Source organism: Embiotoca jacksoni, unplaced genomic scaffold (genome assembly GCF_022577435.1).
Source record: "Embiotoca jacksoni isolate LCO1_2020_lvr unplaced genomic scaffold, fEmbJac1.0.p SCAF_23, whole genome shotgun sequence".
Classification (NCBI taxonomy): domain Eukaryota; kingdom Metazoa; phylum Chordata; class Actinopteri; family Embiotocidae; genus Embiotoca; species Embiotoca jacksoni.
Window position 1 is genome coordinate 7,990,182 of NW_027185374.1, and position 144,179 is coordinate 8,134,360.

Consider the following 144,179-nt stretch of genomic DNA (forward strand, 5'->3'; position numbering starts at 1 on the left):
TCACCAGGCTACTGTTGACATTTTAACGGCTTGCCATCACCACTGACATAATCAACTGTCATACTCATAATCCATAATCTGAATTGAGGGCACAAAGCCCCAGTTGTTGATTCGACTCTAACTGGAATCTGCGCTCTGACCTTGATACCCAGAATTGGCAGAAAATCCTCCACCGATTCATTCAACATTTAAACTGCTTTATGGATCAATTTTACCAGCTTAACATTAGCATGCAAACGTTCAGTGTCTGTTTCTCTTATTTAGCTTTTTTGAGAATATAGCTTAGTAGGCTCAAGCCCCCCCCCCCCCCCCCCCCCCCCCCCCCCCCACACACACACACACACACATCTTCTTTAATTATGCTCATTCCTGATTTAAACTGTTTTGCCTTTAATGGTTAAGGATTCATTAACTTTAGAGATAAGTCTTATCTGTCCTTGTCCCTTGCTCGTTGACTGTCTGAACTCTGCAGATGCTCCCTTTATACTGAGCCAGTCTCTCTGCAGCCTATGTATATATATAGATATATGTGTGTGTGTGTGTGTGTGTGTGTGTGTGTGTGTGTGTGTGTGTGTGTGTGTGTGTGTGTGTGTGTGTGTTGAATTATGTGTATGTGGTTGTGTTTGTGCATCCAGACAACAGTCGAAGGGATATCCTGTTTATCCTCTTTGATGATAAGAACTCAGTAATGAAAGATTGAGTGTAAGATTTTTGGAGGGAAGGAAAAGTGTTTAGAGTGACTCATAGAGAGAGAGAGAGAGAGAGAGAGAGTCTTTTTGCACATCATCAGCTAAGCATTTCTCTCCAAACACCAAAGACTTTGATTTTTCTCTCCAATTAGGGGTAATTGCAGTGAGAGTGGAAGAAGAGAGAGTTTTGAAGTCAGAACCGCCGCGCAGCCTTTACTTACCTCTGACCCGCTTGTCTTGCGATTGAATAATTACACACACCCCCTCCTGGTAATTGTCGCTCTGCAGCCCCTCCATGTTTTGATGGGGCGAAAGGAAGGAGGAAGAGAAAACGTGAGGCGGATAATAACAGTGTGTCTGCCGTGGCTGCGGTTACTTTGGTGATTTCCTTCCTTCATAAAGCTATGAGGGGGAGTAGCAGTGGGTCGAGCTTGGTTGCTGGATGTGGAGGGACTTTGTGTTGTGTGTGTGTCTGTGTGTGTGTGTCTGACACCAAAGGTTATACAGAAGGAGGAAAAGGCAAAGGGTGATATGTGTGCACAACCTCGGAGACAGTTGTAAATATTGGGCTCCCTAGACTGTGGTGTCTCGTCCTATTCATGTCTGAAGATGAAAGCTCGCCCCTTTGCTACACACATGCGCGCGCGCGCGTGCGCACACACACACACACACACACACACACACACACACACACACACACACACACACACACACACACACACAGAGTCACGTGCCTGATGGTTTTAGCAGAGCAAAGAGAAGGAAACAGAGCTGTGGATGACTCGGTGGGTTTCTCAGGCTCCTCCATGGGTCTCAGTGTCTGCACAGACAGACCACAATGCTAACAGCCGGAAGGGGGTCTCCTTCTGATCTCTTTTTATTGCATACACACACACACACACACACACACCCACACATACACTTATAAATGTGCATCTTTGTCAGCTGGAGGAACGTCTAATTTATGGATAAAAAGATGCAGAGATCTGATGATCTAAGGTTGCAGTTGGGAGACAACTTGTGAAGTTGAATTCATGAGAAAGCAGATGTACACATCTTCCACATAAATCACAGCAGAGACGGTGCGACGTGGGAGCACTTCAGGCTCTCCTTTACACGGAATCACTGAATCACAGAGACATTGAGATATTTTTGGAGCACTTGAAATAGAATTCAGATATGAACGACTACAGGATTCACTATTTGTGAGTCAGAAGTTGGTCGCATAGGCCTGATTTATTTGAGAGCGACACACCTTCTTTTGTGTTTCTGGGAAGAAGTTCTTTCTGCAGAACCTGAAATGGCACCAAAGGTATTTTTGCAGATGGTGTAATGGTTTTTTATAGACAGAGATGACAGGGAATTTAATTAAATCACCCCTCACATCCAGTTACAGAATGAGTCACATTATCTTCCTTTGCCATGAATGTACGATGACATCCACAAATATGTGACTTGCAAGCAATTTGTGTCCATAAATGCAGATAGAGTGATTATAATGTTTACAAAGAGAAAAGTAAATGTGTTCATTAGCAGCCTGACTTTCTATGATATCATTCTTTATCTTAAAGTAATTTTTTTTTGTCTCTCTTTTTACCTTTGTCTTCACAGACCGTCTTGAGCCAGAAGTTGTCATTATGCAGTAAAGTGTGCTTCGCCATCGGCGGCGCACCCAAGGAGGTGGCTGCCAGCGCCACCGCCTTCTTCCTGCAAATCTACCTGCTTGATGTCGCTCAGGTGAATGAGTTGGAAGACAATGTGAAAGTGCAACAGAGTGTGTGTGGTTTCCATACGTGAATAAACAGGATAAATGGGAGTTTTGTGTCCAACCTGTCCCTGTCTCACTCTGCAGATCAATGCCTTCCAGGCCTCCATGGTGCTGTTCATTGGAAAAGCTTGGGGAGCAGTGACCGACCCTGTCGTTGGTTTCTTCATTACAAAGAGCAGATGGACCAAGATTGGCAGACTCATGCCCTGGTGAGCTCCCTGCTCACACTATCAAGGAAAATCATGTATTTTGCTTTAATTGTGATGTTTTTCTATGAGCGATCATGACAGAGCTAATATAATGAAGCTGAAAATATTTCAGATTATCCACCTCAATGATTAGAATTTGAAGGAATTTCAGGGAATGACTCATGATTTCAATATATGACCATCAATATTGCAAAATATGACAAACACCCAGGTAGAGGCAGTCCTGATCTACAAACATTAAGTGAGTTGATAAAATTGTATTCCCTAATGGTACTAAAGACATCAAATTTACGCTTTAACATCACAACCTAAACAACATATACTCTCTTATACAATGATATTGCCATTTTGCAAATCTTTACTTAACAGTCACTTGAAGATGCAGTGAAAATATCTATTCTTGATTTCCTTCTGACATATGGCCAAGCTTACGTGAAAAGGACCGTAATTTATATATGGTTTATGAAACATGTTTTGGTTTGCTCCCACTCTCTCAGACATAATTATGGTTGCTACGTGATGTTAATAATTGTACAAAATCTCAACAAAAACAAGCGATGTAACCCAGTTTTGTGTGGTTTGGAAATTATTCTAAGGCTCCAGACTCTCACCTGAGGATTACGCTGGATAAACAGCCATTGTTCTATAATTTGTTGTTCTTGATACTCCCTCTGATCACCCATCCAGCCAGTTGGCTTCAGGGGCGTGAGCTGCTTTTTCACCCTCTGATGTCAGACAATAGATGAGGAAATTCATCTGCAATCTTTCATAAATCATCTGCTGCGTGGCGCTCAATTACATTTTATTACCTTTATGTAACACCCCACTTCACATTAGACCATGACACCGCTTCTTTTTCTTCGCCTGCGAGATGCTCCTCAGTATCTCAGCGGCTTTGGCTGCATTTTTACATTGTGACTCTGGATTATATGAAGAAATCGTCCCCATTTCCATTAAATGACATTTTCAGATGATTTTATAAGCAGCTAAGCATGTGTCTGTGCAGTATGTGTCTTTTGAACACATTTGTGTGACACTTACTGTAATTACACCGGCAGTATGTAATGCCTACCCCATTATAAACCATAGATTACACACAAGCTGACAGTGCTGGAGGGGGACCAAGTCCACTGTGGCCAGCCAGCCGCACTCTGTAGCAGACAGATGCTGATGTAAACCCAGCCTTGATTACCCCTGGGAAACTGTAGGTGTGTGTGTGTTCTTGCTTGTGTGTGTCCATGTGAATGTGCGGTATATGTATTTAAAAGTATATCTCTGCCACTTTTTAACCCATTTGGAAAGTCCCCTCAGCAGGAAGTGCTGTTCTCTGTCTGGCTGATACATCAACAGCCAGACGTGAAGCGATCTGTATCTGTTGCCCTGAGTTCTTTAGGATGGAGTCTTTTGGTCCAAAATCCCCCCCCCCCCCCCCCCCCCGAGTAAAGTAATAAAAAAAATGCAGTAGTACGAGTAAAAGTCCTGCATTCACAAGTTTACTTACCTGAAAATACAAAGGTATCATCAGCAAAATGTAGGAAGTACAGTCAAATATATCAAAAGTAAATTAGTAATTAATCCCTGTGACTGATATCTTATATGTTTTTTGGATAAGTAACCACTCGACTGTTGATCTGTAACATCCATGTGCTATACACAGTTAGGTAAACACTACTGTTTTAGAAGAGCTCACAACACACACACTACAAACCACTCATCTCAATCTTAACAACCACTTGGCTGTCGACCACACCGCCATTTGATTCATAGACCTTTTTCACGGCAGGCATGTCCTTGTAAGGAAAGCACAGGTTCATTAATGATGACTGCATTCCACACAGGTGAGGTCCTGCTGTTGTGCATGCTCGTTCTGCCGCTGGTACAGTTCACTGGGATCACTAAATGCAACTGAGTCTACATTAATACACCTGGGCATTACCAACTGTGACAAGTCAAAAATGTCTGCAGTGAAAATAATCTATTACATGATAGTTTTCACACTGACCACCGTGTTGGATGGATGGTCAGTTATGCCATCAAAAGGCATCAGCAGATCTGCGTCCTTTTAATCAAAACTGCCAAGACAGTTGATTTCAGAGCTAATAATATTGACACCAGCTTATCAGATTGGCTTTGAAAGCTCCTCACAAAAACTAACTAACGATTCTCCCATTGAACTATCCGCAGTTGAGTGTTCGAGCATTGTGGCAGGTTTCGACAAGAAATCTGTGAAATAAAAAAGATAATATCTCTGCTTCGGTTACATCCGTTTATCTTTTGTTTTAAATACAGTTCATTGGTAGTGAGACAGTGTTGAAGTGTAGAGGTGTAAGGCTGAATCAGTAACTACTTACTACAGCTGTCAAATTAATATAGTGGATTAAAACAAAAGTACAATATATTCCTTTTACATTGTAGTGGAGCGGAAATACAAAGTAGCAGCCATATAAAGTAATTTGTACATCCCATCACTTACTTACTTTTGGCACCACGGGGGTATATGAACACTGCTAAGCCTAAAATCACCCAGGAAAGCTCATCCTGACCTACAAGACTTCTTCCAAATCCCTCCTGCCCCAGTGCACATCCTCTAATTAACATGCTGCGAGTGTGCCCAACAAGTCGGTGAGGAGAGAATTTTAAGTGTCAGCTTCTTATCAGCCGGCTCCGCTTTAATTAAGACTGCGCAAACGACTGGGACAGGTGTGACTGTGTGTTCGTGCGTGCAATAACGTGGGAGAAGGTATGCGAGTGTTTGTGCCTCTGTTGCCTCCCCCCCGAACACAGTCATCTTGCAGGAACATTCTCACTGTCCCATTCACCGGACCCCCCGGGGCCCTTTCAACGCTCCCATGACCAAGCGGTCAATACTGCAGCACCAGCGTTGTGAGCCGCCTTTGTTTGAGCAAACAATCAGGAGGAGAGTGAGGTGGCCGGGCCTGGATGATGCCAGAAATGACTGTAAACCGGCCTCTCTCTACCTCTTTCTCCCACTTTCTCTATCCTGGTGGAGAGGAGGTCAGAGGTCAGAACCTCTGCTGGTTTTTGTCACTGTCACCTATATTCCATCACCCCCCCGTTTTTTTCCTTACCTGTAGATGTTGCTATTCCCGTCTGTAGACCACGCAAACAAACACCATTTGCTCTTTGAAGGGAAGGAGGATGATATATGGGTGTTTGCAGACAAGTCATACCGTTGATCATCTATAATCTGCCCTTTTTTTTCCCTCTTCATTTTGAAACACACAGCTGTTCCCTTTCACCATAATGATACATACCAGTTGTTTACTTATGAATTATACATGGCCCATATACTAGACCACTCCAAGTTCTGAGAAAAGCACAACACAGCAGAATTGCTTCATGCTGCGTTTGCTTGAGTATGTGCTACATATTCATATGTGTGTGTGTGTGTGTGTGTGTGTGTGTGTGTGTGTGTGTGTGTGTGTGTGTGTGTGTGTGTGTGTGTGTGTGTGTGTGTGTATGTGTGTGTGTGTGTGTGTGTTGTGTGTTTGTGTATATCTTTCAGTGCTATGTGAGTTTAAAATATTGTGGTATTTCCTTGCTCGTCCTTCCCTCCCAGGACAGATTCCTATCATACTTACAACGACATAATCATTTCACAATCAGTTTAACGCCACTGTAATCGGCCAGAAATATGGGGTGATTTTACTGTGCTATGGAAATTACATAAGAGCACCACTGTTGGTCCTAATGTGGCTGGTTCGCATGGCGATGGTGGTTGCTATGAATTCAATTAAAAAACACAATTTTCCATCTTTGATTCGAGTTTCTTAAAAAAAAACAAAAAACACTGTTTGATTGTTTTCTTTATTTTCTCCAGGATGGTGGGCTGCACTCCGTTCCTGGTGGTCTCGTACTTCTACCTCTGGTTCGTCCCTCCATTCGGCAGCGGCCGGTTCGTCTGGTACCTCGGCTTCTACTGCCTCTACCAAACTCTCATCACTGTAAATATGCATGCACTTATTTTTTAATTTTTTTTTAAGAAATGCAGGCTGGCATGTGATGCCTCAGATACCTCAGCAGGGCGTTGCATGCGGTTCAAAAAGAGACTTGGAAGTGGAAGCAGGAGATAGAAGCTCTGATTGATGCAGTCTTACAGATAACTTATTACATAACGTATAGATAAAAGGCAGAAAAACAATGTTTAAAGTCGAGATGATTGCTGTCATCTCATGCCAGGCTCCGACAGCTCCTGGTAGGATTTGCACTTTGATTTGTGAGACAAGCAGTAGATTAGAGCCTGGAGCGTTTAGACGTCTCACCTCAACGAGGAAGTGTACTTATTTAGTTTGCCTTTTGTTATTATGGCCCAGACCATCGCTCTCCATCTCCCTCTCTGTTCTAGCTCTGGGGTAACCCATATAACATGTGCTACAGAGCGTGTAGACCACTGCGGCCACACTGCGGTCAGCTGTAATGGCATCTCATTCTAACTACTTGATAAGTATACGGTCAGTCCTGCCAGGAACCTCCTGCCGGGTAAATGCTGGTTGCCACTTTTAGCCGCCCTTCATTGTCTCTGGCTGTGTGTTTGTGTGAGGTTTGCTGGGAAAGGGCAGCTGTCATCATGCAGAGGGGTTGCAGTCTGTAAACAGAGGTTAGACTGCAGTGTATCATCTGTTTAATGTAATCAGATAATAATAAGTTTCCATCAAATTTATCAGTTCTCACTTCCATCTGTACGGGACAGTTAAGCAGATTCGTTTCTATAAATGTTTGCATCCAGTAAATGACATGCTGTATAGGAGCGATGGCTGAAAAAAACAAATCCTTTCTCAGCCACATTTATTTTCATTGTGGCTTTGCATGCTCATTTGGCCACAGTGCTGACTGAGCCCTTGTGTAAATTACAAAGTGAAGCCGGACTTGGTTTGCTCGCCTATTCTCTGGGAGAGGTGGCGAGGAAGGAGAAAACAGACCTGAGGTTGGCCAACATGGAAAGTGCAGAGATTGCTTGTGATATATATACTGTGTTTTTTTGCATCTGCGTTTTCACTGGAACATGTAAATAAAAGTCACAGAGGGTGTTCCCTGTTATATTGTAAGGCAGATTCAGTACATAACAGTTTACAGCCATCCCAGCAGCAATGTGAGGCTGGAAACACAGTGGTGCTTTGAGTTAAATACTAACTCCAGCTTACAATAACAATGTTAACATGCTGATATTTTTCAGGTATATCTACCATGTTCACCATCTTAGTTTGGCATGCTGATATTTTTAGCATGAAACACAGCTATAGGAAGAAGGGAATGCCATGAGGTTTTTTTTTTGTCTCAACCAGAGCTTTTCAGACCATGTACTGTACCAAACCAAATTTCCCATGTACCACTTCAGACTGTAGATACCAACGTGTTTACGTGTTTAAAATTCGACTCATTCTGCTTGCTAAAATAAACACCTAACATAACAAGTTTTAATCCGAATAAAGCTAACATTAACGTCATGCCGTGATGTCACCCTATGTGGCAAAAACTACATCATTGTAATGTGGTGTGTTTATGTAATGATAGTTGTCTGTAATAAAACTCAATTAAATGACAATTTCTTTTTTGACTTGGGCCGGTTGGAGTGCAATTGTTAGATCTTTCAGCAAAGATCTTGTAAACCACAAAGTACAGTTTGGGATTCACTGGTCTCACTGAAATAACATTTTCATCAATTAAAATTTGGACCTGATGATGGCATTAGTTGAAAAGTAATTAGGATCACCAAATTTATTGATATTCATTCTTAGGGGGGCATAAATATGTGTTGGGAATTTCATGGCTATCCTTCTTTTAATTATTGAGAAGTTCCATTCAAAACCTAAATGTCAACCTCATCGATAGGATTCATCCTCTGGAGGACATTAATGTCTGCACAAAATTTGATGTCTGCCTTTTTGGTAGTTGCTGACATATTTCAGTCTGGACCAAAGTGGTAAACTTTCATTTGTTCATTACCTCTTTCCCTCCTCATGAGACTTTTGGAACTTTCTGACTGCTGCTGTGCCATAACTGAGTCTTTCTGCTCCTTTGCAGTGTTTCCACGTGCCTTATTCTGCTCTCACCATGTTCCTGAGCACCGACCAGGAGGAAAGAGACTCGGCCACTGCCTACCGTAAGCTCTTTTAATACGCAAAAAGTTCTTCATGCCAGCAGGGTTGAATTTATCTGTGAACCAGCATTTTTATTTTCACCAGCTCCGGTTAAGAATGAGTGATTTACTTTGAAGTGTTGGATCTGAGAGCTGAATGCTGCTCGTGTGATGACAGGAATGACAATGGAGGTGCTGGGGACGCTCGTGGGCGCCGCCATCCAGGGCCAGATCGTGGCCAGCGCTCACACTCTGAAGCACTGCCCTACTCACAACATGTCTGCCAGTTACCTTGGCAACAGCAGCGGGGCAGAGATCGTCAAGAGTCTGGTGCGCTCGCAGGACTACCTGTCACACGCTGTAAGTGTCACCGTGCCGAGCCAGGAACCCAGGTGTGCTAAAAGTAGGCCAAAGAGTTAGTTTGAAAATAACTTGGACTGTCAACAATGTTCTCGCTAAACTTAGAGTTTCGCTGTGTGCTCAGGGCGGTTTACTTTTGCAAAATCTTAGAGGTTGAAAATTAAAAAAACAAAAACAGCATTAAATGAAAAGGAAGATTGTTGAAAATTGGCTCTGTATTTACAGACTGTCTGCAGGTTCTGACATCCAAAGTGGCTTCATGTTTTAACCCGTGTAACCCGTGGGATTGAAAGGAGATGCCACTGTTTGATATCTGAACCCAACATCCTGTGCCAGCTCCCCACTCTGGACCACAAAGGGAGCACCTCCCTCACATCAGGCTCCCTATTGCATCGAGGGGTCCCCACGGCCTGCAAGTCATTAGGCCTATTTATAGCTCACCCAGAACATGTGAAGGCACCCCAGATTCAATATGTTGGAAATATTAGTCTCCCTTCAAGGCGGCTGCAGCTTAGCTTAAAGTTGGAGGGAAAGGAACTCGACAGGACACATTCATGTCCTCATTTCAGTTTGCAGAGCTGTGAATAAACATGGCTGCTGCCGTGAATCCATCATGGGACTTTTTGTGAAGATGAAACAGGGCCAGAGTCCAAACTGTCCTGTGTTGGATTTTGGGTTGCACCGCAGCTATTCGGGCTTCAAATGCTCCTTTTCCATTTGGATTTTGGGTGAACCCTATCGGGGCGACCCACTCACCACGCCAAACCCTCTGCAGCCACCCGCTAAATTCCTCTGTGGTCGCTGGTGAGGGTGGCACACCGTCTGGGCAAACTGCAGTGTGCCCTCGGAAACAGGGAGTGTTTGATGTACATAAATAATAATGAACTGCTGTGCTGAACCATGTGGAAAAAAATAGCAAACAAACAGAGGTGGTTCAAGGCAGAGCAGTTCCTGTTGGGGTACGGCACTAAAACGGTTAAGGATGTATTTTTGGATACAGATCTACTTGAGGTTTCTTCCTGTTTATGCTTGTATCTGCACAGTGAAATGTGCACGGCAGGCTGTGCAGCTTAAAATCCACACAGCAAAGTCACAAGTAATAAATCACACACTGATAAGTGTTAGAATAAGGAAGATCTGAAAGGAACAGAATAAATGTATCCACCATTTTGGGTAAAAACAGACACCTACTGTGGCAATTTGGTCCCAGAATGGATGCATAGCATGTCGAAATGAAGCACCTAAATTTTTTAGGCATTTGAGAACATTATGAATTAAAGATTGTGGAAAGCCTCAGAATAGACTGGATTGTGCCGCCTGTGTGAGAAGAGATGGATGCATGTAGACTACACTGTATGTCTGTTCTCTCTCTCTGCAGAAGGAGGTGTACATGATAGCTGCAGGTGTTATCGGAGGAGTGTTCGTCATCTGCACCGTGGTGATGTTCGTGGGAGTCAAAGAGAGAGATGGTGAGACTTTTCTTTTTGATGTCTGAGAGCGAACACCTCGCTGGCTAATTGACTTATTAATTGACAAATAAATGAATTGTCAACTATTTAAAAAGCTGATTAAGTATTTAAAGGGCACTCCACAGAATTTACTCTTGCATTTGTTAACTTTTTTTTCATCAGTGTCAATGAGCCCATACATACTGCATTTCCGACTTGGAAGGGCCAGCAAGGTAGATAAAATAACATGATAACACAATAAGCCTGGGATATACTGCCTGCAAGGAAATATACGATATGTCTGCTTCGCTGTAGTGTTGCGGATCGCTCATGTGTGTGTCCACACTGCCAGTTTGTCTGCTGCAGCATTGCTACTGCCAGCAGAATCATTCCTCATTGAGTTTATCTTGGACAACGGCCATCAGTGATCGAACGTTTGAGGTTCAACAAGTGAAGAGTTGTAACCTAAAAGCAGTCACGTGATTTTTGTTTACCCTCCTTAAGGCACAGGCACACAAACAGACATGAATCGGAGACGGATAGCTGCATCAGGAAAATACAAACCTTCACCTGTTTGATTATTGGCATAATGTGTCAAGACCACTTTGGGCTTCTGCTATGATTATATAGTGCACGTGTGGTCACAGATCTTTTTACTGCGTATTTTTGCTGAGAAGCCTCCTCATCACGTGAGAAATAGACGTCTCATCTCTTCTCTAGATTACGTGCAACAAACGCGAGGCATGACTCAAGTGTGACACGTATTGCTGCTCTAACCTCTTAACATACGTACCAAAATGGAAATTAAGATGTTGCATGACCGCCACGCACACGCCACGCATGCAATATGTCCCAGGCCTTATTTCTATTTTCAAACTATATTTTAGCAACCTGCACGTCTTAGTTGTTCAGGAAATAGTATGGAAGTTATGGTAGCAGTTTTGGTATATGTATTGAAAACCAGCCCTAATTGAGGCTCTTACCTTTCGGTCTGGGACATTTTCTTTTCCAATTTCTTTTAGGATTCTATTATCTAATGATTTATTGAAAAATAATACACACATAAATCAATGCACAGTTTAGTTAGGAACAAATTAGTGGCCAGGTGGCATCCCTTCGAGCTAATGGTTTATGATGCAGCCACACAATTGCAACATTTATTCAAAGGTCCCCAGGCATCTTTTGTCTCAGGACCTTTGTTGCATAATAGCTATTGGATAAAGTTAAAAAAAAAAAAAAATCATTGATTATCGTAGATTTGCTGCACCTTTTTTTGTTTCTGTACAGCTTTATCTGTATGTATATTTTCAAGATAAAACAAATTGGTTGTCAATGACGACACAATACCACTGCATAATGGGCTACATCTGACAGACAGATATGTATATATATAAAATTACTTTTTGGGAATGTGGCAGTGTTGGTTCTCGTATTCTGACACCTCTCAGTGGGCTAAACAGCATCCACTGCAATGCAGGGGGAGTTCCAGCACTGCCTGTGAGCAAATATATCACCTTTCCCTTACTGCATGTTATTTGATCCGCTGCATACTCATATTCATATTCCACGTGTATCTGTTTCAGATCCGTATGCCCCAAAGACAGAGAAGCAGATCCCCTTCCACCATGCCTTCATCCTGGTGATGAGACACGGGCCATACCTCATTCTAACCGCTGCATTCCTCTTCATCACTGTCGCCATTCAGGTAAATTTATTTACGAAGCACTTCTCAGACATGACATGTGCGTTACAGTAAATGAAGCCAGCCGTGGGAGCCTGAAAACGGCGGAGAATAGCTGGCGCTCAATGTTGATTTGATCAACGTAGAAGAGCACTTACTGAGTGCTCACGGTTTGAAGCGTGTGTTTTAAGTCTCAGGACTGTCGAGAGTGATACAGGCGCAGCGTCTTCTCGCCGTCTGTCCGTCACTCACACACAGATGCTGCAGTTTTGACGCCTCGGCTTTAGGCTGTTTGAATTATTGCAGAATGTCTAAGTTTTGCATCGGATGGGTTTCTGTACATTTTCACCCTCTCATCTCAGCGGATGTGTCAGTTGTCATCCGTGAGCTTCGGAGTGGGAATAAATCACAGCAAAACACCGTCAGCAGCTTCTCCAGTCATTTGGTTTGGCACTCGTAGCAGCAGGCTGAGTGCCTCAGCGACAGTGCTGAGTAGACAAGACAAGAATGAATATCTGAACGTTTGATCTCTGCTTTCTGCAGCTGGTACAGAGCAACTTTGTCCTCTTCTGCACTTATGCCGCCGACCTGAGGGATCACTTCCAGAACATTGTGCTGACCATCCTGGTGAGTACAATGAGTGAAGCAGTAACTCTGATTCACCTCTTAAGCACCCAAACAATTGCAACATTTAACTTTTCTGCAAAATACAAGCCCTTCCAGAAAAAAACACATGGATTTCGCACGTGCAAAAAGTCATGCGATCACATGCGACATATGAAACATGTGTTTTGCCCACGGGAAACGTGGTTTTGGAACATTTAAATGATGTAATGTTTTAAGCCCATATAGATTCCCATGTAAAAACTTTTCCACATATTTTCTCCGTGTTATCATTTGTTGAAACATGTGGTAAACATGTAATACATCTGATGACATGTGTCCCATGTGGAAAACATGGGAAACTTGTGTGTTTTTTCTGCAAGGGAAAGTATTGAGGTATGAGTTTAAAAAACAACTTGTACTCTGTAACTTCTGGGTTTTAATTTTTAATATTATTATCATTTATAGCAGCTGTTTAAGGTGAATCAGATATTTTTATATAAGGAATATTTCATTTTAATAATTAAAAAACTTACTTCATTGCACATTTTTGTTCTTACAGTCGTCATGATTGTCATCATATATACGTTTGAATGTTGCATAACCTTCCCCATTACTGTTGTTTTAATTTATTTATGATATACTCATATCTGTTACACATTATCTCCTTGCTCATGTCTCCCCAGGTTTCCGCAGTGATAAGCATCCCACTGTGGCAATGGTTTCTGCAGAGATTTGGCAAGAAGACGGCCGCCTTTTGTGGGATCACGGTGACTACACTGTTTTTATTTTGGTAGCTCTCCACATTGACTGTTGAACTTTGATGTTTGTGCCATCTTGTGGATGAACCTGGGAGTGTGGAATCCGTTTTGTCTTAAGCCGCTGGACACATTTGAAAGAGAAATTTAAGACTTGCCGCATATCAAAAGACTTAAAAAGACATTTTAATGTTAGGTAAACAAAACAAACACATAAAAAACATCTCGTTTGTTTGTCTATCTAGTGGATCATGCCCTTCACCATGATGCTGGTGTTCATCCCGAACGTGGTGGTGGCTTATGTTGTGGCGGTCTCCTCTGGACTCAGTGTGGCTGCGTCGCTCCTGCTGCCATGGTGAGATTCAGATTGTGTTACACTTATCAACACTGAATATGGATGAAATGTTATGTTTTTTTCTTTTTTTATATAGTTTAATATAGTGTATGATAATTACTGTTTTTTGGTTGTTGTTGATTTCTTTTCGTCTGCCTGACACAGACCTCAGAGGCAAATGAGCTTTTTGCTTGTTATGGTGCAATTACTTTTAATTGTGTGCTGTCCCCGCAAAAAATAAACAATCAAATAAAAAAAGGGAAAAGATGTGAGCTAAATCAACACCAACACGCCCTTGAGCACGAAAACATCTGTTACAAGATCAGATGAACAAAGAGTTTTTTCATCAAGTTTAATCCTGCAGTCCAAAACCTCTGTGTTGCTGAGTTTGAAAGTCTGTCTTTAATATCGTTGCCATCTGCTAATTAATGTGGAGACACCTTCAAAATTGACTACAAAGGATAAATAGAGGCATAATTATAAGATAAAAGTATATCAGAATCCACATTTACCTGCTATATGTCTGTCTGCAGTTGCTCTGCACTGGTGCTCCTTTTAGTCCCCTTTGATCCTTTAGCCACCGTAGTGCATTAACATCCTGCTTGTGGTGATATGGTGCCCCGAGGGTGCAGTCCATTCACCCAGGTCACGTCCCGGTCATGAAAGTGATGTCATTTTGTAAGAATTAAAGGTGGCGTCGACTGTAAATCTTGCACACCAGAGGTATCTCTACATCTGTTTTTCCAGTCGTTTCTAAGGCCGTCACCACTCCTCGCTCATCTCCCGTCCCCTCCCTTCAACCCCAAATTACAGCCTCCCAAGGGGGCCTGTTTATTTTGGTAGGGGCCGATTGTTTATCCTGTCTGTGGGCCAAGGACGGCGGTACCGCCCGCTGCTCATCATCTAATCGTGTTATTAGCCCTGTAATTTTAGCCCACCGGTATATCAGAGCGCTATAAGTAGACCTCACATCATCAGTTGCTAGCATCTTGCTGTGTGAGATAATTAAAGTAAGAGTGCGGGGGAGGTCACAGGCGCACATCAGCATAAAGTAAGATAAAGGACACACAAAAATCAAACCGCTTCATTCAGCTCTGTGTGTTTGTGTGTGTGCGCTCCAGGTCCATGTTACCAGATGTGGTGGACGACTTCAGACTGGCCAACCCCTACTGTAAAGGCCACGAAGCCATCTTCTACTCCTTCTACGTCTTCTTCACCAAGTTCGCCGCCGGCATCTCCCTGGGAGTGTCCACCCTCTGCCTGGAGTACGTCTGCATTACTCTCACATGTTGATGTTCTGGGTCTGCACTGAGCGTGTCATGACACCTCACAAAAAAAAAAAAAAAAAAAAAAAGCACTAACCCTGGTTTGATGGTCTGATGTATAATTCATCATCCAGAGACTCTCGTGTCGGCTCTTTTGCACTGTTGCGGGCTGGATGTCGATTTTCTGTAACCTGTTTTTAAATCATCTTTTTTTCTGTGTGTGTGTGTGTGTGTGTGTGTGTGTGTGTGTGTGTGTGTGTAGGTTTGCAGGGTATGACACTGGCGCCTGCAAGCAGCCCGCTCCCGTAGTGTACACCCTGAAGCTGCTGATCGGAGCCGCCCCGGTGGCCTTCATCGTCACAGGGTTGATGATCCTCCTCCTGTATCCCATCAGCGAAGACGTGCGGCTCAGGAATAAACTCTGCCTAGATGAGCTAAGGTGTGCGGAAATCTCAAGCGTACATCCGAAGGCAACGCTTTAACCTTTCAACTCTTTACACATTCAGTTCAGTTTGTCACCATCAGCTGTATCACACTTTCTGTAGCTCTGGAGTATATTACCAGTATCTCAAATTGTACTTGGGTAACTGCACTCCCAACATTACTGATCCTGATGTCTCTCACAGGAAACAAAGCATCAGCTCCAGAACAATGGAAGATTTGAGTAACGTGTGACCTGGATCTTGAATGGAGTGAATTCACGAAGCCACGGATTCCAGTGCTGTAGCTGGAAAGTTGTTCATTAGTGTATATTACACTGATAAAATAGTTAAAATTGTTTTAATGTAAACATTTTTTGTTTCATTTTCACATGTACTGTATAGTCATCTTGGATATATAAATATATGATAAGATTACCTAATTTATATAAATGAATGTACCTCATTATTTGCTGTGTTTAGCTCTACAACACCGTTATTTATTTATGACATGAAAAAAAAGGTTGACGATATGAAATGAATAAATGTTGTAGAGATTGGTTGGTAGACAGAATAAATTTATGGGTGTTGTGGTTCTTTGCTGAAGAGGTGGTCCTGTGTGAAATGGGACATAAATGTAATATTCAGAGATCTACCCATAGATGTATGTTTTATTTTGTGAAATATGAGTCCAAATAACACAGTATGACCATGAGAGAGAGGTTTGTGTTGAGTATTGCCGACTCTTCTGGTCAGTTGTATTATTGAGCCTGGCCATGTTGCAAATGTAGAATTGTGTTCTCATGAACACATTACGGTACCCTTAAAGGTACCATATTGTATAAATTATATATATTTTTTTAAAAACACCTCTCAGTGCTATATAATTACAGTAAAAGTGTCAAAACGTTCTGTTCACTGAGAAATGCACACAGCAACTGTGCTGTTTGGACCTCCTTATGTTTGTGATGTCACAAACGCACAGTCATTTCATATATCCACTCTCAGCAAAGCACTGTCCAATTTTTTAAACGAAGGAAAACAGGGTAGACATTTTGTCACAAGCAAGCTATAAGGCCAAAAAAACCCTGTGGTTGATCTGAGTGTGCTTCACTCAGAAAAGAGTCAGCTGATGAGAAGAGAGGGTCATTGATATTAATGCACCTTAAAGACACAAAGCAGCCTGTTCTTGGTCGAGCTTCAGAGAAAAGCTTCAGAAGAGACGCGAAAGCTATATTGAGATGGTGTTTGGTACCTAAAACAACAAAAATATGTTTACAGTGCATCCGGAAAGTATTCACAGCGCTTCACTTTTTCCACATTTTGTTATGTTACAGCCTTATTCCAAAATGGATTAAATTCATTTTTTCCCTCAAAATCTTACACACAATACCCCATAACGATAACGTGAAAAAAGTTTTTTTCTAATTTGTTCAAATCTATTAAAAATAAAAAACAAAACAAATCACATGTACATAAGTATTCACAGCCTTTGCCATGACACTCAAAATTGAGCTCAGGTGCATCCTGTTTCCACTGATCATCCTTCAGATGTTTCTACAACTTGATTGGAGTCCACCTGTGCTAAATTCAGTTGATTGGACATGATTTGGAAAGACACACACCGCCTATATAAGGTCCCACAGTTAACAGTGCATGTCAGAGCACAAACCAAGCCATGAAGTCCAAGGAATTGTCTGTAGACCTCCGAGACAGGATTGTATCGAGGCACAGATCTGGGGAAGGGTACAGAAACATTTCTGCGGCATTGAAGGTCCCAATGAGCACAGTGGCCTCCATCATCCGTAAATGGAAGAAGTTTGGAACCACCAGGACTCTTCCTAGAGTCAGCCGCCTGGCCAAACTGAGCGATCAGGGGAGAAGGGCCTTAGTCAGGGAGGTGACCAAGAACCCGATGGTCACTCTGACAGAGCTCCAACGTTGCTCTGTGAAGAGAGAAGAACCTTCCAGAAGGACAACCATCTCTGCAGCACTCCACCAAGCAGGCCTGTATGGTAGAATGGCCAGACGGAAGCCACTCCTCGGTAAAAGGCTCATGACAGCCCACCTGGAGTTTACCAAAAGGAACCTGAAGGACTGTCGGACCATGAGAAACTAAATTATCTGATGAAACAAAGATTGAACTCTTTGGCCTGAATGCCAAGCGTCATGTCTGGAGGAAACCAGGCACCGCTCATCACCTGGCCAATACCATCTCTACGGTGAAGCATGGTGGTGGCAGCATCATCATGCTGTGGGGATGTTTTTCAGCGGCAGGAGCTGGGAGACTAGTCAGGAATACTTATGTACGTGTTATATTTTCGTTCTTTATTTTTAATAGATTTGCAAAAAATTTAAACAAACTTTTTTCACTTTGTCATTATGGGGTATTGTGTGTAGAATTTTGAGGGGAAAAAAAATTAATTTGATCCATTTTGGAATAAGGCTGCAACATGACAAAATCTGGAAAAAGTGAAGCTGTGAATATTTTCCAGACGTACTGTATAAAGAGGGCAAGACTGCAAATAAAACACCAGTAAAGTGTAAAATATGGGACCTTTAATATTACAGAGGGCTGTAAACCAAGGTTAAATTGAACTAGCATTAAAAAAAATAAAAATTTAAAGCATAAAAGTGCTATTTCAGGATAAGTGTGAATTTCAAACATCTCATTTCTATAATTAAAACTAATCATTTACATCATACATTAGCCTCTATTTGTTGCGTGTTCAGGACATCAGAAGAAATGAAAACACTTCCATCTCTAAAACAGACTCACCACTGTTGCTCCACCTCCACAGTAGTTGTCCTGACTTCACAACTGCATAATATTGTGTAAAAAAAAAACACAAGCAACCAAAACATGGCTCATTTCGCCATTTTTATTTAGGTAAGCTTTCATTTCAAAGCAGCAACGTGTAAACATGATATCTGAACAGGCAGCCCTTTTCAAATCGCTACTGTCTATTGTCAATGCAAAAATAAGATTGACGTATATCTGTGGCTCTCTGCATCATTGTGGTTCGGTGTGGTCGTGCCACATCTCCACTGTGTACCTGAATCCAGTCAGATATATTTAGCTAACAGAGGGACACGGGCGGGAGTTACTATGTGGAGGTCTCTGTGGTGGTGTTGGGAGTTTGGTTGGGGGCTGGACTGGGTGGGCAAGAGGTGTCCGGACTCCCAGGAGTCCGCAGGGTATTTTTCCGCTTCCCGTTCCGCACCGTGAGTTCCTCTTTGGGCTTAAATGTCAGAGGCACGAAGCCGTCCTCGTCTGCCACGAGTACGATCCACAGCGGGCCTGGAAAAACAAAACAACAGGATTTTGTGTATTTTGGAGCTCCGTGTGATTACGACGCAGATGAATTGCAGTCTTGCTGGTGTCTCGGTTTGGCAGCACAGACAGTCTTTATTACAACAGCACCAAAAAAAACTACGCACGTTAAGTAGCAGTAAGCCGCTTTTGTTTAAAACCTTTTAATCTGACCTAGGCTTTTAATCACTTCCAATTATAGCTTGGGACATTCCCATTCAGGAAGAAAGATGCAAGAGCATGTCGAGGATTGTACAATAGATATGACGTTATTTGTCAAATAAAGTGCACTCTAACTTGAAGGTTAAAATAAATAGTTGAGAACGGGACATTCAGAGAGTTGGAATATTTGCGGGGAATCCCATCGCACAGGAAACCAGGCAAACCTTCCTAAAAAGACGAGTTTCCTCAAAGTGTTTTTCATGGATTAACCGTGCAAACTCTCTCGTCACAACACGGTTAACTTTACAGGTGATAAAACACCCGAGACGGCAATGAAAAGGCAGAATATTAGAGTCGGATCCGGTTTTCTACACGTACCATACATCATCTCCACTATGGTGAGGTTGAAGAGGTCTTGCAGGGCTCGCAGACACAGCTTCCCGTCACACAGCAGCACCGGCCTCCGCTCGTCGATGAACACGTTTTCCGATAGCTGCTTCTGCACGAGCACAAGCAACGAACGGGGGAAATAATCAAAGAAGTTGAGCTGGGATGACGTTACAGACGGTTAACCAACACCTTAATCCGACACCTGATACTTGGATTTGTGTTCAGACTACATTAGTGGGTGTAAGGTGCTTTCACGGTCTTGTTAACGGGTTATTATTCCGGCACACTGTGACACATACAATGTATGCTTAATCTACATTAGGCTACCAGAAAATGTAGAGGTAAAACTGTACCTGGCATGTGACATTGACATAGGGGGGCTCACAGGCATTGGGGTAAACAGTCAGGGCCTTCTTGCCATTCTGGGAATAATCTTTGATTTCTGTCAGGCACTGCTGCACATCTGCAAAGCGTGTAAAAAGTCTCTCCATGTTATGGACGAGCTGCTCCAGCGCGCGGTCTTTGGTCGGGCCGGACGTCTTGTCGGGCATCGGCAAGGTGGGCTCCGTGTGGAGCTTGTCTGCCGGGTCGAAGCGAGGGGAGCTGCACCGGCTGGAGTCTCTGCTGGCGTGGCCGGCCACAGCCAGGCTGGTCATTCGGGTCACGTGGTCCATGTCAAAATTCTCCACCGTGAGGGACGAGGCACTGGACAGGGCTCTGTCAGACACTCGGTCCGAGAAGTCGGCAGGGCTGGCGACGGGGCTGGGCTCGCTGCTCCTCACCTCCTCCACCAATCCGCGCCTGTTCCCCGGTGAGAGAACTACTCCTCTGCCAGGCAACACCAAGTCTCTTATCCCTGGACGCTCTCTGTCATCCTTTGACAGGTGCTCGGAGAGCCTCCTAATCCCTGCGCAGAAGTTGGGGGTGGACTCGTGGTTGTGAGCAGAGGGGGATGATGTGGCAGGAGTTTCCCCGTCGTACATCAACTCTTTGGCTACAAGACGAAGAATATACTTATCTGTGTTTGAAGACGGGAGGAAGGCGGGGTCGCTGGACTTCTGCCTGCCCACCATCACCAGCAGCATCTTGTCACTGAGGAAGCACACTCCTTTGGGCCTCTCGTTCGTCTGCAGGGAGATCTGCTGGATGTTGGGCATTGCAGATGCTGTGATGCAGTAAACGAGAACCATGTTGCATGTGTTCGAGGCCACCGCGACCGTGGAGGCACGCGGGTCAAAAGCAACAATGTCTGGGACCAAAATCCCCGGGATACTGACTTTACGAGTAGTCGTGACCTTCCGCTCATAGGTGAGCAGGATGAGGTGTGAAGAGTCCTGGCCGGAGCCCATCCCGGTGTCCCGGCGGCGCAGGTGAATGAGGGGGCTGGGGTCAGAGCGGCGGTGCCTCGCCAGGAGGTGGGTGAGATCCAGAGGGCCGGAGCTGGGGATGTAAGGCCGCTCCAGTTCGAGCGATCTTCTCCTCGGGTCCAGGAAGGTGTCATCATCTGACGAGACCGAATGCGTGCGGTGATCCCGCAGGGACTCCGTCTCTGTTGGCATGTCGAAAGCTAAACCAGCATTCAGCCCGCATAATTTATCCAGAGGCAGCTCCGTGGCCACGGCTACCTGGGCCTCCCCCGTGGCCTCCATGGCGCAGATGTAGCCCCCCACATCGATGATGGGGCAGAAGGAGCAGGCCACCAGAGTCTTCTGGATGTCATTCCAGATGTAAGAGTGGAGCGCGCTGCCTACGGCCACCACCAGGCGCGTGCCGTCCTTAGTCCAGCTCGCACAGTGGACGAGTCCACTGCTTTTGATGTCCGCTTTGATTCTCCTGTTGTCCACCCTGACAGAAAACAGCACAGAGGTGTCCCTCTTAGTCAGCACAGCCAGGATGTCCAATTTGGGGTGCCAGACACAGCCCTGAGGGAGCAAGGGGAACGGCTCGCTCATCTCACAGGTCTGCGTGCACAGCAGCTTGTTCTGCTCGAGAGCGCTGAGCTGCAGCTGCCACACGGTAACGTGTTTCTTGTGCTGAACGGCCAGCAAGGCGGGAGAGTCGGAGCAGCACAGCGGACCCCAGAAGAGCCCGAAGACGTGCTCGAACTGCCCGATAACGTTGGTGTCCCCGAACTGCACCTCGCCATTGGCGAAGTAGAGAGACGTGAGGCAGACCTGCTTCCCGTCCGTCCACGCAATCCCGTGCACCGGGTGGATGGCTTGGTGGAGAGTGTTGAGACCCGACCTAAGCAGCTTTGCCTTCCCGAGATCCATCCTGGCAGGAAGGAAGACTCTTCTTCAAAACAAAAACACAAAGATTAAAAAAAATATATATATGATTTAAGAAGTTAACATTGATGACAAGAGACTACAGACAGCTGTATCTGATCAGAACGGGGCTTGGACGAGAGTAGCTATTGCTACCTATGCAGATTAAGAATAGCAAAAGCCTTTCTTGCGTCTCCTTCCAAGTACATGCTTTAATCCCTCCTCCCCTGCCTGAGCTGAGGCAGTGGTGACGAACACCTACAGCGGCTTAGGCCCGGTGACCTTTCAAACACACCGGGCCCTACCTCAGGGTATTAACAATAGTATGTGTCGACCAGCGTCTCCTCACATGACGTTTTCACATTTCACATTCGTGAGAAATCACGAGCTATCCGTTTAGTTCAACGAATAATTAGCGTCAGAATAGACGCAAACATGCTATTTTAATGCACGCCTACCTTATAAAACCGCAGCCATTTCACGCGGACAGCGAAAAGCACCGAAAGCGAGTTTCTAACCTACTAATTCGCGTTTTACCGGTTAAAACGCGTCTCCCGACGTTCATTTCTGAACGACTCGGAAGCAAAACTTTAATTGACGGTTGCGGTGCATTATGGGATATGTAGTTGAAATAATTACAGTCTTGTTTTCTCCCCCCCCCCCCCCCACACACACTTTTTTTTTTTCCCGCTTCAGAGTGCCGCGTAAATGGTACGAGATTTAAGACGGCGAAATATTTACTCCGATAAAGACCAGAACTAACCAGAATAACAATTAAACTTGGCTTCGGACGAGTCACTTTGAAATGCGGCACGTCCGCCGTGTGGCGCAAGACGAGAGGCTGAAGACGACGTGCGTGGTGGAGTTGCAGCTCTCGACGCCGTCTCGCTGCAAACCAGAAAACATCTTTGGCTGTGTGTCGCGCACGGTGGCTGCAGCTGCGGGTCCGGTAGTGGTCGGCGAATGCATGGTTTCCACCGATAAAGCCCGACTTGTAGCCGCAAAAGGGTAACAACCCGGCAGCAGAAGGGCCTTTTTCAGACTGTGTATATATATATATATTTATATATATATATATATATATATATATATATATATATCATAGCGAATCTTGGAAAGTAGCACAACCATGGGCGTGGAAGTCGAGACGATATCCCCCGGTGATGGTAAGTGGGATTTATTCGCTTGTGTGCGCTTTAATGCGGGGTGGTGGTTGGAAGGGGTGATGGGGCTCCGTAGTCCCCCGGAATGTCGTTCAAATCTGGTTAAATATGAACATTATTAATATATATATATATATTTTTTATCAGGTTCAGAGATATAGGAGGGGTGGTTTACTGGTTAGATAGTTGGCTACTAATAGTTGTATTCGCGATATAAAAAAAATAAAAATTAAAAAAAGGCTCATTAATGCTTATTTCTTACTGTTATTAATCGTATTTGACACCTGCACGGCATCTTTCTAGGACTCTCCACACTTAAAACGAGTGAACTCGATGCCAAACTTAATCTCCAAGTCTCTTCAAATTGCTTTAAACTTCCAATTTCTTCACAACGCGACTGAGATTTTTGTTTGATGAACTGGCAAGTGAAATGGACAAAATCGTACAGTCGAGCCACGTAAGTGAGAGGTCAAAAAGTGGCGCTCCTAAAGGCTCATTCCTCGTTGTCAAACGCAGTAATAACCTAATTAGGTGCATCTGATAGCCCCCCCCCCCCCAGCCCCCCCCATGCTCCGGAAAGAAAATGCCTGCAGGCTAAAGTTTCACCACCATGAGGATGAGAGTGACAGATGCATATCTATAACTTTAGCATGTCTGCAGGCTTAGAAGGAGGGCAGAGGGAGCAGCCCTGCCAGACTAACCTCGTCATTGCTAATGGGGCTCATTACAAGATTAGCCTGCCAGCTTCAGAAGTGTACAAACACACAATAACACTTGTCTTCTCTCTCTCTCTTTTTTTTTTTTTTAACAGGAAGAACATTTCCAAAGAAAGGCCAGACATGTGTTGTTCATTACATAGGTAACTACCTTTGTTTTTCTCTACTTGACAACCCTGAAACTCTTTCCTGTCTCCTTGTTGAGAAAGGAAATTTGTCCTTTTGTCTTTTTGTTTTGTTTTATTTCGCTGATAATGCCACAACACTGCACGGTTTGCTTCCACGGTGCGTCTGTGAGAGCTGTGATAGCTGCCACCACGTTTCGGAAAATAATAAGCTTTTATTTTGAAGGATGCCGTTTCGTTGTGTCATTTCAGCTCCGATCCAACATGTTCCACGGACATTTATCATGCGCACACGAGACATGTTTCCTCTTTCCTGTTTGTCTCTTGTCAGATTGCCTGTTTTTTTGTGTGTTTTTTTTGAGGAGGGGCGGCTAAGATGCCGAGACATTTGGGAAATAAATTTGGGTTGTTCTGTGCCCTGGGGTTGGCAGTCCAGACAAGTAGGTCAGACAGAAAGTAAACAAAACCTAGTTCGCATGTCATCTGTCGGCCGTCTGAGTATCACAAGCTTATTATGTGGTTATAAAAGTTATTGCGGCACTGTCTGGCTTTGTCTCCGCTGTAAACAGGTTGGATGGGAGTTTATGAGTATTTTGCATACGTGTGTGTGTGTGTGTGGGGGGGGGGTGATTTCCTTTCAATTGTGTGGACTGCTTGTATTGACAGACTTTCCTCATCGTATTTAGTTGCACGTAAGAAGTGCAGCTTCATCATCAGGTTAGTCCTGCAGATTAATGTTGTTGTGTAATTTGTATGAGGAGGTTGGACGGTCATCGCGTTTCCCGTCGGGCCTGATTTCTGCAGAGATCAGCTCCTGCAGTAATGAATCATGCTCTGATTGGAAACGATACATCTGGAGACGTGCATTGTGAGCGTTTGTTCGTGCTGCTGCTCCACTTCTACTTGCTTTTTATTTCATTAGTAAAGCAGCTAAATCTGATAAATCCTTTTTACACTCCCATCACCTCCTGCCTCCTGCTGCAGGACTGAACCCATCGCACACTTGTTTTTCTGCCTCATTTCCTTTCTCTCCGTCGTCACAATTACGGTAAGGGCAGATTTTTTTTATTTATTTTTTTATTTTTTTACTTATCACATCCCTGAGGTGAGATACAATTGTCTACAGTGTCCTGTCTGCACAGCGCAGGATGCGCTGGAGCCAGCGAATGGCCTCTAGTCGTTTAAGGTGATCTAAAGCAGACAGAGCGACCTTCATCTTGTGCCCTTTTTTGTCCTATTCAGCTTTTCTTTTTTTCCCGGTTCCCCTCCTCCCCCCCCATTTTTTCCTCTACTTTTTGACCCACAGGATTTACCCATAAGCTGCTGGTATATTGGTGGCGGTGGCGGGCGAGATACAGAGTGAAGCCAAATCAAGGCTTAACCAGTGGAAGACAAAAAGAGCTGTAAATATGTTATTGTGCCAGCAGTGTGCACCCAGTGGGTAGATGGGCCATTATTTAAGGGAAGAGCTGTGCATCATGGGAAAATAAAATGTCAAACATGCACTGGGAGATTAGCTGAAGAATGTGGTTTTCTTTGACAAAACCAGGAGTATTTGTGTTGTTATTGACAGTCACAGGTCAGACATCATGTTACGATGCTTTAAAGACAGTTTGATTTTGATTTCATCCACAATTCCTGTTCACAGTGTAACTTAAGGGTCTAAACAGAAAAACGACAAAATATTTGTTTCATTTTTGCCTAATCCTGTTTTAATTTGTCCACTCAGACAGTGAAAGCTGAGCTAATAAAGACTTAAGTTTCCAAGTACTTTGCAGGTCACTGGTCTGTAGTAAAGACAGACTAACCCACATTTGTTTTATATAAAAGCTAAAAGACAAGATTAGTTGGAGATCTGATGAAGAGACAATGCTGGTAATTAAGGTTAATTGCAGATCGGAGACTTAAAGACGGTGCGAGTCCTGCAGCTGGCTCAACCACAGGCTCCGCGCCGCCCTGCGCTGCTGTTGGTTTTCCAGATAGCAAAGACAAACAGTCAGAGCAGGGAGGGGAGCGATTTCCCCGAGACATATATGGGATTTGAAACCACGCTATTTCCAGCATTTAGCATCAGAGAAGGCTCACAGTCACTTTCTCACTCTCTCTTACTACTCTGGCTCTGGCTCTGACTCTGACTGGCTCTGACTCTGGCTCTGACTCTGGCTCTGACTCTGGCTCTGGCTCTGACTGACTCTGGCTCTGGCTCTGGCTCTGACTCTGGCTCTGGCTCTGGACCTGGCTCTGGCTCTGGCTCTGGACCTGGTCTTCGGCTGGTCTCCTTTGGCGAGAAGCGTGAACTCTGGAAGGCCCACCGGGTGTGACGTCATGCCTGAATGTGGACGTCATTCCTTACCATGTTTGAGCTCGAGACTTCACCATGAAACGTGCTGCAGCGGAGACTTCACGGCTCGAGGGGTTTGACCCAGAAATAGACGGACGGAAGCATCGGGCTGGAAACTCTCCTTCCCCACGGAGACGGTTGTGATTGAAAAGTTGTTGCTGTCAGTTTTGCGGTTGACACTTAGCTCCCTAAATTAGGAGAAATATTGAGCTTCTCCCGAAGACCGCTGACTCCTGAGTTCTGCGAGCGCTTGACAGACTTCCCAAAGCATTTAATTCTGAGAATGGACAGAATATTCCCCCTCCCCCCCCACCCCTCCCTGCAGTGGTGTTGTAGCACCTTAATGATCGCCCAGTTAACCCCGCTGCTCCACTGAAGAACCAGAGAGCTCTCCTCACAACGGACTCTCGTCCTGACGGTGTAACGACGGCATCAGAGGAACTCTGACGGATGAGGCCGAGGATCATTTTCAGTTACACACACGCACACGCACCGACCCCCAGTTACCCAATTATATAGATGAAGACGTGTGTGTGTGTCCCGCAGCTGTGAAACACGGCAACACATATAAGTCCTCGTAGACAGATAGCTTTACACACATCTCATTTCATCCACACTTGAGCCGAGGGGGTTGTTGTGCAGGCGGGGCGGGGTGGGGTGGGGGAGCAAGACAGGATACAGTAAACCAAGTAAAAATAACCCCACCCCTGTGTGTGTGTGCAGATACAGCCAAGTGAAAGCCTCTCTCTCACGAGTCCGGGAGCCAACCTCAGGAAGGGACCGGCCGAGCTTTATTTGTGCAGAGACCCCACCCATGCTTAGCTGCGCAAAGGAGTGATAACAGAGCAGTGATACAAGTGGAGCTCAGGAGGAGTTTGGATTTTGTTGTGCACTTCGTATTTGTTTTTCTCCGTCGTTGTTATTTTTACCGAACTGGTTTTGGCCAGTTGTCGATAAGATGAGATAAAATGAGGCTTTATTAATCCCGCAGTGGGGAAATGTAGTCGTCACAGCAGCACAGAAACACAGTTAGGGGAAGAAAAAAAAAGAAGGTGCACACCATAAGAAAAACATACAAAATACCCATACAATCAAAATGGAAACTTTTTGTTTTTTGTTTTAAAGGATAAGAAATAAAGACCGATGTATAAATACACAAACTATATACAGAAAAATAAATAAATACACCTTGGCATAAAAAAAAAAAAGTGTCCGTTGCCGTAACGTTATGCTGCATTATGATAGGCTGGTGTCAGTAGAGCCTGACTGATAAACCGTTTGGCCAGTTTTATGGGCCGATATTGACCTTTCACAGATATATTACAGATATAGTATCAGCGTTTATGTTGCCCAATATCAAAACTTTTATTTTACAGAACATAATCCAGAAAAAGATGCTAGTAAATTATTTACAAAAAAATGTGGATTTTTTTTTTAATTTTTTTTTTTCCTGTTATTTAAGATTATTACTTTCTTTGTGAAGTTCACTGTTTAAGTGCACTGATTTAATTTTTACGGTGGTCCTGAGGTGCAAAACACAAAAAGAAAAAGAAAACTCAACTCAACAACCTGCACTTCAGGACTGCTCCTTAATTTTGTTGTGTTTTTCCTTTTTCTATTCGTGATTTGCACTTTGGGACCGTCAATTTTTGTTGTCGTGTTTTTGTCTTTTTGTTTTTGTGTTTTGCACCTCAGTGCCTCCGTACATTTTGGAGCATAAAGTTTATTAATTAAACTCTTTGTCACAAGTGTTTGATAACTACATTCTGGTTGATATATCGATCTTGTATTTTTAAAATTTTTTATTTCCTAATATCAATTTCAGCCCGAATAAGACCGTATCAGTCTGGCTGGAGATGTGCTGTTAACCACTTGTTTGCCTGTGCTGCCTCTTCAGGTACACATGGAGTAGGTGGCTCTTTCCTTTAGTGCAACAGGGAGGAGTGTCACTGAACACACATTAAGGCCCAATCCCCTTTCCCCACCACTAGGCCCTACCCTCGCTTTTATGTGAGCCCGTGTAGAGAAGGGTGTCCTGTTTCTTTTAGGGATGAAGGTGTAGTCGTCGTCTCGCCCTCCAACTGCCTCTCCAGACAGTGTTTTTACATGCAAACTCCAAACAGAGTGGCAGAAGGAACGATTTGCAAACTGAAGCGACATAACACGAAAAATGGTCCATAAAGTAAATAAATTGATTTTTTTTTTTTTTTTTCAAGAATATTTTTTGTAATCAAAAAGTGCAGTTTTGGGATAATAAAGCTATTTCTGGTTCAAACAGATTGAATGAAATCTTGTTTGGGAGCATTTATAGCTGATTCTCTGAGATACACTGTTTTGTCATTTTACTGTATATCTCCATAAATGTAATAATCCAACTCCTGAGACTTACACACTTACTAATAATTAACTGAGGAGAATTGTGGCTTCTGTTGATCCAACAAGTGGAGTCCCATTTCCTTAATTTAATATGTTAAGCCCCGCCCCCTCTAGTTCTGCTCTGAGGGACACTACCCAGTAACCAGGGGTGGGGCCATGTGATTGGGCCTAAGTGGGTTGGGTCGTACAGCATATACGTGAATTCAGCTGCCTCTGACCAACCTTTGGGGTCATCAGTGCAACAACCAGAACCTAATCCCCATCTGGCTTCCCATCTGTGCACACGAGCACCCAGTGTTTTTCTTCCAAGTTGCCGCTGCCAGAAACCGAAGATACTTTTCTGCCGTTGTTGCATTAAGTTTTTGTCTTTCGGCCGCTCGGACGCCCTGCAGCAGGTGGTGTTCGCCTCGGTGTGTGAACCTGCTGACTCCGTGGTTGGGCCGGGTCCAGCTCGCTGATATATGGGCTACTTGGATTCTTGGAAATGATGGACCTACTAAGTTTAGTTGAAATGAAAGCGGAGAAGCAGTTACAGTACCAACGTTCACATGACTGGATGGGCGACATAACATGACGAAACTTTAGCGGACACCAATTTAAGTATTCACAGTTGAATCACGCCAGAGAAAGATAAATCAGAGGACCGTTGCTGGGTGACCACCACAATGAAAGTGGATGTAGTGGAGTTTTTTTTTACTTGATGACACTTTACGTCCCTGCAAGAGTGTGAACACAGATTTTAATCGTTCATACAGCTGGTGGGTGTATGATAGAATTATGAACTGCGGTACATGTAATTTTATATTACCGTGTTGGTACACAGTATATCATAATACCAAGTAAGCAATTTTATTTGTACAGCACATTTCATACACAAGGACCATTCAGTGTGCTTCACATTGATATAAGCAAAGAAGAATAATGTATAAAATGCCATGAATATGATTAAAAAAAACAGTGCAATGTCAAAAAGATAGCAATTAAAAAGAGATGCAAACATCAGAATACAAAACACAGTAAAAGTATATTTTGGAATACTCAAAATCAATGAACAAAATAGTATTCATAGTATACATAAATAAATATAGTATTTTTTCTGGGAACTCAATGGAGAAACACTTCACGGATAAAACAATCATTGTTTATTTTCTTACGCCAAAAAAAAGAACATCAGACAAATCAATGCACTTCATCAGATTGATGCAATAAATTCTGTAAATCAAATGCTGCCATCCAAAATCCACAATGGACCAATACAATCAGACTGATGCCTTCATTGTACACAAGAAATAGTTTTACAGTGACATGTTATAAATGCACAATGTGAAATAAGTGTTTTATCCAGTAGGATACTGTGACACTCTTATAAATGAATACACAGAAATCATGCTGACGTGCATCTTCTATGTTTGTTGGTGGTCTGAGTGGAGCATTATGCAAAGTGGAGCGTCTCAGCTCAAATTCTCTGCCCAGCGTTTTCTTACTGTCACGTGTTACTTGCTCCGCAGAGGCAAGTTGAGCAAACAAAACAGCAAACTGTACCGAGACGTCATTGTTGTTGTCTTGCTTTGCATTCTTGGCCGTCAAAAGGGGCCAAAAAGCTCTCACGTGTTATCGAGAGCAGCAGAAGAATTGCGGCGGCGTGAATTCAATTGTTTTCCTGCCTTTGGTGGTGCTTAATGGCCCCCGATGGTATTATCATGCCTGAGCAGTCGGTCGAGTCTCCGCCTTTGTTACCCCCTTCTCTCCCTGTGGTCTAGATACAGGAAAGCAGTGGCCTAGTTAACTTTAAAAATAATCCACTAAACCAGGCCAGTGCTTCCTGATTCGCATTCCCTTTGTTCATTTGAGTGATTGAAACGGACCCAAGATAAGAAGCGGCACCAGAATAATCCCTCGTCACGAGAGCAGCTAACTGTGTGAAAAAGGGGCCTGAAGTAATCCTGCACTTATTAGTCTGTGTTATATATTTATTTTGCCTCTGATGTTTTCTGATGTGGTGTTTCTTGGTGCAGGTATGCTGCAGAATGGGAAAAAGTTTGACTCGTCTCGAGACAGAAACAAACCCTTCAAGTTCAAGATTGGACGGATGGAGGTGATTAAAGGCTGGGAGGAAGGAGTCGCACAGGTAAGTGGGAGGAGTCACGTTGTAACATTGTACGGCTCATTATTGATTTAATCCATCGTAACTACAGCTGGAAGTTATATTGATTTATTTATTTGTTTAAATGAGGACAGGCCGACCAGTGAGTTGCTTTTCTGAAGGTGCTTTCAGACGGCAAGCGGTTGCTGCAGGCGTCACTACGCTGTCAGAGGTCACGGTGCTTCTGTGGTTCGCCGTGTGACCATGGCAACCACAGGTAATATTACTGCCAATCAAATAGTTGCGAGACGGCTCCTGTTGTTTGTGAACGGAGCGCAGCACCGTGACCTGCACATGCCAAGAGGACGCTATCGCCGTCACGATTAAGTGTTTTAAGTTGCGACCAAAACCAGCATCAGAGTTACACGTGTTTTTGTGAGCATTTTTAGATTTCACCCACGGAACTGAAACTTGAGCACATCGGAGTCGGAAAGAAGTCGTAGGGAGTCAAATCTGGTTATTCGAAACGGTGGTGGAGCGATGATTTTGTTGCTGAGGGTGAGAAACTCCCATACCGGAGAACCAAAGTGCCATCGCGCCACAGTTCAGGTTCGTTGGCGCCACGTTTCCCCTCACATGCTTTCAGAACGTCACTCAGAGGTGACAGTTTGACCCCGGAGGAAAGATTCACAGCGCACAACCCCTCAAATGTCACAAAACCCACCTGTGTTCACTCCCGAGCGGCGACATTTTCCGAGTTTGACACAAAATGAAACGCGCGCTCTGTGCTGGAAAACAATACATAACTTGATCCAACAGCTGCCGAGTTATCAGAATGACGCCTCCACCGAACGAGAGCAGACAGATCAATGAAGAGGAATTGTATTGAATCATCACCTACTTAGAAATCCAATTATCCAAGCTGGGACAATAAACAAAGCTCATGATACGAATTAGCTGAACTATGTTAATCATGTCGTAATGCTAACCAGCGTCCTGAAAGCACTTTCAGTTGTTACGTAATAACACAGGAGGACAAATGGGTTCCAGTAGTTTGGAGAAATCCTCCGGGTGCAGCGATGGGAGCAGATGTCATCGCTGGATGGAAATCGGGACTTTTGGATGTGGCGGCGACTTGAAATATGACAAACTCTGCGGAAATGCTGAGTTGTTTTTGTAGCGCCGGAGAACGCTGCATGTCGTCAGAGTGTTTTATTCTGAAAAGACCGCGTTGATGTAAAAAAAAAAAAAAAACGACACGATAAGTGCGTGATGTGTTCGCTTATTGTCTGCTGGAGTTTAATATCCATAACATACACTAGTGGCGGTATGAAAACATCATAATCACCACCGAAACTATAAACCGTGCTTGAAATGACATCATTTGGACCTGAAATGGACAGAAATGTGAACGAGTGCTTCAGTTCCAGCGTCGCGCTCTCCGGCTCACCGTCACGGCTGACTGGGACACTTCAATGGAGCCGGTGCCGTCCTCCGCTGTTGTCGGCAACATCTGTCCCCCCCCCTGCGACGCGCGCCCCGTGGTGCGTCGGCCGTTAAACGACATAAAGCGGCGTGTTCAGCTGTCTTCCTTTTCTCTCCTGCGCTTTAGATGAGCCTCGGCCAGCGGGCTAAAATCACCTGCACACCGGATATGGCGTACGGCGCCACGGGCCACCCCGGCGTCATCCCCCCGAACGCCACGCTGATCTTCGACGTGGAGCTCCTCAAGCTGGAGTGACGCGAAGGGTCGAAGGTTAACGAGGCTGCGTTCGCCACGTCCCGTTTCCACGGTGACGCCGCACCCGGCTGCTGCCTCCCACCGCCCCACCTGCTCTTCTTCTTCTTCTTCTTCTTCCTCTTCTTCTTCCTCCTTATTGATTTCTACAGTCTTCTTCAGTTCAATATTTAAACGTATCTTCTGCTGCTTTGTTGCCGTCATGTCATGACAGATACTGTGACAACATGTACACAGCGTGCAAATCTTTGACACACACTTCGGTTTCTGTTCGTTAGAGATGCTTTTTTTTTTTTGTAAATTTTGTTGAACCAAGAGGAAAGCTGCCGTCTGATGAAAAAAAAAAAAAAAAAAAAAGACGTTCTACATTGCAATCAAAACATTATACTGCCTTACAGTTTGAACAACAGTGCAAGGGTACATGTGTTGAAAGTACATTATGTCTGCTCTGTACATGAACTGGGCATTATATACCACTGTCTGCATTACCACTTTGATAAAGGACTGCTGAATACTCTCTGAATGATGTTGCTGTGTTTAGTATATTTTATAACCCCTCATGGACATTTTCTGCAACTGTACCCTATCAAACTGAACCCAATCCAATACTGTACAGATCTCGATAAGAGCCATTGCTACCATGACAGTTTATTGACCAAGTCTTGAATAAAAATGGCATGTACCGTGTTGACAAGTCGGCGTCCTGTGTGTCGTTTCTGAGTGATCGTGGTTACAGAGAAAAGGCCGAATGCGCAGAAACATCGCCTCCTAACGGCGACTTGTGTAAGTGCACAGGATTCTAATAAATTACTGTGAGCACTAATAATCAACACATCAGTAGTTGTGGAATCGACCTCTAAGTAGTGGTACTTAAAAAAAAATAATAATAATAAAAAAAAAAGTTAATACAACTTAATATGCACAACTAGAAATGTAATGGATGGAGGAATAAACAAGCACTATGAGGGACAAGGATTGATGTAAAATGGTTAAACACACTGTAAACTTTAGCAGTTTTAATATTGTTTTAATTTAGATAGTATTTAATTGAATAAATATATCGTTTGAGCTCTTTTTGCACTGTTTCTTACCTATAAATTTACGTTAATGGCTATTATGATTATAACATTTATGATGTACACATGAGGGTTTTTCTTTTTATTGTTTTCCTGGAGGCAACAATACATTCCTCCAAAGCAAGGTGAATCTTTCATTAATAAATTTCACTCATAAAAGCTCAATGAATCTTCACAGACTGCCTAAATAGATTCACAAGTTTCTGGGCAGTCATCACAAAAACTACACTTTACATGAATGACTCTCTTCAAAATTTTCTAAAGTTTTTCGGCTGGGTAAAATTTATAAATGGGTTTTTAAAGAATTGTATATTATTTGTGATGAGGTATCGATTAGATAAAAGACAGAACTTCTTCCATATCATATCGGGTTTTAATATAAAATCGCATGTCTCTTTGCAACTGAGCTCTAATTTAATCTAATCTAATCTATTGTTACCAGAATAAGTGGAAAGACTAATTTGACTGTTTTAAACAGCATCAGACTCCACAGGGTACTAAAGACTTGTGTATAATCCCCCGGGTGTTACGGGGATATTATGTTGAGACACAAACTACGACCACGCGTTAGTTAAAGTTGCTTATCTCTACGACTTTCTAAACTCTTGACTGCGAGATTTACTTCCGGTGTCGAATGTCAAAGTGGACTGGAGTCGGTTCTGGCAGGTGATTGGCTGACTGTCATTGTTATGAAACTTCATTGGGTGGACGAACACACACGCCTTTCATCAACCTGAACGAGCACAACAAAACGACAAGGTCAGAAATGTTGTCACGAAACATAAAACACGGAGCGTGAAACATACTCCGCTGCTAAATGTCTCACGTCGGGGAACACTGTCTGGGTTACTTCCGCTAATGCTTAGCCGATAGCTGCAGTAGCTTTCTGCTGTCTTCATTTCCTAAAAAAAAACCGTGAGTTGCCACGTCAGAATAAACATTTAACAAACGCTGGTCACACGACGTCGAAACAACTAACAACAATATTCGCAGTCAAATATTCACTCGGCGGTTCAGCTGGAGTTATTTTAGCCACGCTGCGTTTATGTGACGTCAGCAACTGGCCTTTATGGTAATTATCCACCTGAATAAACAACAGATGATATAGATAACATACTCTGCAAGTACGACACGTGGTTAGAAATTAAACCAGTGGTTTCCAACCTTTTTTTTTTTTTTTGGCTCGGGGACGTCTAACAAAAAAAGCAGCGCGTCGTCAGGGTCACATTTCAGATGTCTTGAGTTGTTAACAGCTCCGCCAAACAGTGAATTTTCCTTTTCAGCTTCTCGCCTGGTGTCATTTCAGTAAATGTTCCAATGATCCAAAGTCTTTGCAAAAAATTTAAAATGAGAGGAAACGGTCCTAAAACTGAAAACAGCATTTGTGCATCAGAATTTTTTTTTTTTTTCTTCCAGATTTATCTGCTGTCTCTGAATGTAAAACCAGATATAAAGTGGTTCAAACCAGCTCCACCTGCAAGAGCTGCAACAGTAACATGCTGCTCACACACTGATACGTCACTATTAATGTCATATATAATAATAAATCAGCGCAGGAACCAAACCAGTGCTTTAATATTTTAACTACATTCAGCTGCAAATACGTCTGTACTTTCACTTAAGTATGATGTTTTAATGCAGGGTTTTTATTTGCAGGGTGTATTTCTACACTGTTGTATTGGTACTTTTCACATCAGATAAATATCTGAATTCTTCTACTGCCTCTGCCACATTCATAAACTCCCTCCCACTAACACCTGGACATGACAAACCTTTTTTTTTTTTCATTTACCGCTTCATATCCGTAGCTCCAGGTCATCCATGTGTGTCTGACCGAGCCAACGGTGAAGCATGCTGACTGCACAGAGGGCGTGTGCAGCAATGGCCGCCCGGCGCCTGGTCGGAGCTGCCGTCTCCTCGTCGCACACACACCGCTCTCCGCTCCACACCTCGGTGTCGTGTCAGGAGCAGGCGGAGCTCCATCCCGGATGGGCGCGTCTGGCGAAGACGCAGCTGAAGGGGAAGAACCCAGACGATCTGATCTGGCGGACACCCGAGGGAATCGACATCAAGCCCGTGTACACCAAAGCCGACTCGGCGGGTGTTGCTGAGGAACTGCCAGGAGTGTTTCCCTACACTAGAGGGCCCTATCCCACCATGTACACCTACAGACCGTGGACCATCAGGCAGTACGCCGGCTTCAGCACCGTGGAGGAGAGCAACAAGTTCTACAAAGACAACATCAAAGGTAGATTTTTTTTGTAGTATTATTATTATAAGTGAATTTAGAATAATACACACACGTGTGGGTGAGTCAACTGATGTAGTTTCCTTTCTCATAAAGGCAGAATTGGTGTTTTGTTAAACTCACAATTTTGCACAACTTGTTCCTGTAACACAGCAGAACCCTGAAAACTACAGTCAGCTGTTCCATCATCTCCTTTAGACCTGGCGGTTTCGTCAATTATATAATTATTATTATTATTATTATTCAGTAGCTGAATCTCTCAAATAATGCAAATTTCAGAGAAAGCATATTACACTCCACACTTGAGCTAAATGTGCACTGAAATGCATTAAAATACCAGAGGACACACGGTGTTGATTAGAAAAGTAGAAGATGAAGAGACTAAAAGCACTCTGGCATTGTAAGGTCATATTTAGTATATGCAGAAACTGCATGAGGAGTTTTGACCTTTTAGAAGGTCATCAAAGCTTTCAAGGGTTAATCATAAATACAAATGGTTTCAACCTTAATAAAAATATCTTGCATTTGTTGCCTCATAATCAGACTGAAATGGCACTTTTATTTCAAGAAGTGAGCAACGAATCAAATGTCTGCAAACAGGAGTAATTGTAATAATGTCGACCTCCTCCAATGATAAACAATGTAAAATAACCAAAGAATATAAAGCGATTACCTTTTGCTGTCAAAGTTTACTGTATATTGTTGTTCCAATGGTGGATCATACGGAGTCACTAAGAATTTAGAGAAACTAAGAAGTAGACAAAGAATTACACTCTGAATTTGTGTTATTGTGCTTGTGGCCTGTTGGTTCGTTAGACGGTGACTGGAAGCAGCTTAATCTCTGCTGAAGTGTCTCTAAATGAAACGCTGAGCCGTCACTTCTCTGTGATCTCTCGCACCGCTGACTCCTCTTCATCTCTAATCCACCACCTTCTCTCTCTCTTTCTCGTTTCAGCCGGCCAGCAGGGTCTCTCCGTGGCCTTTGACCTCCCGACACACCGCGGCTACGACTCGGACAACCCCAGAGTGCACGGAGATGTGGGCATGGCCGGAGTGGCCATCGACACGGTGGAGGACGTGAAGATGCTGTTCGATAGCATCCCGCTGGAGAAGATGTCCGTTTCAATGACGATGAACGGAGCCGTTATTCCCGTGTTGGCCATGTTCATCGTGACCGGAGAGGAGCAGGGCGTTCCCTTAGCCAAACTAACGGGCACCATTCAAAATGACATTTTGAAAGAGTTTATGGTTCGGAACACTTATATTTTCCCGCCGGAACCGTCCATGCACGCCATCGCAGACATCTTTGCGTATACATCCGAGGTATGTCCCACCGGTGTCACTAAAATGTCAGCATATTACACAGCAGTAATGAACTAAAACCAGATTTATTTTTCATGGTGCTCACTGTATATCGTATCATGTTAAAGTCATGTTTATAATTTAATGAATTTATTACCATTGCTCACAGCACATGCCCAAATTCAACTCCATATCTATAAGCGGCTACCACCTTCAGGAGGCCGGAGCCGACGCCATCCTGGAAGTAGCCTACACCATCGCCAACGGTCTGGAGTACTGCCGCACCGGTCTGAAAGCAGGCTTAACCATCGATGAGTTTGCTCCAAGGTACAAAATATTAAGATGTCACGAAGTGCAGAAGAGAGCAGTTTTAATCTGCATATTAGTAGCTCACGGCTAAGGCTGAATAATAATGCACTTTTATATATTATTCAATTATACATTTCCCCTGTAAACGCAGCACAAACGCCTGCAGAGTGACTGTCAAAGAGTCACAAGATAAATGTGGTGGTGGTGTATATTCAATAAGTAGTGTCATCGCTTAATCTGACAAGTAGGGCGAGTTGAATAATTACGTTTTTCCAGGGTGATATATTTTGGATAAAACTTGCAGACAAAATGTTACAAAGCAAGCGGAAAGTGAAGCGACACAAGATGTCAACCAGGACCGCTGCATCTGACGCGTGACTGAACCCTCAGCAGCACCAGTGTCAGCAGTAGCGGCTGAATCCAACAGGGATGACAGTGATGTTTTTCCATGTAAATGAATGAGTATCCACATTATGACATGTTGGTCATTTGTTTGAACACAGAAACTTCATTCAGGAGTTATAACATTGTTTAGTATTCCACCGTGGTTTAAACTAAATCTCCTCTTAGTGACACATATTATACTTCAGTCCTATACGGATATAGTCTGTTGTTAGTATTTTATTTTGAATTGATACTCTACTGACACCGCATGTGGGATTAATGTATGATAATGATGACGATGAAGTATTGGCCTGATCTTACCAGACTCGTATTCACTGAATATACACTTTATGAATATATAGGCCTCTCCATAGGAAATTGTTTGCGGTCATTGCGTCACACGGTGTGTAAATTGGATTAGATTTGAACCAATCAGCATTGGCTGCCATAGCCGCTGAAACTCTACCACCAATGCAACTTAGAAAAAAAGAAAAATGCTTGACTGCAACATCATCACACTCAACCACCCCCGCAGGCCTCTGATTGGTCCGCCCTTCAGAGCTTACTGTGCAAACGTTAATGCGAACAAGGTTTCCAAACTGCGAACACAGTGAAGAAGACTGAAGCTGTGAGCAACAGTCTGCTGGACACAAGCTAATGAAGTATAACAGCCACGTTTAACTGGCAAACAAATATCGTTCACCTTTATCCGTTTAACCAGCAGGTGGTTAAGATTGAAACAACATAAACCTAAAGCCAAACGCAAAGGCTTCAATACAAATTTCAATATAATGTGATATTGATTTTAAACAACAAACGGGGCATGTTAACTTCACATGTATAATGGTCCTTGCTCTCATTTACTACTCGTTTCTTCAGGAAATGAACAATGTTGTGAATTATGTGATTATGTGTCAAAGGCCACATCGCTGCTGCGGGCACATTTTGGTTTTAAACCAAATGAAACAGAAGAGGCCGATAAGTTGGAGGAGACGATTTGTCCAATCGCGGCAAAAATGTGGCGGTCAAGGCACTTTTTGCAGTTTACATTCCAATGTTTTAAGCCAATAAATCGTTGTTTTTCTTTATTGGGTTAGAAAATTTAAATACACAGTCTTTCGCAATTATTTGTATGACAATTAATCGTCAACTAAAATCTCATGATGGTGACAGCTCGAGCCAATATGCTGTATAAATATCACAGGTTGATGTATTTTCTCAGACAATTTATTGCTAGATATATTGCTGTAGTACCTTTTCACAAAAGTCCCACAGACACTTCAGGCAGTTAAACAAGTTTTTGACATTTAATCTGGTCAGTTCAGCCCATTATTACATGTTGACATAGTCTGCAGTTGAATGTGGACTTTGAACACTCGGCTTTAAAATGTGGAGGCAGAAAGGTTGAATCCCAAACAATGATCGGGCTTCAAACCAACCAGAGAACAAAAAACACGTTCCTTCTGTGACATGCTGTTGTTGTTGTTATTGTTGTCGTCGTCATATGGCAGTTTACTATCATGACATATATTACTACTGTGTTGTGGTAACGTCATGAGTATGTGACTGTGACCATCTGGTTGTTAGTTCACTGACATAAATAATAAGTCCTGAATCTTTATTCATTTCAGACAAATATCTGTGTGTGTAGAAATGTTCTATGTTTGTGGTAAAATTAGTGTCCTGTTCAATTTCAACACTTTCTCCTTTGACATTTTTTGTGTGTCCTGGCAGGTTGTCATTCTTCTGGGGCATTGGGATGAATTTCTACATGGAGATCGCCAAGCTGAGGGCGGCCAGGAGGTTATGGTCCACGCTCATTAAAGAAAACTTCCAGCCCAAGAATACCAAGTCTCTCCTCCTGCGCACACACTGCCAGACCTCAGGCTGGTCTCTTACTGAGCAAGTAAGTACAAACCATCATATCGCGGGTCTTTACATTATCTAAAGATAAATTATCTAAATTTGAGCCTCAAAATTGTTCCAGAAATCTCTGAATGAAGTCAGAACTGAAAAATAATAGTAAAGTAATAACATAAAAGTAAAATAATAACTGCTTTGGCCACGTGACCCTTTTAGGATCCGTACAACAACGTGATCCGCACGGTGATTGAAGGCATGGCAGCGGTGTTCGGCGGCACCCAGTCGCTGCACACCAACTCCTTCGACGAAGCTCTGGGTCTGCCCACCGTGAAGAGCGCTCGCATCGCCAGGAACACCCAGATCATCATCCAGGAAGAGTCGGGCATCCCCAAAGTCGCTGATCCCTGGGGGGGCTCGCACATGATGGAGGCTCTCACGGATGACGTCTACAATACAGCGTTGAAGGTTTGTCATGGGGACGAAAGGGGCGCCAGCGTGGGCTTCCATCTAAAGCAGGGGGCTCCAGTGGTACCTCGTTACCCGTTTCTGAGCAGCTCGCTGAAGGTGGGAACAAGAGCAGTGTTTCCCATATAGAGGCTTGCTTGGCTGGGCCGCCCAGGTACATCTGGCTATTTATTTTTTAAAGCTGTCTGAGAGAACGACGCTATCAGCGCGATCTATCTCCCCTCGCTCCCCTTCACCTTTGTCTGCCCCGAACCGGGTCAGTGTAACGGAGTAAAAAGCATACAGAGAAGAGCATTCACATGCTGTTGAATTTAAGCTGTTGTGATACAAAATGTGTGTTTTGAGTGTCAATTTGTTTTTGTCCACATAAAAGAAGCTTATTCAGCTGGTTTGGGTGGAGATCAGCTACGTGAATGAATGTTACTCAGCACGAGTGGCTCTCCGACACTTTCATTTTGTCAAAGTAGATCTCGGAAGAAAGAAGGTTGGAGACCCTGGCTCTAAAGTAATCAAGGCAGTGTATGAATTAATGGTTTATCCTTTAATCTGTTTAGTTTTTGAGCGGAGAGTTACTCGGTAGTGGGCAGCCAAGATCTCACTCATCTCTTTTGACTGTAAATGCTGTTAAGATACCTCCAGAAACATGCTGTCTCAGCCCGTTACGTTTCCCAGCCTGTGTTTTCTCTCTTACAGTTCATTAAAGAGATTGAAGAGATGGGAGGCATGGCCAGAGCTGTGGCAGAAGGCATTCCTAAACTTCGTATAGAAGAATGTGCTGCACGTAGACAGGCCCGCATTGATTCAGGTACTGTGTAATGCGTCAGCTCCTTTTTGCCTTGAAGCCTCTCTTCATCTATTCTTCTTCCCCTCTGCTTTCTACCATATCTTTTATGTTGCAATGTATGTGGACGCTTTTATTTGAAGGTGTCACATTTCTCTTCTCAGCAATTGTGGCATGACGATCTTCTTTCTCTTAATCCTCCTCGAATTCAGAAGTTCTCTCGTTCAAGTTCAGCTTTCTGACTTGATGACGTTACTTTAGTTCGAGCAGTAGAAAGCTCACAGTTACACAAGCAGCCCCGCGCCAAGAGGTCCTTTTATTATAACCTCTTCCTCCCCGTCTACATCGTTCACTCTAATAAAATACACCTGAACTGGAATTGGTTTAGTTTGCATCTCTGGGGATTAAAATGCTGATCCAGTGCCCTAAAAAGTTATTTTTGTTTATTCCTATCGATGTTCTTTTTGAGCTTTTTAGACCTTAGCGACGGGAGGAAAATATGTCGACTGACATGGCGAGGCTACCAAAGGTGTCAGGAAAGCAGCTCACACAAGATCGTATCACATGATATGTTGTTGTGTTGTTAGGGGAGTCGTGTCTACTCTCAGGGAGGCGTGTCAGTGTATTATTATGGGGTTTTATTAGCTCTGCTTTGTTTTTATTTTGAAGTTTACCTTTACTTACATCCCATAAAACCAGAAATGACCGTGATGGAGCGGAGCAGAACCTTATGACTCTGGGGCTTTTCTCCATAATCCCCCTGATGCCGGCTGTCATTGATATTCATTGGTTTCTGTATCACCGTGGCAACTCATCTCTGCTGATAGTTTGTTTTTTTCTACTCTTGATGGACTTGAATTCTGATTGACCATGTCAGGTTCAGAGATCATGTTTACCTCCTGTGAGGTAAAATTGGGAGTCTGTATATTTCAATGATATAGACAATAAAAAGCTTCTGTATTTTTTACAAGCCCTGAATTTGAAAACTGAAAATGTAAAACCGAAACTGAAAACTATTTTTGTCATAATTTCCAAAAATGTAACACCATACAGACTCTAATAGGCACTCATAGAAGAGGTGTTTGCTGCTATGTTTTGAAAAACAATAAAAATTAAACAGATCAAACTAATAGGTTGAGGCTACTACTTGCTGTATGAAATATTGTTTTAGGTAGTGCTGGGCGATATGAACAAAATCAAACGTCACCAATATCTCATCAGTAATCCGATGATATAATTGGGATAAATATTGGTGCATATTTACACAAATGTCTTAATATTTTACAAACAATCATCCGAAATTTGGATATAATGACTAAGTAGTTAAAGGCAAGTTCAGACATTTTTACAGTAAACAGGAAAAGACAAAACTTATGCCATATTACAATGTTACGATTTCCAAATTCTTTAAATATAATGCAGTGCTCCTTCATGCTTCCAACTATGTTGTAGTCCTTGAGTATGCTGCAGATCCACAGTGGTTCACTGGCCTGTAATATCAAATGCATTTTCTGTTAGTGTGCCTGTGAGAATGTTTGTTTTCTTTATCTATAAATCTATAAACCTGTAAATGCTTTTTAAAATGTGTGTTTGGATGGTTTCTTGTGTTACTGTGACAACACATGCACCGCCTTGGATTTTTCTTGTTGGTTCACGTGTCTGAGGGCCAATTTGTCCTTCACATTTCCAGGGTCAGAAGTCATTGTCGGGGTGAACAAGTACAGACTGGAACAAGAGGAGACGGTGGAGGTGCTGGCCATAGATAACACGTCAGTACGTCAGAAACAGATTGAAAAACTGAAAAAGGTCAGTGGTCCAATTGACTTTTAGATAAATTGATGGTATCAAAAAAAGATAACACTGTTCAAAGAAATTTTCAGGAAGACCTCACATACTACTGCAGGTCTAAAAACAACAATAAGAAGGTTGGTCTTAAGGTTTTCTTCTTGTAATTACAAAAAAAAAAACATATTCCTCATGCCACCCCCTTTAATTCTTGTCCCCACCTGATTACAGACAAACTTTTCAGCTCTCCAACTTATCACACGATATATGACTTGATTAAATACTTTTAAATGCTTTTATTGAGAAACAATAGATGGATGATGTAAGATTTACACTTTAGGAGCCCTCTGACGTCCCGCGTCTCGGGGGATCTGATCTCGAGCGGACAGCTCGAAGTGTCAGTTCACATGTGACATTCAAATGCGTCTCCACACACATCTCGAGTGGCCGAGATTTATTGTGTAAATAAATGTCAGTGTGGTAATGATGATGATGATGATAACTATGTAGATCTGTCTTTAAACCTGGTGTGCTGCATTTAAAAAAATACTCTATTGTGGGTAAATAGTTTCAAATCATTAAAATGGCCCGAATGCAGCAAATGCATGTTGCAACACATGAACAAACAATCTGATGAGGAAAATTAACTCAGAGAATTAGGAGCATCAGGCTCCGATTGCATGTCTTCTTTCATTTTGTGCTCAAATACACAACAAAAGTTCAAACTCTATATTGTAGGAAAATGTAAACATAAAAGAATGTGTCCATGTGTGTCCTGGGGCACCTCCAGATGTGGTCTAAACAGGCTGGAGATCAATGCGTCCTCAACCAAGACGCATTTTACCGTCAGGTGTGTTTGGACAAGCTGCTGGTTCGTCTCATCTGCTAAACTTAACAATTGAATTAACAACAACTTTGAATTCTGCAGAGTTTCGTTTTCAATACTGTATACATAGAATCATAACGTGAAGTGATCCTGCAGTCGGACATCTCTCCTGTACCTGCTGTGGTCGGCTCGTCTCAGGGTTTTGATTTGAATGGGCGAAGAGATATCATTACGTTAGAGAGGTGCTTGTAAACCAGTGGAAAGAAGGGACGCACTGCTTGGCCAGAACTGAACACTCTGTCCTTTAAGGTTCCTGCTTAATGCAAAGTTATTTCATACCAGATCTTAAGCTGCTGACACTGCACTACTATTGTATTTGTGTACTATTTGGGAGGGTTGTCATAATAGGCGATGCGAAATTTTGTATAACTGCCCAGAAATGGACTTTAGATATGCCGTTGAGTTAAAACAATAAGTCATTTAGTTGGTCAGCTGAAAAAAATTATCTCTAACTGCTTTGATAATGGGATACTCATTTTAGTCCATAGTGACATTAATGCAATTGTAATGTCTTTTGAGTTTTGAAGTGTTCACTATTTTTTTCCACATAAATATATAAAGTTATTATTTGCTTGAATTATAAAACTGTTTACTGTGGATGCTCACTATCTGCAGAGCTCACTTACTAAATGGAACAGAAGTATCGCTACTCAGTCTCTGTCTACATACGTCGTGTGAACATTATAAAAATGTACTAGTTGACAAATACACTGTATATACACGTTTCTATCGATAGTATGAGTGACCGCAGGATGGATTAAAAACTCTAAATTCCATGTTTCTGTCATGTTTTCTTTTAGGTGAGGGAGAGCCGTGACTCCGAGGCAGCGAAGAAGTGCCTGGCAGCCATAGAGGAGTGTGCCCGAACCAGGGAGGGCAACCTTTTAGCCCTGGCAGTGGAGGCAGCACGAGCCAGGTCCGAACTTCTCACTAAACGCTCCGACTATAACGACCACCTGTTATGTTGCAGTCAGCTTCAAATGCTAAATGCGATTGTCATTATGTTTCCTGCCTTTTCTTCATTCTTTATAAGACGGGAATTGTTTCTTCAATCTGGATTTTCTCGTGATACAGATGAACACACCAAATACGGGAGGCATATAAGAGATGACCTCCTCCTTTGTGTAACATTTTAGTACTGGTAGATAATGACCCCCTTTATAAGATCCTGTGATGTTCTGAAAAAATAAACATGGGAATTCCCTTCACACGCATACGCCGTACCATAGCGTGATCAAAGTGGCCTTTTTTTTTTTTTTTTTTTTTTCCTAAAGGGCTTTTGTTTATGGTAACTAGAGCTTTGGTGGTAAATGTTTCCTCAAACTGGAGGCCATCACGTGGCAGTTGATAACACAGAGACCAAAACATGAGGGGAAAGGCAGCGAAAAATGACTTGTAACTTTTGTCAGAAATTGTATTTTATTTTAATAGCTGTAGAATTAGATGTCTAAGGCAATCTATGGAACTAATCTGTCGCTCAGGTCCTTTTATTTGTATCTATATTTTCTATTTCGAGCTTGCTTTGTGATTTTTTTTTTTTTTACTTCACCTTAAATACCCTGATTATTATAATAATTATTATTAATATATATATATATATATATATATATATATATGTGTATATATATATATATTTATTTTTTTATTTTTTTATCCAATGTGAGGAGCTTATATGCGATGAATCCACATGCTGATCACAAACCGTTTGCCCGGAGGCACTTAACATCACAACTTCATGTCAAAGCTCTCAGCCAGCTGTAACCACTCAAACACACCATGCTATTTTACCACCAAGCCCTTTAATTCATCTAAATAAAAGATGATGTGTACTTTCATATACAGCGGGTAAAATAAGTATTGAACACGTCACCATTTTTCTCAGTAAATATATTTCCAAAGGTGCTATTGACATTAAATTTTCACCAGATGTTGGTGACAACCCAAGTAATCCATACATACAAAGAAACCAAAACAAATAAATTCAGAAATTAAGTTATGTGTGATAATGTGAAATGACACAAGGAAAAAGTATTGAACACACTTACTGATATTTATTTAATACTTTGAACAAAAGCCTTTGTTGGTAACGACAGCTTCAAGACGCCTCCTGTATGGAGAAACTAGTCGTATGCATTGCTCAGATGTGATTTTGGCCGATTCTTCCACACAAACAGTCTTCAAATCTTAAAGGGCCTCTTCTATGAACTCTGATCTTCAGTTCTTTCCATAGATTTTCAAGTCAGGTGATTGGCTGGGCCATTGTAGCAGCTTTATTTTCTTTCTCTGAAACCAATTGAGAGTTTCCTTGGCTGTGTGTTTGGGATCAATGTCCACCCTCATTCCATCTTCATCATCCTGGTAGATGGCAGCAGATTTTTATCAAGAATGTCTCGGTACAGTTTTCCATTCATCCTTCCTTCAATTATGTGAAGTTTGCCAGTACCGTATGCTGAAAAGCAGCCCGACACCATGATGTTCCCACCTCCAAACTTCACTGTTAGTCTGGTGTTTTTAGGGTGATGTGCAGTGTTGTCCTCCAAACGTGGTGTATATTATGGCATCAAAAGAGTTCAATTTTGCTCTCATCTGACCAGACTATATTCTCCCAGTATTTCACAGGATTGTCCAAATCTGCGTGTGAGTCTTGCGTGGTGAGCGTGCATACAGGCCGTGGCGGTTGAGTGCATTACTTATTGTTTTCTTTGAAACAATTGTACCTGCTAATTCCAGGTCTTTCTGAAGCTCTCCACAAGTGGTCCTTGGCTCTTGGACAACTCTTCTGATAATTCTTTTCACTCCTCTGTCAGAAATTTTGCGAGGAGCAGCTGGTCGTTGCCAGTTTATGTTGAAATTATGTTCTTTCCACTTCTGGATTACGGCCCCAACAGTGCTCACTGGAACATTCAGAAGTTTAGAAATGCGTCTGTAACCAATGCCATCAGTATGTTTTGCAACAACAAGGTTGCAAAGGTCTTGAGAGAGCTCTTTGCTTTTACCCATCATGAGATGTTTCTTGTGTGACACCTTGGTAATGAGACACCTTTTTATAGTCCATCAGTTAGGACTGAATCAGCTGATATTAATTTGCACTGACAAGGGGCCGGATTGCTTTCTATTTACTGATAGATTTCAGCTGTTGTTTTGGCTTCCCATGCCTCTTTGCACCTCCCTTTCTTCATGTGTTCAATACTTTTTCCTTGTGTCATTTCACATTATTACACATAACTTAATTTCTGAACTTATTTGTTTTGGTTTCTGTGTATGTATGGATTACTTGGGTTGTTACCAACATCTGGTGAACATTTCATGTCAATAGCACATTTGGGAATATATTTACTGAGAAAAATGGTGACGTGTTCAATACTTATTTTACCTGCTGTATGCCCAAATGAGTCAGTAATTCACTTTTCAACCGTTGACTTACAATTAGCTTTGAAATGGTTTGTTGATTGATGCTTTATTACCCTCTCTGAATCAGCGGTATTGTGAGAGCAGATTGCAGTTAATTGCTGCATAATCTCTAAAGATAATCAACCACCCAGCTGTAAACTAATCAAAAAGCAAAGCAATTAGCATTAAAGTTATTGATGATGCATGTTAAAATGAGTTCAAACTAAATAAATGTTTGTTCTGTCTGACGTTATTTATCACTAGAACGAGAAAACATGTTGAGAAATGTGCTTCTCCCTTTAGATGCTCTGTTGGTGAAATAACGGATGCCATGAAGAAGGTGTTTGGTGAGCACAAGGCCAGCACCAGGATGGTGAGCGGCGCTTACCGCAGCGAGTTCGGGGAGCACGAAGAGATCACCCTGGCCCACAATAGGTAGAAAAATACCCAGCACTGACATCATGACCTTCATAATAATACAGACTGATTGCTTCGCTGATTGAGTCACACTGTGTTTCTGTTTCACCCCTCCCCACTTCAAAACCACAGAGTTGTAGAATTTAAGAGCCACGAGGGCAGGAACCCTCGACTGCTGGTGGCGAAGATGGGGCAGGACGGCCACGACAGAGGGGCCAAAGTCATCGCCACAGGGTTTGCAGACCTGGGCTTCGATGTCGACATCGGACCACTGTTTCAGGTTCAGTGTCTCAGTGTCACACCAACTAATGAAACTCCTCGCTCCACTTCTGCTGGCTGCACCACCTCAGCAAAGATAACATACAGGACACAAGTGAGAGGAAGGAACTCCACTCAGAACCTACATTTCGAAGAATAGTTGTACATATAAACTGCCAGCGACACTGACGGACTTAACAGCTTGTACTGAAGCAGGTCTGGACTTGCAAAATAATTGTAAATATAGAGAAATAATAATATCGTTAGTCAGTAAAGTTTATTTAATGTAGCACCTTTCACAGACGAAGTAAAAAAAAAGTGCTTCACAACAGAAATAACAGACGAAATGTAACAATATTACAAGCAACCAACAATCACAACACACAACAACAGACCAATGAAATACAAGCATGAGACATCTGAATAGATATGTCCGAAGTTGTTTTTTCAAGGCGTCAACAGACACTGCAAAACGTAAATCTAGGGGAAGAGCATTCCAGAGTCTGAGCCACCATTTTGTTTTTAAACGCGTGCGGGGGACGGCTTGTAAGCGCTGATCAGAAGACTTGTATATCGTTATATTATAGTTAGTGTAAAAGGTAAAAAATAGATATAAGTTTATACAGACTGATTGACAGTAGATTTAACCTTTTGATGGTGCAACGCACATTTCTTACAGACAAAAAAAGATCTTCACATCTTGTTTTTCATACTTTTCTAACTAACAGCCTGTTGTATGTAATTATTAGCAAACTCTCGGATGATAAAAAAAAAAAAAACACCTCTTAATTGGGAGCTTCATTTAGGCCGGGTGCACTGGGAAGTAATTCACATACTTTAGTCTATAAATGGTAAAAACAGATCTGCAGCATGTTGACTAATGAAGGCGCTTCTTAAGAAAATCTAAATCTAGGCCACATCCATTCAGGTCAAGGCCTTTTCAATTCTGTTCTCAGATTAAATTACATGTATTACATTATTCATGCTTTCTTTTTTTCTTTTTTTTTCATTTGTAATTAGCTTTTCATAAAATTAATTTGAAAAAATGAAAATAGCATTTTTGATTATGATGATATTAACTTCAGGTACTCTGTCAGCAAGCCTTGCTACTTGGCAGTGAAGACTAGACAAAAGAAATTACATTTAGGCTTGACACACAGGTGCAACTAATAATGTGAATTCATAATAGCTCTGTTCCATTCAGGTGCGTCAGTAGGAGGATCCTGTTAGTGTGCATGAGGCTTACTGCACATTCAACTGGAAAAGAAGCATCGTTAATGATATTAGTTTTATATATATTCACCGTTATATATTTATATATAACTTCTGGATGATCCCACCCCCCAGTCCAATTTAATCTGACCTCTTTGGGCAAAACCAAGTGTTTAACGAGCTCTCTGTAGAAGTCTTACAAAGCTAACTGTCCCCGAGCCACACACCCTAACCCCACCCCCCGTTGCATATCGGTGTGTAGAGCACCGTGTCATTATTTTTTTGAAGTTTACAACGTGCTTCTGATATTTGTCTGCTGGTTAGGGAGTTCAGAGGTTCAACCAACCTCCAGGTGTTATCCTAAACTTTCCCAGATGAGCTCATACTCCATGTGCACATTGCAGGAGTAAACCCCACAGCACCAGTTGTCACATTATGTTGGTATAATTAGTCAGCCATCACATGACCCGGTGTAAAGCACAGCCTGTGGTTGTGGGTGAATACATCATGAAATGTCAAGTGCTGTGCTAAACGGCCGTTATTTTCAGCTCAGCTTACAAAACAAAGGCCGCGGGGGAAAGTGTTTCACCACATGACTGATGTTTCAAGAAATACTCTCAACAGGATAAAATAGGTGAAAATACATGTAGCTTTTGGAAAGTATACGCAGCTTGTTTGGTAATGATAATGGTGACATTCAATTTTAGTGTAATATTGTGGTAAAATGCAGATGTGCACTATTGAAATGTCAGTAAGAGAGCTGGGGATCTTTTACAACCAAGTTTTCTTTGCAAACAAGTTGTAAAGGATCAATTGTACCACAGGCTGCTCGTAATAAAGTAGTAGATTTGTTTAAACCTGCTTCATAAACCAAAGATTTCTATTATGTATCTTTACTCATCGCTTTTAGATGAGCGTTATTTCAGATGCCTGGATGCACTTTGTGGTGGAATTGCATTGCATTCAATTTTTCTGATTTAGTCCTCTTAACTCTGGTTTGTATGTTGTTGTTTTTCTTTATTTTAATTTGTTTTCCCATTTCTTGTTTTGGCTGACAGACTCCCGTCGAGGTTGCCCAGCAGGCCGTGGATGCAGACGTTCACTGTGTCGGCGTGAGCACGCTGGCTGCAGGACACAAGACCCTCGTCCCAGAGCTCATCAAGGAGCTGCGGAAGCTCAACAGACCCGATATCCTCGTCATCTGCGGAGGTGTAATCCCACCGCAGGTAAGCTCTCAAAGTCCATGGACTCGTGTGTTCTCTGCACAGTGTTCGCAGGGACTTCTTTCAGGGGGGCCTGAAAGCGCATGAAAACAGTAAATGTTGCGCGACATCGGTGGAAAAGCTAACATGGCTAACGGATTCGTCCGATAATGAATGATCGCAAAAGTAGCCGCAGCCACGCCAGAGCTTCAAGCCGGGTCAACCAGAGTGTGGCGAGAGTAAAACGTGGGGAAATCGCATGTTGCCTCTACTATACTAACACATACTAACGCTAACACTAACACTAATACTAACATTAATACTAATACTAACGCATTAAGCCATCTTTTCCTAACCTAGTAAACCTGCTACAGTGTGCTGGGTGTCCAAACCTACACAGTGCTCACACGTACATCCAGCATTACCCAGTCAGTCAGATGGAGGAGGTGACGGCAGTCACCATAACCAGCGCTATTAATGGCCGCGTCGCCAACAGTAGATTAAACTGCTAATATCACGGCTGAGAAAGTACTGATCACATAATGAAAGGTGAGCCAAGTGCTTGCAGGAACAGAAAATCGCACATTAATAGACTCTTCGGATTTCTAATCCCTTATCCTGAAGACATGTTCCCTGACTTCAAAAACGTCGGCTGAAGTGCCGCTGGTTTTTCTAATCCCTCCCCTGGCAGCGCAGCGCAGGGTCGACCTTCAGAACAAAATGAAACCGGCCACGAGAAGTCGTCCGTCGGAGCCGAAGACACAAAACGTAATGACAATAGACTCTGCAGCAATCTCCCTTAATTACACACAAGTGAGCTGTCAGTTTAAATCAATAACTGTGTTTAGTGGTCTCCACTCTCACTGCAGGGGGAAAAAAGTCATCTGTCTGCTTTGTGAGAAGTGGCCGCCTTGCTCGGTGTCTCCTGCTCCTCTTTTCCCTCCATAGCCTGATAAATGTAACGTCTGTAAGGGCTTCTGTAGAGTAGTTATTAGGGAGAATAATAATGGATAATGGATAGTGACAGACAATGAGAAAGTCTAACGTAACCTCAGACGTGTGGAACAGTTTCTTTCAACAAATGAAGCTGAACCAGAGGATTTTCTCTTCTAACGAGCCTCAGAAAGCCTGCGGGCGTCGCTGGTGTCGGCTTGCGTCCAACGCTCCCATCTCTGAGCTGGTGGTCCTTGTGATAATGAGGCATCGTCATTGTAAACTTTTGGCCGCGCTGCTTATGAACGTCCCGGCAGGAAAACACAAACTAAAACGCTGTTGGTGTACATCATATTTAGCCTTCCTTGAAGGTCGCTGCTGTTTAGTTGCCGTCATTGGGGAGGCAGTGGACACTGAAGTAGTGCAGCGTTGACAGCCATCAATTCCCTTCCAGCTGTTCAAGGCAAGTCTGCATCGCCTCCAGCACGACTGCTGGCGTCCTTGGAAAAATTCCTTGTAGAGTATTGTGATGTGCACACACGTGACCATGTACAACGTCATCCTGCTGTTGGGGGGGGGGGGGGGGGGGGGGACAACAACAACAACCCGTCATGATCATGGATCATATGATAGGATTTCATTGATTGCATGCAGTGCAGCTTCATTTTCTGCCGTCCTGTTTTTTTCACTTTTTATCCTTTTCTTTTTGATAATTGCAATTATGGTAATCATCTGCAGATTTATTTACAGCATATTCACATAGCATGTCCTTTCACTACATAAAAAAAATAAATAATTATTATTCATTAGATGTTGTTCATCCAAGCCATTTGGTTTTTAGGAGTGCAAAGAGGAAAATATGCCCCCCACACCCCCCATCCCTCCTCCTCCCCCTCCCACCTCCCACCCACAGATCTAAACTGTACTCCACCTCTGTGTGTATGCAGGACTATGAATTCCTGTACCAGAGCGGCGTTTGCGCCATCTTTGGCCCAGGAACCAGGATCCCAAAGGCTGCGGTGGAAGTTATTGACAACATTGAGAAGAGCCTGAAAAACATTCGGCAGGCCATGTAAAAAACAAACAAACAAACAAACCAACAAACAATACAAACTGTTTATTCATGTCACAAATGGGAGCCCACGTTCCTGTACAAGATCTGTGAGGTCACTGTTGGAGTGTCAGAGTTGGGTCAACATTGCATTCTCTGTATATCAAATTTGACTTGCAGTAGTAATACTCACTTTTACTTTTAGTTTTGTTTATTAACAGCTGCACTTAAAATCTAAAAATGCAATATTACACATGGCGAAGAAATGTCCTCTTGTGGCATTAATAAAGTAACTATCTATCATCTATAACGTCTTGAGCTGGACAAATGGGGATTTATTTCATTATTTTACGTTTAGCAACACGCCTGTGTGTGAATTGCATTGATTGCAAGCGTGGGATGATTGGTAATATCCTGCAAAGATCCCAACCCGTGAGAAATGACTTCATTATTTTGGATAGAAGTACTCACACTTGAGCAAAATCATACAGAACACATTCAGATCAGTGTGGTCAGGTGACAGAAATGTGGCTTGACAGAAGCGTTTTCTGCCATCCGAGATAAAACACTGGACTACACTGTAAACCTGCTCTGAATGTAATTCTTTTATTCTGCCTGTGTGTAATTTGAAGCTTCCCAGCAGGGTGTGATCAGAGTGCTGCTGTACAGATGAAAATGACATCAAAACAAACCTCTTATAAACGATCATCCGTGCTTCTTGTTTTCACAGCTGTTATCATTCTGAAAGTGGTCTTCTGTTGTTCTGATCTTTCTTCCTTCATCAATTTGAATTCGACTGACTTGTCTTCAAGGATAAGACCACAGAACAGTGATCACAGTCTATTTTTCTACTTGTGATACTGAATCCGATTTAGCGCTCTTCGTTTTAAATAAAGTCTTTGAACTTTGAAAATGTGTGATGTCTGTAGATTAAGAGAGATGTTTTTTTTTTTTATCGTCTGGTAAGGTAGAGGTCATCATTTAAATGAAGGGTAATATCTCAAACCAAGCTGTGGATTATTTGATTCCTTAGTAATTACTGTGATTCATAATGTATGGTTCCAGCTGGTTTTTGCTGGCCTTCATTCAGAATGAATAGAATCAAACCGATGACTTGTTTACTCACAGAATCTCTGCTCGGCTCATTTTCTGTGCAGTGAGTACATTTTACAACATGTAACTCTATTATTTAGACCAGAATCTAAGTTCTTCAACTCCTCTACTGCTGTGACAGTTGTTCTTTTCAGCTACACCAGGGACATGTGTGAAATGTCTGTTGGTCAGTCTACCACTACCACTTCAGTCCGTACTGGACTGCGGTTGATCAACATCAGCGCGTCTTCATTAAATACAGCCTTGGCAGACTGTTGCTCTTTTGTTATTCCTAAAATGGAGGTTGTGGTTGTGCAAATGAACTGTCCACCATTTACCTGTATTCATTCAAGTGTTTATTCTCAAACATTATCACTGAATTGTGTACATAGATATGATTGGGGTTCAGAGCTCTACACTCACACATTTTAAAAAATAATTCAGTACTGACACCAGTGGTTACACACTGTAAGAAAACACATTTACATGCAGCACAAAAAAACTCATAGAAATATACAATCCGCATTTATTGTATACAACACGGGTGTTATCTGATGAAAAACAGGGAATGAAAATGCCTTTAAGCATGCTAACTTTTAATTATGTTGAATCATGGTATTCTTAAAGTTTCATTGTGTAGGATTTAGGGGGATCTACTAGCGGAGATGGAGTACATTATGAAATTCATTAATAGGTTTTCATTCATGTGCAACCCCGCTTCCAAAAAAGTTGGAAAGCTTTGTTAAATGTAAATAAAAACAGAATGGGATGATTTGCCAATCACATAAACCCATATTTAATAATAATAATAATTTTTTTAAAAAGACCAGAGACAACAAATCAAATGTTTAAAGGGTGAAATTTTATTATTTTATAACATATATATGCTCATTTTGAATTTGATGCCAGCAGCACAAGTTGGGACAGGATCAACAAAAGACTGGAAAAGTTGTGTAATGTTAAAAAACAACAACACCTGGTTGACCTGGTACCTAATTAGAACACCCGGTAGGTCGTTGTAATTAGAACACCCGGTAGGTCGTTGTAATTAGAACACCCGGTAGGTCGTTGTAATTAAAACACCCGGTAGGTCGTTGTAATTAGAACACCCGGTAGGTCGTTGTAATTAGAACACCCGGTAGGTCGTTGTAATTAGAACACCCGGTAGGTCGTTGTAATTAAAACACCAGGTAGGTCGTTGTAATTAAAACACCCGGTAGGTCGTTGTAATTAGAACACCCGGTAGGTCGTTGTAATTAAAACACCAGGTAGGTCGTTGTAATTAAAACACCCGGTAGGTCGTTGTAATTAGAACACCCGGTAGGTCGTTGTAATTAAAACACCCGGTAGGTCGTTGTAATTAGGCGGCACTGCATTAAGAAAGGACACAATTCTTCAGTAGAAATCATCGTCTGGGTTAAGAAACTCCTCTGAAGAACATTGTCTGTTAACAGTTGATCGCTGCATCCACAAATGCAGCCAAAACTATTATGCAAGAAAGAAAAACACATATAAACATGATTCAGAAACTCTACTAGCTTCTCTGGGCCTGAGCTCATTTAAGATGGACTAAGGCGAAATGGGAAAACTGCCCTGTGGTCTGACAAATACAATTTTTAGATTAATTTTGGAAATCATGGACGCTACATCCTGTGGGCTAAAGAGGAGAGGGACCATCCAGTTTGTTATCAGCGATCAGTTCAAAAGCCAGCATCTGTGATGGTAGATGGGTACATTACTGCTCATGGAAGGAACCATGAATGCTGAATGACATATACCGGTTTTGGAGTATATGCTGCCATCCAGATAACATCTCCTTCAGGGAGGCTTTTTGTATTTCAGCAAAACAATGCCAAACTAGATTCTGCCTGTGTTATAACAGCACGGCTCACTACTAAAAGAGTCCAGATGCTAAATTGGCCTGCCTGCAGTCTACACCTGTCTCCCATTTAAAACATTTTGCGCATCATGAAGCGAAAGATAACGACAAAGGAGACACCGAACTGTCGAGCAGCTGAAATCCGATGTCAGGCAAGAATGGGACAATATTTTCACTTCTAAAACTCCAGAAACTGGACTCCTTAGTTCCCAAACATTCACAGGGTTGTAAAAAGAAGAGGTGACGCAAAACAGTGGTAAACATGACACTGTCCCAACTTTTTTAAGACGTGTTACTGGCATCAAATTCCAAATGAGCGCATTTTTGATGAATAAATAAAATGTCTGTTTTCACAGTAGATACATCTTTGGTCTATTAGAAATTAAATATGTGTTCACATGATTTGCAAATCATTGCATTCTGTTTTTGTTTTTTTTACATTTTACAGAGTCCCAACTTTTTGGGGAAACGGGGTTGTATAATCACCTCGTTATGTAGACGTTGCAGACTCTGCTTGAAAGTGATCTGTTTCTATAATTAGAGTTTTATTGAAGAAAACAATACAAGCAGTAAGGCCACTTCCAATCGGCAATTCCGGTGGTATCACTACGTTCAACACTATGGCTACAAAGTGATTCGGTGCTTGTGAAAGCTTTGTTTTCCCCATCGCTAGTTGTAAATACCCTTCTAACACCAACAAGACTGGATGTCAAAATGAGCTACAATTAGCATAAAAGGATGCTGGCATGCATGCTGTGTCCCCGTACAGCAGAGCTGGTGTAATTAAATTAAAGGTGCAATTAAAAAGTTCAGAGACTCTTAAAATCTGCCAGCCGTGTCCTTCTCGGGTAACCTGGCTCCGCCCGACTGTTGCTCACAGCTTTGGTTTTTTTTCACGATGATTATAGTCTGGAAATGCGTAACGCATTAACGTTCGTTTAGCCACTCTGAAGGACGGACCAATCAGTGGCCAGCGTCTGTGGATAATTTCAATGGGCCTCATTCACCAACCGTTCTTAAGAAGAAACTCCTTCTTAAACCCCACTTATGCCGTTTTTTTAGGAAGATTCTGGTATTCACTTAGTTTTCGTTTTCTTATTTGAGATTTCTTCTTAGGTTAGAACAAAAATCTACGCACACTCAAGACCTCTGAGTGCTGAACTGTTTGTGCCAACTAATTGGTTAATGTGTTTTCTTCAATTCAATAGTTGTATAATATTATAGTATTTTATCTACAATTATTTTTTTTTTTGGTAATTCATAATGTCAATAATTATTTTAATCATAATAATAATTCTTTACAAAGTTTCATGGTTTTGAATTATCACTACACTAACATGCTGAGGACCGGTCAGTAGACTTGCTGTCCAGGTTTGACAGCATTCAAACTGAAATGAATTAGACTTTTACAGCGTGATACTTAATACAATACAATTAATCTTAAGAAGGAAACACATCACTGAAAAATCAAAGAGGTTTCAGTGTATTTTTACTTTTAATTTCTGTGATTGTAACCAATGTTTTGGGGCGTTTACTCCTGGATGGAGCGTTGATGTGCGTTCTCTGCGCGAGTTTCAGGTTCTTTAGAAATGCACACACACAAAACCGCACAACACTCAGGTACAGATGTTGATCAAAGGAAATAAATTGGAATAGCTACTCACGTAGCTGTGCTCTGTTTGTGCGCAACAGGAACGGTCTCTGAACTTTTTGATCGCACCATGTTTTATTTCATCGGCTAAAGTGGGCAGTTTTATTTACACACAAGTTCTGCTTTGTAATTTGCGATTGTTCAAGTAAAACGAGATCAGCTCCCAAGAAATCCGAGTGTTATCAACCAACCGACCTCAACCAAAAATACAGTATTTGTTACTTTTGTAAACATTTCCAGAGACAGCCTCATCAATCATATGATACTTTAACTGTCACTTAATTAAAACTCTTGTGTTGTTCGCACACTAGAACTGTCAGTGAAAATATATTTCTTTTTGGAAAAGGCTGATTTGGTGACCGAACCTGCTCCTTTAACATCGCCTCCTCTTTCTGTGCTCAGTAGAAGTTATCGTTATATTTCTCTGTAAACCTTTGGTTTGGAATTTGTTAAAATGCGTGACTTTCTTCAATGTGGCTTCTCAGCCTCTTTCACCTCTTGCTCTGATTGTGTAAAACGTGTACGGTACGTGGTAAATGACAAAACTAAAGGCCGTTAACTGCGGTAAGCTCTTCGATAACATGGGTTTACCCAACTGTGAGTGCGCCTCTGCTTCTGGCCTACGATGGTGTACGGGGGGGGGGGGGGGGGGGATTTGCCAACTGGAAGCACAAATGTAACTTTATTCTATAGCTTTGTTGCCTGACGCTTCACAGCATTTAACACACTGTACAAACACACCCCGTCATCCATCCTGGGCTCACGCAACAGAGGCCCGTATTACACTGTTATGTCATAATACCACATACCAGTTGGAGAAAATAACAGCTGCTCTCTCTCCTGACAATATTTGTGAGATGATAATCTAGATTTTTTTTTCTTCCTGTAATTTACACATCAGTCTTTCTTCTAAAGCATGTATTAAGAAGAAAAATTGTTTCAACCCAAAGTCACTATCTTTGAATCCTGCGAGATCGACCGCTGTGCTACTTTGGGCTTGATGTGGGCACTGACCATGTAAATGCTGTTGTCGTTGACGCTGTTGGAGACGTGGCATGGATTGCAGAATGAACACGGCCACAGCAGTTGCTTTATCTCCCTTTTGAAGCTCTGGCTGAAGATGTAGTAGATCATAGGGTTGTATACGGTGGAGCTCTTTGCAAACATGCACGGCAGCAGACTGACTTCAGGTGGGATGGTGCTACTGTCGTGGAAGATGGACCACAGGCTTACCAAGCCGTAGGGGGCCCAGCAGCCTATGAAGCCGATGCTGATCAAAGCGGCGATCTGCAGTTGAAACAGGAGGATAGCGTCAGTAAAAAGGCCACACGGTCTCTTGAGAGTAAGCTGGCATTTCTTTGGTCTAGTTGTATGAGCTCCAGTGACCTACCAGTATGCAGTCCTGTGGAAAAAATAAGTACATCCTATGGAAAGTGTCGACTTTGTCAACATATTTAAACAACCAATCACTTGATCCTCTTTGCAACAGTGCCTATAAAGGTGATACACTCAGAAATGTCATTTGATTTGACATTTTACCATCATTTTTGTAATTTAAGAAAAAAAAAAAAAGATTTACATGGAAAAAGTAAGTACACTCTCCACTTATATATCACACCTTCAAATCTATAAAATTAGAATCAGGGGTTGCCAATGATTAGAACTTTCTTAGGGAGTGACGAGTGGTACCCGTCTTATTTAAACCTCTGACATCAAGTGTCTGCTGTTCTCTGTGTTGTTGAAGTGTTTGGTGTCACTCTGCCAAGATCTAAAGAGCTCTCTGAGGCCTTCACAATTATTTGAAATGGAAGGAAAATCACCTACAAGTGGGGTGGATTTCAAATGACTGCTAATTTGTCGAGTACTGGCCACCCCAGCAAATTCAGCCCAGGAGACTGTTTGATGCAAAAAAAGAAGTCTCCAAGAAACCCAATATTTCATCTGCTGGATCCCAAAGAGATTGGATGAGCAAATTTCACCTGCATGGGAGGTGTGCCAGGAAAAAGCCATTGCTGTCTGAAAATAACACGAGAGCAAACCTACAGTTTGTCAATGAACATCAAGGCAAAGGCAAATCCTTTTGGAATAATCTGTTCTGGACAGACGAGTCAAAGATGCAGTTACTTGGCCACAGTAACTGTAGAAATGTTTGGCACCAAAGACAGCTTTTCATACTGTGAAGCATGGGGGTGGAAATGTTCCGGTTTGCAGTTGCTTCGCTGCTGCAGAGACCGGGAAGCTTGTAGTCATTGATTCAACTTCTAATTCTGCATCATATCAAAGAATGCTTGACGATAACAGCCAAAGCCGAGATTAGAATTCCATTGAAATGTGTTACAAGCAGTGCAAGAAAATCCTCAAACATCTTGCAACTGAAGTCATTTTTCATGGAAGAGTGATCAAGTCTGGCGGACAATTATGCCAAACGCCCACAAGAAGTTATTTCTGCTAAAGGGGGCAACGCTAACTTCTGAGGCCAAGAATGTGCTCACTTTTCCCACAGAAGAATATTACATCTATTTGTATTTTTGATTAATTCATTATGGAAAAAGATAAGTTTCCTTTTAGTGCCATTCAACTCACTTTTATCTGTAGTCTTTGTATCAAAGTGGATATGTGGAAAAAAAGCCAACAATTTCCATGGCATGTATTTATTTTTACATGTCTCTATCTAAGTGTATAATAAGGATCTGAGCAAATTGGCATTTTCGAAAGCCACTTCCATAATCTCAGTATAAGTATAAATATCCCAGTGATTTGTATGTTGCTATGAGGTGATTTTTCTGCGAGAACTGTTTGCCAATGTTTGATTATTTTAAATACAGCTTCAGAACAAAATAAGATATATAACGCGTCCAGCTTACTGTGAGCTTTATTCAGCCCAGAGCTGCTTTGAATTGTACAGGTTTTTAAAGCCATAGCCTTAAATACTTTGCTAAAGTAAGAGATAAGTGGTTGAAATAGTTAGCTAAAGATAATGGATAAACTAACTGATGGATAGATGTTTAAAATAAAGTTGTAAATGACCTATTGAAATAGACAACTATCAGTGGATTGTGATTTGTTATCCATTTCTTTTAGCCAAGTTGTATAAAAATGTGAATAACTGTAGTTTAAAATATCAGCTTTTGGGGCTCGTAGGGTGTTGCTGATGAAGAGGCTCCTGAGTTTATATGATCATACGGCTGTGGGAGTATGTCTGAAAATAATCACTGCTCTATGCAGTATTGATTACTGGTGCATAGGGTATTACTTGTATTACATAAGGAGGAGTGTGTTTGCAATCACTATATCTAGCAAGGGACTATTTCACTTTGCTGAAGAAAAATAACACTTTCCATATAATCAAGAACCATTCAGCTTGAATGCTGAAGCTGCTAAGAAAACCTACACTGAGACCTTAGCTGACAGAATACGTATTTCTTAGCAAAGAGTCACTTACTACTAACATCCTCCGATGGAGCTTGACAATATTGGGGATTCGGTTGATGTTCACCGAGTTTTTGTAAGCGATAAAGATCTTAAAGGCGATGCTGAAGTAGCAGCATATGATGATGACAGTGGGCATGACCAGGTTAAAGGAGAACACAGAGATGACGAAGGAGTAGCCCTCGTGTTTCATCTGCCCCCACGCGAGTGAGCAGGACAGGCCGAAGGGCTCCAGCCCGTAACGGCCCCAGCCCAGTATGGGGAACAGAGCCCAGATCAGAGCGTACAGCCAGATCCACAGGCACAGCATCTTCACCATCTTCCAGCTGATTTTCTCCTCTGCAGAGAGAAACAGAGAGTTTGGTCGTTTTCTTTATCGGCATGTGGTACGTGACGCACGCAATCTTAAAAGATATAATCCTAATTTTCACCCCAAATTACATATAAACTGCAAGGATAAAAATGAATAGATTTTAAAATATATCTCGGATGTAAAAGCCAAAACACAAACCGTATCCAAAGATTTCAAAATAAAATGCTTTAGGCCCAGGTAAGGCTTGTTATTGCACAATAACAGGATTTTTACGCTTCATTTGTAATTAGATGTTAATGATTAAATATTAAAATAATGTACCCTTGTTATGCTTTGCCAAATTACTTAGATCTATCTTTAGCCTGCCTGAATTTGAGTTTAAGAATATTAATAAAGCTGTACAGCTTTATCTGTAGTCACTAAAAATAGGGACATTTTAAAAAGTTGTGGTGGTTGGTATCAACACAACAAAACCTTATAACGCCACAGATGTAAATATGCTTTAGGACAACGACAGGATGAAAGTAATAAAAGCCGGATGATGTTCTCCATGAATTCATCTGAATAAATTTCCAAACCGTATGTACTTGTCCAAATAATTACGTCTCTGTACATGCATTTATGTATACAAAACAGGCACAAACGATAACAGGCTGACTTACGCAAATGTCCCAGATGTGATGAGAAAAAGCTTTAGAGGCCTTGGTGGATTTATTTAATATTCAGTAAAAATAATAATAGTCCACAAGGATGACGGTTCCACATTGTAAAACAGGGCAGCATTGAGTAGATTCAGATAAAAAGTGAAACAACAACATCTCTCTTTGACTCCCTGGATGTAAAATCCTTGTTTAAAAAAAAAAGGTACAGTAACACCGATCTGCCATCTCAGTTTAATAATCTGTAGAATAGCACAAGAGAAGGACTTATTGTTTCTGCAGATTGCATTTATATCTCCAAAAACAGGTTTATTTGTTCAGCCAGTATCTTGGAGCCCGCGTGAACATTAAGAGTGTAAAAGGACTCCGTCTTTTCCGTCAAACCAAAGAGTAAACGATTTACTCTAGATGATACGTGAATGGATTTTTCAATGAGAAAATCACATCCAGAAGTTTCTTCCCGACGATCTGTTTTTGTCACGCGTTGTTTTCTCCCTGAAGCCCCTTGTGAGCCTCATGTATGTGGACTTACACTCACCGCGTTGTTGTTTTGTTTGTTGAACGCTAATTACACCTCATTGCTAATTCATAGATGTCTTTCCGGAGTAATTGTGGAAGCCAGCCGATGTAGTTTGTCAGGTTTCTGTGTCTCTTCCTTTGTAAACCTTGAGAGCAGAAGTAAACCCGTCTGCACTGTTAATTCCTAGATCAGCTGGTCTGTTATCTTCAGACAGATGGGCCGTCATGTTTGTTTTTTGGGGGAGAAAAGAGATTTGCTACCGTTACAGTGTGCGATAGTTTGACATATAGTCCATATAACAAGACAACGTAAAGTAGTAAAATTTAAACCACGTACATATCTGGCTGGTAAATATTTAACCCGGTCACAGCAAAATGAGTAATATTTAGTTCTCTAAGAGAAATTGTTTCAGTGTCCCGTTTTGCTGGCCTGGCTTCGCCGACTCTTCGCTGTCTGGGAACTCGGCTCGTGTTCGCGTTTTCACAGCTGCTCTGGAGGGCGGACCAATCAGCAAATCAGTTAACCATGTTTGGCCCGGCCCTCCTTTACTGTGATTGGACCGCCGGTGACAGTGACGAGCGCGGTGTTAAAAATGTTCAACTTTTGATGACTGGAAAAAAAAATTGCAGAATGTTCAGCGCTCAGCACAGAATAAACGCTCAGTACCTCGTCAAGCTGCTGCAGTTCATGAAAGCAATTTAAAAAAAAATATGCCGTACTGACGAAAAAACACTTTAGTGGACACGGTAGGTATTTGCAGCAGGGGCGGGGGGCAGAGTGTCAGTCGGGTTCAGTTCATGCTAATTGGTAGAAATTAACCCGAGGTCTACAACCAGTAGGATGCAACAACTGCAAAGCATTCCCTCTCACCAAGTAGTCATTTAACCAAATAGTGACCATTGTCACATTTAACCCAAACTACAATCGTATTCCTAAACTGTGGCTTTTGGTACCTATAATTGAAAGCACCTCACTTTTCATGCCTAAGCAAGGCAAAACATGACATCACCTAGTGGACTGACAGGTTTATTACGTTCTCTGGCTTGATATCAAGTTAAAATATAAAGCTGCAGCAGCAGCCATTTAAGCTTCAATGGCTTTAATTCAGCATAAAGCCTGATAACTGGAGGAAACAGTTTGCATGACTTTGTGCAAAGGACATAAATCCAGCCCCCCCTTTTTTTGCCCTTTGAAGTGCAGCTATTAAAAGTATTGGAGAGTGCTTCAAAAATCTTCTGAACCGTTATTATTTCTGGATCTGTGTCACCACCGGGCGTCAATTTTGTTGAGGCACAGTTACGTTTTGAGCGCCAAAAGGGTTCTTTGCTTGCGCGAGAGTCGAGAGTCATTCTGCGATTTTGACGTTATTGTTTCTTAGATGATGTGAGAATAAGATCGTATATTTCAAATGTTCCTGAAGCCTTGAAATACTTACTGGGAGACTGCAGATTGAGTGACACGATGAAGCGCACAATGGCCAAGACAGTCAGGTTCATGATGCTGGCGACACCGAAGAAGAACCCCACCAGGCCGTAATAAATGCAGGCTGCATCTCCCCCGAGCCAGCGGTGGCTCCAGGCTGAGGCCACGGCGAGCGGGTACATGGTGACGGCTGCTGCCAGGTCCGTCACCGCCAGGTTCACACTCAGCAGCTCTGGTGGATTCATCTTCGATGACCTTTTGAATGCCATTATGAGGACCAGCAGATTTCCCACAATGGAGAGCACAGCTGAGACGGACAGGAGGAGGAGACAATGAGTGAAGCATACAAAGTAGTGAGCCGTGATCTTCCATTTTAATGAGAAAGAAACTATGTGGATAGAAATCGTACCAACAAAAACACCTAAAAGCTGCGTTTGAATCTATGTTAAGAACCTGATGTCTTTTTGCAGCATCACATTTTTCGTCTTTTATTTGACACAAATTGCAACAAATCATCTGCATTTATAAGCCTGGATTACATCACTTCAGAAGCGCAACTAACTGTTTATCGTGTGAAGAATCTGCTGTGTGTGAAAAAACAACATTCTCATTCAATGGTGTCAAATGATGCTGGTTTTTTTCAAAGTTTTCTGACGTCTTATAAAGATGCACAATGTATCTTAGTTTATCCACCAAAAACCTCATGTTTACGGTTAGTAAAAGACCATGCGACATGGTGACATGGTCCCTGTCAGGCTTAGGCAACAAAACTACGTGGTTAGGGTGGAACACCGCCCGCGTGGTATGTGCGTTACCTTTTGCTGCGTGGCGTCACTTCATTTTGGCGTCTATATTAAGGGATTACAAGCAGCAACACTACCTGCGCGCCTCGCCCGTGAGAATAGACTGGAAGCCTATTTTTCACGTCTCTGTGTGTCTCTTTGTGTCTCGCTTTGAGCGAGGGTAAACACAAATCACGTTCCTGCTCTTTGGTTACAACTCATCACTTGTCGGACCTAAGAATTGAACAGTGATGGCTGTTATCAAAGAGATACTCACGGAGTCAGTGGGAGGGTCTGCAGTTGCAGCACAGCAGCTGATGCACACATGAAACCAAGCCGTAGCTGAGCAGCGCGTGAGAGGTAACACACAGGCAGTGTGTCCCAGGCCTTAGAAAGTGATCATGCTTTGGGTTACTTAAAAAAAAAAAAAAATTCACACTGCCTTTTGCTTTTTTGTGGACTTGAACACTGGTTTCCCAGACGGAAGTCTTGGGTTTGTTCGATCAACAACCCCTCACCTCCTCCCTGCGTGGACTTTGCACCGCTTTGTACAGGGCTTTGTCACATGACCTCTTTCGAACGGCCCCGTCACGGTGCACAGGACGTGAGGTACTTTGAGCATGTGTGTTTGACGCCAGTGGACACCGTGTGCATATCTCTCTGACGCCAGCGGCCAGTACAAAACGGCAGTATTAGAGAATAAGAACAGTCTGGAAGAAGCGCGTGGTTTAAGGGGAGGAGGGATACGCGCTGTGCGCACGCGATGCGATTCACCAATTTGGTGATTTAGACGTAATCCTGTCCTCTCTGACAGGCTAGGCATCAAGGGATTCATGAACCCAACCCAGCCATAATCCCCGTGTGTGCAGAGACCTCTGATCAGTCGTCTGTGTGTGAAGCACATGAGGTTGGGAGAAAGTGGAAAACAAACACAGGACGGGACGTTGGGGTTGTTGCCTTGGAACCGTGAGAGGGGGGCGACTACCTAGAAACACAGCGATGATATAGTTTACAGAACAGATGATCCGGCTTTAACTAATGAGCCACAACTCCACCTGCTGGCAGCCGGCTAATGAGTGGAACAAAGATGGACTCTCAATAATAACCCACCAAACATTCAGTCAAAGTGCAACTTTGAGGTGTCTGTTAGTTGCCGAGGTGATTTTATTTCCTTTATTGTTCTACTCCAACACAATTCAGTATTGTACTTTCTACTCTACTATATTTTAGCTATTATAATCAATAATACCAAATATAGTCAACAAATAAATGATGTTGTATTTTCATTTTTATTTTCATTCGTGATTTCAGCCACGTGATTTCATTCAAAAATATACCTTCAAATTTGTGTGATTCCTTAAAGTATTTTTACTACTTTAAGGTGAAAGTGATTTAACATGATACACATTATTTTGAAATGAGTCATTCATACATAATGTGTACTTTTGCTTTGTTACTAACTTTATCTTGATACTAATATTTGTGTACTTTTACTTTGGTAATATCTTAAGTACATGGCTTTTAACTTTAACAGAGTGTGTCTGCAGTGTTGTGCTGCTACTTTTACTGAAATAAAAGATCTGAGTGCTTTTTCCACCATCGCAGCTCCAGCCAGCAGGCAGTTTATGTTAGTTTAACTCGGTGCAAAGACTGGAGACGGGGGAATTGCTCGTCTGTCTCATGCATTATATTAAAGATCTGGGCTCAACTTTAGCTTTTTTTGATGGAGATGAAACATTTTTAAAATTCTTCAGCTGTGCGTCAGTTTGTGTCACCCCTGGGTGATTCTGTGCCTTATCTCCCTCACTCTAAAATATGCATGGTGCTCTGTCTGAACACTGGTGCTCTGTCTGAACACACTTTACCCCTCTTTTTTAATTTTTTTTTTTTAATGCTAAGCTAACTATCATCTGGCTGTGGCTTATTCAGATGAGAGACATGAGAGTGGAGGTCTTCTCATTTAAATCTCGGCCAGGAGACAAATCAATTTCCTGAGACGGTTATTAACCATAACCTTTTGCACTTAATAAATTGTTACACAATAAATTTAAATTTAAAAGAGTTGTCATGCACCCCCGGCAACAGAGGAAGCCTTTTGAGCAGGAAGAGAACAGGAATAAGAGCCATTAGCAACCCCTCAAAGCTGAAAATTATAAACCTGTTATTTTTATTTACATCAGACTCTAATAACACAACTTTAAAGTCTTCTGATGAAACAAAACCGATAAATGGCAGACACTACCACTGTTGTAGTTCTCATGGTGAGCACTTGAACTTGCCCAATAGGACGGTCTGCAGCGTATTCTTTGACACATTTAATACCAGATTAAAAACTAAAACTACAGCACAGAATGAATTTAATGCCCCGTTTGTATCCTTAGATTTTTACACATACTGTCACCTCAGTCATGAGCGATGTACAGATAATAATCGTGGGGATTTACATCTCTTCTCGGACAGTACGTCTTTTCTGAAGAAGAAGCTTCTAACATGTTCGACCGCATTATTTTTCTCTGCTGGTCGCACAGGAAATGTAAAGGCAGCCGTTACACAATGAATTCAGGCCTGATCCTTTCCTGATGGTGTTAGATCAGAATCTAAACACATCTGAAGTGGACAAAGCTTTTGCACACGACTGTAAAGAATCAACCTGTGTGCTTCGGCTGTTAGATTTAGATCAGGGTCAATGTGTTTCTGAGATCCTGACAGTTTTCCACTACAGTTCATCTTAGTTTCCACTATTAACAGTGCTGCGAAAGCTTCATGAGAGTTTGGGAAGTAGTATATAATAACAAAAATCTGCTAAACTCAGGGACTAACAATCAATTAACAGATACCAAAAGAACATTAAACGCATAAAAAGTACCAAAACACTCAACCTTGACTTTCCTAGCTTTAAGCTGAGCACTCCTAATTAGAGCTACCGCATGACACGGCCTCCGAGCTTCTCATCTTTGAGCTGGTTCAGGTCCACTTTCCAGAGGTAAGGATTATGTCTGAACATTCTGAACTCTGCCTCGCAGTCTTCCCCGTCCTCTCACACTCTTCTTGGCAGTGTAACTCATTTTGTTAACTTTTACTGGTGAAATTATTGTGCAGATTCTGTCAAAGAGCTTTCAGGCAAATTGCTATTTCAGCCAAACAGCTTTCACCAGCCACTCCTTTGTGTATCAATGAACATCCTTCTTTGGGGACAAAACTAAATCTTCTGTTGAAGCTTTCTCGCTCGATTTGCAAAGACAAACAGTAGAAGTAGGGAAACAACCAAGAGACAAATCTCTGTTGACTGACAAATGTGATCAAATGCAGATAAACAGTTTAAATGCACTTTCGTTTACCCCCAACACTGAGACTGACCCTTCCGTCCTCACTGACCTCTTATAATCTGCCTACCCCAAATTAATATGGAAGCCTGGATGTCGGACTGTCTCAGCTCAAAGTGCAGTGACTCGATCTACTTCCAGCTCATTGAAAATTACCTTCAAAGAGGTGCTCCCAGGTTCTAACCACTTACTGAGCAACAACAGAAAGAATCAATGGGGATTACATAGTGTTGGCGTCACTGCTTAGGCCTACAAGGAAAGTAGGTCTTAAACAGCGATACAGCCACTATCTCCTGAATGAGCATCGAGGTGCAGAAGTTTCCTGGTCATGAAACTCTATGTGTGACGTTGCCCTCGTGTTATTGCTGTTATAGCTGCTTCCGAGCCACCTATCTTCGCACAATGGGAGGCCGCATTGAGGACAGCAATTTACCACACATTAATCATGACTGACAGCATGTGCTCTTCCTGGACATTCAGGAAATGACGAAGACCCCACACAGCAGCAGAATGTAGAAGTCATCCCATGGATCATGACTGAACTGTGCAGGTTTAAACTTGTGCTAATTTTAACTCCTTTATATATTGTTGGTTAGTTTAATCTACAGTAATGCATTATATCCTATAAGATCATAATATGTTTGTTGTGTTGCTGTCCTCTGAGAACCCTGTATCTCCAAAGAAATCAGCTTTCTATAACCTCAGAAAAACAGCTTATGTTCAGCTTTGTGATGACACATTCTCCAGCTAATCTAAATAGGGTTTTAAAAAGTTTTTTTAAGCTTAAGGAGATTTTTTTTTTTCAACCCATAAAATTTTATGCTTCGGTTTACATTACATTACATTTAAATTCAAATTTACCCAAGTTGTTTTTCTTCTTTTATTTTTTTAAAACTTAAACCTTTATTTATTAACACGCTGTGCCCCTAACAGTGTCAGGAACATAAAACAAAAGAACAAACAATGCTTGGGAAATACACTTGTTCTCTTCATTCATACAGCCCTGTAGATTTTTCATGGTTCCACTCTGACGTCACCAATTTGAATCTTGTACGCTGTCTATTTTCTCCACATTTTCTCCATTTATGCTTCTTGTAGTCTCAATGTAAGTGTCAGTTTCTTCCATGATAGTCATCCATTGGTCCAATGTTTGCGGTTCTACCAGCCCTCAATTTGTTGTAATAGCTTTATTACATGCTGCTAACTGTATTTTCACCAAATATCTGTTGCTTCCTGTGACAGAAATAGCAAAGACAAAGTACCCTGCAAATCAAAGTGATTTTATATCCTAGTATTTGTTGTGACACTTCACAAACCATTTCCCAAAAGACAGTTATTTGGAGGTTTTCAATAGACAGGAAGGATGTGAACATTTGTATTCTGAAAAGTAACTTTAACTGAAGCTGTTGGACAAATGTCTGAAATGTGCTGGAGTAAAGAAGTAACATAAATGAAAAAGTACCTAAAATTTGTGCATAAAAACAGTACATGAGTAAATGTAATTAGTTACATTCACAGTTTGCATCACATAAACTCACTTATTGGAAGGTTTACCATTCACCACCTTCACCGAAAAACCAAGGGACGAATCTTTATTGACTAACAACGCAGCCCAACTTCTGTAGGATCAGCAGTCGGACTGTCTCAGCTCAAAGTGCAGTGACCCGATATACTTCCAGCTCACTGAACATTGCCTTCAAGGAGGTGCTCCCAGGTTCTAACCACTTACTGAGCAACAACAGAAAGAATCAATGGGGACTACATAGTGTTAGCGTCACTGTTTAGCCCTACAGGGAAAGTAGGTCTTAGACAGCGATGCGACCACTATTTCCTGAATGGGGAGACATTCCCCCCCCGGTTTATGGTTTATGGTGCACACCGGGAGGCCTAATTCATGGTACCAATTTACCAAACATGAATCATGCCTGACAGCATGTGCTTCTCCTGGACAGACAGGAAATGAGGAAGACCCCACACAGCAGCAGAATGGAGAAGCACCTTCATGAACCTTAAACAAATTCAATGGCAGCTGCTGAATCAAACAGTAAAACAGTCCTTCTGGATTAAATGGAGAATAGATGGGGATGCTTTCTTCATCCTAAACCTGACAAGGCTCAATAAGGGTCTAAAGGTACAATATTGACTGGAATGGGATTACGTGAGAGAAGGGGTAAGTGGCGGTAGCAGTGGGGGAACGGTAAAGGGTAAAGAATGGGGAATAGATGAGTATGAGGCACGAGAAAAATCCTGCATATTCTATGCAAACCTGTGGAGTTACCTTTATTTCAGCCTAATGAATCTACCTTCATATAATTGTTTTACGGCCATGAAAATGTCAATAAAGGCAGAAATATCTAAATTATAAAATCAATTAGAGAGACTCTTCAGAGTGTTCAATCTGCACACACACAGCTCCTTTTGTGAGCAGTTAAACCAGATATAATGACATTATTAGGGGCTGTGTGCATCCATGTGCAACAGCTCTAGACTCAGAATATTATTGTTTTACTAAGACACCTGTGTATGTTGGTGTGACTTTAAGGCATGTGATGTATTGTTTCACTGAATGGTCCAAAGATGCTGATGGAACCCCTCTGGAAACCCGTTCAGCAGCTCAGCCCAAACAGGCTGGGTAAAAACAATACCATACCAAGGTTGATTTTTTATTTATCCATTATTCCTTCATTTATTTTTGTATTCAATCAGCAGTAGCTTGTCACCCTTTCCTACCTGGGATCTGTTTTTGTTTTTAACCCTGAGGGAAGGCAGAGACTTTGCAACCTGCATAGGCCCCTTTTAATTGCCTGCGCAACGACAAAGAGGTCGACATTGTTTGTGACATCAGGATTAAGGGACTCGGGTGGACATCAAATGGGACTTTTTGTCTCTGTTTTGTTGCCTGAGTTTTTCGAGAGAGCAGGTCCTCTTTTGTTTTTCCCTCTAAATTTAAATTTTACTTCATCTTCCCCTTCAAATTTCGTTCATGGTTACATCAAAAAGATAACTTTCACCTGCTCCATGGTTCATAAATGTTCTTTATGCTGGAGTCTCACATAAAAGCTCCTTCAAGGTAAAGTAAATGCAGGCAGATGTGGGTAGAAAGCTTGTGATTCCACAAGAAATAAGTGGCACCAGCTTGAGGCCAGATGTTGTGATCAGGTAGGTAGGCAGTGAATAGTTTATTTCATTGAACTGACGGTACCGTTGGAAGATAATATTGATGAGACATATGAGGTCAGGAAATAAAAAGATATTGCAATCTAGCGGCTGGACTATAAAGGTGGGGGTGGAGTGGAGTGCAAGGGTGAGTTGAGGAGGTGAATGGTTCATTGTGTGGTCAATATCAGCACCATTGTGGGAGATTGGAGTCCAAGCAGAGCCTGCAGCAGGCAGTGAGGGAGATGGTGGAAGCAGCTGACCAGGGCAGTCTTTCGATGTGGCTGAGAAGAAATTATAGCATGTTGGAACTTGTGGCTTTGAGCAAAGATAATGTTGCCAAAGTATGTCGGCACAAGTCATACTAGTTTAGCTGTGAAGCAGGTGGAGCAGTCAGTTTTGAGGGAAGTCATGCTGGGACGGCAGAAATTGCTATTGAGCCTTCTCTAGGTGTCTTTAGGGAAAGCGTGAAACTTACATGCACGTAAATGTCATGTGATGCAAAATCATGTGACCACCATAGGCGGCAAAAGACATTTTTGAGGTACTTTTTGGGATGAATGACAGGTGCTGCTAGTGGCATCAGTCATAGACTGTCATGTGGGATGATGAGGTTAAAATGAAGGAGGTGACAATGTTTTTGTTGAGATGTTTTTTGTTTCCTAACCCCAACCATGTTTTTATTTTTACCTAACCCCAACCATGTTTTTGTCACTAACCCCAACCGTGTTTTTGCAAAAAGTTTCATTTTCCTGTATGTGACATGGTTGAAAGCATGCAGTAGGTTTCATTTTCGTCCACGACAGGAAAATGTGTAAACAGGAAAATGTGTAACTTTCAACACTACATTGCGCAAAACGTGGCTATTTCACGTTTTTCTACAGTGGACCGGCGTGTCTGTTTCATGTTTTGCTGTGATATCGGGTTGAACTGTTGCAGGACCACCTCTCACAAAAGTGTTTATTTTACCACTACCATAAGTACCGCCATACTACTGCTGGATAGAAGACATCTGTGTTCATTGAGTGTCTTAAAGAGAGGACACAAAAACTCGTCAATTTCTGGGTAAAATAATTAACGATTTCTGGTCAGTGCAGAACGGTAGTGTGCGGTTTGAGACAACGCTGCCCTTTCAAAACTCTTGTACTACACAAATGAGAGTCCTAACGAGTAAGAGCACTATTTGTTAGTTTAGTAAGAGAAGTATGTAATTTGGAACACAGCCTCAGGCTTTGTACAAGGTACCATCTTATTTCGGTTCATGAAGCATAGCATCCCGTGAATTATTAGGCGTTTGGTAATCATTTTGAGTGAGTCAACCGTTGTGGTGTTATTCCACAATAATATGGCACAATAAGTGTACTTTAACACTAATAAAAGGTCCACCAGTTGTATCTAACACTGTTATATTACTTGGATATGTGTTTTCTGCCTTTATAGCAACTCTGTATGAATACATATGAATATTTCCTGACCCTCAGCTTGTTTTTGTCCGTGCCCGCAATGTGGGTTTTAGTTTCATCACTGCACCTGACTTGTGTGTAATTGTGTGAAAGTTCAGAGAGAAGGCTTGCCTTATCCTAATAATCAGAATCCGAGCATTTACAGGACTGATATCCCACTCGATTTCAGCGTTAATGACAGAGTAAGTGTTGCACATTCCTCCTGTGGATAGAGGACAATTGAATGGCGATGAGATATGTAATGAAGGAATGGAACAAGGGAATGGGAACACTTGGATTTCACCAGATAATTTCATTTACACAGGAATAAAAACGGAGAATGGTTCATCATTTATTTAAGTTTCTTTTGCTTGCATTTTTGATCGATCTTCCCCCTCATGCCCTCTCACAGTGAAGTTATGTACAGTATACATACATACCACACCAGGTCATCCAACACCCAATTAAGCTCACAAACATTATGTAACTACATTTTTAATTAATGTCTGATTTATTTGAGTGTAAAATGCACCGCTAAAATACAATGAGCCACACATTTCTCCTGGTAGATAACAGAGGAGTGAACAGGGGCATAAGTAACAGATGTGAGGTGAATATGAATCAGTCTACACCTGCTCATTTTGTCCATTGTTGAAGTTCTATTGAAAGATGGATTTCTGATTTTGAACTGTTATCGCTCTGTGGCTCGTACCACCAGGGCCAGTCATCTGTCTGCTTTTTAGCCAATTTACCCACAATGTTTGCCCTCAGCTGCTATCATCCATCCTTCATTATGCTCTGTAAATCAATCAGTCTGCCCTTGGTGGTTCAATGGATTTACTGGCTAATGATAAGGTTGCAGCCAGATTTGATTACTGGATGTTAGTAACTGTGTGAGATTATAACATTCCTGTTGAGAGAGGACACACATGCACACAGATTTGTTTTGGTCACTATTCTCGAGGGACGTACTTCTCCTTTTTAACTCCGGCGAAACTTGACTGAAGCCAGCTTTACATAGTTGACTGTACCAATTTGTAAACAGACTTCTGTTCCCCATACCGTCATGACAACAAGTATACACACTGGCGCGCACACACACACGCATGCACACACACAGGAACATGCTCGCAGTTTTCCCGGAGTGCTCAGACGGGTGAATTAATTTGCGCAAAATTGTAGCTGCTTTCCTGTCACTTAAAGTGTGTTGTGAAAAAGCTTTAGATGAGGAAGACAGACAGACAGAAGATACTTGTCTCATTTTACCCATATCTTATGTTCAAATTAATTTTTATTGACTTCAATATCAGCCTGTCTTTAATTTTACGCACATCGCTACTGAACTCGTGCGTAAAATATATTTTGGACAAGTACAGTTGCGAGCTTATTTAGTCTGTTTTCAAGTGTCCAAATCCTGCAGAGGAAAATAATTCAATATAACTTCCACACAGAGAACCGAGCTGAACAGAGATGCAAGCCTCCATATACCACGACAGCGTTTTTCGCTGATTTAGTCCAATTTACGCGCGGCTTTCAACTTACCTACAACCAGCAGGTAACAGCCTGTGCCGATGTCCAGCGCCGGTGATAAAGTAGAGGTATACATATCCATGGGAGCTGGGATCAGTAACTGGGATAAGAGAGAAATAAGCGATCTTCATGGGGTGGAGAAAAAAGTCAAAATGTACCGCAGCTGATGCGTTTCAGTGTCAGATCCATCTGTCCTTGGGAAGGGAGCGGAGACGCGAGAGCGTAAAGCCATGTGAGCCAACATTATGTTGTTAGGGAGATCATTATAGGGCAGGGCTGTTATCCAACATCTACAGTGCTGTCGTGTGACTACACATTAGATGCCAACGCTCAGGAGGAGGCAGAGAGAGAGCTAGTTAGGATGAGGTTTTAGTTTCAGGTATAAGGAGAAACAGAATCTACCACCGTGAATTGGAATCAAACTCCAATTATAGTTCACTGAAGTGTGACAGAAACATCTTTGAATGTATAATACACTATAAAAACACTAGTAAGCCTTAAATCACATTTAAATCAACTTACACTTTATATTAAAACATAAAAATGGATCAAAAGAACATAAGAATTTCATACTATGCCGCTGTTATCTTGGTATTTATGGCTCCATCCTGTATGAATGATCATCTTATATATTTACATGCTGCATGCAGGATTTTCTAGAGGACCAGAGGACAACTTCATGGTTATATAAAAGCTGCTAACAGGGTATTTAATATTTAACTCCTTGGGCTTAGTTATACTTACGTCAGTCAGTCGGTTATGTGTCAGGGGAAATGATTAATTCACACACAATATAGTTACTTATATCCATCCACTTTATTATGCTTTTTTCAGACTTATTTTAAATGCAAAGTGTCATTTCAGTTAGTTTGCCGGCATACGTAGACTCCATAGGGACCATTAAGGACCCTAAAGTCATTTTCTGAGTACTTTTCCCTGGGAATTAGTGGAGTTTAATGTGGAGGTGCTTCACTTTCTACATGTGGACGGGCAGATACCAGTCTAGCACTAGGACCCAGACGGGAAGGGAGGAGAGAGGCTATAAAGGGAGGCAGGAAACTCAATTGGGCCTCTTTTTGGCACACCCGAGGCCCGCCTTGTTTGGTGGTGATTTTGGTAGGCTCAATTTGTTTTAAAAGATTTGTTGAAAAACATGGTTTTAGTAGTGAACAAATATAAAGATGAACTGTGTCTTTTAGCTTTTAAGACAAAATAAAAGATGCGTTAATCAATTGTTCTTTTTAACATATTAACTTGGCCATTTTTTATAAATAGTCTCCAGGCACCTGCATGTTTCCAACTGAGGGGAAGGGCTTTGTTTCAGGCCTGGACGGTATTTGCTTTTGTTTCCACTCTGCATGTAGTTTGTAAAATGTGGTTGTAAAGTTTCTTTTGTATGTTCATTTGTTTGTTTGTTTCCGTAGTTCATTTACCAAATACTTCTAGGAGAAGCCAGCCACTGTTCTTTTTCCACCATTTGTTAGGTTTTAGTTTGTTTTAATAGAAAATTGTTTGGGCTTTTTTTCTGTTTCATTTCCTTCCAGTGTGGCTGTAGTTGGGCTGCCAGGGAGAACAGAATGGTGGCAGTCTCAATGCATGTTTTGTTTGAGTTTCTTCAAGTTTCAGCATATTGTAGTGCTGTTAAATAGTTTGGCTTAGCTCCAATTAGTTTGTTTGCAGTGGTGTTTATTTGTTGTACATCTTACTTTCCACCAGCCTCCCTGACAGTGTAGTTTGGACCCACATTCTTTATTTCTTTGGTTGTTAATTTATGGTTGATTTGATTTTTGTATTAAACAGTTATTTCAACCCTTTCATTATTCCCTGTGTTTAGTTGGATTATCCAGTGAGCTTTAGATACGTTTTATTTTTTTTATAATGTCATAAAGCTCACATCTTTGTCTACATCAGTCTCAAGTTCCAGTTTATTCTGGCTCCTGTGTATTATCACCTGGTCACATACAAATAATAACAACGAAATCTTCTCAGCCTTCTGGCATTCTGTAATTTTCATGTGCTGTGATGAGAGCGCTCTGAAGGGCTCTAAAGAGCTCTTAATCTGCTTTCTTCTTCTTCTTCTTCTTCTCTTCACTGCAGCGTGTGTGGTCAAGCATGTGGGAATTAATTACATATAGGGGACTTCAGTTAACGTTTCATCAACATCAGCTATAAGTATGACACAAATTATTTTATTTGGATGGTTATCTCCATTTGGGAACACAGTCCTTTGACTGGCACAATCCAAGTCAACAGTGACGGGAGAAATTTCAAATAGGATTTTGACAAAGGCCCAAAGACTTTATCCACAAAACTGAGGCACTGAAAATATTTCTTTGAGCTACCTTTTATCTCTTTGAATCTCTGCACCATTGTCCACACCTGCATCAGATAACCACTCTGAAATCCATTGTGGAGACTCGGTGAACTACGCTGTCCAGGCAGTCTGCTATAGATGACGTCTGCGATTAAGGCCAGCTCCGGGGCAGTGCAGAAGCAATTTGAAAAGGGTTATTTGTAAGTGTTGGTCTTTCTGTGATTTTGAGATGACAGGTGTTGATTGGAGAGGTATTTGTCTGATAAAAAAAAAAAAATAGCCTGAGAAATATCTGATATAGCCAGGAGGGTAAGATGGTCTTTAATGGATGTAGACCAAACTGACTCCTAACAACATTGTGGCCCCTTTCTGACAAGGGGTGTCATCTGCACGCATACAAATTTGTGAATGCTCAGGGTATTGGTGCATGATTGAAGCACCTTCAGGTAACAAATGTTGTTAATATTGTTGATCCAACTTTTACAAGTCTGAAAAGTTAAGAGCGAAATAACTGAGAAACAACATCAGGACTGTTCAGATAATCGTCACAGAAAGTGTCGTAAAAGCTGGGGGTTAGCAGTTCTGGGAAAAAGGCATAAAAAAAAAAGGACGACGACAATAAAAATTTTTAAAAAAAAGGCCCTCGCAATGACCCACGATTGTTGACATTACTGACATCTGTTTGCCACATAAACCGAAGCTACGCTATCAACATCTCCATGTTAATAATGCATCGACTGACTACATTAAATGTGCAAGGTGTTGCCTGTTATGATAAATCCACAGGAAATTATCATTCCACAGGAGCACCTGTATGGCCTGCAAGTATAATTACAGTAACAGAAGCTCTAATAAAGCCAGTGAACGGTACTTTTCCAGATGTAACTGGTGGCTGAAAAATGTGGAGCACTGAGTTTGCAAATTTCCTTCAGAAATTGGCAGATCCAATAAAAGATTGACGAGGAGACTAAGTATAGGTTTTATATCGACCATGTGGTCGGAAACCTAATGCCAAATACTAATGGTGCTGGATACTATTGAATATGTAAATAGGTTATCGTGTTAAGTCAATAAGTGACGATCACCAGTCCCTTAGATGCAGTGACAGAGAGGAGGAAGGGTTGGTCGGTGTCAGCCTCAAAGTCAAGAATTCAACTGATGGTTTTTATTATTGACAGATTGTTGTCGGCTTGAGTAAAATACAAGTCTTTATTTTCACCCCCTCCCTGCATTCAGTGCTTCGCAAATTCGTAAGTAAACCGTTCACCTGAACTATAACAAGACTGAAACAGCATGTTCATATAAAAGGCCACAGTTAAGAGACAGTGAGTGGATCTTAGCATGCAGTTATTGCTATTTACAATTTGATACAAAAAAATACACCCAGAATAGTAAGTGTACTTAAGCCAAGGCTACAGTTAAACAAAAATGCATTTTAGTCAGAGACACTCAAGTCTTGTGAGTGAGCGTTCATGGCAAGTGGTTACACAGTTAGAGTTGGTGGAAAAAGCTCTGCTCTTCAAGGTAGATATGAATCCGAGCAGAGACGAGGATTCCTCTGAGAGCTGATCCCCCTTACAAAACACACATGAACACCGAGGGCCGTATTTTTGTCCGCCAGGGCGCAGTGCAGTGGCCGGTGAAGAAGGAGGAATAGATAATTAGAAGGCGTGTCACAGCTGACTTCAATCATGGCCAATCAAATCAGCTCATCTCATTCACTTTTAAGAGCGCTGTGGTGAAACGGACTGTCAGCCCCAAAAACAGCTCTCCGCCAGCAGCGCTGGATTTAGACCTGGTCTGAGCTGACGGAGGCGCAGACGCAAGTTCACCTCAAAATTGACACCAAAATTGTACCGTTGTGTGCATTGCATCTCGGCGCAGCCGTGTTCATCTTGGACTACAAAAGAAAGCAACAAAATATCACTGCACCAGGATTTGCGATGCGTTTGCACTGTAGTGGGTACGAAAATAGAGCCCTACATCTTGGTTACACCAATGACACCATATGTAGAAGGTGGAGGTTGAAGTAGTGAAGGGGCTGCAGTATTAAATGGAAAAGGCATGAGAGTGATCATTAAAAGTAACAGTAAAAAGCATAATGCTTGTGTTGTTTAATGAGTATGACTCATTATGAGCTGCACAGCTGTGAAGGATCCTCTCGTTGTAAAGCAAAAAGCAGAACAAATATTCTACAGAGGTCACTGTAGCGCCTTGTTACCGGGTAATTAACACCTTGAGGTCACATGCGAGTTGTTGTCCAGTCCAGTTGACTTTGGACATCTCCATGACTGAACATGAGCCGGATGACTGAGAGTCTTCACCGAAGTCCAGGATAAAGAAACACAAGAAGCTTGTTTGGTCTTACTACTTCTACCTCTGGTCCACTGACCTGTCCCTCTAAAAGCAGCTCACTAACGGCGATGCCACGAGAGCTTCGGGCCGGAACTGAAACTATGAAATTTTGCAATATAACTGGAAAATTTAAAACGGAAGCTGAAAAATTAAATAGTAAAACCATAGTAAAACAAATTTCTCCAGGTGGAGTTAAATTATAACTTAATACCCCGTCTCTGATAACTGAGTCTATCAACAGATCAGTCAGATCTGAGTCACTTTTAATGTTGTTCTCACCACAACTGAGGTGTGAAGTGCGAAGGTGGGGTGTTTTAGGATGTGATGTTTGGCTGTTTGTCAGCTGTCACTTTTTATACACAGAAAAGCTTTCAAGGACAACATGGTGATGTAGCTTGACAACAAGTTGTCACCATTTTTCTCAGCCGTTAGGGGTGAGACATCCATTTGTAAACGTTCATAGTGCAGGATTCCCGAGCCATAAAAATGTGACATCAGTTGGGTAGAAATCCCGTCTCGACAGGAATGTATATGTCATACATTCCTATCAAGACGAGATTGGAGACTGTCACAAGATGTTTTTAACTGCTGCACCAAGTTGTATTTTTTAGTTGAGTTTAATTAGTCTGTTCTGCAGAGCTGTAGCCAGAATTTGATAAACACTGAGGTCCCACAGAGTCATACCACCTCCCTGAGGACTTGTTGGATAGCCATCAAACCTGACATTTTCTAATAGCTTATTTTGTTGCATTTTAGTAAACTGTTCAGTTACACTTGCAGTAGATTTGCATACATCATACTATGTCGCTGCTGTTTTTACATCCTAGAACTATACAATACTACTACTTTTGGCCATGAAAGAGAAACAATTTAAAAGTGTAAAAACATCCAAATCAGCCATTAAAATCCAATCATGTGAATTTGTCACGTTGTTGAACACCAGGCTCACATTTGACTGATTTTCACATCTATCAACCTGTAGACATGTATATAATAAATAATATATATAATAATAATTCTCTACTTATTCGTGATGCACAATAAGCAAATTCTGTTATCTTTCACAAAATTATGCACGCGTGTGTGTGTGTGTGTGTGTGTGTGTGTGTGTGTGTGTGTGTGTGTGTGTGTGTGTGTGTTCGCGTGAGTGCACCACTGTTTTTATTCAATTCAATTCAATTCAATTCAATTTTATTTATATAGTGCCAAATCACAACACAAGTTATTTTATGGCACTTAACACATTAAAGTCATTACAGCAGAACTTTACAACATTATACGGAGAAACACAACAATTCAACAGAATTATATTGTATCATTATACTCCTCTATCTTTGTTTCCTTTAGTTGAAATATTTTTCCATCATCTGTGTAAAGTACTCTTTCTTAATGAGCAAATGTTGATTTATTTATTTTTTTCTAAATAACAGCTGCTTTAATCCACTTTATATGAAAAAATTTACCTCACATAATAAAATTGTACCTCTATTTTATGTACATTATGTATCATGGAGACCTTTTACCGAACAGACTGAAACATTTCTTTTTACACGTTACTGTAGTTATTTCAAAAGAAGTCCCTGTCCTCTGAAATGTAGAACTGAGGCGGTCTACAGGAAGGTACAGAACGGACTCGACTGCTTGACTGTTTGTGTCCTGTAATATGTATGAATCCATATCTTCTACCATTGGTTGTTGCAAGAACAGGTTTTTCTGTAGCCATCCGTTGGAGCAGCAGCAGCATACACAGCGCCACTGTAAAACTGAACAAGCCGATAAAGAAGGCTGCCTCGGTGCTGGGGACTCCTCTGGAGACCATTGAGCTGTTTGTGGAGATGACGCTGTTGCACAAACTGCTCAACATAATAGATGACACTTCCCATGCCCTGGATGACCTACTGGTCAGACAGCAGGCTGTGTTCAGTCAGAAACTTCTTCAGCTGTAATAAGAACCACTCCAGGAAGTCACTCCTGCCCACCGCAATAAAAACACATGACGAATGCACTGCACTATGCCAGAAGAGGAGACTCGTAGAAGTGCATTTGAATTTTTTTTATGTAGAAGTATAGTAATTTGTATATAGATGTTTGTGCATGTTTGTGTGTGTGCACAAAGTCTTGTAGAAGTCTGTCTGAAACTTTATAACTCTGATGGTTTGAATATTGTATGAATAACATTATAGTGAATAAAAGTTTGAAATGCTCCTTGTAGACTTATAATGTGGCTCGAATGGATTTAATTACAACCATTTTATAAGTCTCTATCCATGGTTTTGACTTATAAGTAACTCGAGTCAATAAACTCCAATTGTATTCCAGTTGTCACCAGTTCACTCTGATTACCATGTATTTTGTTCCAAAACACAATATGCCCAAATACAATGCGTTAACGCTAAGCCCTTCTCTCAGTTAGGTCTGATGAGAGAACATAGTCTAATGTTCAATATGTCAAAACACTTTCATGTCCTTCAGATAGATTATACCCTCTCTTCTAAAGGGTCTCTTAACTCACCCCATAAATAGCAACATTTCTAAGCTGATGCAACTACAATGATGATATTTGAACACTTTCTAAACAAGAATAAAGCGAAATGCCGAGCCCATGCATCTACACAAAGACACACACAAACAGTGCTTGTATCAAATACATCCACTTATTAGGATTTAATTAATAATTATAAGGTCAAGTTTCTTTTTGTAAAAAAAAAAATCCAATTACTTTCATTACTTACTGCAAAATTTAACTGGCAGTGGGACGATCTGTCCTTTTGTTCTGAAAAAAAACTCAGCTTAATGCAGCTCTAATACTTCATCGTAGATACGGCCAATGGGCACATCACTATCTTTTGACCTGACTTCCACTTCTCCACTTCCTGTCAGCCAGAGGGCAAGTTTTGGTGACTTAGCATCAGCAAAGGGATTGAATCGTAATGGATCGTTTTCTACTCCATAAACGTTGGCACATCAAGACCCAATAAAAAACAAACTGCTGAGGATGCTAGCCTTCCTATAGGCTCAGACATTTACAATCATTTGCAATAATGCTCAGGATGGTGAGAAAAAAAAACACCCCAAATGGCCTTTTAGGAATCAGCAGAGAAGTTTTACTAAAAGCTGGTTGCATCAACATACATGGAAAGACTATTGCGTGAATGTTCAGCACAGGCTAAACGCTCAGCGCCTCGTCACTGCTACCATTCGAAAATAACCTGCCGTTCCCAATGAAAACAATTTACAAAATATGCTGTGTCTAATACGATGTGATATTCATAATACTGGAGGGAGAAAACAGCTATTCCAATCCAACCAATTATGTTCAATAAACATGTCAGTCAGAGGACACTGGAAAAAAAAAACAGGAAATGTATTTCCTTTCTCTTGATTGAGAATTTTACATTATACACACACAAGTAAACAAAAGCACATTTTCATGTATTGTTTAAAAAGGTTTGTTTTCGAGACAGTTCAATATTTAATTGTTCATTTTCCCCGCGTCTTTCAATTTTAGAATGACAGCAAGTTGTTTGCACTCCGCAAATCACCAAAATAACCAAATGATAATCCTTTATGATTTCCTCTTGCATAGACCCCATGCTGGCATTATCAGCATTATTCCTCCCTCCCAATCTCGTGGCCTCTTTGTCCTCTCTATCATAAATTTGTCAGTGCTGCAAGCTGTTCTTCTTATTGAAGCTCCACTGAGCACAATCTGATCATTGTATGACTTTTGCATATGGAAAAGTCTTTTACTGTGTGTCCCACTGCATCTGAGCTGCATTGTGTGTGCACCATATGTCAGCAAAATAGAAACATACGGACAAATGGTGTTGTGTAAAAGTTACGGAAGGTCTGGATTTTGTGGGGTTTTCCACAGTGACAACAGATGGATAAAAACACAAACCAGTGTTGTAGCTTTATGGTTACTGTCTGAAGTGTCTGAGCTATTCTATTATGAGTTTGAACAAGTAGTTCTTTAAGATGTCAGCTTCTAGCGAACTGATTTCAACAGTCACAGATGTGGCATTTGGGTCCCGCTCTGATGTTTGCGGTGACCTCTTGACTGCGAGAGAGCATGTTTTGTTTTGTTTTATCCGGTACACTTTGAGAAATTTGACATTTGCTTTTCTTGCCAAGAGTTACATAAGAAAACTGACACCTCTTCCATGTCCGTTAAGCTGGCCTCAGGCTACACGATTTCAGCCATTGCTGACCAGTGTCAGGCACCAAATATAAATATCGGAAACGACAAAGCTGTTTTAGTGTGACTTAGTCGAGGAACAGCGATGCGGCGTCTGGGACACCACATGACAGCCCGACAAAAAGTCTTGCACGTCAGAATTTTTCTCCTGTTTTACCCGACTACTTTGACGTACCCTACGATGTGTTCCTTGATGTCAACTAATAGGACGACACCGTGATGGACAACTTCTTGATGCGCTTCACCTCCCCGACAAAGGAACTCAAGCACGAACACGAATGATGATTGGTTCGGGGCATACTTGTAGTGTTGCCGGTCTCCCGACAAAGACGGGGCAAGAATTTATGGCACATGATTGCCTAATCTGACAAAGTTACCATTATGACAGACAAATATATTGTGTCATCTGAGCCTGGCTTAGCTTTACACCAAGACTGGAAACTGGAGTAAACAACGAGTAAGACCAAGAAGATCTTTTTAAGGTTTGGTATTTGTAAAGAATAAACAAATCAGGTCTAATAGTTTTAATTTGTGAGCATTACAGTTTCTAGTAGGTGGATATTGTAATGTTCGGCGAGAACAAGTAAGCTATTTCACCCTGTTTCAAGTCGATGGTTTAAATTGAGCTACATAGCTGCTTGCTCAAGTGCACATATTCACTGTACAGACATGAAATTGGTATTATTGTCCACTAACTGATGTGAAAAAAAAAAAGGAAAAATCACGTTTCCCAAAATGTAAAACTATATATATCATCTTAAACAGAGAGGTGAAATACAAATATAGACTTCTTTACAAACAGTTTCAGCCCAAAGTTGTCGCCTCATTCTCCGACTGTCTGCCAGGAGCTCCCATTAGACCCACACAGGTTTCCTCTGTGCCTTCTCCAAAAATAGTACCGTCAGAGCTTTCGACCATGTCGCCCTCCAGCTTCGCTCCTTCAACAGGTGACCTGGTCCCAGGAGAACAACAAAACATCCATCTCTTGAGACAAAGTAGCTTGTGCCCGGAGGCATGCCGGAAGATTAAATATATGAAAGGGTTGTATACGGTGGAGCTCTTAGCGAAGAGGCAGGGTAATAGGGTGATGAATGGAGTCATGTGGCCCTGTTCATGGGAGTGAAACATGCTCCAGAAGCTGACGGCCACGTAGGGGGTCCAGGCAATAAGGAAACCTGAAGTTATCATCACAGCCATCTGAAAAAAAAAAAGAAGAGCAAATGAGTCAGATAAACAGGAGAAAGACCCTATCGATTGAGATCAGTAAAAACACCTAAAAGGAAAAGAGAGGGAAAATAGTTTTAAAAAATCCCCAAAGATTTAATAAATAATTTAACTTGTTCAACATAGATAAATAGCTTCTTTGTGTCCTTGTTGAGAATATAATGATCCCCTATTTGTTTGTATGATAAAAACCCAGCTAATTAGCACTGGGAAAGAGCCAGCCTGGCTTTATCCAATGCCAACAAAACATCCAAAGCGTGAAATCAAAACACCTCCATCAGCACCACCTCTTATGTTCAAATATGTCCATATTGAACTGGATCTTATTTTACACTTAATTATATAAAAATGGATGTTACAATATTTTTTAGCACATTGAATTATCAATACAGTTTGGTCTGAGTTATCATTAGTTCAAGCTATATGTTTTTTAAACATCTATCCATTATTATTTCATCAGTTTATCCTACTTTTAACTTTTTATGAATTACTTTGAACTATTTTAACTACGTCAAGACTCCTTTTAACAAACCATTTATCAATAATGGCTAAACGTGTAACAATTTAAATTCATAACTATTAGTTTAAGCATACCATTTCAACCAACATCCACTACTTTCAGCTAATTCTCCATTTCTTCAGTAGCGACCAATTTCAGTTGTTTATCCACACTGTCTGTCAATAAATTCAACCGTTCCCCATACTATTAGCTATTTTAACCATTTATTTGTTCATGACCGTTATTTTAATCAATTCAATTAAATTCAGATCAATTGAATTTTATTTAGCCAGCGCCAAATCACAACACAAGTCATTGTGGACCCTTTACATATAAAGTCCTACAACACAACCTTAGTAACATTATAGAGAGAAACCCAAAAAGCTAGATAGCTAAAGGCATTTAATTTTGATGTCAATTTCTGAGCAAATCTTTTCACGTATCACTTGTGAGTGCACAAGTACCAGCTGGGGTATTGTAGTCCTGATTGGGGATCACTGTAAGACATTCACTGTTTTCTTGGTATCAAAAATAGCAACTGTTAGACATAAAACACACCAGAGGAGTTTATTACAACCACTAGAAGTCATACATTTCATTACAGACAATAAGATAAAAGACTTAAAAGTGTACTTTTCCGCTTAAACATTGTGCACAATACAATACTTTCTAACCGCTGTTACTGAGCTGGGCAGTAGATATAGAATAGTCTTGCTAAGTTCATAATAGATTCAAAGTGCTTTGAATGGTTTCGGGTGGAGGAGAAAGCAAAACGGACAAATGGCTTTTCTGTCAGTGAAAAGGTTTCCTTGCCAGTCAGACAGCACGGATAAATCCACATTATCTGATATTTTAAATCTACTTCTAGCTGACTGATCCATAATTAATTTGACTATACATTTTTTTAACATTAATAATATATATAATAGTAAATTCACGTGGAACAACAAAGTGGTACAAACATGCACACCAGCACACATACAAACACACACTCAACGTTCGTCTCTGCTGGACGTGTGCTGCTACACAAACAAAGCCTTGTGCTCACAGAAACCCAGATGTGTAAAACCCCAGAGTGGTGACCAGTCGATGACACTGTGTGCTCTGCCAAGCAAAACCCGCAGCTCAGTGAAACATTTTCTTCTTCTTTTTTTTTTCTTTTTTATCTATGTACCAACTTACTTTCTCCCAGAGTCACATTTCCAGCAGCCTGGCCAAAGTTTAACCACAGAGTTATTGATTAAATCTGCTGCAAAAATATAGAACAATATATAAGCAGCTTTAGTTTTGTATGTCGTGCCTGGACACCTTTTTTCAGTTTTTAAACTCAATAAAATAGTAAATCTTAAGTCTATCAGCAAAAGTTACATTGTTTGCTTTATATGTGATGTTGTGTGAGGGTAGCTCCATCACCTCACTGTCTCGAATGCGCACAATTCAGGACCCTCATTGATATGCACACACACGCGCGCACGCACATTAATAAATGCACGCATTTGGACATATCATGTAAATGCCTGTTTGAGGCGCACACCGGAGGCTCGCAAGAGGGAAGACTCCACAGATAACCTCACACGGAGTCATGCTCAGATACCAAGAGACGGATCTGTTATTCTCATGAGACGTACTCCTCTTTATCTGGAGTCCTTCGTTCTCTATTTATAATGGAGTGTTTTCAGGAGCTCAGTGTTGGTGATACATAGTGGTGAAGTCTTAAAATCATTTCTGTTACCACTTTACAATGTTGCGGTATTAGTGGCATAAATGCATTATCTAATTTTCTGAATTTATGACTTGAAAATCCCAAAGACCATAACCAGAAATGACTTAATCCTATTAGTATTACTCGTGTAGCCAAACGTTTGTATCACAGCCATCTGTTATAGTGCAAACATGAAGAAAACTAAATTATTGCACTGTTTTAGTATGATATAGCCATTATTTGACACATACTGTACATGACCTTCTGCAATAAATGCCCATAACATAGCAAATGTGTATTAAACAGAAAATGTAATGAGAAAATAGTTCCACAGAAAAGCACTCTTTGTTCCTGTTTGCTGCAATGTTTGCTAAATCCTAGTGCTCAGTATTGTAGGAGAGCTTAACTTACTATGACGAGAGCGGTGTCAATTTTCTGATGTAAATTTGAGCAAGAAAATAAAAGAATGATGTTGGAACACGGATAGCTGGGGTGAAGAGGTCATAAAGCCCTGAGAGACGGCAGTCTTAAGTCTCTCTGGAGCAGGGAAAGGTTGCTGCAGTGTGAACTCTCTGATCTCAGCCTGACTCAAGCCAGCTGATGGTGTCGCCAGCGACTTAGTTTGTCAACTCACAAGTAGGCAGTTTTAGAACATTAGCCACAATAGTTTGCGTTTTTCTGCTCATCAGAGGAGACACCAACTTTTCGAAACGATGATGCTGCTCTGGAAAAAGACGGGAGAAATTCACAAAACAGGGGAGATCTCCTGTCTCAAGTCCTACATACATTTTTATAAACCGGCTGGATATTACACTGAAGGATCCGTTGATGGCTCCAAATTTGTAATTAAAAAAGAATAATTTTGCAGTTTTATCAACACGAAAAATGCGAGTAAATGACAATCACTATCCTCATTCATCATCTAAGGTGCTACAAAAATATATCCAGCGAGGATCAATTCAATCATAAATCCAAACAGCCAAATTGAAAGGACAGAGTCGATAGAGCAGTGATTATCTCAGACTTACAAGAGTGATTTTCTTTTCAATGTTGCCGTATTGAAAATCATCGCTCTGGATGGATTGGTAGGCCCTGTGCAGCTTCCAGGCGATCCCGAAATAGGTGAAGAGAATGACCAGAGAGGGAAGGAATGTGCAGAGTACGGACAGAGTCGTGATGAAAGTGGAGTGGTTTCGGGACTCGCCATAACCGGTCCAGTCTACTGAGCAGGCAAGTCCAAACGGCTCCGGCCCGTAGCTTCCCCAGCCGAGCAGAGGGAGCAAGGCCCACAGACCGGCATACAGCCAGATCCCACTGATCACAATGCTGATGGTTCGCCTCTGGAACCTGATACCTGCACACACAGATTATGAAATGAGTTCAGTATGTCAAGTATATGGACTAATATGATTCATATGGAGTCTTTACTTCTTTGTTCTACATTTAATGCTTTTATGGAATACCAAAGAATACCAAACTTGAACAATTCTTTAACACCCTGGAATATACTTAATGCCAGACTTTTTGAATGTTGTGTACCAGTGTTGTACAAATGTTTGCTTTCCAAAATCTCTTTGTGTCACAACCACAGTATGATTAACATAAGGAAAGATTGTGATTATGGCAACTAAATTTGGTTAAGATCTAGTTGGGGTTTGGAACCTAAAGTACGTCACCAGTGAATTTTTTTGATTTATTCTTGTTCAAAGATACAAGTAAATGTCTCTGAAGGGTGTTGTGGTCCACTACTATTAGGAGGTGAGTTTGCGATTAATACAAAGGACTACACCACCCACACTCGCCGTATTTGGCTCCCTGCAACTTCTTTCCATTCCCTAAGGTTTGACATCAAATTTGGTGTGTGCTTGCTGCTCAGGCCTCCAGTCCATTGTGAAATCAGAAAGGCACCCGTACCAATGCTCACAAACACGTTTATAACTCAAGTGTTGTTGTTGATCAAGCGACGAAACATGGAATACTTACTAAAGAAGGTTGTAGCTTTACCCTGCTCTGTGCACGTCACGGTGCAGTGCTGTGCGCAACAGGAGCAGCCTCTAAACGTTTTTGATTGCTCCTAGTATTTCTTGGGTGCAAACCTGGACAAGTATTCAACACATCCTTGGGAGACCTCCTTGTTCCATACCCATACCCATACCCACTCAATTATTTGTAAGAACTGTTACAGTAGTTACGGAGTAGAAAAAAGAGGATGCAGCGGCGGTAAAGTTATCAAACATCAAGATGACTTTTGCAAACAAACAACGATGCCTTCTGTCCCTTGCTCTGCTAATAAAATCAGCAACACAAAAACACAGATCAAGTTTCTCATAATCGTTCAGTAATTCAGATATTAAGGACCTTTTACGCTCAGGATCCCTGTCTGTCCCTTTGTTCTCCCCCATCTCCTCTGCCTCATGTTCCTGTCTCTCTCTCCCCTGTTTGTTGTGGTCTGTCATGTGTTCTTGTTTCGATCGACACCTCCCACTATCACCTGATCAGGTCGGCACAGCTGTCTCTCGTTCCAGTAATCACCACCTGGCAGTGTATGAACCCCGGTCCTGCACTCCACCTGCGTCAGTCCGTACAATAACCTCACCTGGTTCTACGCTGCGGTTCCGTAAGTTAAGTTTGCAATAGTTTGCAATTCCGGTCCTGACCCTCCTGTCTGTCTTCCGCCTGCCGCGGTTTCTACCAGCGTGCCTGCCTGTCACACAGTCGAACCTTCCCTGACGTGCTGTATTATTCCAAGGGAACCTACTGGATAACCTTTTGTCTGGAAATAAATCTTCTTACCGATAATCCAACTGTTGTCCGTGCTGCATTTGGGTCCACTCTCACCACATATCGTGACATTTACTAAGTAATGTCAAGCTTAGAGCATCACATATTGAGCCATAAGCTATTGAACCAGTAAATTTTCACATTTCATCCAAATCACCATCGCAAAGAAAACGTTGTGTTTTCAGGGATACCAGTGAACTTGCCTCTTTCTGTCACTAATGTCAACTTAACAGAATCTAACTGTGCACAAAGACAGTTTTAACTTTTGTGTTCGTTCTGCCTCTCTGGATGTTCCACTCTGTTTATCATCTGATGATTCGTGTCTGAACCAATTAACAACAGACCGTCCTTTCTTGTAACTCAGGGTTACTTTTCACTGAGCATCACATTCACTCACCAGCCACTTTATTAGGTACACCTTGCTAGTACTAGGTTGGACCCCCTTTTGCCTTCAGAACTGCTTTAATTCTTTGTGGCATAGATTTAACAAGGTGCTGGAAACATTCCTCAGAGATTTTGGTCCATATTCACATGATAGCATCACGCAGTTGCTGCAGATTTGTCGGCTGCACATCCATGATGCGAGTCTCCCGTTCCACCACATCCCAAATGTTCTATTGGATTGAGATGTGGAGGCCGTTGGAGTCCAGTGATTTCATTGTCATGTTCAAGAAACCAGTTTGACATGACTTGAGCTTTGTGACATGGTGTGTTATGGATGGGTAGATGGGTACACTGTGGTCCTAAAGGGATGGACATGGTCAGCAACAACACTCGGGTAAGCTGTGGTGTTTAAACAATGCTCAATTGGTACTAAGGGGGCCCAAAGTGAGCCAAGAAAATATCCCCACACCATTACACCACCACCACCAGCCTGAACCGTTGATACGAGGCAGGATGGATCCATGCTTTCATGTTGTTTACGCCAAATTCTAACCAGACCAGGGCCAACCAGTCTGGCCATTCTCCTCTGACCTGTGGCATGAACGAGGCATCTTCGCCCAGAGAACTGCCGCTCACTGGATATTTTCTCTTTTTCGGCCCGTTCTCTGTAAAGCTAGAGATGGTTGTGCATGAAAATCCCAGCAGATCAGCAGTTTCTGAAACACTCAGACCAGCCCATCTGGCACCAACAACCATGCCATGTTCAAAGTCACTTAAATCACCTTTCTTCCCCATTCTGATGCTCGGTTTGAACTTCAGCAGGTCGTCTTGACCATGTCTACATGCCTAAATGCATTGAGTTGCTGCCATGTGATTGGTGATTAGATTTTTGCGTTAATGAGCAGTTGAACAGGTGTACCTAATAAAGTGGCCGGTGAGTGTATATTACAATGTAATCTGTTTGGGAATAAAATAAGAATCAACCAAACCAAATAGAGATTTCATCACATGAATCTGTGTTTCTCCATGATGTACATGTCTAGGATCTACCATTGCTTTAGTACTAATTAGTACCAGTGTAGATGTCAGTTATTGCAAGAGTTCCATCTATTATTCAGCAGACTATACTGTGCACACTCCTTGCTTGGGATCCTATTACCAGCAACTGCCTGACACGAATGAAGTCTTTGGGGACTGAGAGATGAAAGAACGCACCATCCCCCCCAAAGTAAAGCTTGTTCAGTGAGCTTAACTACTGCTGATCAATTAATCATGGGTGTGAAGATCAATCGGGTGAGGGCCAGATTGTGAAATTACTTGTGTCTCGTTTAATTCAACAAGTTCTCATACCAAAACAACAGAGCTGACCATTGAAGAGTACCAGGGACATGCATACTGAACTTTTGTTGTCGTAGTAACAATAAAAACAGAGTTAATGTCGAGAAATGATTGCAGTTTGGTTAGACACCAAAACTATTTGGTTTAGTTTAGGAAAAGCTGATTGTTTGGGTACATTTGTTATGTACGTGACTCAAGTTAATTATATTTGGTAAATTAGCTTACGTACGTGAGTTATTTTTAAACGGGACATTACCAGCCTTCTCCTGGGTAAAACCTCCCTATGTGGGCTTTGTCACTCTTTATATGACATCACCTGACTTCCTCCTTTGCTCCTCTCATGAATACTGCAAACATGAGAGGTCACAGTAAATGTAGATATGGGTTGTGGGAAGCTCTAACATGGCTGTCTGTGGTTTAGGGGAGGATTGTGTGTGTAATCATACATAATCCTTATCAATACTCCGGTAAAGTGTACGTTGGATGAATATCTGAAACTACTTGCTCTAAATATTGATTTCCTTATGCCAAGAGGCATTCATTAAATGCAGCTCAACTGCTCTGATCTCTCTCAAATCTCATCTGAGATTACACTACCTGTCTTCGGTGGACTTCCTGTTACCAAGTACCTGACCATCCCCATCACAGTCAGAGTCATGATGCTAGTTATGCTAAAAATCATGCCCATCAGGCTGTAGTAGAGGCAGGAGGCGTCGCCTCCGATCCAGGCGTGGTTAAAAGCTGAAGCGATGGACAGGGGGTACATGCTGATGGCCATGCCGATGTCCGTTATAGCCAAGTTCACTGTCAGGAGCTCGGGAGCTTTGAGCTGGGCGAGGCGACGGGCGGCATTGACCAGGACCGCTGCGTTCCCCACCACAGACAGGAAAGCTGCAGGACACAAAGAGAAAGGACCGATAAAACTTAAAAATACACTCAGTATTAATTTATTCCTTTAGAGAGGTTCACTTGCCCTCACCCGGAGGTGGAGGCATGAGGCAGTGTCAGCAACAGACCATCTATTTTGTCTCGTGGCAGACACCATGAAGGATTCAAAGATTTGTGGTGATTCATGTTAGTTTTTTATAGTTAAGATGACTAGAAATCTTCCAAATGCAGACTTTGCTTTGACCCTTTAGCCCCGAGTCAGTAAATTACTAAACTGCATGCTTGGACGAAGGCAGATATTCGATCTGCCTTCATCCAAGCATGCAGTTTAGTAATTTACTGATCACAATGCTTACATATTTATATCCTACGAAGACGAGACGAACAACAGGAATTTCTGCTGGTTTAACGCTTAAATTCATGTGTTATGTATTCTGACATGTAATTCTTCACAACACTTTTGCTCTGGGCCCCTATTTCAACATGAGCCTCCTTCAGTGAAATGAACAATTGTTGCTGTTCTTCTGACTTTAGTCACTGTGGAGTTTTTACCCCGCATTCAGTCTTACTGATTGGATGGTTCTTACACCATACACACCAGACATTACAGGCATATGAGGTGCAATCAAAACCTCCAAAACTGCTCCTGTTGCAGGCGAACGCAGCACGCAGCCGGGGGACGGTAGAACCTTTGTGAGCAAGTATTCCAAATTGTGTTGCTTGATCAACATCAGCCCATAAGTTACAACTATTTTTGTGACCGCTGATCCATGCGCATCTGCAATTCCTGCACGTTCCTGAAACTTAAGCAGAGCGCACACATCAAACTTTGTGTCAAAGTTTTGTTGAGAAGAAAGAAGAGGCGCTTTCGGATCAACAGTGAACTCGTAGATACACCCGGACCAGTGGTGACAAAAATGATGATGACCAAGTAACAAAACTTGGAATACTTTCTCATGAAGGTTATAGGTCAGCCTGCACCGTGCATTGCGCCCTTTGTACAGCCCGCTCACTGCAACTCATTACGTCATTCTTTGTGCCTTTGTTTTACCACATTTTGTAACCTTTTAGTTTCTTGCCTGTTTTTTGACCTAGCCTGGACTTTGGATTGCATGTCTGTTTTTTGTTTTTTTTATCTTGAAACTTTTGTTTCGAGGTTCACTTTTGCTTTTACATCCTGCCCTCTTGGGTCCTCTGGCCTTTGTGAGTCTGTGACATTTCATCTTTCCCACATGTGCATTTTCATTCATATTTGAAAAGCTGGTTCAATAAGTGAGACCAAAGGTGCAGTAATCTCAAAGTCGAACTGTGAAAAAAAACGATATTCAGCTTACTGTTAAATGTTCTAGCATTATTGTACAGTATCTCTCTGGTATGTGGACCAGTGCTACCATTTACTGCAGGTGAATTAGCTGCTCTCCCTCTGATGTCATGATAAATATATAGGAGCATATAAACTTCTAACTGGACAAAAATCAAATCCAGTCATGTTGTCATTAAATAATATATAGCTAAGGAGAAAATACCTGATTAGACTGCTTGGTTAATAAGTATCAGTTTCCACCTTGGAGATTTTTTTTCTTTTCATCACAGTGCGGCAAACTATGGTGCATACAGTGCAATGATATTCTAAAAATAGAAAAATATTGGACCAAAATTAATTACAGAATTACTATTAATGTCTTTTCCATTACAGAGATTAGTTGTTGTATTCTGGGTTCAACCTTCTTTACATAATATCTCTCTCTTGCATAAGCGTATGGAAATTTTATTGATACAACATATACACAACATTATGCCGCCATTTGCAATTTTTTTTAAATAGTTCTTTTAATCTGTGGAAGAGCCTGATGTTTTTTTCCTCTCAGTTATGCTGATGGAGTTTTTTTTGCCTCCCGAAGCCACCGTGGCAGAAGTGGTCTGGAGTCAGACCTTAACCTTCCTGTCATCATCAGAATACAAAAAGAAAATCAAAGCAATTTTTTTCTGTTAGCATATGTTTGACATTTACAGTGAAATATACCTATGAATATACCTATATGAAATACAAAGAACTTTAACTTATTTAATTTTTTTGTCTATACTTGATATGAAAGAAACTCTCAGAAACAGCAGTTATACAGAAGGAAATAAAGACTCATACAGTACTGAGCATACACCCATACAGACATGCGATACATTTAAGTTGGCTATAAATGCAATAACAGTCAGTTACTGGAGTCCTTGAGGATGAACTGTGCAGTACAGCAGTATTTACAAAAGCATGCATACTGAAATTTAGCTGATTCTGTTTGGATGAGTGAGAAAAAGTAATGAGGATTTTCAAAAAGTGAATTCCTGCTACTCATTTGAACATGCACAGGAGACATCCCTCCTCTGCTCTGAAGTTAATGTTTTTCTTATTAGGTTTTGCATTTGGACTCTGAGGCTTTACCATCTTTTGTCATTATATCATTCTTCCCAGCTTTCACTTGAAGTGTTATACATTTTGAACGAACACAGAAAGTTAATGAAATGTATTGGATGTTTTTTCTGCTTCCTGCTTGAGAACGGCAGTTAACTTGTATTCGGGGACGCATCATGTTTTTTGCCCTGATGCGTGCAGCGCTTTGTAAAAACAAATTTAACTTAATAAATCATCCAACAGCAATTCTTCTCTGTGGTTTATGAGGTCCCACTTCAGTCTGACAAGCTGGCAAACTAAAGCAAAGTGCTTCTGCTGGCTGTGGCATGTGAGATGAAACAGAGAGATTGATTGAAATTAGTGCCTCTTCATTTATGGGGATATATATAATTATAAGGTGATTCATTTTTGAGATTTTTGTTTTAGATTGCGATGCTGTGCTGCATTTCTATCACACTTGTCTTCCCTTGAAGACTATTGAAACATCCACTGTTGTGTCACTGGAGACTGTGAGAATCATATGATGAATTATCTCGATACAATAATCGTTGTGTACGAACTGGTCACATGCTTCAGTGTCAGGATCAATTATCTCATAGTTTGAGGCAAAAGTGAAACTTCCTTTACCCCGATGATGTGGGGAAGACATGCTGTACTGTTGTACATGTAGTTGAACCACACGTGCAAACACAGTTTATAAGTGCATTATTAAAAGGTATTATGGAATGTGGATGGTATGGTACATTTTCATGTTTTAAAAGCTCGACTTAAGACTCTTCTATTAAATAGTTCTTTGAACTAGTCTAGTTGTGTGTTCAGACCACATGCTGAATGGGCCTGTAATCAGATTATCCTCACTGCACTTGTGAGGGGTTGTAGATAATTTTTCTCACACTGGCCCGCCAACAAAAGCCTGAATGTTCCATACTTTATTAATAACAACAACGTCTGCTACCAAGTACCTAATAGATTGTTTTAATTGGATTTTCAGTCTGCGTCCACCTCAGTCGAGCACTAAGCACCAAGGCTGCAGAACAGACAGAGGCTGCCAGCAAGCCCGTGAATCCAGCAGACAGGAATCTACATTAGCATTCATTTTACGGTCGCCAAGGGTGGGACTCACTTTTCTGATAAGAGACAATGAAATTCAAATGCCCTATGTAAACGTGGTGAGCATTACAAATGAAATGCCATCCATCTGCAGATCAAAATCTGGAAAAAAAAAAAATCCCAACCTGTCTGAGTGGATAGACAGAGGTTGGTGAGAAATAGTCTTTTTAGTTGGAATGTGGGCAAACTGACCCTTTGAAGACTGGAAGAAGAGATGATGACCATTTACAACAGAAGGGTCACAAAGTTGGCACGACCCCTGTCATCCTGGACATCACCTCCTCCAGCCGCTCGCATCTGTTAGAAGACTGTTGAGGTCGATACAACAAGACAAGGCAGCAGCTTTTCCCCAGAGCTGTGGCTCTATTAACCGCAGTGGAAACCATGCACTGTCAACAAAACCTCATCGAGCTTTTACTGCAGCCTCACTCTCATGTACCGTAATTCCTCTGTCCAAAAATGCACAGTGTTCATACAATTTTGGATGATACTGTAAATAATAGATTGTGATAATGTATTTACTTTGTTCACAAGTATGCTTTCCCATCTTGAACACTGCACATGGTCTCTTTTAAATTAACTCTCTTACAGCTTTTCTCCGTTTATTGTATTCATCTTGTTATCCTTTCTTTGGATTAATGTCTTATTGTGTTCCTGCAGGGCGGTTTTGAAGTTCAGTTCCAGGTGGCTGTGGTTGTGGCCACCTTGACCGTGCCTGACTCCACCTAACACCTGGCTAACACAAAAATTTGAGAAAAGGTGGTGTGTGTGTGGGGGGGTGGAGCTGAGGCAGATCAAATAAGGGTTATTGCTGAGACCATAGACTGTATATAAAAGTGGAACGTAGCTTTCAGGTCTGAAAAATGAGGCCGATGCAGAAGTCTCTTAAGCTGCAATACCACCGGGTGCCGCTGGAGGTTGGCTCCGAAAAGCCTCTGGCTCCATAGACTCCAATTTAACTAGTCTCATAAAATTCTTGGTCAATATAATTTCTCCACGAGTTATTTCCGTTTTCTCAGCTAAAGTCGCTCCTTCTTATTAGTTTTCCTGCTGTCCATCTGAAACTAATCCCGTCATTAGTTAAAAAATAAGCTTCAAAAAGCCGTGTTTTTGGAGCATGTCTGTTTGATTGACAGGCCTGTGCCGCAGTCAGTTTACTTGAGGTACTTGAGCGTTGACTTTATTTTTCAGCCCTGGAAGTTACTGCTTGGCTACATGTAATGCTGTACGGTGGGCACGCACCAAGACAAATCTTTTGATTGTGTAAAATACTTAATTTAGGGATTCTGTTTCTGTATTTGAGGGCGAGGTAATGAAATGCTACAATACAATAAGACCCCAAATACACAGGAATAATATGCGATACAGTACATTGGATATTAAATAAGCTGTCTGTGTCATTGGCAAGAATATTATTATTAGTGTATGATTTCCAAAACAGTGAACATCAGTCAGTGTGTGATGATCATTTGTAGCAGCTTAAGGAACAATAAAATGTGCTTCCATTGTGATACCTGTTGCCATTAGTTACCATTAATAATGGGTGATGGTAACCTGTAGGAAAACACAATCATTGACAACAATGTCACCGTTGAATGTAGTTGGTTAGGTAAAAAAATAATAAACTTGACACGACAGAAGATTAGTTGTATTCTCGGCTTTGCAACCAAAACAGACTTTTACCAAAAGTAAAACAACATCCCCACAGCTCAACCCGAAGGCAAGACAAAGGCTGGGAAAAAGTTTAGCGCAGAGCCCTGCACTGAAGATGAGGCTGTAATGCTTGTGAATTGATTGCAACAGAGAAAGTCAATGAAATGTCAGAGTAACAAAGCACAAAGTAACAAAAAGGAACACAATGAGTGAATGTGAAAGACACACATTGTGTGTTTAGAGTTCCTTAATTCTAAATCCACTTCCACTTAGTTTTAAAGTTATGTGAGCAGCATGCAAAATAAATAAAAATTCAAACAGTTGCTTCTGACCCATGACTTCGTAAAATAAATCAATGCAAGCTCAATATATTAATGTAGAAGACATGTTTTATTCCCATTACGCTCAACACATTGTAAAATTAGAAAAAAGAAGCAGTGTACATGTACTTACCAATTATCACCAGGTAAATCCCTGCCCAAAAATCAACAGCAGGAGACAGTTTGGATATGTATTTATCCCCCATGTTTGTTCAGTCAGTGGAAACAACAAACAAAATGTACTTCCAGTTGGAAAAAACACCTTCAACAGATTATCAAGTGTTTCGAATGTTTACAAAAACTAAGCATATTTTGAGTTGTTTTCGTCAGCCCTCATGTTCCCTCGGTGTGATGCAGCATCTGACACATACAAGCATGAAAACGCCCCACATGGGAAATTTACTGCACTGTACACAGTCGCACAAGTGATCGACAGGTCCTCGCTCTATCCTGACACATACACAACTCTGAACACATGCACACAACAAGCACACACGTCTGTATGGCTATCTTTCTGAGGGCATTCATTAACATAATGCGTTCCCTCGCCCGAACCTTAATCATCACTTCAACTAGACCGCAACCTTTACCTCAAACCGGACCTGAACCTAATCCTAATCTAAATGTCAACCCTCAAACAGACCTTTGAAGGTGTGTCAGAAAGTGACTGCAAAATACCCTCATGACCAAGGTTTACAACTCAAACTGGTCCTCACAAAGATAGACGAAGAAACCACACACACACACACACACACACACACACACACACACACACACACACACACACACACACACACACACACGCTGCCTGCAGATTATAATTACTAACGAACACTTCATGACACAGTCTACTCGTCCCTCAAAAAACACACTACATTTACAAACAGGTTAGATTTATAACAGCTGGAGATAATTACATAATATGATGTCAGTGCCGGCAGCATGTGGAAAATTTTACTCATCACTGTGATGAAGCCGGCAAACAAAATGACGAGATGTTTTTTTTTTATTTTTTTTTATCTCTTATGTTAATCGAAAGGAGCTTTATTGTCTATTATCTTTTCAACTAAAGATTGAATTGAAGGTCAAATAGAATGGGATTAATTTGTATTGTCCGGTGGATTTTTCATGCAAACAGTCCACGGTCTGTCTGGGAACATCAGTTGTGTGTGTGTCATTATTCTCATGCTGTACATAAGGGTGCATGAGGTGTCAAGCTTTATTACATTGTACAATACAACAGCTCTTTATGGTAGTTGAGGTTGTTGGACTGCATACTTAGTTGTTGTGTGCGTTGCGTGCTGTAGTTTTGTATGAATTCACCGGTGGGGCTGCTAAAATGGGCACGATTAACGTCTTTATGTAATTCCCTTTATTTTTTGAGGACATTTTTTAAATCTTTCGCAGCCCGAGGTTAACTGAACCACTGACCCTCACTATTATAGCCTGCGGGAAGCCTTTTCCTCCCACCTTCTCCACATTTATCCCCCTGATCTTTGCACTCCTTTATGTGTGAAAAGAGCAGCAAAAACATCAGAGTTCACATACGGTGAGGTATGCAGTGGTTAGCACTGTCACCTCACAGCAAAAAAAGGTTCGGGGTTCGAATCCGGTCCTGGGCCTTTCTGTGCGGAGTTTGCATGTTCTCCCTGTGCTTGCGTGGGTTCTCTCCGGGTTCTCCGGCTTCCTCCCATCATCCAAAAACATGCACCTCAGGTCAGGTTACCTGGCGCCGCGCTAGTGGCAGCCTGCTGCAGCATCTCCCCCCTGAGAGCCCCCCCTGCTGTAGTGAAGAAATTCCCCCTCGGGGATTAATAAAGTGTATAAAATCTAAAAAAAAAAATCTAAAGATGCTGTCCACGGTTGAGGGTTGTAACTGGTGTGACCATGTCCGGTTATGTACTGTATCTTGTTGTCCTATCCTGTCATATGCTGCAGTTCTTCTTGGAAGCGGCATACCAAGTGTCCAAGTGTCAATTTCTGTAGATGGTCAGTGAGTATTTGATTCATTATTAATTTTAGTGTTTTCATGAAAGTGTTAAAGCAATCACAGTGTGAAAAAAGTCGAACGAATGGAGTGAGTTTACAGTGAAAAAATGAAGCGCTTTGTAACTTGTACACATCAAAGTATGTACAATAAGTAAACACATAGTTATGGAATGAAACTGTAATATGTTAAATGGACAAAAAGCACACACCTCATGCATCACTTTTATCATCATCAGCACATTGTAGCTTCAAGAAAACACGTACCAAGGAAGAAAATGGACAATGTCAACTTTGACAAAACAAATGTTGCATGTAGGAATAAAATCTGCGAATGGAAAAAACACAAACAAACTGCTGAACAATACCGGTGAGTAACAAATACCGCGAGTTGTAGGCTAAAGCAGAACTTTTCCAGGGACACTTCGATGAAAGTGTCGATAATTAGTGTTCTAATGCACTAAGTTTTGGTTTAAAAATGGCGGTTTTGAAGCAGTGGGAAGAGGATCAGAACCTCCAAGTCAAAGTTCATGGTTCTCTGTCGTAAATTGCACCCTTCGGTTTGGACGGAGTTGCTGCCCCAGGTGAAGGTGTTTAAATATCTCGGGGACTTGTTCGGGTGTGAGAATAGGATGGAGCGGGAAGTTTAAAGAGGGATCAGTGGGGCAGCAGCTGTAAAGTGGACATCGTACGGGACCGCTTTGGTGAAGAGAGAGCTGAGGTGAAATGCAAGGCTAAATGATTGACCAACCAACCTACGGTTCGACCCTCACCTGTGGTCACGAGCCTTATAGTGACCAGAAGAATGAGATCGCACATACAAATGGCTGAAATGAGCTTCCCCAGCGGGATGGATGGGCTCAGCCTTACTGATAGGGTAAGGTGATCTAGAAGGGATTATATATCTCACCTGGCCTTGGAAAAAAAAAAAAAACATTGGGTGAGGAGAGGATGTCTGGGCTAACTTGCAGCAAAAAAAAAAGGATGGATTGATAGTTATCATTTTTGCTATAGGTTTTAACTGACCTTTTCTATGTAACTGGGGTCCAGCTAATACGGTGGTGGAATGGAGGAATTCAATTAATTTAGTTCCTAATGAAGATAGAAGTAAACATAAGATACAAAACACAATGTTTTTGTTCCATAAAAAAATAGAAAAAAAAAAAAAAAAGGTTCACTTAATAAAGTGCAGTTATTAAGAAAAATAATAGTTGAATGAATACGAGAGTACACGGAATGCTCCTTTAGTGTTGGTTCTGTGCGTTGATTGGTCAGTAAGGGTCCAGGTAGCTCACCTGTTGGAGTCGGCTGAGAAGCGGAAGTAATAGCGGGAGAAAGCAGGAGGGAGCTCGTTAGCAAGCGAGAGGAAAATAGAGCGTAACGCGCGTTTTACTTGGTCTCAGTCGGCGAGCGTGAATTGTTCGTGCACGTCTGTCTGTGCGGTGAAGAGAACTTCAGGTCAGACAACCGTGTTGCTGACCGGAAAGGACTTTGTGGACTTTCTAACTGAGACTTCGGCTACAGCCGAGAAACTCTCTGACTGCCGATAGGATTTTATTGATTTATTTTTTTTCTAGATGGACGCCAAATTCACAAATTGCACATTCCTTGTTTTTTTTTTTTTTTTTTTTCTGAAGCTGCCGGAGGACAGCTTCACTACCGATGCTGAACTTTGGATTTGGATTTTGTGAGGGTTTTTTTTTTTTTTTTTTTTTTTCCCAATGCCGCCAAGGACTCGTCAGGACGGATTCTGAACTACAGGGTGAACTTGGTGTGTTTTTCTGACCTCAATGGAGGATGTCTTCTGGACGGAGGCCGAACTGTGAGTAGAACTTCACGTGTCTCTGCTTGCGTGAGGAGATGATTTCTTCTTTTCTTTTCTGATTAGTGTGCGGGTTACAGATTGGCCGCGTGTGGGCCGCGTGTGTGCCGCGTGTGGGCCGCGTGTGTGACGCGTGTGTGCCGCGTATGTGCCGCGTGTGTGTGGGCCCCACGTAGCAAAAAAAAAAAAAAAAAAACACTCTTTTCTGATAGCATAGCATCTATTACGGTTGTTGTGCAATTTTTGTGAACTAGACATTGTGTCAAAGACATTTTGTTAAGTTTAAAGTTGTATTTTAGTGCGTTTTGACACGTGCGTTTTCTTGTTCTGTTTGAGTTATTTTTTTCCATTTTACAAAGTTCCGACATCTCTGTTTATAAACGAACACAGATTGAGTCATAAGTAAACGGGTGTTCGGGGATCGGTCATTTGAAATACAGCGAGTGTATTTCTTTGCATATTTGGTCGATTCTGTCGTGGTAAGTACCTTAAAACTTAACAAACCCAATCTCCCCCCACCAGTCTAGTCAAAGTCAGTTTTAGCAGCTCAGACACGGCGGTCGGGCGCAACAGTGGCATACATATTCATGTTTTGACATTCAGTTATTAATAATGAGCAATGAAAGTACAGAAAGTTCATCGACGTGTGTTCACTGAAGTAACGCTCTTGTGTCATTGTACTATTAAAGCACTTTTAGTGTTGTACCACATACACCATCGGATGCAGTATAGTGTGCACAATAACTGACTTCATTTTTCCCCACACGAAACATTGCAAAGTGCTGCAGCATACCATTTGTGAACCGAAGTGACGTGTAAAGAGCAGAATGCAGAGAACAGGTGGGAAAAACAGCACAGTAAAACAAAAGATGAAGTAATAAAAAAAAAAGCCAGACAGACACGGAGAGAAAACAAGCTGCGTGGGCTGCATCCTGCCTCATACTGCGTAAAGACCATCACAACCTATCATTATGTAAGAAGGACATAGAGTACGCACATTCGTAGCCCCCAGTGGATGAGGCCTCACATTAACTTTGGTGACCCCCTTGTTTTTTCTGTAATGTCGTCATCAGTTGAACATTTTTGCTCATCCTGTGAAATATCTTGGCATCTACTTGAAGGAATAGCGCTACATTTAAAAAAAATTTTTTTTTTGTACCGACATTCACAGTTCCTACACAAGTAGGACTCCAATTACTTGATGATCCCATGAATATTACCTGTGACGCCGCCAGTGTCCTTAGTTAATGAACAAGAACCTGCAAAACTACTTAGACTCCCAGCAGCCTCGTCAGTACTTTGGGTTTAGTGCTACTTAACACATTTTTTTTTTGCATGCGAACACACTCAACTAAAATGGTTACCGAATGAGCATTCATATTCAATTATTGAATCATTTCTACTAAATTTGACCATGTTAGAATCGTTATTGGGAGCTGGTTAGCACGCTGATACTCGCAGCTAGCTCGAAGCACTGGATGCCGAAGAATGAGCTCGCAGAACCGCTAAGTTCTCCACAAATGATGGCGATAATGATGACATTATTTGAGGCTTCATTATGGCAACAGTAACGTTTTAGTGATAGTAAACCAGTCTTCAGAAGCTCCTACCATAGTAGCCTGATCAATGAAAATGTCATTTTTAGTCTAACTCTGGAGACAAAAGGAAGATTGATTGACGATTGATTTCTATAACCCATCATTCATGAGCTCACATGTCATAAACTACATCCTCATAGAGAGCTTCTTGGATTTTGAGGGCCCTACTGTCAGCACCAGTACTTGATTTAAATTGAGGTACAACAAAAGATAATGATTGCGTTGAATGGTATCAGAGGGATTGAAGAAGTTTAGAAGTATTAGAATATGCATATTTTTTCATATCAATATAAGTGCTTCATTGGGATATCCGATCCTGGCTAATAAGATTACACACTGGGGTTTATAAGATTACATGCTGAGTCAAATAGACCCTGAATGTCTCAAAAGCTTACCAGAGATTTTTTGAAGCAGATTGATGTTTGTATTGTTATCTCCAGGTTTACAGGGGATTAGAATAGTATGACTGGGTTAAGTAACGAATAGAGAGATCCATTCTTAGTCCCTCTGACAGTAAGAAAAGAGGCTGGACATCAAAGAGATTTCAAATGTCAAAATCCCAGGAGAGCCTTTTTCTTCCTCCACAACGGCTTTTTCTTCTTAATAAACATGGCATGTCAATTACGTATTATGAAAGTAGCGGGTTTTTTTTTTAGGAACTCTACTAGCAGACTGTTTCTATGTTTTAAGTTTCAGAGTTGAGGATTTTGCACAAGAGTTGTGTAGAAAGAAAGTACACGATTAAAATGAAATGAAAGCCCCAGTTTTCTATGATCTGCCACAGGAAAACAATGTTTTGCATGAGTTAGAAGTCTGTCAGATACTTTGAAATAGTCAGGACTTTTTAAAAAAATGAAATGCCTGATACCGCCATGTCACAAGGGAGAGGTAATCCCTTCAAAAAGAAATGAGGAAGACAAATACTGTAACGCCTGTTAAAATCCATGGAAGAAATCAATAGATAAATAAAAGTCGAGTCAATTAATTGAAAAAAAAAAGCTAAGTACAGGAAGAAATCAATCATCAAAAGATGGAAGCTTTGTCAATGAATTCAAATTGCACGTTTTTTTTTTTTTTGACAGATTATGACATTTGTAATACTTTTATAATATATACATTTTAGCGTAGCTTTAGTCAACCTTTGTGTTTGTGTCGTGTCATCAACATCATCTGCAAATTTGAAACTTTACAAGAAAACAATTACCTGTAAAGTCGTCACAGTATACCACTTTGACATTTTGCCTTTCGTAGTTGACAGACAGGAAATGTGGGGAAAGAGAGCAGAGCAACGACATACAGCAAAGGGTCGGACGGCTGGTAGTCAAAGCCGGGAACTCTGTGGTAGCGACGGGCATTTCAAGCAAAACTACTATTCGAAATTCGCTCTAATGAGTGTGCTCAGCGGTGGAAGGCTTGTACGCCAGCGTTACCTGCATGGTTTGCACCGCACCGCACCTCGCCTATATTTATGTTTTAAAGGAGTTCCACGTAGTTGTCTTTGCATGTTTCCCCATGTTCGCATGGTACCCCGTGATTCTGACATCTTTCCACCAACAGTAGCTGTAGAGGCCCACCTGAAACTGTTCAATGAAATAGATAAATATTGATTCTCTGCTCTCACTGTTCAATGCTGTCAAAATAATCTGACCGCGGCGTGTCTGTGCTTTTTGGCTCAGTGAGTCACTCACTCAATAATGGTGCTTACACAGTTGTTACGAAGCCCGGTGGGGTGGGCTGTCAATCCAGGAACAATATAGGACGTCCTTCCTTTCGTTTCGTTTCAGGGTGGAGAGGACTGTTTAATACTATACTGTAGGCTTCCTTTAGTTAAACCTTTTCACTGAGGCACTGCTGTATGACTGGCCTTGGTGAAATGTTAACGCTATTGTGGCTGTAAGATGAACGGCCGCTATCACTTCGGTTTGATCACCCGAACCAGGACGAAAACACTCTCTAATGTAATTACAATTATAATCCTTCGAGTAGATGAACTGTGGGCATCAGCTTAAATACCCAGAGCCTTCTAGTCACTGCTGTAGGCATGGCAACCAAAACCAAAAACCTGGGGGACCTGAGAGAGGCCGTTTGCTTTGATGAATGCTCTGCCATCCAAACGGAACATTTACTTACACTTGACTAATTTATCCTTTTCCTTAAAAAGACAATGATACATGTAACGAAAATGTACTGCAGTTAAACATTGGTGCGCATTGGTTTTTTTTCTGTTGTTTGAAGATTTATAGGTAGTAAAGGTTCTCGTGTTGAGGAAAGAAGAAATAAAAACGATACGACCTTTTATCCCAAATATATATGTGAGGCAGGTTAAGGCGCAGTCAGTTTTGCTTTACACACATTTGCTGTCAGAATAACGGATGAATGAGTGGCGTGAAAAAGGGAGTGCATAATGACACATGGCGTGATCATTACCACGCAAACCTTCTCTCTAATGTAGGTACAGTATCGTTATTGTGAAATAATGATTGATAAAAAGAACCAAGTTCCAAAGACCAGATGATCTATAAACAAATGAAAAAAGTCAGGACGAATCTCCACTCTGGATCGAAGTAATGAATCATCCAATGGATGTGCAGTTGTACAACTTGATGGAATACATGGAGAGTATTACATCCCCAGTGCATTGCAATGTTCTTCTCCTCAGTCTGTTGTTCAGTTTAGGCTAACTGGTCATATATTATAAAATATCTGTGCTACTCATCTGCTTTGTTATTCAATCAATGAAATAATTGATAATTATTGGAAACAAATCTTCATGTGTATGTGCACAAACAGTGAAACATTAAAAACAGTGATTGAAACATTAAACAAGCTAAAAATAGAATAAAAGTTGCAGAGCAGTCTAAGAAATAAAATACAGTAGTAAAATGCAGAAATACAGGAAATTGATCAACATCCTTGAATCTGGTTCAATGAAAGGCAGCAGCGAACAGAAAAGTATTCAATCTTGATTTGAAGCAGCTGAGAGTCTCAGCAGACCTGCAGCTTTCTGGGAGTTTGTTCCAGATATGTGGAGCAGAAAAACTAAACGCTGCTTCTCCATGTTTAGTTCTGACTCTGGGAACAAAAAGGAGACCCGTCCCAGACGACCTGAGAGGTCGGGAGGGTTCATGAGGTCGCAGCAGATCACAAATGTATTTTGGCCCTAAACCATTCAGTGCTTTATAAACCAGCAGCAGGATTTTAAAGTCAATTCTTTGTTGGACAGGAAGTGAGTGTAAAGACTTCAGAACTGGAGTGATGTGATCCAGTTTCTTGGTCTCAGTGAGGACTCGAGCTGCAGCGTTCTGAATCAGCTACAACTGTCCGATTGACTTTTTACAGAGACCTTTGAACACACTTTACCCAACCCTTATATGGGATTATAGTCCCCTGGCGATATAGTTATGTAGATTTGTGTCGTCTGCATAATTATGATAACACACTTTGTTGTTTTCCATAATTGGAGCTAGTGGAAGCATGTAGATGTTGAACAGAAGAGGCCCCAGAATTGAACCTTGGGGATCACCACATGTAATTTTAGTCCGCTCTGATGTGTAATTATCTGCAGACACAAAGTGTTCTCGGTCCTTCAAGTAGGATTCAAACCAGTTTAGTGCTGTGCCGGCGAGTCCCACCCAGTTTTCTAGTCTGTCTAGTATATATATCATGTTCAACAGTGTCGAATGCAGCACTGAGATCCAGTAATACTAAGACTGAAATTCTACCACTGTCTGTGTTTAAGTGAATGTCGTTGAAAGCCTTAACAAGAGCAGTTTCAGTACTGTGGTGCTGTCGAAACCCTGACTGGAAGACATCAAAACAGTTGTTTAGCCAAGAAGTTGTTCAGCTGTTGAAAAAAATGCTTTTTCAATTATTTTACTTAAAAATGGGAGGTTTGATGTTGGCCTATAATTTTTCATTGTTGGGGAGTCTAAATTAGCCTCTTTTTTTGGAGTGGTTTAATAACTGCAGTTTTTAGGACCTGTGGGAAGACACCTGAGAGAAGGGATGTTTTTACAATTTGTAAAAGATCAGTGGTCACGCAGTAAGAAATATTTTTTAAAAGGTGTGTTGGTTTAATATCCAAGCTGCAGGAGGAGGACTTGTATAATGTCTTCCATACTTCCATGGTTGATGCATAAATAAGAGAAATTAAAATGACCTGACAGGGTGGAAATTGTAAATAGCCTCAGAATAAATTTGGTGCTTTGAGGTAACACCTATGATGTCACGGGTGATTTTTTTTTTTTCTTGGCCGGATGGACACAGTGTGCTCTCTGCAGAATCAAACTAGACCAATTTTCAAGTGTTCCACCAAAGCCTATGACTCAGTTGGCGTTGCAATACGATGTCCAGATTCCTCTCCGGCCTTTATGGACGCGATAATTGTTAGCATTTATCTAATTATTCAAAAAAGACCTGGCAATGATGTCCAAAGGAAAACTCCCTTTTCCTGGCTTGTGAGGTAACCATTAGAAAACAGCAGGAATGAGGACAGGTAGAGCAGTTAAACCTCTCCTTAAAAGCTTCTCTCATGAATGATACATTTAAGACTATTTTATTTGTCACAGTGCCTCAAGTACAGTGACGCCCATCTATCTCTGCTAAAACTTGGAGAGCAGCACAACAGCATTTTTTTTTTAAACAAAACCTCACTTCAATAATGCAGGTTCTTTAGGGGGTCTTGACATAATGTATTCATTCATTCATTTCTCTGAAGAAAAAGTCCTTGTAAGAATATTAAATCAAAAGAATCCTCAAGCAGGATAATTTATTATTCAGTGACCTGTCATCTCCAACACAGACTGTAAGACATCGTCTGAGTGACAGGAACGAAGAGCATCAAGACGCTGCTTGAAGGGATGTCTACGCATTTTATAGCCCACGTGAGATCATGTGTAAATGTGCTATATTTGAGTCCCATCTCGTGATACCACACATATGTTAAGAGGTGACAGTAAGTCGCTGCAGCATCCAGTCTGCCTATACGGCTCCCAGAGTTTTGGCAGTTCGGTCCAATTTTGTGTATCTTTGCCCCACTGTTAGTAGTTTACTTCTTTTTTTTTTCTTTTTTTTTTTTATAATTGAGTGAATGTAAAGTTAGATTGTATGGACCCAGTTGTAGGTTGTGACTTGAAAAGGTTGAAAACCACTGAGCTAAATAAGTTAATCAAGCTTGTCACATTGAGATTCTCCAAGTGGTCTGAATCATGCATCAACAAAGAGAACTTAGCAGACATATTAGCACTGCCGGTAGTCTTCCAGTTTACTACTTTTATAAGCTATCGCTACATAGCGTGAGGAGTAACAGCTGTTTGATTACCAGTCTGGAAGAAACGTTGTGATTTCAGCATCAAAACTTCATTCCTTTACTTGTCAAAAGTTCCAGCAGTGGAAAGCAGCTCCAATATTAACTCTTGTTATGCCTCCCGGTTTGTTGTTTCATCTATGAAATGTATAAAAGTAATGGGGTGCAGTCCATTACGCTCTTTCAGACCCCAAGGTGACCACTTCAAATGTCCTGTTTTGTCAAGTCCCAAATTCAAACATATTTTGTTTACAATCACTGAGCACAAATAAAATCCCTGAATATTCAGATTTGTGAAGCTGGAACCAGAGAAATTCTGGCATTTTTTGCAATTGTGAAATGTCTTAAGTATTCAATAGATCATCACAATTTTCAATAGTTTTCCCATTTTTTTCTACTCTAAACTGAAGTGATCGGGTGGAAAAACCATCACAGAAAAGCCTTGCAGGTCAGAATATCACCACTAGAGGGCAGGATTGTTCATCTCAACTCATGATCATGGGCAATTTCATGATACTGCTGACTTTTAGTAAACTGATTCCAGAAAGAACAAATGTCAGGTCAAAAGGTAATTTCCTCCAGTCTGCTCTTCTATTCAGACATTTCAGTTTGACATATAGATAAATATTAAGGGAAATTCAATACAGATTTGATGAAAACCTACATAATCTGATAAAATGGGAATATGAAAATGAAAACACTTCGTGGACTTTCATAGCAGATAACCATAACCTAGTTTTTATATCATGTAAAATACATCCTAAATAATAATAATTTTACATCCACATAACAATCTTCCCTTTTGAGTATTTCTGAAATTGTCTTTTGTTTGTGACATTGTAATCACTATTATTTGGTTGGTATCATGTTAAACATCCCACAATTTATTAACTAAACCACAACAAGCCTATTTCCACTCCTGTTGTGGCAGTGTAAATAATCTCATGCTGAAATCTATTGAAGTCAGCATTCTGTGACCACAAATGCAGAGAATGTTTCAATATTTATTTTCCACATAAATAATCACGCTCATTCTCTTAAAAAAAAAAAAAAAAACTAATGTTCTGGGGAGGCATGATGAATGTAGTTTCCATGGGAGAGAGGTAAAACAACTTTGATGGGAACAGTGTTTTAACAGTGCAAGAAAATTCTGGCACCACCAAAGGCACTTTTCCTGTATTTCTTTTTCAGAGGGGTACATGCAACTCAGCTTAATCAAGGCTGCCGTGCACAAAGGGGGTATTTGTTTAATCATTTTGGCTCTGACGGAGGTATGCACAGACAACCTGAGCTCACAGCCACCGCTTGTCTGGTGTCAGTGTCTCAATGGGCGTCTCTTTGAACACGTGTGCGTTTCTTCAGTGCTGTTGTGCGCTTTTAGATGTCGGTGTTTTATTTATTTTTTTGATCTCAAAGTCCACAACCACTGCTTTGCTGTGTGCCATGCTAATATGCTCACAATGACGATGCTCTTTAGCGTGGTTACCATCACAACCTCAAAGTACCGCTGAGGTCGATGGGTATGTCGTTAGTTTTAAATGTATGTGGATACAAACCACAACACTGGACACATTTTTGACCGTGACTCACCAAAGTGATCAAAGTGGTGAAACGGGACCCTAAAATAGAATCTGCTAAAAGAAAAACGGATACTACACGTCTTTTTAATAGTTCTAGTTAACCAACACTTAAAGAAAAGTAGCAGCTTGCATTGCAGTTGTGTGAAAAAAAAAATCCCTGAAGACACTGATCGCAGATCTTATTTCACCTGCTCCGGATCGTTGCCTGATCCAGGGGCAGGCGGCTCCTCAGAGGAGCTGTTTTCCCTGCAGCCATTCATTTTTAAAGTTGTTATTTATGTACATTTGTAGCATCATCCCACACAGCTCGGAAAGCGCAGTGACATTTGGATCTGCAGCGTAAAATACCTACCTGAGGCCCTGACAGCCAACTGTCAGCGCAGTGGCCACTTTTACTCGACACTGCCAATCTTTGAACAAAAAAGAAACCATGCCAGGAACCTGATCCCTGTTGACATAGTGTTTAAATGACAGTATTCCATAAACACAGAGGCGGTGGGCCTCCTCCAGGGATTTGTACGAGCCTGCAGCTCCTGTGTACAGTTTAAATAGCTTGTGGATGATTAGAAGGATCAAATGGCCGAGGGATAAAACCACAAAGGACTGCTCTGCTCCGTGTGAAAACATTAAGGTAGTCATTATGATTACTTACGACCTGTTGACTCACTAACATTGCTGTGAAATTGGCCATACCGTTGAGGAGTGCTGCGCCGAGACAGACAGTAATTGCATTTCCTGTTAGTCTCTGACTTCTCCTCTCTGCTTGTCGCCGTGTGCGACTGAACACTTCTTTGAGCTGAGTGCAGACTGAACTGACCGGAGCAGAGACAGCCTAAACGAGAGGAAGCAATAGTGCACACATTACTCTCAAGTCACATATAAAGTGGAAACCTTCAGAGTATGTTTTCCATTAGGATTTTATTCTCAATGCGCAGACCTCACAAACTGACCAGAGGTTTAACTTGATGCAGGATTCTCTGGTGCCGTCGATAGTTAGGGCAGCTCTCGCCTCAAAGGCCTGGTTTGAGTATTTTAGTGTATGTGCACGTATTGCACATATATAAAGCTCCTGCTGATGGGAAAGGCAACTAGAAAATGGTTGACTGCATCGAGGCCTCCTCATGGAACTGAGCTGAGAGAACAAGCTCACTCCTCCGTGTCCTGTTTGATAAAACCGGGGTTTGGACGTTTGCCACCACGAGGGGCTTGGCAGGATGCAATGACTCGCTGAGGTTTGAAACCCCATTAAAAATTGTCACTTTATTTTAAGCAGCTGCCACACTTGCGAGTCCCACATCCTTCTGGAAAACGAATCAGAACCCCGGAGCTGGCTGGGGATTGGCCAGACGACATTCATACTGTGATTGTCTGAGCTGTTAAAGTTTGTTTCCCCTCGATGACTCTCCGGTAATGACGGCTTTTAATTTTCTTGTCAGTTGAATTAAAGGCTGCTGTCCGGCATGTTGTGTCTTGAAACACTTGGAAGATTATTTATGAATTTTTCTCTGAATGTTTGACTGAACCGTGATATTTGTGTGTGGGCCAACCCATAATCCCAACAAGATTTAGTGAATTTGCTATAGCTTGACACTTTATAGCACAAACTGCTGAATCTCTCAGTTACCTTGCTATAACTCACCATCGTTAGCTCATTGCTGTGCTTCCATTGCCCAATAAAAGGCACATCACTGTTTCCTTCTTACGTGGCCGCCCACAGTGGAAATTCTCTTAATGATGTTGCACAGACTTCCATACTTTATTGTAATAAATAATACCGAGAGGATCAAGGAAGGAGGGAACCCAGATCCAAACAGCAATTCCCTTCTACCAGTACAAGACACCTCACGTAAAAGAGGGGACTTTTGTTTCGTGGTCAAAATACTTGTAGTAAACGGAACAACTTCAAAGTTGTGCTCCTTGGCAGGAGGTGAAGTTGTGCCAGAACCCTCTATTCAGATTTGTTGTTCAGTGTCTGATTTCATCACCATAACAATAGACGCGTATTAAATATGATTAAGCCATGTCATGCTTTAAAGGTATCATTTGAAAGAATGAAAGCCCATCTTGTAAGACCACTTTGTACATCAGAAGGTACAAGGTAAGGAAAGTAACCGTAGCGTCCAGACGGTCCTGCATCACTTCGATGTTACATTAAAATCAGTGACCCATGAGACTCTGTGAGCGGCGGTGTTGGTTATGTTGGTCAGGTTTAGGCATGAGGAGTTAGAGTCAGAGTATCCGGGCAGGTCAGAGAATCTGATGTGACAGATTTTCCTGAACCACCGGCTCTCAAGGCTACTTTTCACCAGATACGGCACCGGCTCTCTCTTTTTGGCAGTGATCTGTGGAAAACGGGGGTCCGAGTTTTGGGAGTTTGGGAGTTTACATTCTTCCCCTGCTTTAGGATTGTAGTTGGTGGGTTTTTTTTTAGATTGTAAGCACCCTGCAGTGCATCAGTACAAAATGTGTCGCGCGGTCAGGTCTGTAATTCACATTGCTTGCTTATCTCCATTTTTAGCATGACCACATTTTGCTCCTTTAAGTATGTTCCTCTCATTAACCGTATTTACATGAATTACTTTACATACATTACTTATATACTTATAGAACTAAAGTTACATCCAGGTTCACTCTAAATGGTATTTGTCCTTGTCTTATTATGGAATAGGAAACTAAAATGCTACTGTGTTTACAGTCCTTAATTTATTAAGAGCAATGAATCTGACGAGCAGAAGGTTTTATTGGGGAAATTACTTTGCTGCTGTCTTTGCTGGAAAAGAGAACTTTTCTGTAAGATTTCAGAAAGGTTTCTCTTCAACTTCCATAATTTTGGCTTTAGTATCAACCGTTTTGACTGCCATTGGAATCACGTTGGAAAAAGATTAATCAGTGAGAGCTTTGCAGTCCCCACACGGGATGTCTGCAGTAACTCCGACATGAAGTTAAAGGAAAATACACGACTCTTTATGTGGATGTCCAATCAGTGTTGAGGGTAGATGTAGTCAAAGAAAGCAATAAATTCCTCTGGGAAACAGGCAGCAGCACCGTCATCTGATGTGTACACTGACATAGTTGGTGGTCATAAGAACTACAGGCCAATTAACATTCTTTTGTACTTTATCTAACTTAAACCTGCCCCATTTTTTTCATTAATACTTTATCACCTTATAAAGTTGTACATGCAAGTCCAATATTTCCTCTCCTTTTTTTTTTCTTTTTAAAAAAAAATCTGTGATAGTGATCACAAAACCCTGAGGAAAATATCTGATTGTTTAGTTGTCCTAAGTTCATCAGCTAGCTGTTTCCTTTTGGTTACCTTTTGTCTGTCAAGTGTTTGGTTCTGAGCAGGTTGTGTATCATTATTTTGTTTAGCTAAAAAAAAACAAAAAACGCTGCCTGCTGCATTTGGAAACAACACTGATAAGAGTGAACCAAAACAGAAGTCCTTCATAAACTATTCTCCATAGAATCAAATCAATGAGCTGAGAGGCACTAAAAGGCAGAGTTGTTATGTATAGTAATTTCATTCATTGTTGATATACAAAATATATTTTGATAAGATCTGCATGAACTTAAAAACAGCGCGTGGAAGTCTTTAAGACGTGCTACTGTATGATGCCTGTTACTCAGGACTGACTGTCTCTTCTCTCTGTTTGTATTTCTGTCTCTGTCTGGTTCTCTTTTACACCCATACATGCCGATACACAAAGTTCACACAAACACACACCCTCTCCATGTATGTAGACTGATTTTGTCTCGCTTGCTGGACATCAAGCTGGCAATTTAGTCCTTATAGCATGCAGATGGTTGGTGGCACTCCAAGGTAAACGTCAGCTGTGCCAGATAGAGCGCACACTACCTGCCAGCAGCCTCCGCTCTATCATGGTCTAGTAGCTTCCACCACCCCTGTGCTTCTTAGTAGGCGTCTGCCTCGCAAATCCATATACACAGTCTAGTTCCTGTTGTGCTTCTGTCCTCAAACGGCTAGAGATGAGTATAAACAAGCCCAGAAACCCAGCTGTTTATTGTTACAGGTACATGCAGCCAAGGCCCAGCGACGGGGCGCAAACGTGACTGTTTATTTTAGATCCATTTCTGAAGTGTGCCTGGAGACACACGCAACAGGATGAATAACACATTTAGGAGGAAAGAAAAGACAAAAAGCAAAATAATCAACACTGGAGCAGAAAGATGGAGCGGGTGCACCGAGGAATTTTGGTAGGATTTTGCAACAGCAGCAGAAAATTACTAGACCAAAAAGTCAGAAGAAACATGTCCTTTCGATGCTTTATAAAAAAAAAAAACATATTTTAGAACTGGGAGAAATGGGGGATTTTGTTTTTGTCTACCGAAGTTAAAATGTTTTGCTAGGCTGAGTGCCAGCGAGGAGGACAGCCTGCTGTAGTTCGCCTGTTCTGGTGGGCTACGAAGCAGAGGTCAGCTAAGTCTGCTGAAATCAAATCCAGTGTCTCCCACCCACAATAACAATGTGGCAGAATGGCCCAAGGGTAATGACATGATTATGTTGTTGTGTTCTGGCCTAAATCTAACAAGGAGTTTGAGTCCTGCCCTTTGCTGTCTCTTTGGATTACATAGACATGCAAAGCCTGTCTAAGCAAAAGCCAGGTGCCTTATCCTATCGCCTTGTGTGGCACAGAAACAGCAGAATTAGCAGAACCTTGGCTAACGTTAGTCTGGCGCACTAAATGATCTCTTATCCTCTTTCATGCTTGAAACCTGTTCGACATCTCTGTCAAACACTCGTACAGTATCCAGACATGATGGCAAAAACAGATACACTGCGATAGCAAAACACATTTTTGAGTGATATTGTTCCAGCGTCATGCTAATGCACAAACTCTTGACACTCAGTCAGGCTTAGATAAAGTAAAACAAAATCCTTTGTAGACTCGAAAAGACATCTGCTTGATGCAACAAGAAGCGTAACTCTAGCCTTGGAAGTATGCTCGGTTGAAGACTGGAGATCTACCTCACGGTAACAGGACGCAATATTAAAGCTGTTTGAAATGTTACACTGTTACACGATTCTGCTTAATCACAATGAGCCATGGTTTTCAGATGGTATTTAGATATGTAATGCTAACAAATGAGGCCTTGCTATTATAGTAACAGGCTCTTGGTGTTATTTCAGCAGCCAAGTCTGCCTCTTTCTAGTGGTTAGTGAAGCTTAGACAGTTTCCCGAGGCATGGACTAAGCATGTTTGGGTATGCACATTCTCTTCTTGGCGTGTAATTGGGCTATTATTGCCATGAAATATTGGTATGCAAAAGTCCACGAATTCAGGATTTGACATGGAAGCGGTTTGTATCTTCAAGACGTGTATTGCATGTGAATTTGAAGTGCCGGTGTTTAGATAATTGCCAGTGACTGCTATCACTGATCAGATTTAGTCTATCTCTAACCACTTATGGTGTAAACATGGCCCCTTAACCATTTTTGTAGATTAAATCTACCCTCAGCGGTTTGGCCGCTGTTTGTTCTTTCTTCCTCCACCTCACACACCTCTCAGCTCCACATGGAGAGGAATGCGTATTTTCGGTCACGCCCCTCTGCTCCTGACAGGTAGCGACTGCATGAGAGGACAGTTTGTCCTGCGGAGCTATGCAGGCTGCAGGGGCCCATGTTTGGCTTGGATGCCAATGAATAACATTGTATGGAGAGAGGAAATTAAAAATGCAGGGTTGTAATTTACTGGAGAGTGGAACCGATTTAAAAGCGCTTTTTTTTTTTTTTTTTTCTTCTTCGTCTTGCTGCTTTGCTTGAAGTTTTCCAAATATGCCACAGCTGAGTGTGAACTGTGCCCCGTTGTATTGGCAATAACAAGCCAGGCAAAAGCTGCCCGTTCCCTCTACCTTCCCCTTTCTTCCTATTACTTCCTGGCAAAGACAGAGCCATGCTAAGGTGGGCCTTCATGAAATCCAAATGCTAGACATGCCTAACTGATTTCACATCTCAGGAAAAATGTGGCTTTATGCTATCACGAGAAAGGCAAAGGTATTTCCCCCTGCAGTTAGACTATGTGGGCACTATTCGCTTGCCAGAGCAATGACTGATATCATGAGCAACTTGATTATGGGTCTCGCAGTGGGCTTGTGTTGCCTGCTTGTGGTTGCTGTGGTCGCTCCCTGGTGTGACGCAGGTAACAGCCGATTAATAGTGTAATGAATCCAACTTTACAAGGCAATCGAGCCTCCATGAAATTGGAACGCCTGCCCTTTGTCTCTCCATTTAAGTATACCACTGAATCAGAGTATTAAAAACGACTTGTTTGTTTTTTTTCTTCTCTGTTATCTCAGAGAGAAACCGTAGCACTGACTAATGACGATGAATTACATATTTGGATGGAGTACCTCACCCCGGCTAGCTGCTGAGTTAAAGGAAACTGCACTTGGATTTTTTTTTTTTTTTTTTTTTTTTTTTTTTTTACAGCTTTCTCCCTTTTATAAACCTCAAATTTGCTGCTGGGTAACTCAACCACTTCCTCCCTTCCTGTGAGATCAGGCAGTTAAAGCAGGGTGAAACCAAGCAGTGCAGCGGCTGGTGTGGCTTGCAAACAGCTGGCACAGAATTCACTACACCTTTGGCACCTGTGGGTGGGCGTCAACACTGTTGGCTAAACAAACAAGGCCATTATCCGGCTCTTACCGTGGCCATGGACAGTGAATGAAGTCCGAGTGCCACCTGCAGCAGAGGAGGCCGAGTAGCAAGACATGTCCTGAGACTTTTCCTTCAGCTGTGCTGTGTAACAAAGCGAGAGCTTCCTCATATCTAACAATATAACCTTACCTCTTAACGTGTGGTAAGTGTATTGTTTAAGTAGCACTGAGATGTGGCAGATATTTTTTGTTGGTTTCAATCCTGCTGCTCTCCTGCAGATGGCGATGTTGTCTTTATTTGATATCACTGTATACGTAGCCTGGCAAAGCCCAAGCCACTATGTGTGAGGCCTTTTTTCCTAATTGGTGACTTTTAACGAGCATATGTAAATGTATTTCCCTGTCTCCATCTCCCGTTCCCTGTTGGCCTTAGGTCTGATATCAAAGACTTTGTCACACTCTGTTGAAAAAAAATAGCAGCTCATGGAGGAGGTGGCACGTGGGGGTGGGGGAGTTCTTGGCTGAGGTGTGGCTAACTTAAACAGCCCATTCGTCCATTCGAGCCTCTGGTAGAACATCGACTTCCAGGACAGAGAGGTAGAGGAGACGGATGAAGTGGCAAATGGTGTGTTTGCCTAAAACAAACACAAACTGGAAATGTGCCTGTGTGATGGTCACATTGATGACTTTAGGGCTGCAGGGGCGCTCACCATCACCACCAGCGGAATTTTCCTAAAACAAGACAAAAAAAAAAAAAAAGCCGAGGGCCAGCTAGGCAGAAATAAAATGAGCAAGGAAAGAAGGGGACCCTCCAGAGAGGAGTGAAACTTTCCACAGGTTCTCTGTGTTTATGTGCGGCTGGCAGAGCCTCCACACTGAAGGAAGGATGCTGGGGAAGTGTGACATATTATCGAGCGAGCTTCTCTTTCTCTGGCTGCCCTTCTCGCTATCTGTCCATCTCTTCTCCCTCTCAGCGCCTCCCTTTCTCCTTGCTGCCTCCTTCCCCCTCTGTTCTCACACCCTAGATGTGTAGATGTGTGTCCAGAAAAGAAGGCATTAACAGGCCTTGAGGGCAGGCCTGGGAAGCGGCCAGATTTTCCACTTTACTACTCTCCCTCCCCTCCACCACCTCCCCAGTGATGACACAGCTTTTTCTTTTCCTTGATGGGAGCCCAGAACAATAGTGGACAAAGCTGAATCACAGACGTTTGTTTTTTTTTTGTTTTTTTTTTCTTTCTTTTTCTTTTTTTTTTTGCTAGAGTGATAGTTTTCAGACTGGAGGTTTGAAAACAAGCGTATTTCATGGTCGCTAAAATAGATCAGTAAGCACATATAAACATGTCACGTAGATTTGTTTATTTTTGTCTCGAAAATATGTCTGCGATGCAATTTTAATAACATTCTGTTGAATATATTTGATTACACCGAGAAGTCGACCCAAAGATAAGCAAACTCCTCCAAAGCTTTCATACAATGGTCATAGTGTAGCCTATGTCACCATCGCCTCATCTCCATCAGCACACAGACGTTTACTTTTCAGCCCTACCTCAGTCTCCAGGATGACAGGCACACTTGGGACTTTTGTATATGATAAACTATGTGATAGGTAACCTCCACTGACCTCCCCTCCACCTTTTCCTCTCTCCCCTGCTTCTTCACATCCACCTTTCTTTTTTTTCTTCTTTCCTCTTTAATAAATCCTGCTCTCAGATTTCTCCCTGTGCCCCTCGTACCCTCTCCCTCCTCCTCCCCCCCCAGACCCAGCTGCTGGCTCTCTGCCCACAGCCGAGGATGTGAGTGCCCAGCGACGCTGTGCGATCCCCGGGGATGGGGGAAGCGATGGGGTCTGGTGGGAGAGGGGGGGAGGTGTGGGGGGAGGGGGAAGTGTAGGGGGGGTTAGAGCCTGAACGAGCTGAGCGGCCGCAGGAGAAACCACAGAACCACAGCGTGTGTTTGTGTGTCGCGCCACGCGCATTGGTGTGAACCCCGATCCCATGGGTCAACATGCTATGTCCTGCAGAACCAATAATGGCAGAGCATATCCTTAAACATGAACACACACGCACATATACACACTCACATTTGGTCTGTTCAACAGCTCAAGCACGAGACTGGGCAGTTAGTCGGTTGCTGGTTCACTGCTGTTGAAAGCATTATGTGTCCAGCCTGTCTGCAGAGCGAGCCATTAGTTAGAAGCAGCTGGGTTGAAGAGATTCCCTTGTCTAACAGTGAGGTCTGTTAAGAAAGGGCAAACAGTCCCACAGATTGTGGGAAAGCTTGACCACTAAGCTGAGCACTAGTGAGGCAAGTGTGAAATCTAAAGCCCAATTCAGACCAGATTTGCGACGAGGAAACTGTTTTTAAAAAAAAAAATTTTTTATTATTATTATAAGGAAAAGTTGCAGCAGTGTGAACTGGCCTGTGTCTGCTCGACTCAAGCCTGCAGATGATGTGGAAGCAACTCGGTTTGTCAAGTCACCGGTGGACAGTTTTAAAGCGTAGGGCATGTGTCCTCCTTCAACAGCCAATCAGCTTGTAGCAAAGTCAGCTGTTCACGTCGGTTACAAACTATTAGCCGATTAAAATATTAAAGGTTTGGACGACAGAAATTTTTGAGGGATAGCCGTGTCTGTATGAAACAAGCTCATGGCATAAATTTGCAGAAGCCCCCCTCGATATTGAAGCATCCATGAGTGGCTCCAAATTCTTTTTTTTTTTTTTTCATGTTTTTGTTGTTACATCACTACTAAAACTGCAACTATTGCATTTAACTTGCGCTCACTGTCGCCATTCATGATTTCAATGTGCTATAAATTACATCAAGCTGCGATAAAGCCTGAAAAGCCGACAGTTAACAAGGAAGTAAACAGAGTTATCGAGATGTTACATTGTCTCGTGTTGTTGCTTTGGTGTGCAGTGGCAGCTTGCAGAATATTGCACAAATTGTGTGCAGTTGCAAGGTTCAAATCATCTCATCTCAAATGTTTGGTCTGAACTGCCCTCATCTTGTTTTTTTTTTTTTTACTAAACTCATCAATTTAAGCCCAGAGAGCTTTAAAATCATTGGAGTATGTGGAAGACTGAAAATACATGAAAGTACGCTGCTAATGTATTCAGAAAATATTGGCATGTATACAACTCCCCTTTGCGGTCTTTTGTGCTTGAAAGTGCAAAAGCACCGAAAATGACTTTTTTGGGGGTTAAAAATGTGGCATTTGATTTATCTTTTAAATTGAAGAAATGTAGGTGTTCACTAAAAACACAACCAGACAAAATGTATGTTGAATGAAAGCGATGTCACACATTACAGCGTTGTGTGTATTGGATAGTTATGGAATCTCAGCTCATAGTTTTAGTAGAGTTTGAGTATTACAAATTTTGTTTTTGCATGCATTGAAATTAACACCCAATAATCCCCAACAGTATCACATTTTTGTTGCTGAACTCGGTCCAGATTTGAAGTTTTGTCCCTGCCTATTTTAATATGCAACAGATTTTATATTCCACACAACGTGCCACAACAACTTCTCCATGTTGGCGGTAGATTTCTCCTGCTGAGGAGGGAAGTGATGATGAGAGGAAAATCACAGGTGTTCTCGGTCAGTTTGTTTCATAACTGGTGTGTCTGTGTTGCTGGTGTTGATTTGATGCAAAAAGATGTGTGCGGTGCAGTAAACCTACAAGTTGTGAGGCTTTATAAGGTGTCCTGTGTGTAATGCCGTGTGTGAGGGCTTGGCAGACATAATCTCTATTTTCCTGAGTGGATCAGAGTCTTCCCAATTTTGAATCCTAAATGTCAAGACATGTTTGATATTTATGTCTTGAAATTCTGTAGTGTAAAAGGAGTATTTTAATCGGTATTTAGAACCGATTGATACAGATTTCAACGTTGATTATGCACACGTTTTCGTAATAAATGAAATATATAACGTAGTCACCTACACGATGTCCAGGTTAGGGCTGAAGAGATTAGTCAATGAAATGATAAACTGATCTGCAGAAAATAATTGATTTATGAAATAAATGTTTCAGGAGGTTTTCAAGCAAAAACAATTAAAAAAGAAAAAAAGTCTTCTCTGCTTTTATTTGTCATATATCATCATTAATTTAAAAGAGACGAGACATTTGAAGACATTACATTTGTTTAGGGAAGTTATTTAAACATTTCAAATTTGTTCCGATTTACATTTCAATTTGTAAATGAATAATCAAAAATATTCAGCAGGTTAATCAATAATACAAATAACTGTTATTTGCAGCCGCGGCCATCTGTTCGTTTGTAAAACGCCCTGCTTTCTATGTCGCAGTAGAGGATTAGCGGGGATTGTCAAAGCCACAAAGTGCCATCTTGATGCACAACAAATGGGCATCTTCTGGCCTCGTGTGAGAATTCCTGCCTCTCCCTACAATCAGAAATGCTTCCTGACAAGTTTGACGGTAACCACCTCAGAGGCAAACACAGTCCCTCTCTTCTCCCGTGTCAACACCCCCGACGTTGAGGCGGCGGTGGAGGGTTAGCAGCGGCGGTTTGACCTGTCGTTGTATTAGTCCTGACAGGTCTTAACAGGATTAGAACCAAAACCTGCACTGAAAGAACAACAGAAAAAAAGGTGAAAGAAAAGAGGGAAAGGGGGGGGAGAGAGAGAGAGAGAGAGAGAGAGAGAGAGAGAGAGAGAGAGAGAGAGAGAGAGAGAGAGAGAGAGAGAGGTTGTCATAATACACGCGAGTGAAGTGGACTGGATTAAAGTCGGACAGATGAAAAGGCCTGTTTGGGGTTTCACATGTGTACACAGAGTAGTACGTTTACATACGTTGCTCCAGAATGTGGTGAACATCACCCCCCCCCCCCCTTCACACAGTTACACGCTGTTTGTTTTTACAGTTGCGTTGTGGGACACCATTGCCGAGCAGCCCCTGCTCCCAAATGTCAAACAAGATTATTGGGGTTGCGCCCTTCTCTCCGCAGTATTGACAACTACTAAAAACTAAACCTATAGCTTTAACAGAGACGCACAAACATACGGATGTGCACACTCAAAGGCTATCCAAGACAAAGGTTTTACCCAACTCCATAGCTTTGCACCACAGCAGAAACAGAGACATGAAGCCATAACAAATGAAAGTCTCTTAAAACAAAGGGTCTATTATTTTCAGTACAAACATATCCCAGAAAGACTGTTTCCTTTCTTCAATGACCGAAACAAAGACTCTTTAAAAAAATGTCTCTTTATGGTTTTGAGTTGCACAGAGAAATTGGATTGGGGTTCAAAGTCAGCTCACTGAAGGTCTTCCCAGTTCAACAAGAACCATGAAGCTTGAGAAATAGCACACTGCCTGAGGTAAGAAAACATACTAAGTGTTAGACTGGTTGCTGGAGTAGAAATCTGTGAAAGAAGAAGGAGTATAGTAGCTTTATTGTATCAAAAATGACCGAATGTATTTATTATGTATTATTAACCGCTTCTCCAGGCCACGGTCCAACTGATCAAAATGCATCATTTGTGACCTTCAGAGATCCTCCGCTCAGCAGCCAGGCACCGATAAACCCCTCAGAGTTCACTCTCTCTGGTCTCTTCTCCGAGACCTAGGAAGTTTGCTGTATGATGTGTGATTAGAAAAGTTCAGTCTGTGCCCATAACAACCAGAAACTGATTTAAATCTAGCTGCGATCCTCTCAAAGTGGTCTCCTCGTGTGTCAGTCACAGCGTAAGGGTTGAGGGTACGAGTCCAGGAGAAGACAATCCGGATGTGTGGTTTTTTTTTTTCGATTTAGCGTGACGCTGACACGCTTACACGCTTCCCTCTAGTGGACTGGCGTGCGTATTACAAGTTTTGCCGCAATACTTGACTACTTGTGCAGCGATACATTGCTCCCAGTGCTCCGGCCACTCTTGGAGTTCCTGTTCTGGGATTCGTGCTGGGTTTCCTCCACAGTGTCAAAACAGAGAAATGTTGCGGGGAGTCAAATCCGGCCAGAAGAGGTGGTAGAGCGAGACCCTTGTGTTGCTGCAGGCAAGAAACTTGGGAGTTTTCAAGGCGCTGAGAGCAGGCACGCTGTCATGCTGGAGAACCCGTGATTTCTCGACACAGTCATGGTTGTTGGTGCCAAATGTTTCCCTCGGAACGTCACAGCATAACTCAGTGTTGACAGTCTGACCCTGGGGGACGAATTCATGGTGCACAGCTCTATGAATGTCTAAGAAACCCCTCCTGGTTTCTCGTGACCTGACGCGCCTCCTTCAGCCTTGAACAGTGACATTCAGCCTTTCTTGAATCCTGAATGCACCTCAAGACACCTCATCGCTTCATTGTCGGCTCTCTGAAGCATCGTTGCCGATATCCTGAGTTTGACACGAAAGTCGATGTGCGCGTTCTGCTCAAATCCATTGTGAAATCACGAACGCAAACGCACAGGTGAGGATGTTGATCAAGCGAGCTCACTCGGAATACTTCCTAGGAAAAGTTTTAGCTTTCCCCTGGTCAATGTGCACTGAGCTGCACTCCGTTTGATCGCCCCTTGCATTGCTTCACTGTATCCCAAACTTTGCTGCGTGGCAGCTTTGAAAAGTTTCAACAAAAACTATCCAACCATAGAGAGTTGACTGGTCACAAATACACCCAGTCAGCCATAAATGATGCCACATCCTATTAGCCTTCCCTGGAAGTAGATTATTTTTCTTATATATGTGTGTGTGTTGTTTGGCTAGCTGTGGTGCTAAGTCAGAGTGCAGACACCTGGAGTGAAAAGAGCATTCAGGGAATAGTAGAGAGGGCGGCAATAAAGGAGAGTAAAAGATGAGAAGTCTGCTGGAAGCTGTAGCCGTAAATCAGGCTGTCTCCAGTCTGAGAATCGCAGAGGATGCGAGCATGTGATTTATGAAATCTTTATAACCAAGGGAGGTGGCATGACGCACAGCAAAGAGTTACAAATGGAGAGACATTAACCTCTACCTGCTGCTGTCAGCCTGATACAGTTGCTTCCCTGCTTGGAGGAAAACTACCACCTGAGGCTGAGCAATGAGCTGTAAGAGTTACAACCTTCCATAAATGTTAGATCTGTTGTATGGTCAGTGGTGGAAAAAGACCCACTCTGTCATCACTTAGTTGGAGAATGTGAACATTTTATTTCTCCTTTTTGAAAAGGGCAGGTTTACTAAAGTCTTTAAAGTCAGCTCCCTGAGTGTTTTTTTATACCGCGGCGAGGAGGAATCCTCGTGAAAATGAAAAATCTCCGGTGCAGCAACAGTCTGTGTGTTCTCAATGATGAAATGAGGCGACGGAGTAACACCAACAAAAGTGAAAGTGATAAATTCGACAGCAACGCTGTGAAAACACATCAAACTGAAAATCCCTTTTCCAAACATTCCACGCTCGTTTGAGCACCTTTGCATTTATTTGTTTTTTTTATTCGTTCTCATGCATTTTAATAGATCCATTACCTATAAATATCCGAACATACACAGGGACGTATCCTTAACGCCGACCAAGAATAACAAGCCCAGGAAGGCTCAGATAGAGAGGGCTGTGTGTTCATTATGATATGCAGCGTTCAATTGCCACATTAATTAAGGAGCTCGAGGCAGCAGTGGCAGGATGACGGACAGGCCCAGTCACTGGAGGCACGTCTGATACTCTGCCAAGTCCGAGCCCCTCTGTCCAGCTGCTGATTTATGGGCCGAGCTAGAAGTCGGAAAAGTATCCCGGAGTCATATTTTTAGTGGGCGGCGTTGCTGTGCACATGTGCAGGGACTTAAGGCGGCCCCGTGGGACGCCATTCATCTCTCATCACTGCCATGTTGATAACATCCTCCTCTATGTGATACACACATCCCATTCAGGACACGCGCTCACACACTCGCAATCGGAGGAACCAGGTGCCGGTCAGCTTCCTACAAGCGGGGTTACACAAATACACAGCCAGCGTTTAGATGACACCAGGTCTCTGCGATACTCTTTTTGTAATCCTTTTGTGAGTTTGTGATTTGCGGATGTTTAACAGGAAGTTATTGAGGAGTGTATAAAGCCCAGTTTCCTTCCTGCTCAGACAGCAGTGTAATTTGGCCATGTTTTAACAACTCTACAGTTCCCTCTGCTTGGCCTCCCCCCCCCCCTTTTTTTTTTTTTTTTTTTTTTTTTTTTTTTTTTTCCTCAACACTTTCCTCATGCCTCACTTGTATCCTCTATAATCTTCATTTCTTTACAAAGTAAAGAAAAATGAGGCAGGTTTTGGTGCCAGCTGTCCCTTGATGTATTCTGGTCATCAACTGCACATGTGCAGATAATGCTTTTCCGCACTCATTTAAATATCAGAATGGCTGATTATGAGTGTGGCATGCGTGAGCACAACCCTTCAGGGGCAGAGAGCGAAAAAGAAAAGACAGAAAGATGAAAGTAAGGTTGAGTTAATAGCTTTGGATCTGACCTTGCATATTGTACAGTCAAAGCACAGGAATCACAAAGGATACAGCATCAGTAAACAATGTGATTAAGATGGTTACGTTTTCAAATCGGGGGATAATTGCTGAATAATTGTCCCTCAGGTCAAATCTTTAGATTTTAGATTTTTAATGCAGTTTGCAACTTCAGATGCCTGTGTTTGTAAAATATACACACAGATTCTATTGTGTAATGTCAGATACTCTGTATTTGCGTTAAATAGATTTCAGCAAAGATGTTCAATAGCTGAGAGAAGTGAAACTATTTCAGCTGTTTTAGTATTAGGAAAGCTGTTTTGATGTGTTTAAGCAGCTTATCATTTATTTTTGAAGATTTTTTTTTTTTTGCCTCTGCTTTGTAATGAATAGCTCTTTTATTGATGGAATATTATGCCACCCGTGACAACTGTAAACAACTTTTTGAAATGAGCTTGGAAATCAGCAGAGCTGTAAAAAAGTAATTTTCTTTAAAAGTGATAGGAATTCATTGTATTATTAATCTTGCTTATCTTTATTGAGAGGCGTTTCCACATTGAAAATAACTTGTATCACCAGGGAACATGGAAAACAACCCCAGGGCCACAGATACTCTGTGTGTCAATCACTTTATGATAATGATTCATCTGCAGTTCTTGTTCAGGGACACCTGTCAAATCTATTTACTATTCTTAAATCAATTCAAATCAATCACATACTACGTTTAAAGGAGCTGAATCTCAGCCCTCTGAGTGTGTTAATCTGCACTACAGACTATTTCCACAACTTTTAACTATAAATGTAATATAATTTGATCTCCTATCGGCTGAATATTCCAGGTTTTAAGTGATTGACCCGTGTCACACATCTATAATGAGTTATAAAAGGCAGAATTTCAAGTACACAAAAACCGAGCCTGAACCGTGTGTTACACAGCACTACATTCATCATACTAGATCAACACTTGCGAGTCATCTGATCTGAACATATAGAGAAAACAGAATGGTAATGTTGTGGTGATCGAAACACGCTGCATTTTTCATCAGTGTCAGACACTCGTAAGTGACAGGAGACTGGAAACTGGCAGGAGCGCTTGGCTCCATAACTGCAAAGTAATGACCAGATGAAATGTATTCATGTATGCTGATCTGCTGCTGGTTCTGCTCACAATGTGTTGCTTAACCAGATGCTGTTTGCTCGGGTTCAGCTTCCCTCTTCGACCTCTGACAACTGACGGTGTTTCAGGGCCGATGAACACTGTGAGTGTGCGAGCGCCTCGAGAAGTTCTTGTGATAAAGTGATTCATTTAACCTCAATAACGTCAAGACAAAAGATAACAAATACAGCACATGCGGTAGTTGCTACTGAAGATATACTGTAATTACTTTCAGATGAACACCAAACACACACCAGTCCGGCACAATCTCATCCTCACATTTTGGAAATTGATAAATGCTCTGATTTCTGTGGCACACAAACATGGGGCAGAATCATAATAAAATAATTGTTGCCCAACACAATCTAAATAAATCATTTTGAAGTGATATCAAAATGAAGCCAAAGATGTAATTGAATACAGATTTCATCCTGACAAATGGAAAAAAAAAAAAAAAAAGGAAACTGACTTTATTTCATTTGCCACTGGGATGGTGCCTCTTTAAGAATGAAAACCGCAAATTGCTCTCAACAATTCCTATACCTCTGGAGTTGACCACTTTAAAATTGGCCCGTTCGGAGATTATAAATATGGCTATTTGATGGCTCTGTTATTACGCTTGAGAGGGGGGGAGGAGAGGGAGGGCTTGTGGCTGTAAGGCCGGATGGTTTCTCTTGATGTGGGCGAAAGCTTTGAGCTTCCACACCGCACGCTTCTGTGCTCTGCAACAGGAAAAACACAGGAGATCACTTCCAAATGAAAGTGCGCGTGCGCACACACACACACACACACACACACACACACACACACACACACACACACTCCATATCCAGTCAATAAGAGTCAAGCGATAAACAAAACAAACAGCTCGGCCCTCCACGGCAACACCCGCAGTGTTAGGTCGACTACAGCGCCGCGTTCTGTCGCTATAAACAGTAGCTCCATAAATAATATGTTTGTATATCGGTGTTTTAATAGGTGTCCCTCTTTCCATGCGCGCACATCTAATATCATTCCCCCAAATGTTTGCGGGTTTTTATGGAGCCTTTCATCCGAGACAAATTTTCCTTCCTGCTTTGATGACAGAATTGTAGTTTTGCATCTTTGTTCATGGTCAAAGGAACATAGGTATGCTCTGTATCCTGTATCACGCCAAAGCCTGTAATATACCTGTCAGTCCACTAGAGGAATTTGAGTGACGGTCACGTGTTGCCTCGCCCAGGTGGGTAAAGGACACACATGCATGACGAAGGTCGAAGAAGGAGGTTGGGTGACGAAGAGTGAATTGCAGGAAGGAGGTCAGAGGTGAACGGACAGAACGAGCACAGGACCGTCACCCGGGAGACTCGCGTTCAAGTCCGTGAAAAAGCAAAGGTCAACGTGGTTTTTCCGTATCGGTAAAATGTCTTTCATAGTCGAATGCATACAAGTGCGTTCGGTGACATAAACGACGTGCGTAACATTTTTTCCGGACCTAAATTTTTGTGCCGAACCCAAACCAATGAGTTTTGGTGCCTGAAGCCCTGCGGCTCTTTACTTTTCACGCCTCGGCGAGGCAAAACGCGTCTCAGGACACGGTATCCTCTAGTGGATTGACGGGTGCATTGCACACTTCGCCGTGGTCCTGGCTTGGTAAGCGTATCATCTCGTTTCTCCTCCTCTTCGTGTGTACAGTATCCATGAGGATGGGAGTTACATTACGCCACAACAGAAAAGGTCGGCAGGAGCCTTGTATGCATCATAAGGCTTTATTGTCCCTGGTGAGCAGCATTTCCAGTAAACAGGGCACTTATGGAAGCCAAGTTCCCCATTTGTGTTTGTGTGCTACGAGGTCAAGAGTGGAGTCAAATGGTGAAAGGCAAAAAAGTAAATCCCACAGCAGGAATCCTTAACAATCTCGTTTTAACAAGAACCTTGGGTTGTTTTCTCTCTCGCCCTCTTTCCTCTCCGTTCGTTCCCTTTGCATCTGGCCTTCTCACTAGTACACACACATCTCTGCCTCTTTCCCCCTTGCTGTGGGTAGCTGCTGCTAGGCTGACTCAGCCCTCCACACTATTCTTGGGTCCTGACGAACAGTGTTGATGTAGCCTGTCTGATGGCCACACGCCATAAACCAGTCTTTGTTCCCCCTGCCACTTCTGCGGAGCCACTCGCCCTCGTCTCTCCTCCCACAACTGCTGCTTGACCGGTCGACCAATTGATGAAGCGTAAGCAAACCGCTTTAAATCAACAACAAAAAAAAGTTTATCTTTCAGTAAGTGAGTGGGCCACTGTAGTGAAATGTGATACTGCAGCTGCTGCAGAGCCATAACACCAAAATAAAAAAGACCACAAGAAACTCGATGTACGTATTCCCTTGGTCTTTGGGGTCAAACCGATGTGTGAAGATGTTCTATAATAGAAGCCTGGAGCAATGAAAATCATCTGATTAGCTTGGATGCTTGAGGAAAAAGTGCTTTGATCCAATATCGCCAGAGGCAGGAAGACGCTTCAGTACCTGAGAGAGAAGCCCGAGTCAACCAAGATGATCTGGGATGGAAGAAAATGGTTTGACTGTTCGGCATCGCGACGTCATAACGTTTATTATCAGACAGACAAGGGTTTGACAGCTCTCATGACCGCAGTCTTAACAGTCACATACGTGAGCATTCATCGTGGAGCTTTTAACCCTCTCATTTTAACCGTCTCTTTCTCACAAGGGCCGATCGGCCCCTTCCTTGAATCCAGTCAAATAAATATGGTAATAAACAGAGGGCGAGAGGAATGGCTCGGCAGTTTGCGAACTGCCTGTCTACGCTGGCGTCCATTAAGATGTGAGATAAATTAAAAGCATATTTGATATTAGCGAGTGGTGGCAGCGCTCAAACTCAAACCATGTGTCTGCGTGTAATCACGCAATGCGCGGTGAGAGGGGAGGGTGAAAGGTATTACCGTCCCCGCAGAAGGCACACGCTGCTTATTAGAGGTGTAGAGAGACACAAAAAAGGCTGCGGTGTCCCTGAAAATAGCGTAACAGTCATCAGATTATCGCATCTGAGGGGAAATTCACATCGCTCCCGCTCTCAAAGGGACAAAGGGACCTTTAAACATTCAAAGCTCTGGAGAGAATGATTGATGGGACGCCTGAGGACAGTGAATAGACAGGATAGATAGAGATATGCTGACAAAAAGTGTTGATCTGACAGCAGAGATCAGGAGGTGTGTATCTAGTCTCTCTCTCTCTCGCTCTCTCTCCATGACCCACATGTCTGGCTGCTTGCAAAGAAAGCGCACACGCAGATCTGGCTACCGTCGCTCATCAGTCATCTCAGTGAGCAGACTCTGCTTTTTGATAGCTGACATGGCTGCCATCGGCTGGATGTGGAAAAAGCAAAATTGACTGAGGAGTTTGAAATCGTACGCTCCATCGAAGGTATAACCAACTTCAGCAGATTGTGTGGAATGTTTGAAAAGGAATGCAATCCTTAAAATAGGAGCCACAGACTACTTTTATCAGTTATATAAGGCTTAACAGATGCCAACCACTAATCTAATGATGAATATCAAGTGCAGACTTTGTCAAAAGCTTTTATATTGAAGGTGTTGTGATTTTAGCAAATCTCTAGATCATTTTACCGCCTGAAATTGAAGCAGCTCGGGTAGCTGGTCATAATAAATTATGTCACATAAATCAATCCGCCGAACAGAAAAAAAAAAAAAAAAAAAGAGGCCAGTGGAAGAAAATCTCCATTCATGATGGGAAGAATGAATGCATTGTCTGAGCAGCACTGTACTTCACTGTACGGCGTTCAGCGTTAAAGAGACAAATCACCCCAGGCCTTCATGAGTGAAGCATAGTGGGAGGCCAAGATGAATACAGTACATTTCCCCTCTCTGTTTCCCTCTCAGCTAAAACATAGCAATTAAAAAGTCCCCATAGAAGCAAAGCTCGAAGGAGCCAGCAGCTCAGTGAGAGACACAGACCACAGCCTCTGCGGTAATTGAAACAGGGCCTAAAGTCTAACAGCAATACCCACATTTATTTATTTTCAGCCATTTAACATGTCTGAGATCTTTGTCTCGGAGAGCTAATTGCTCCTTCCGACAGGAAGACAGTGAGTCAATGGGTAGTTTATGTACAAAGAGATTTTAATCTGATCCCCCTTCTTGTTTTCGGCCTCGTGGAATCAGTAGAAAATATGGAAAGTATGAGAGTCTTTTCTCAGTGTTACAACAATACAGGATAATCCCTGACTGTTTTACTAAGATCGGTAAATATTTAAAGTGTTTGCCGGGGTGTAAACGTTTGGTTATTGCTCTAGCAGTGGAGCAAAGTTTGTTTTGTTGTTGCTCGCATCTCTCCAGTCCATTACATCATGAGGTCATTTGTTTGAAAGTTTGATTAGGGGTCTAAGAAAATCCACAAGAATGCACAAAATTGTCTGTCCTTTTTGGCCTGGCAAGTACTGAATAAAGGCAGAAAAAAAAGGAAAAAAAAAGAAAGAAAACGCTGGGTGAAAGGAATGTAATCATGCTGCGTTCATGGACGTCAGTGTACTGAAAGATCCTTTTAAGATCCCATCCGATGAGTCTCCCAGACCACTCCAGTAAAGTCGAAAATGGGAAATGTTATACTTTCTCTCTCATCGACCACACACTCACTCCACTAGCTAAGCAACACAGGAGTAGAGGCCACGTAACCAGAACTTTAGATTTCTTTGTGGCCCCCACTCTTTTTGCATTGTGTGTACGTAAATCAAGTCTGTGCACAACTAAACGCACTCATGAATTTTTTTTTTTTTTTTTTTTTTTTTTTTTTTTTAATCCCCTTTTTTTTTTTTTTTTTTTTTATAATTTTTTTTTTACCCCCGCCGCTGTCTTTGCTGAATTAGCTGAACATCAGGTGAGCGGAGAGGAAGGAACCAAAGACATGGTCACTGGCTCCCGTCTGAGCACATCTGTCTGCCAGCTGTGCATGTGTTTACACCTGACCCCAGCCGAGTCACCGTCTGGGTCGCTCTCTCGCACTCTCCCCTTTCGCATACAACCCCCCTCCCCTCCTCTCCTCTCCACACAGACACACACACACACACACACACGCGCACACACACACACACACACACACACACACACACACACATCCACCCCCTCCACCCTCCCCAAAGGTTTTTCCTTCCTACTGTTGAGGAAAACCCTTCACCTCCGGGCTCACATGAGCTACCGCAGCACCTCTCCGTGTCTCACCTCCATCACACACGCGTCACCAAGTACAGTAGGCCCCAGACTTAGATACCGCAAGCTCTGAAAATTGGTTAGATTCAAAGGTGATTAAAGTAATCAAAGCAAACTGAGGTTATTATATAAAAAAAAAAAAAAAAAAAGGGGATCACATAAAATTTGTGGCAGAGAAACTAAGCCAGCGAGTGGTGGAAAAACTGTGATGGGATGGATTTCAGAGAGAGAAAAGGCCAATTCGTGGTGGTCATATGTGTCATGGCTCACATATGACTGATATCATAATTACTGCATTTTTCCCCTGTAAACACACTAAGTGCATTGCATCACCTGTTTTTGCTTTAGCAAACAACATAAAAAATATATGTATACCATGACATTCACAGGGGAATTTATGTCCTTTTCTTTATCCAAATGAAGCTGTTTTGAAAAGTGTTTACACTCGCACGGACGAGGGGAAGTCTTGGTTTGACTGATTGCTAAACAATGCTAATCGCCATCATAAAAACGGAGCATTAAAATCAGCATTCGATAAACAGCCAGGGAGTCACAAGAAGATAGACTTTGATACAAAGGGGTTTTCCCCTTGTTTTTGGTTTTATTTGCCGTTCTGTAGGTGGCCAAACACTGAGCAGAGTTTGGAGTGTATTGAGACTTCGGTTTAGAGAAGGACTTGGGGTTTTAGCTGTCATTTTGTAGAAACAAACAAATCTTGGTAATCAAAGTCACTGTTTGGAGGAAGTCAAAGTCCCATTCCATCTTCTCTACCAACCGTGGGTTGGTTCATTAAAGGAATTTGTGTTGTAGTCAAAGTGGTCTTTAGGCTTCTCTGTTCAGAGATCTTAGACAATAGCTGTAAAATTACAGTGTTAAAGTCTTTTAAAGACACCAGCAAGACATAGCAGCTCACATTGTTTAACAGAAACGGTACAAAAAGCATGTAAAAATTACAAACTTGTATTTGGACCGTTTAAAGACTTCATCCTATCACTATGCCTTTTCGTGAGTTTTCACTCTTAGTGAACTCCTGCTGTGGGTTTAAATTGCCTCATTACCTTCACATGATCAAGGGATTGACAGGAAACAATAATTCAGGATTACTCATTTTAATTTCATCTGCCTGATATTATTTACTGTTTGCTTGACTACAGCTGCATCCAATGTGTACTAAGCAATGCTAATTTTAGCCGGATTTAATTCAGTTTTAGTCTTTTGACAAATTTATGTCTTTAATTATTGTTAGTGAACAAAAACGAAGACATTGTAGTCTAGTTTTGGTCCGTGAAATTTTAGTCTCATTACTGTCATGCATTTTTAATTATCGAATCTTCTGTGCATTTTGAGGCTACAGCTGTCTCCAACTTTGTTGTGTACGGTTTCCATGGTTATGGGTATCCTATTCACCTGTGGTGAGATTAGTGGGAAAGGAACTGTTGACTTATTCACATAGTGTCCCTCTGCAGTTATAGACTTCTGTCAGTAAATGTTACCTAGAAGTACCACAGATATCTGTTCTCTTCACCGCAGAGCAGCTACTCATCTGACCATCAAAGCAGGATTCACTCACGTGTTCACTGATCTTCAGTACAGGAAGCCTGGAGTGCTCATTTCTCCATAGGGCTGGGACGATATCCATATCTCCTAACTCGATACCATCCTGATATGCAGGTGCCGATTCGATATGCGTTAATTAATTATCGATTTCAGGAAACCTGCGTGGCTATTTCTTACTGTCAAACTGAGTGTGAACATGTAGTCTTTTCTTGGTGGCAGCGCAAACTGCAGCCTTGATCCTTGTCGAACTCGAAAAAAATCCCAGTAGTTGTGCCAACTTGGTTTACAAAACTAAAGTAGTTTCACAGGCTTCAGTTTGCAAGAAGCAGCTGAAAAGAGGAGTAACGTGAATAATTCTTAAGCTACGATTGAGAGTGCTATCAGTAACTCTGGAACATACTCGCTCCTGAAAACGGCAACATGAAAGATATCAGACTATCCATATCACCTGATAATGTTATATGAGAGATTATAAATTAGCTTACCTTTTTATAAATGTGGGTTTCCTCCCTGTGTTTTTATAGTTTGTCTCAGCTGTTGTGTTGCCGCTTCTTTCCTAGTTCTCAGAGAACTGTTGATGAATTTAGTCCATAAATCTGTTTCTACCGAGAAGTATCGTCCTTCTTATTAACAGCACTGCAACAAGTCAAGTGGCTGAATCAACTTTTAAACAAGAGATATTGGGCGACAAAAAAAAAAGTCAGTCACTGAATAAAACACTGTATTTAAACAGGAATATGTCCATTTTCCATTCTTTCATTTAATTGTTCAGTTTGTAATGCGGTTTGTCATAGTTCTCATTTTCATGTATATTTCACTCAACAAAAAATGTAAACGTATCATTTTGTTTTCACTCCCATTTGAGTTGACGTAAAAGATCTAAGACTTTTTTTATGCAGAAAAATTTTGCTCGCAAATTTGTTAAAATATGTGTTCGTGAGCAATTCACCTGCAACAAGATAATCCATCCACATAAACAATGTGGTACATGAAGAAGCTGATTAAACAAATTGATTAAAAGTTTAAAATGTGCAACACCATGCCACAGATGTGAAGTTTTGAAAGGAAGTGCAACGTATGATGGATGACTGTCGAAATGTCTCCTAGAGTTATTAACCGTACAGCAAATGCTCATTTTACCACCATGTGCTCCAACGTTGTTTTAGAGAATTTGGCAGTTCAACCGGCCTCACAACCGCAGTGCACGTGTAATTGTGCCAGCCAAGGACAGCCACATCCGGCAGCTTCACCTGCAAGGACGTCTGAGACCAGCCCGCCCAGACAGCTGATGCAACAGTTGGTTTGCTCAACCAAAGAATTTCTGCACAAACAGTCAGAAATCATTTTTAGAGAAGTCACCCGAGTGATCGCCGTCCTCGTCGGGGTGTCGACCCGAGCCGCAGTTTGTTGTTGTAACCGACTGAAGTGGTGCGAACGCTCACGTTCGAGCTGTCGCGGTGAGATTCTTGGGTCCATTGTTGTGCTATTCATCCGCCGCTACCGCCTCTTGTTGCTTCATGATAATACACGGCCTCGTGTTGCGGGGATCGGTAAAAAAAATTCCTTGAGGCTGAAAACATCTCGCATGTCATGCATACTCACCAGACGTGAAACACTGAGCATGTTTGAGATTCTCCGGACTGACGGAGCAAGAGAAAATGCATCTCTGTTGCCGTACATGAAATTGTGCCTAATACTGGAAAAAAAACACAAAAAAAAAACTGCACATTTTAGAGTGGTCTTTTCTTGTGTCCAGTTCATGCGCTCACCTGTGCAGCAATCATGTTGTTTACTCAGCATCTCGATGCCATAAACGTGTCGGGTGGATGGATGATCTCACTAACAACTTGTAAACTGTGAGCATAGAAGAGAAGTCGATGCACACAATTCACCTCGATGAAAAATGCAAGCAAAAACAAAAGTGTAGTTTTTCCTTAGTTTTAGTCTTTGTGAAAAATATGTTGTCAGGAAATATTTTTTGTCACTTTCATTGATGAAATTTGGACTCCTTTATTTACACTTTTTTTTTTTTTTACTGCTGCTGCTTTACATGAATGAATTCAAAGGGTGGCTTTTATTTTGAAGCAGTCACAGGAAATGAATTGCATTTATCACTGCTTCCTGAAAATCATTTATCAAAAAAAAAAAAAAAAAAAGACTTTACATTTTTAGATTTTGTGAGCTTTGACATTAACAGCTCCAGGTGTCGGACGGCACACCTCCAACTTCTCAGTAGGTAACTTGAGTGTGTGCTTCTGTGTGTTTTGTACAACCGCCAACCCGTGCAGCATGAAATTAGATTGTGGTTGTCATTATTATTTGACAGATTTCTTTGTTTGCTTTAGCTGCACTGTAAACAGACACAAGGTCCGCTCTTTGGTTGCATTTATAAACAGTAGTTGTAAACCACACTTGGCAATTTTCACACAAACCATGCGGGGGTCACCTCATCAACCAGTATTGAAATGTTAAGGATTACAACTTAAAAAAAAAAAAAAAAATCAAATAAAAATAGGATTTAGAATTTCCTAATAATATGTCCCTATTTTACATGATGTGATATGACCAATAAAAGTAAAAGTGATTAGAATAATTCATTTAACAGGTTTTCTACCTCGACATGGTTAAAGTCAGTCACAAAAAAAAAAAAAAAATCTTTCTAATTAATTCTCATAAATACTGCTTTATACGCGTCCTGTAATTTTTTTTTTTTCTTAAAATCACTCCCATGCAGAGGCCTGACAGCCGTCGTCATGGGCCAGGGGTCTGGTAGAGCCGATTGGGGCCACATGGATGAGCATGGCCTGGTGAGCCAGACAGTTACGGATCGCTTGCTTTTAATTAGCGGCTTCACATGCAGTCCATGTGGAGCTGCAAGCCCACCGCAAACGCATGGAAGATGTGACAGTCAGGAGACACGGCCCGGGGAAAGGCTCCGGCATCGCTGCAGCGTCTCAACTCAACACAATGCCCAATGTGCGCGCCAGACCCACGGCAATTAGCTTCTAAGGTTCCCCCTCGTTCTTTTGCCTTCTCTCTTTCTTTTTAATGTTGGAGCTTGGAAAGGCTCAATATAATCAAGTCAAGAAAAGTTTATTCTGTTTAGAATTCCATCTGGTTCCAGGGGGGCTAATTTTAGCGGCGCGCAGGAGTGGTATGCAGTGAGGCTGCATGTACCATCCTACTTAGAGCGGTGAGGGGGGGAGGGAGAGGGGGGGAGGGGGCTCAGCGCAGACACCCAGGCTCCTAGGCAATAGACTGGCCGACTGGTGTTTCTAAACACTGCTGTAGCCGTTCTCCCATCACTCAGCACACCCTGTGTTCCAACAAAATGCGTCCCTCTGGCACTTACCACAGGATCCAAGAGTCTTTCACCCCCTTTACCCCCCCCCCCCCCCCCACACACACACACACACACACCATCTCCCCCGCCCCCTTCTCTCTCCTCACCCTTTCTTTTCGCTCTGCATTCGTAACTTTTACTGTGTTCCAGCGGTCGAGCATCACCTCAGCTGAAGGCCCTGCAGAAAGAACGGCTCCGCTCCGAGCTGCGATGCTTTGTGGTGATAACACTGATTGGATGTGGCACTTAAAATTACCGCGGCCTGACTGCACAGTCATTATGTATGCCTGCATCATTTACAAGCACGATGGAACAGCAAAATTCAATTCGCAGGAAAAGTATCGTCTTTGTTTCTCTATGATGATTGCAGGATTGTGACAAAACATAACTCTGATTTCAGGGCTAAAACGTGACGTCTCAAATTCAACATGCACACATGGAGTTTTCATTTTACAGTATGGGATGTCTCATACCTGTACCTGGCGGGAGGAAACTATACAAATATATTTTGACTTTATTTTAGTACAACTCCCTCTGTGCAAAGAGCTCATTTATTGCCACCCATAGATATATCATCAATATGGAACAGGGTACGTGGAAGGGTCTTTTCGTTTGTGGAAGAATTATGGGCTGTGTGACTGCGGAGGTGTCCGCCTCATCCTTTCAGGCTGTGCTCGACAGAGAATAGAGGCAGACTTGTCCTCTGTCAGGCTTGCATTACACCAGAAGGGAAGCCTTTTCACGCCTAGCTGGAGAAACTTGAGAGAGCTTATATATGAGCTCTGTGGGACCTCCAGAGTCCAGTAGTGATTCAAACCGGTTAAGAATAACACACCCTCACCTACTAAGTACTGTTTGGCTAATATTTTTTCTTTGCAAAAAAAACAACCCCTCTGGTCAGAGCACGGATTTGTTCCTGTCTCTGGACTGCCATTTGTCATTTCACATTCTACGTCAGAATTTCACCCTGTGAGAAAACCACGTGAATCCCCACTGACCATAAGTAGATTGTTTATAGTTTCACTAATTTGATTTTAGGGTATTTGATGGATCGTGGACAAGGGCAGAAGCCACATAATCACCGCATTGAGCCATTTATACTCTTTGTAATTAACAGTCTTACAGTGAAAACATCATGGTTTTTTAGGCATGAGATTATTTGCGAACTGCTAACAAGAGTAATGTTTATTGCCCTCAACATACAGCTTGGAGGATATAAATATGGGTTATGTGTTCATGTCATGGTTTTATAGTGGAGGGATTTTAGTTTCCTGTAATTAATAAAGTTTAATTTGCGCAAACAGTGTAAAAGGCTATTTAAAGAAAGAGAATGAGAATCACAGGGAGAGAAATAATACACACTGACTGATTAAATAGAGTATTATAATAATATTAATAGTTGAGTAACTTGTAAATTTCAAAATTTGCAGATAAAGCAGTCATTTATCATTAATGTCCACTTGTTCCTACCATTTTTTTTTTAAATAACCCCAAGACAAAGTATGGACTGGTCATCAGAAAAGGCTGTTATTAATCTCTGTCTGCAGTCTTAACAAATGAAGGCTACAATCATATGGAAACAATCTGGCCCTTGCCCTCGAAGAGACAGAAAACAGAGCCAAATGAAGAACATCCTTTCTCTTAAGACCTGTAATTTGTTTTTATTACCTATTAGGTAAAACACCTCATTTATCAATGTCAAAGCCTTCACAAAATGATAGCTGTCCACATGTAAATCAGCTAATGCGACGTATGGTTCAGAATTAAGTGGGCTCTTTCTTATGAAATGCTCCACTCTGTGGGCTCAGTGACCCAGCGAAGCCACCCACGACCAGACGTTTTTCTTTCACGGGGCTGTGCTGGAAAACCGAGCAGAGAACACTTAAAAACAGCGCTGATTAAGCACAGACCGAACTGTGTGTTTCTGTACCCCACACAGTAGAAGCCAGGGACATGAACGTGTGTGTGTGTGTGTGTGTGTGTGTGTGTGTGTGTGTGTGTGTGTGGGGGGGGGGGGGGGGGGGGACTTATTTCAGAGAAAAAAAATAATGTGCGTGTTACAAATCCAGCAATTAACGCTGAATAATATTAAACGCATAAAAGCTGAAGAATAAAGAATAATCTCAAATGAAATTCAGCGCCTGGCTTACTCTTTCCTGTTTTCGCATTTTAGTCCACTAATGCATTTATTCCATAAAAAAGGATTCAGACACACACAGATTTTTTTAAATTTTTTATCCAGGCTGAAAGTTCAATCCTTATACTATTTTTATTTATTTTTTTCTCTGAAATAAGTACACACGCACGCACGCACGCACACACGCACACACACACACACACACACACACAGATGTTCATTGTGAAGCTGCATCCCCACTACTGAGAAACTACACATTACACATAATCAATAAAGCATTTGATGCAGGATGCATTCAGTCAATCTAATGTGAATAATTTATAGCTTCATTTCTTTCTGACATGTATAAATATTTTCCCGTACATATACCATTTCTTGTACCACGTCAGTCAAATTGGAGGATTTTGTCAGTTTATGTGCGAGTTCTTGGATGCGGAGGTGCAATCTTTGTGTCTGCCACTATCCACAAGCCTCTTTACCATTACTTATTCAGCGCGTTGCACACGATGCCATCATAAGCAAGTCGGACCGCTACTTTCAGCTCGGCAAAAGGCTGATGAATGACAGGTCTCGTCTAAATAGTGCCAAGTAACACAACTCAAAATACATGATACGGAACCATCCAATACTACTGTAGAGCATATCTGTCAGTCTGGCAAGATCTCTCCCAAACAGGGACCACACACTCTTTATTAGAGCCAGTAAAATGTCCCAAAGACGTGGCTGGACTCTGCTTTCTGCCTAGCTACCACGAACAATAGTAGGATTGTGCTGCTTCTCTCTTTTTCTCTTTGTAGGGCTATTATTTTTTCTAGCATTTGTTATTCTCACTTAAACTACAGGCTGGCTCCACGAGTGGGCCACAGCGTCTCCGAACCGGGCCTGCTCAGGCCAGGAAAAACCCGGCGGAGCCAGACGAATAAAAAGCCAAAGCGCCGACGCCGCGCAGCTCCCAATCTGGTTCCTGTCAGGGGGACATCAAGGGAACACCCGCAATGCAATCTCCAAACGTCTCCCTTTCCTTTTTCCCCTCCCTGCCTCTCTCCCTCCATCTCTCTCCACCCTTCAAGCGATACGTCTTGCAGATGACTGAACCATCGCCAAATGCTCCCAGAACGCTTCTTCTTCTTCTTTTTTTTAACTTTCTTTTTTTTTCTGCTCCATCTCCCTTTTTTCCTCCCTCTCGCGTCTGTATGTTTGGAGCCAGCCCACATGGATTGGGATCAATTTAGGGTGAAATGATAATTACCCTGTCAGTTTCAATTCCGACGTGATGAAGTGAGAAACAGGAAATGTAATAAACATAAATGGAATCTCGCACGCTTTTGATTGGGAGCGGAATTGAATCAGACTCCACAAACTTGGTCGAGTTGTCAATGCCGTGCCATCCCTGCTGAGAGACAGTTATGCATTTATGCCCCGTCTCACACCAAAATGCTGGATGAAGCATATTGCTGCAGATAATTACCGAATTCCACATTCAATACCGAGACTATATGCCTGTTACTGTTTAGTTTGGAACCATGAGAAATGATTCGTGTCACATCTTTCCAGAGGGAAACTCGGGAGCCTTTTTCCTCGCTCCAAAAACCCTCAGCAGAAGCCGCACGCAGTATCGGACTATGTTTGATGGCCACGTTCAGCACCTGAACTTAAAGTGGGCTTGTCGTTTTCTAGCGCATTTGGCGTCGGAAGATCAGTGATGGTGCGCGGCTAACGGTAGCCAGCTCTAACCCTGTCATGTTGGCTGTTCCACAGCTGATGTATGGAGCTGATTCCTGGCGGGCCACGCTGCGCTGCACTGCCTGGATTTGTTTAACCCAGCAGATCAACCTTCAGACAGGAGCATGTGTGCAGGTAATGGCTGCCAGATGAGGTGAGGCCGGTTCTTAGAGGCCTAGTGGATGCTCCAGAGGAGGAACGAATAACGCGCACACGCGTACACGCATATACACACATGCATACACAAACAAGCACGCAGCCCCTGGAACTGTTATGAGAAACAACAACAAATGTGCAAATAAAAAATGTCAATATTTAAAAGAATCACAACCCCTTCCCTGTTTAGGTGGTTCATTGAGAGTTTAAGTTTTTGAATGTTCAAAATATTGATACAAACCTAAACTAATTCAAGGCTCCATTTGCTTTTGAGATGCCAGCGTGGTTTGAGCTGAGCCTCGGCCTGCCGACGGTTGCCAGATAGTATCCGGACGTTGAGGAGTGAATGGACGAGGGGCTGAAGGTGAAGTTTGCCAGGCCGTGTCTGGACGCCGGTCTGGAGGAACGACCGCCTGACCAACCACAGTCCAGCAGGATGAACGGCCCCCTGTCAGGAGGATACACCAGAACTCATAGTTCTTTCCAGCGTGCATATTCATTCACAAAGCAAACAAATAAATGTCAAAGATCAAACACGGCGGGGGCATCTTTGGCACTCGCTGCAGCCACCCAGGAGTCCACAGGGGCTCCGAATGACGAACCTGGCTGACAACCACTCAAACAAAAATAAACAAAAAACAACACCCTCAACAACACCGGGGATCCAAATAATTAATTGTGCACATGTTTCAGAGCTAATATTGTCAATGTACAACGCAGTGAGCTGTAGATGTGGCGGTTTTCAGAATTTGCAATTTTAGTATCTGATTTCGTCTCTTTCACACTAGTTTTACAGTGTGGCTTTTAAGGGCAAGCTAAAAGTAATACTTTCCCCCAAACGTCATCATGTTCTAAACTGGTCAGCATGACTGCAAATGAATTTGTTCCCTTTGCTGTACAGACAGTGAACTTGAGTAGTAAATTTCCGAGAGTAAGCTCGGAAAGGATGAAGGAGATCTATCTCGCAAGCAATCATTAGTGAGTGAGTCAAATGAATTTAAGTAGCTGCAACGCAGACCATCTTTTCCCTTCAGCGTGGCGATTAAATCTCCTTGAGCAGCTCAGGAAAGACAGCAAACAGCATGGGAGGTAAGATGTCGGGTTGCACACAAAGAGAGGAAAACGTACCACCTGAGCTCGTGAGGCCACTTTTACGATCTGCCTTCTTGTAATTAAAAAAAAAAAAAAAAATGAACAGCGCAGCCGATATTTCACTCGACCTTCGGTGTGAGCGGTCGTCAGGAAGGGGTCCGCGAGGGATCTCCCCACATCTCCTGCAGTCTAATTTATAACGGCAACCCACCAAGCAGCAGCAACAGGAGAACAAACTAGACCCTGGGGTTTGATAAAGCAGCTTGGCGATGAAAAGGCCTCAGCTACCAGCAGCCACCCTCTCGCCTGCACAAGCAGCTGAGAATCAAGCCAAACTCTGCACCTGGCCTCCGCACAGTCCGCCAAGTCTCTTTCCTGTTCCTGTTTCCTGTTATGACGTTTTTGAATCACTCTTTTTTTCTTTTTTTTTTTTTTTTTTTTTTTTCCCCCCAATGTAGTCGGGAGCAGGTAAAAAAGACGCATTCAAGCATTTAAAGCCACCTGGGACAGCAGGTTGAGCAAAGCACTGGGGAGTTCTGCTCTGGAACATGTCTGCAGGCAAATTACTCTGCCTTTACTGATTAGTGCGGCCAGCCTCTCACCTGGCAAACACAATATCACCATGTGACAGCGGAACAGAGGTAACTCTGTCGGTTAAAATATGTCCCATTTTACATTCATTCTTCCAGTATTAGGATTAGTTATTAATTGTAGTACAGTCGTAGTGGCATTCATAGCCAAGGATTATTATATATAATGGAAGAAAATGTGTCTTTCATTCAGAATAAAATCAAAGCCACCATCAACACTAGAAATGAAAAGCATATGGCACATCCGTACTTACTGAATGTTCTCTGGGTCTTCACACACATTATTGAGCATCTTTGAAAAGAAAAACAGGATTTTTTATTTTTTTTTTAAATTTTGAAATGAAAACAAATACTTTTTCCTCTGTTGTTTACAAAAATGATGGATGTAAACAAACAGGATTTAAAAAGCATTTAATAGCTCCAGAAATTATTAATAACTTACACAATATTAGGTTTGTCTTAATGTATTTAAAGGTGTATATTGCAGCTTTTGTGGTAAACTAAAGTAAACAATAACACAAAACCTTATCAAGGCATCTTTGTGGTGCATTATACCGGTTTCTTTTCCAACCTCTTCCGTCTTTCTCTGCTTTGAAACATAGTCGGAAAATGCTGATGATGTTTTGATAACTTTACTTAATACACACACCCAACCTAAACTCACTGTACCCGATACATAATATTAAAATAGTATTTTGTCTTGTCTATAGTGATGGAAATAACTAAATAACTATTTTTTTTATTCTTGTCTGGTACTTTATGTAAATATGCCCATTTTCTGCAGTTTTTACTTCTACTCCAATATATTTCTTGTCATACTACTTCCAAGTAAAGTTCAAATTTTATATATATATATATATATATATATATTATATATACACATATATATAATATATATATATATCATATATATATATTATATATACACACACACATATATATATATATAAATTAATATCCTACATAAAAAACACAAGATACATTTAAAGTAAAATTTTGTGTATAGACACCTGGACGGCTTATAAAAATTAAAATGCACATGAACTGCAACAAAAAGAGTTCACATATTATTCAGTTTTTACTCTACTATGTTATTTACTATTTTACTAAACTACATTTATACACCAGTTATGAGACCATCCTACATAATGAGTGAGATAAAACTTTTTAAATGCAGGATTTGTACTTGTAATGGGGTATTTTTATACTGGGGTATTGCTACTTTGATTCATATAAATGAACCCCTGGTTGATCATGCAACTCGCGATTTATCAACGTTTACTCATCTGTCTATTCCCCCGTGCTGTGACTGTCGCCTGTGGTTGAACACTGGGTGGCACTATGCAGGCTGGTGCTGAGGTCTCTACAGCAGAGAAAGTGCAGCAGCCAGTCTAGTTGGTGGTCCTCTCTCTCTGTGTCTCTGTCTGTCTGCCTGTCTCTCTCTCGCTCTCTCGCTCTCTCTCTCTCTCTTTCTCTCTCTCTCTCTGTCTCTCTCTGTCTCTCTCTCTCTCTGTCTCTGTCTCTCTCTCTCTCTCTCTCTCTCTCCCCCACCATCCGCCTGCATCAGCACAACGCTGGCCGAGAGCTGGGCAATATTTAGCCATAAGAAAATATGAAACCCCGTTTCTATGACGGTAGGCTGAGGTACACAAAAATCTGGAATGAAAACAGTTTGGAAGAAACACCGCCCACCCCCCCTCCAGAAAACTGACTCACATTTCAGCTGCAGTGTACATAATAATTAGCCTGACCACTCTTTTCCTTCTCTCTCCTCTTCATGTCCTTATCCTCCTCATTTCCTGCCTCCTCTATAAGACTGAAATAGATGGGCAGATTCCCATGTAGGGTGGCTCTGTGTTTTTTATTCAGCGTACTTTCACTGTGTAATTTTTCCAACGGCTTCATTTATAATGTTAATCAAACATTGACAGAAAACTCCACGTTCTGTGTCGCGCTGTGCATGTTTTTGCGTTTGACTGCTTCTAAACATCAGCCGGTGTATTTGTGTGTGTCTAATTAGTAGTGGGTATTAGAAAGGCTGCTTATTATTGAATGGACTCTCTGTGAGGTTTCCGAGGCAGGAGGACATCTATTAGGAGGTTAGCAAAACACTATCAGCTAATACGACCTGTAATTACACCAGGAGTGAGGAAACGCAGCAAGCTAACACCAGTATGGAAACAATCTGACAATGCAAACACTGCAACTAAGCCACTGCGCGTGTGCATGTACATTTGTAAGCGTGCATATGGGTGAGTGCGTGTGTGTGTGTGTGCGTGTGCATGTGTGTGTGTGTGTATGTATGTGTTTGAACAGAGGCCTCCTTGCGCAGATTGTGGGTGTGCGAACTGTCAAATTGGAGAGGCTGGGTGGGAGTGGAGGGGAGCACATCTGGAGGGAATTTATTGTATAATTCAGTCTATTATTGCTGCGGTCGGTGCTTAAGGAGCACGCACACAATTACCGTCCACTCTGCAAGGCTACAAGTGGCCTCTGGCCTAAACTAATAAACTGTGGAGGAGGGTGGAGAGAGGAGAATTCATTTGAGGTTATCATCATCACACTCCTCTCTGCTACCTCTCACACTGACACTTACCAGAGTTTATAATAAATCAATGAAGAACACCTACTGTTCAGGCCGAGATTACGCTCAAATTAGATTTGAATCTGGTTTTTAAGGTTTGAATTAGACGCACGTAGAAACAACACATGCGAGGTTTGTTGAAAGTTCAAGTGCGTTGTTTTGAAGTACTGAAAATGTGAATTCGAATACGAGCCGAGCAAAATACTTTTCTACTTTCGACTCAATCTTCTTGAGTTCAGCTTTAATTTTAAAATGAAAAACAATTCACGTTAAGGAAAAAGTAGAGTAAAAGTTGTAAATTATATTCAGTAAAAATACAGAAGTGCCAAAGAGTACTTTTTCTGCAGAAATTTGCACTAAATAAATTATATTTTATTATATATTACATTAATAGACTCGGTTCTATTGCAGTAATACACACATTTTACTTATGTAGCTTTTTGTCGTGGAGTTGATTTTAAGCTGAATTTTACTTTATATGATATTAGGTGTATTAGAACTGTATCAATATATTGTACTTGAATAGGTAATCATATGATTTTAATGCAAAATCTTAATACAAAAAGTATCTTGTAACTACAACTAGTGAATAAAGTACTGTCGTTGTGAAGTAGAAATAAAAAGTTGTACAGAATAAAAATGCTTGAGCAAAGTACATTCAAATTGTACTCCAGTACGTGAGCCATATGAATTTTGTTTATTTCAGTGAATGTAATGAGCTGCAATTTCCTGCTGATTATTTTCTTGACCAATTGAAATTGTTCATTTTTATGATCAGCAGTCCAAAACCCAAAAATATTTTATTTAATTTTTATATATGACAAAGAAAATCACATTTGACAGATCCTCACATTTGAGAAGCTCCAGCGGGGTAATGTCTGATTTGTTTTTTCCATTTGATTCAAAGTACAGCATTAATCAATCAAGTCATTTGACTAATTGTCTCAGCTCTATTCATGTAATCACACAAACCAGTGTTCCATATTCGCAGGTTCATTCATTGTCATTATCTCAATGGCTTTTGCAGCTCTCATGTTTCATGTGAAATATCTTGTGTGGTGCATTAAGTAGGTGCA

The 144,179-nt window shown here is 41.7% G+C and overlaps 6 protein-coding genes across 7 annotated transcripts in view; 3 read left to right on the forward strand and 3 right to left on the reverse strand.

Moving 5' to 3' along the window:
• Window positions 1–16,237, forward strand: part of mfsd2b (MFSD2 lysolipid transporter B, sphingolipid) — an 18,835-nt gene extending 2,598 nt beyond the window's left edge. The window contains exons 3-15 of the mRNA XM_069158586.1: window positions 2,301–2,426; window positions 2,542–2,666; window positions 6,508–6,631; window positions 8,709–8,787; window positions 8,942–9,123; window positions 10,502–10,592; window positions 12,155–12,276; window positions 12,796–12,879; window positions 13,542–13,625; window positions 13,859–13,968; window positions 15,069–15,212; window positions 15,475–15,651; window positions 15,839–16,237. Of these exons, the coding sequence (XP_069014687.1) occupies window positions 2,301–2,426; window positions 2,542–2,666; window positions 6,508–6,631; window positions 8,709–8,787; window positions 8,942–9,123; window positions 10,502–10,592; window positions 12,155–12,276; window positions 12,796–12,879; window positions 13,542–13,625; window positions 13,859–13,968; window positions 15,069–15,212; window positions 15,475–15,651; window positions 15,839–15,887 (1,497 nt within the window). The 3' untranslated portion in view covers window positions 15,888–16,237. The remainder of the gene's footprint in view (window positions 1–2,300; window positions 2,427–2,541; window positions 2,667–6,507; window positions 6,632–8,708; window positions 8,788–8,941; window positions 9,124–10,501; window positions 10,593–12,154; window positions 12,277–12,795; window positions 12,880–13,541; window positions 13,626–13,858; window positions 13,969–15,068; window positions 15,213–15,474; window positions 15,652–15,838) is intronic.
• A 1,933-nt stretch (window positions 16,238–18,170) lies between these two features.
• On the reverse strand, window positions 18,171–22,338 carry wdcp (WD repeat and coiled coil containing). Its single transcript, XM_069158587.1, has 4 exons — window positions 22,222–22,338; window positions 19,850–21,791; window positions 19,485–19,605; window positions 18,171–18,932 (listed from the first exon to the last, which is right to left on the reverse strand). The coding sequence occupies exons 2-4, from the start codon at window positions 21,767–21,769 to the stop codon at window positions 18,739–18,741; spliced, it is 2,235 nt and encodes a 744-aa protein (XP_069014688.1). The 5' UTR covers window positions 21,770–21,791; window positions 22,222–22,338; the 3' UTR covers window positions 18,171–18,738.
• Window positions 22,339–22,464: 126 nt separating this feature from the next.
• fkbp1b (FKBP prolyl isomerase 1B) lies at window positions 22,465–32,999 on the forward strand. Its single transcript, XM_069158588.1, has 4 exons — window positions 22,465–22,929; window positions 23,738–23,785; window positions 30,500–30,612; window positions 32,180–32,999. The coding sequence occupies exons 1-4, from the start codon at window positions 22,893–22,895 to the stop codon at window positions 32,306–32,308; spliced, it is 327 nt and encodes a 108-aa protein (XP_069014689.1). The 5' UTR covers window positions 22,465–22,892; the 3' UTR covers window positions 32,309–32,999.
• Window positions 33,000–34,051: 1,052 nt separating this feature from the next.
• Window positions 34,052–53,236, forward strand: mmut (methylmalonyl CoA mutase). 2 transcript variants are annotated; one of them, XM_069158589.1, is made up of 13 exons: window positions 34,052–34,140; window positions 35,190–35,629; window positions 36,585–36,952; window positions 37,101–37,258; window positions 39,359–39,530; window positions 39,704–39,952; window positions 40,646–40,757; window positions 42,424–42,539; window positions 44,205–44,320; window positions 47,098–47,229; window positions 47,344–47,491; window positions 49,740–49,907; window positions 51,764–53,236. In XM_069158589.1, exons 2-13 carry the CDS (start codon window positions 35,233–35,235, stop codon window positions 51,890–51,892), a joined length of 2,265 nt encoding a protein of 754 aa, XP_069014690.1. In that variant the 5' UTR covers window positions 34,052–34,140; window positions 35,190–35,232; the 3' UTR covers window positions 51,893–53,236. The 2 variants fall into 2 exon arrangements, with proteins under 2 accessions (XP_069014690.1, XP_069014691.1); XM_069158590.1 differs by lacking the exon at window positions 34,052–34,140 and adding an exon at window positions 34,206–34,296.
• A 3,110-nt stretch (window positions 53,237–56,346) lies between these two features.
• opn8b (opsin 8, group member b) lies at window positions 56,347–73,279 on the reverse strand. The gene is made up of 4 exons (XM_069158591.1): window positions 73,078–73,279; window positions 62,846–63,139; window positions 59,932–60,257; window positions 56,347–57,776 (listed from the first exon to the last, which is right to left on the reverse strand). The coding sequence occupies exons 1-4, from the start codon at window positions 73,145–73,147 to the stop codon at window positions 57,429–57,431; spliced, it is 1,038 nt and encodes a 345-aa protein (XP_069014692.1). The 5' UTR covers window positions 73,148–73,279; the 3' UTR covers window positions 56,347–57,428.
• A 9,457-nt stretch (window positions 73,280–82,736) lies between these two features.
• On the reverse strand, window positions 82,737–96,441 carry opn8a (opsin 8, group member a). The gene is made up of 4 exons (XM_069158775.1): window positions 96,369–96,441; window positions 90,458–90,751; window positions 86,386–86,711; window positions 82,737–83,129 (listed from the first exon to the last, which is right to left on the reverse strand). Exons 1-4 carry the CDS (start codon window positions 96,439–96,441, stop codon window positions 82,737–82,739), a joined length of 1,086 nt encoding a protein of 361 aa, XP_069014876.1.
• Window positions 96,442–144,179: the final 47,738 nt, after the last annotated feature.

What these genes read in the sequence shown, in the direction of transcription:
- wdcp (XM_069158587.1), bottom strand. Translation starts at nt 21,769, where the DNA reads ATGGATCTCGGGAAGGCAAAGCTGCTTAGGTCGGGTCTCAACACTCTC. An exon ending in ATGTCAATGTCACATGCCAG is followed by an intron (nt 19,606 to 19,849) that starts GTACAGTTTTAC and finishes GTGCTCGTGCAG; the next exon opens with AAGCAGCTATCGGAAAACGT. An exon ending in CATAGTGGAGATGATGTATG is followed by an intron (nt 18,933 to 19,484) that starts GTACGTGTAGAA and finishes TTGTTTTTCCAG; the next exon opens with GCCCGCTGTGGATCGTACTC.
- fkbp1b (XM_069158588.1), top strand. Translation starts at nt 22,893, where the DNA reads ATGGGCGTGGAAGTCGAGACGATATCCCCCGGTGATG. An exon ending in GACGATATCCCCCGGTGATG is followed by an intron (nt 22,930 to 23,737) that starts GTAAGTGGGATT and finishes TTTTTTTAACAG; the next exon opens with GAAGAACATTTCCAAAGAAA. An exon ending in GGGAGGAAGGAGTCGCACAG is followed by an intron (nt 30,613 to 32,179) that starts GTAAGTGGGAGG and finishes CCTGCGCTTTAG; the next exon opens with ATGAGCCTCGGCCAGCGGGC.
- opn8b (XM_069158591.1), bottom strand. Translation starts at nt 73,147, where the DNA reads ATGGATATGTATACCTCTACTTTATCACCGGCGCTGGACATCGGCACA. An exon ending in ACTCAATCTGCAGTCTCCCA is followed by an intron (nt 60,258 to 62,845) that starts GTAAGTATTTCA and finishes TTCTCTCTGCAG; the next exon opens with AGGAGAAAATCAGCTGGAAG. An exon ending in TCCATCGGAGGATGTTAGTA is followed by an intron (nt 57,777 to 59,931) that starts GTAAGTGACTCT and finishes TTTCAACTGCAG; the next exon opens with ATCGCCGCTTTGATCAGCAT.
- mmut (XM_069158589.1), top strand. Translation starts at nt 35,233, where the DNA reads ATGCTGACTGCACAGAGGGCGTGTGCAGCAATGGCCGCCCGGCGCCTG. An exon ending in TCTTTGCGTATACATCCGAG is followed by an intron (nt 36,953 to 37,100) that starts GTATGTCCCACC and finishes CATTGCTCACAG; the next exon opens with CACATGCCCAAATTCAACTC. An exon ending in TCTACAATACAGCGTTGAAG is followed by an intron (nt 39,953 to 40,645) that starts GTTTGTCATGGG and finishes TCTCTCTTACAG; the next exon opens with TTCATTAAAGAGATTGAAGA.
- opn8a (XM_069158775.1), bottom strand. Translation starts at nt 96,441, where the DNA reads ATGGGGGATAAATACATATCCAAACTGTCTCCTGCTGTTGATTTTTGG. An exon ending in GATTTACCTGGTGATAATTG is followed by an intron (nt 90,752 to 96,368) that starts GTAAGTACATGT and finishes TGTGTCCTGCAG; the next exon opens with CTTTCCTGTCTGTGGTGGGG. An exon ending in TTGAAAAGAAAATCACTCTT is followed by an intron (nt 83,130 to 86,385) that starts GTAAGTCTGAGA and finishes TTTTTTTTTCAG; the next exon opens with ATGGCTGTGATGATAACTTC.